Raw genomic sequence first — 141,612 nt, forward strand, 5'->3', positions numbered from 1 at the left:
TGTGTATTAGGTATATAAGTAAAGCATAGCTGTAATGCAAGGCCTACAGGTGAAGGCTTAGCCACACTAGGCTTGGCATAAGTGGGTGGCCTAAGAATAACCCTGGGCCAGGAAAATTACAAGATTACTGTAAAGAATGTGCCAACAGTTGATGTTCTGCAAAAGTAGACCACAATGTACTCATCTAAACCACAAGATACCTGATTGTAACATCATGGAAAGTTCTGCTCTTATCGCAGGTAACCCTGGAAACAGGTTGAAGCAAATATTAATAAGATGCTAATGAGAATAAGGGGAAATAAGAAAACCACCTCTGACAAGCAGGGCGCCCCAGCATTTCTGGAGTGTGTAAGTATAGATAAGGAAAAGGAGGGTTGTGAAGCCTTCATGCATATGCATTAGGTGTTAGGACAGGTCATAACAACAGGATAAAAGAGGTTCCATGGTGCTGATAGGTGGGAAGACGGTAGCAGGAATCACTCCTCTGTTGATGACCACCTGTTGAGAGAGCCATCAGACTCAACGCTATCTTTGGGGATGTGAGTATGAATACTGCATTAGCTATTGCAGGTGCTTTCTTAGGTTTTATATATTTGTTAGTGACTGTAACTTTGATCATCTGCTTAGTAAAACAACAAGATTCCTTACTTGTGACTGTGTTTGTGGTCACAGCCTTCATTCTTTGTGTGTTCCTAGAGTCTCCCAATCTAAGAAAATCACTAACAGTAACTTTCAGCGTGTTGATCTTAAGACTGTAGCAACACAAGAGCTGAGCTCACTCCCTAAGGACACTGTAGTTTAACACAGAACTATCCATTCAGTTTAAACAGAGGCTACACTATCCTCTTCACTCCATCCCTGTACCTCTCGGCCTTTCCCATGAACCCTCAGAACCTCCATTAGTGCCATAGCCTCGGATTTCAATTCCCTTCTGCTTCCTGCTATCAACTCTTTAGCCTTAGGGACGTAAGCTGAAGAATCCTAAGAGATTGGATCCTTTGGGCTCCTTAGAAACTCATTTTCTAGACAAGGGCTGTGATTTTCAAAGTGGTTTGAATGTGAAGCACCTCTGCCAGTTGGGTCTGCCAGGGCAGGCTGGCTGAGAAGCTGCAGGAAGCAGGGAAGGCGTTCTAGCTGAAACCAACAAATGGAGAAAATAGGCACCAGGAACCTAAAGTCAAAGTGATACTGGGCTCCAACCAGTTTGTGTGGAAAAGCTTATGTACCTGGCACATCAAGATTTGAACCTGAATCACTTCAAACTAGAAGGGGATGTAGGAGTTTAGGGTCAGACCCACAGAGGTAATCCACTGATTTCAGTGGAAGCAAGGAGCCTAAACTCCTTTGAGGATCTAGGTCTTCAATGCATAGTTAATTAGCTGTGCGTGAACCTTGCCCTGTCCCTCAGATACACACAGTACAGAATTTTTAAATGGTCATAATTTGCTCAGATCAGAACCAGTCTCCTCCAGCTCCCCGATGAGCAGTTTCCATACGAAATAGCAGCTTTCAAACCGTAGCTGATTTCCACAGACTACATTATTTGCTTCCCTCTTCTTACTCCGGCAGCACCCCAATGTACTGAGCTGGGCACATCGCAAGGCCTATATATTTCTTCAGAGCACCTGATGAGTTTTTTTAACAGGTGAGGAATTGACATTTTCTGCTGTTAGATGCATTTTTATAGTTTGCTTGCACATGTGTCTAGAGGGCACAAGCGTGACATTTTTATATATGAAATATCTGCATAAAGCCAAAGTGGGGTTTCTTTTTTGCATTTCATACACTCCTTAGCTTGGTCTCAGGTGGTCGGAGTTTGCACTGTGATGTTGCACTGCAAGGGCTTATCGACACTAGAAAGTTTTGCAATACCAGTGTAATGATAAAGTGGCAAAAAGTGTCTCGCATGGAGATAGTTCTACAGATATAAGGCACCTTTATACTGATGTAATGGTGTCCGCATGAGAGCTTTTACTGCTCTGTGTTGGGGGGAAAAAATCACACCTCCAACCAAAATAGTTCTACTGGTAGAATTTGTAAGTGCAGAGCAGCCCTAGGCTTTCTGTGATTGCCCTTGGTACCGTGATATCAATTGGGCTGACAGAATCAAGAATTGCCTGGGGAAGTTAAATTAGATTAAATCACTGGTTCCCAAACTTTAACAACCTGTGAACCCCTTTCACTAAAATGTCAAGTCTCACGAACCCCCTCCTAAAATGAATATTTCCAGGGATTTTCTCCTTTACCTGGGCATAAATTATAAAAGCAGTGATCTTGGAAATATAAAATTTGTTTTTATGACATGCTTATTACACACTATTTATTATTAAGTATTATTTATCATTACAGAATTTTTATTACATTATGAAAACAGCAACACTCTTCCAAGATCTCACTTTCGTAGCTTGTATCACTTTGAATAAGCCTGTTATAAGACAAGGCTCCTATGTTTCAAAAAGGAGTATCAGATGTAAAACAGCAGGAAGGTATTTAAGAGGCCAACTCAAAGAGTTCCTCCTACACAAGCATTCAGGTCTTGAGCAGTCCAGGCAAACAACGCACATTACAACAAAGCTTAAACTTATTCTTCATAATAATTTAAAAAATAATACTAGCTACTTATTTAATTTAAAAAACAGCAAAAAATATCCACCTCCCTTTCCGTCTCTTATAAGGAGTCTTGAAGTTTAAATCTCCTCAGTATGATAGAGATGCTTGCTTTGATCTGCTTAGCTCTTGGAAGTCCAGGGGCTCCGGGCTGCTGGCCCCGTGCTGCCCGGGGTCCCTATGGACAGCTCTGTCCGCCATTAGGGATTTTTTTCCCCAAGAGCCCCTGTCACAGCCCTGGTCAAACTCCCTCTACGGAACACTCACCAGACTGCTGTGTTTGGGTCCCACCATGCTACACCAGTGTCCTCTTAAGTTTCCCTGAACATAGGTAGGCTCCAGTTCTGTCTCTTTGGCCTCTCTGGCATGTTTTCTGGGCACACAGACTGTTACCCCTTCATGGGAGCGGGGCCTTGTAGCCCAAATGTCTTAGGATCCCAGGACCAGTGCTGACACACACACGCCCAGACACTCCAGTAGCATATCACACCTATTTCCAGAGCTCCAAGCTTGTACATACTCTGGTTTACAGTTACAGCTCCAGGGACACTTGGTAGCTGAAGCAAAAAGACACACAGGTTTTGTAAGGGTTCCAAAAAACAATCACTCTTTACTGTGGACAGCACAAGATATATACAGATCCAGACAAGACAATAAGACCTCTATATGCCATTTCCTGCTTCAGTGTTCAAGATGTAGGACAGCATCCTTTCAAGGTTCCAAGTCCCCTCTCCTGGAGCTCTTTCCTCTGGGCTTCCTGTCTGGATTTTGGAGTCTGCTGTCTCTCTTCGCTTCCTTTGACGTGGGCTGCTCCTATGTCTCCCGCCAAGAGCCTGTGCCTTCCCCACCCCCTCACTCAGCCTCTTTTTAAAAGCTAGCACTACCACCTGGTTTTTGTTTCCCTGTTTGGGGATTTTCCAGTCTCCAAACCCCTCTGCCATCAAACCACCTGGGTATTAGAACTTGCTCTACCAGCTGAGGCATATATCATCATTTAGCCAGAGCCCAGTCCTTATATTAACAACGTTTTTTGTTTGTTCTGTACAGGAGTGGCAGAAGTGCCCTAAAAGGGGGGGGGGGAACAGATGCCCAAACTGTGGCCTCATCCCCAGCGCCATGCCACCCCCAGGCCTCGCCTTTGTACCATCTCTTCCCCTGAGGCCCCACCCCCTGCTCACTCCTCTCTACCCCTCCCCTCTGTCTCTCACCCTTATGACCGGTAAAAAGTGGGCAGCCATGACCGTGTTCTGGCACCCCTGGTTCTGTAGCTTCTTCCAGACATGGCAGGTGATGTGTGTCAGGGAACTTATCAGCCCATGACAGACTCACTATACGTTGAGGCCTGATCTACACGACAAAGTTTTGTGGGCATAGCTATGTCTGCTAGGAGTGTGTGTTGGGGGAATTGAAACACACACCCTAGCTGACTTAGCTATACTTGCAAAAACCCTGGAATAGACACAGCTATACTGACACAAGCATGGTCCTGTTGATTTAGACAATGTTTTTCTGGGAGGTGGTATAGCAACGCTGTCAGAACACCTTTTATCGGCTTATGCTCCTGCATTTACATAAGGGGCTTTGCTGATATAACTATCTTGAAAAACAACGAGGAGTCCTTGTGGCACCTTAGAGACTAAGAAATTTATTCGGGCATAAGCTTTCAAGCTCTCTAAGGTGCCACAAGGACTCCTCGTTGTTTTTGCTGATACAGACTAACACGGCTATCACTCCGATAAAGGCTCTCTAGTGTAAGCAAGCCCTTAGGAATTTGATGATACAGCAATTTCATCAAATGAACCAGAACTTGTAGCTTGTACATAGTCAAATTCCCCAAATCATCACAATGACTTAAAAAAACCTCCCATAAACATGCCTGTAATTTGAAAAAAGGAAATTGGCCCTTTAAAGTAAGCTGGTAGCATGTAATGCATCGGTTCCTTATACAGCTCTGAAAGTACGTACAATGCTGTGAAGACACAAACAACTCTTCCGTGCATTTTACTTGTAGGTTTGTATTAACATAATGTTGTAATATTAATACTCAGCACTTATGATATAGTGTTATGTATTTTCAAAGCACTTGATAAATATTAACTAATGAATCCTGCTAAAAAGAAGGTTTAGTTATCTTAGTTTCAACTGAAAAAGGAAGGAAAAGTTCATTGGTTTCCTTCTTGTGGTCTCTTATGTTCTATTATAAGGGATAAATGCAGTGTTGCTACACCCATACTGTTGCTATGGAGACTACATTTTAAATTTATGAGATCAGTTTAATAGTTTGGAGCATGATCCTGCAAGCTTCACTCACAGCCTTACTCATCAACAATCACACTGAAATCTGTGGGGCTATGCATGTAAGACAAGCAGGAGTGGTCCCATTAGAGTAAAAACTTTGCCACTGCCTTATTTTGAGAGACAGTACGGTCTAGTGACTGAAGCAGTGGAGTGGGGCTGGGGAACAGGAAGTCCTTGTTTCTAATGTGGGTTTCATAAATTCATAGAATTTAAGGCCAGAAGAGACTATTAGATCATCTTCTAGTCTCTCTTCCTCTGTATTTCAGGATATCAAGTTTTACCCAGTTACCTCTGTATTGAGCCCAATAATGTTCTTCCCCTAATTTGCTGTGCAACATTGTAAAGTCACTTACACCAACATTTGGGAATTTTAGGTGCCTGGCTTTAGATCAGTGGTTTTCAAACTGTGGGTTGTGACCCAGTACTGGCTCATGGAATGGATCGTGGTGGCTCTAGTCAGCACTGCCAACTGGGCCGTTAAAAGTCAGGCTAAGGCAGGCAAAGCCCTACCTATTCTGACACCATGCTGTGCCCTGGAAGTGGCCAGCAGCAGGTCCAGCTCCTAGGTGGGGAGACCATGGGGCTCCATGCATAGGCGGCAGGTTTGTATAATTTTTGGTGGGGCCCAAAATGGTGGTGCCCCCCCACTCCCGCCCTGTAAGCCGATATAAAATGAAGCTACAACGCGTCAGTGCCACAAGATTACAAGGGTCAATTAAAAGTGGAAAGTCAGAAGCAGCACTTGCCTACTTCAATATACAGTATTATATTTTGTTGCACCTGTTGTGATGAAGTGGGAATGTTCTTATTATTTTCTCTGAATACTGTGTGGGTGCCTCAGTTTCCCCTGCAAGATGCCAACTGAAGGTGTTGGGGACAAAGAGATCAGGTGGCCTCCTTGTCCGGAAGAGAGACAGAGGCCAGAGGAGGGAGTGTCAGTTTGGAGCTGGCTGGGGAAATGGGGAGAGACCCAGAACTTGGTTCTGGGCTCCCCACCCCCCAAGATGGACCTGACAGAGGGGTTCTGTTTTCTGTACCAACAAGCTCTGTTTAAACTGTGTTCCCATCATCTAATAAACCTTCTGTTTTACTGTCTGGCTGAGAGTCACATCTGACTGCGGAGTTGGGGTGCAGGGCCCTCTGGTTGCCCCAGGACCAGCCTGGGCAGACTCGCTGTGGAAAGTGCATGATGTGGAAGGGCAAGCTGAATGCTCCGAGGTCAGACCCAGGAAGGTGTAAGCTTCTTGCCCTGGAGACAGTATGCTCCAAGAGAGGAGGCTCCCCCAGAGTCCTGACTGGTTTTGTATGGAGTTGTTCCAAAGCATCACAGCATCCCCTTCCACACCGTGCACTTCCCAGAAGTCCGCACAGGCACTGACACTCCCTCCTCCCGCCTTTGTCTCTTTTCCAGGCATTAGGAGGCCACCCGATCTCTCTGTTCTCCAACACCTTCAGTTGGTACCTTGCAGGGGAAACTGATTTGGGAGAAATGAAGTAAAAGCTGCCCAAACCGAGCTTGAGCACTCCTGAATTTTGAGGTGTTCAAATCCGGAAGGCAGGTGCTGGGGGTGGGAGAGGGCTGTGGGCTCCATGGGGGAGCATGGCAGCAACTGTCTGGAGCTGCACGGAGCCAGACACGCTGGTCTGAGTGGCACAGTAAGCGGTTTGGGGGTTGGAGAAGAGGTAGGGGGTTCCGGGGGGCAGTCAAGGGACAAGGAGCAGGGGGGGTTGGATGGGGCAGAGGTTCGAAGGGGCAGTCAGGGGACAGGCAGCAATTGGATAGGCATGGGAGTCCAGGAGGTTTATCAGGGGACAGGTAGGGGGTGGGGTCCGGGGGGGGAAGTTGGGTGGGGTCTCAGGAGGGGGCAGTTGGGGACAAGGAGAAGGGAGGCTTAGATAGGGGCTGAGGTCCCAAGGGGCAGTTAGGGGCAGGGGTCTCGGGAGGGGGTAATCGGGGAACAAGGACCAGTGGTGCTTAGATAGGGGGTGGAGGTCCTGGGGGGCAGTTGGGGCAGGGGTCTGGGGAGGGGGCAATCAGCGGCCAGGGGCTGGGATTCAAAGGGCTCTGGGCTGCTGGCAGCCGCGGGGATCCCAGAGCCCTTTAAATCCCAGCCCCGGCTGGGAGTCAGAGGGCTCTGGGCTGCCTGCAACCGCGGGGAGCCCAGAGCCTTTTAAATCCCAGCCACCACCGGGAATCAGAGGGCTCTGGGCTGCCGGCTGGGATTTAAAAGGCTCTGGGCTCCCCGCCGCAGCGGGCAGCCCAGAGTCCTCTGATTCCCGGCCGCGGCTGGGATTTAAAAGGCTCTGGGCTCCCCGCCGCAGCGGGCAGCCCAGAGCCCTCTGATTCCCGGCCGCGGCTGGGATTTAAAAGGCTCTGGGCTCCCCGCCGCAGCGGGCAGCCCAGAGCCCTCTGATTCCCGGCCGCGGCTGGGATTTAAAAGGCTCTGGGCTCCCCGCGGTTGCAGGCAGCCCAGAGCCCTCTGACTCCCAGCCGCGGCTGGGATTTAAAGGGCTCTGGGCTGCCGGCAGCGCAGAGCAGGGGAGAAACCTAGCTCCAAATATTGCTGGAGCAGAGCCCCTGTCTGTGAATATTCCTGGGGCTAAAGCCCCAGGAGCCCATATAAGTTGGTGCCCATGGCTCCATGTGCTGCCCCAGCCCTGAGCACCGAGCTCCAGTGGGAGCTGGAGAAGCGGTACCTGCAGGCAAGAATCGCGCTGAGCCATTTGCGTGCCTCTGCCTAGGAGGCAGACCTGTTGCTGGCCACTTCCGGGGCGCAGCGCGGTCCGTGGTGCCAGGACATACAGGAAGCCTGCCTCTGCACCCCCACTGCGCCGCTGACCGGGAGCCGCCCGAGGCAAGCCCAAGCCCCAAGCCCCTGCCCCAGCCCTGAGCCCCCTCCAAATTCGACCCCCTTCCTGCATCCCAAGCCCCTCATCCCCAGCCCCACCCCAGGTCTGAACCCCCAGTCCAGAGCCCTGACCCTCTCCTGCACCCCAACCTCCTGTCCCAGCCCTGAGCCCCCCCAAACCTGGAGCCCCCTCTTGCACCTCAAGTCCCTCATCCCCAGCTCCATTGGGTCGCAGGCATCAACAATTTTCTTCAACTGGCTCGCCAGAAAAAAAGTTTGAAAACCCCTGCTTTAGAATATAGAATTCTAGGTAAGTGGCCTAATCTGCAGATAGGGTTGCCAACTTTCTACTCGCACAAAACCGAACACCCTTGCCCGGCCCCCTGCCCGCTCCTCCCTAAGGCTCTGCCCATGCCCCGTCCCCTCTCTGAGGCCCCGGCCCCACTCACTCCATCCCCGCCTTCCTCTGTCGCTTACTCTCCCCACGCTCACTCACTTGCTCATTTTCACTGGGCTGCCTCCAGGGGCTGAGTATATGTGATCTCAGGCTACTAAACAATAATTGATTTTCATGACTCTCCGTAAGATGGAGGTGACAATATTTCCATACTCTACCAAGGAGCTTTGAGTTGAATGGACTTTGGATGGAAGGGCTATAGAAGTGTATCATTATTACAATGACAGGAACTGAGCTAGTGTTAATCATGCCAGTAATTGACTTCTGAGGCTGTTTGTTTGGAGAGGGGAGTGGGTTCAATGTCCTTTATGTGAGAATCAATAATGTTCTATGCCTGTCGCTGTGACTTTGGCCAATAATCAAGCAAGGGCAGAAGTGAGGGCTCCCACCTTTTTCCAAAAAAACCCACAGGCTGTATTAAACATTAACAGAACCAACCTGCTCAGAAGGCTCCTGTTGCAGAGGGCTTGCTTTTCCCTCGACTCTGGTGAAGGCCTTGTGGATTACAGCATGGGAAGATTGACCAGGAAGAAGGCTGAGGATCCCAGGAAGAAGCCTCTCTTTGTTCTTGCAGCTGTCCTGCTGCTCAGCTCAGCATGTGCAGGTAAGGAGGGTACTGGTGGAGGCTCATGCGCCAGAGGTGGTGGGCAAGGAATTCGAAGATTTGACAGATGTAGATTCTGGCAGTGAATTCAACTGATGGTCCCTACACTACACAATCCAACATGTATATCGGGTCCCTGCTAGAGCCAAGTGAGTTTTGGTAAGAAAAGTGACTGTAGAAATGACCCTTTCTTACCCTCACATATTGGTTCCACCACATGTGTCTGTGAGGCAGGTCCACCAACTTGGCTTTACAAAAGTAATTACAGCAGCCCAACGATCAACTAAGTTTACCCTACAAAATCTTTATTAGCAATAGCTAAGTATGAGGTAGAAAATGCTAGATGGGATGTTCAGTTTGGCAGGCTTAGTAAATTAGAAAACTGACTTCTGTCTTGAAAATGGAGCATGTCTGATCTGAAAAAAGATATGGGACCCTATGGTTGGTTTAAAAAAAAATCACTGAAAAACTGTTCTCTTATGCTAAAATCCCATGGAACCTGCACTTCCTACAGTGTAACTCCCTGCTCCTTCCCTTGTTTGCTGCCAGTTGCTGTTCATGGAAGGCACAAGACTGACCTTTCTAATCAGCCTTGCTCAATCACATCATTGATCACTTGCAGTCAGAAACATGGGTGGCAAGTTTGTAAAAATTTTGGTGGGGCCCAGAACCCGCCCCCAACTCCGCCCCCCCCAACTCCGCCCCCACCTGCCTAAGGCTCTGGGAGGGGGCTCGGCGGGGGAGGTCTGGGGTGCAGATCCTGGGCTGGGGATTAGGGTGCAGGAAGGGTGCTGGGTGCAGGCTCTGGGCTGGGGCAGGGGGTGGGTGTGCAGGAGGAGGTGAATGGTGCAGGCTTTGGGATGGAGTTTGGGGTTGGGAAGGGGTGTGTGGGAAGGGGGAGGGAGTTTGGGGATAGGAGGGAGTGCAGGGTGAGGACTGTGGGGCTGAGGATGAGGGGTACATGATGCAGGAGGGGGCTCAGGGCTAGGGAAGAGGGTTGGGCTGTGGGTGAGGGCTGTGGATGAGGGGTTCATGATGTAGGGGCGCTCAGGGCTGGGGCAGAGGATTAGGGTGTGGGGGGATGAGGGCTCTGTCTGGGGCTGAGGATTAGGGTGCAGGGGATGAGGGCTCTGGCTGGGGCTGAGGATTAGGGTGCAGGGGATGAGGGTTCATGATGTGGGGTGCTCAGGGCTGGGGCTGAGGATTAGGTGCGGGGGAATGAGGGCTCTGGCTGGGGCTGAGGGTTTGGGGTTGGAGAGGCTCAGGGTAAGGGCAGCCTGCCTTGCCAGTACTGGCGGAGGGCAGGCACTAGGACCCTGCGGCAGCAGACAGCAAATCTGCTGGGAGCCCTCCGGGCAGCTGGCAGGGGAGAGGCGCGCTGCGTTCGGTCAGGCAGGGATGCAACACAACGCAGCGGAGGGGGGGGAAACACGTGGAGGGGGGGTGGCAGGCGGGGGCTGGGACCTGCTCCAGGCAGGGTCGCGGCGGCGGGGGGAGACCTGCGGTGGCTGGGGCCGATCCAGGCAGGACCGGGGGGGGCGGGAAGAGACCCAGCTCCAACTATTGCTGGAGCAGGGCGCCCAGCCCTGAATATTGCTGGGGCCTGGGCCCCACACAAATATATAACCTGCCGCCCATGGTCAGAAATGCAACCCCTGGGCCCAGTTCTCCTTTCCCCATCCACACAGGCATGGGTAAGTCTCAATAGATTTCAGTGGGAGATTCTCATATCCTGCAGTGGGAGACTTGAGCCCTGAGTTTCTTGACTCTCAGCTCCTTGCAACATTCAACAATGGTCCCTCCAGGATATTTTTATAGTGTCCTCAGTTGGGATAGCATTTTGAAGCACTTGGAGGAGATGAAGGTGATCAGGAATAGTCAACATGGATTCACCAAGGCAGGGGTGAAAGTAACTTAAAGGACTTACCGATACGCCGGAGTCCTGAGCGGGGGAGTGGCCTCAACAGGAAGAGGCGTGGCCTTTCAAGATTTAAAGGTCCTGGGCTTTGGCTGTGGCTGGGAGCCCCAGGGCCTTTAAATCACCTCAGAGCTACCAGCTGCAGAGGCAGCTGGGAGCCCTGGGGCTCAGATGCGAATTACAGGGCCTGGGGCTCCAGCCACTGCAGAGCTCCGGGCCCTTTAAATCCCCGCCCGAGCTTGGCTGCCAGAGCTCCGGTGGGGATTTAAAGGGCCCGGGGCTCCCCGCAGCGGCTGGAGTCCTGTGTCCTTTAAATCACTACCGCGGAAGCCGGTCCAGTCCGGCACGGCGTACTGGCTCTTGCTGGTACGCCGTACCGGACCATACCAACTTACTTTCACCTCTGCACCAAGGGCAAGTCATGCCTGACCAACCTGATTGCCTTCTATGATGAGACAACTGGCTCTGTGGATATGGGAAAAGCGGTGAATGTGATATATCTTGACTTTAGCAAAGCTTTTGATACGGTCTCCCACGGTATTCTTGCCAGCAAATTAAAGAGGTATGGATTGAATGAATGGATTAAAAGGTGGATAGAAAGCTGGCTAGATTGTCGGGCTCAACTGGTAGTGATCAATGGCTCAATGTCTAGTTAGCAGCCGGTATCAAGCGGAGTGCCTCAGGGGTCGGTCCTGGGGCTGGTTTTGTTCAACATCTTTATTAATGATCTGGATGATGGGATGGATTGCACCCTTAGCAAGTTCGCAGATAATACTAAACTGGGGGGAGAGGTAGATACACTGGAGGATATGAATAGGGTTCAGAGTGACCTAGACAAATTGGAGGATTGGGCCAAAAGGAATCTGATGAGGTTCAACAAGGACAAGCGCAGAGTCGTGTACTTAGGATGGAAGAATCCCATGCACTGCTACAGGCTGGGAACCGACTGGCTAAGTGGCAGTTCTGCAGGAAAGGACCTGGGGATTACAGTGGACGAGAAGCTGGATATGAGTCAGCAGTGTGCCCCTGTTGCCCAGAAGGCTGTAGCAGGGCAGTAACCCCACTCCTGCCCTGACGGGCTGAAAACAGCCCTGGGAGACGGCTGTAGTAGGGAACCTAGGCTGATTGGGGGAACAGCCTCAGATGAGGCCACACCCCAATCAGGCCACAGCTGGCCCTATAAAGGGGCTGGTAGGCTGGAGCTAAGACACAGTCTCTCTCTATCTTCCTGAGAGAGGAGGGCCTGGCTGCTGGGAGCTGAGCAGGGTACCTGAGTGGAGCAGGGCTGGGGAAAGGCTAGAGGAGCTGGGGAGCTCCAGCCTGGAAATTCCCCAGGCTGCAGGCCTTGATAAAGGCTGGAAAGGTACTGGGACTGCAGAGGGGCAGCCAAGGGTAGGCAGAGGCAGCAGGTCCAAACCGCTTTGCCTATGATGAGTGGCTTGTACACTGCAGTCTGCCCCAGTGAATGGGGGCTACATGGTGCCTGGCAGTAGCCAAAGACTGAGGCGAGGTGGAGATAGGGGGTTGAGGTTTCCCCTGAGTGGGGAGACCCAGATTGTGGGTTGCTGCAGTGGGCATAACCTCTGGGTAAAGGGGCACCAGGGTCCGGGAGGGACACGGGGGCCAGCGGCAAGCGGGACGTTGGCCAGCAGAAGGTGCTCCAAAGGCTGGAGAGCTAATTCCCAGGATGACCAGCGGGAGGCGCCGTGCTAGTAAGTCGCCACACCGCTACAAGAGCCAACAGCGTATTGAGCTGTATTAGTAGGAGCATTGCCAGCCGATCGAGGGAAGTGATTATTCCCCTCTATTCGGCACTGGTGAGGCCTCATGTGGAGTACTGGGTCCAGTTTTGGGCCCTCCACTGCAGAAGGGATGGAGACAAATTGGAGAGAGTCCAGCAGAGGGCAATGAAAATGATTAGGGGGCTGGGGCACATGACTTACGAGGAGAGGCTGAGGGAACTGGGGTTATTTAGTCTGCAGAAGAGAAGAGTGAGGGGGGATTTGATAGCTGCTTTCAACTACCTGAAGGGGGCTTCCAAAGAGGATGGAGCTTAGCTGTTCTCTGTAGTGACAGATGACAGAACAAGGAGTAATGGTCTCAAGTTGCAGTGGGGGAGGTTTAGGTTAAATATTAGGGAAAAACTTTTTCACTAGGAAGGTGGTGGAATGGGTTACCTAGGAAGATTTTTAAGGCCCGGCTTGACAAAGCCTTGGCTGGGATGATTTAGTTGATGTTGGCCCTGCTTTCAGCAGGATATTGGACTAGATGACCTCCTGAGTTCTCTTCCAACCCTAATATTCTATGATTCTGATGATATGATAATGAATGATTTGTAAGGGGATTTCTTGTTTCTGTTTTAAACATGGCTTCGAGGTTGTTTAGAGAAGGAACAAAAGTTTAGGGTGTAGTGGAGAGAGAATGAGCATGGAGAAGAGTCAAGCTTTTCAGTGGGGTTGCTGTGATGTTCCTCTGGTGTTATCTGGACCATTGATCTGCTAGGTCACTCCAATCCTCAACTCTGGGAGCCAGACTTACTCTGCTCTGCTGAGATAACCCCCACTTCCGGGCTGCTCACGCACAGCCTTTGGCATGTAAGCTGCTCCCAGCTACATGAGTGAGCACTTTTGGCCAGCCGCTGCTTGGATTGTGCAACCTAATGACACCAGCCAATATCTCTGTCCCCAGACACAACCCTAGAAACCTCCGTCTTGCAGTGTCCAGTTATGCCCGCTGGATGCTGCAAGCTTATATGAGTTTGTCAGTTTAACAAAGAAATTGATACGCACCAGGCTTGTTATCCTAAGGGGAGTCTCTGACACACTTCAAACCAAATGCACTGCTTCAGGCAGAATAAACAAACAGATTTATTAACTACGAAAGATAGATTTTAAGTGATTATAAGTCAAAGCACAACAAGTCAGATTTGGTCAAATGAAATGCAAAACACATTCTAAACTGATCTTAACATTTTCAGTGCCCTTACAAACTTAGATGCTTCTCACCACAGGCTGGTTGCCCTTCAGCCAGGCTCTCCCCTTTGATCAGCACTCCACTTGTTTGGTGGGTGTCTGTAGACGGAGGTGGAAGAGAGAGAGCATGGCAAACATCTCTCCCTTTTATCATGTTCTTTCTTCCCTCATGGCCTTGACCCCATCCCCTTCAGAGTCAGGTGAGCATTATCTCATCATAGTCCCAAAATGACCAAGGGAAGCGGGGGGTGACTTATGCGAGAGTCCAACAGATCCTCTGTTACTGCCTAGGCCAGTGTACATTGTTCCTGTGAGGCTGGGCTGGGTTTGTCCCATACATGGCCTGATGAGGTGTGAACTGCCCCCCTGGAGAGTTTTGCCTGGGCTTGTTTTAAGCCATGAGGATATATTTTCAGCCTCATAACTGTATACATGAAATTACAGCCTATAACATTACTACAACCACAATGCTCAGTGCATCATGAGCCTTCTGAAGACACCCGACATGACAAACTTTGCATTGGATACCATACAATCATATTATAAGGATGAACATGGGGGTGCAGGGTGTTCCCCCGAGGTACAGAGCGTCACAGTTGCACCAAGGATGAATATGACCTAAAAGGCACATTTTCAAATTGTCACCTATGTCATTTCTGCACAATATATGCATGCATGTAAAAGTGTCACTGAGCATATAAAAATATAGCATTTCTGTAGTGTTCTCCATGCAAAGATTTTAAAGCACCTTACAAATAATAATACATTTAATTTCACAATATACCTGGCAGATTGCATACTATGGCAACGGACTAAACAAAACACTAAGGGCTTGTTTACATAGGGAAATTTACCAGCCTAACTACACCAGCATAATTATACCACTCTAGTTAGACCAATATAACAGCCTATGTTAACAGGGAGCTTGTACTGCTTTCAGAATGACGAATGCAGCACACAGAATAAACAACCGTTTGGGGCACTGTAGCAGATGTGTTGTCATGCAGGTGGGGGCTGGGAGCTCTGCCTTAAGGGACTAAAGAGGGACCTTACTTTGCTCTTGAGTGATCCTCTCTGGCTGGTGCTCACTGTGTTGCTGATAGGATCTGGAGAGAGCCGTCTCTAGCTCTCCAGTGACTAAGAGAGAGTAGCCAGGTATGCTGGAGGGTGGAGGTGGAAAAACACATGCAAGAATTACACAGACCAGAGTGGGCATGTGCTTCACAGAGGTATGTCAACAGTCTGGGCCTTTCTGAAGCCAGTCAGAGCTTCATTGGGTCACGTGTTGTACAAACACGGAGCAAAAGACTGTCCCTGCCCCCAAAACGTCACAATCTGAATAGTTACGACTCTAGCTGATCTATCTGCTGGGGTTTCCAAGCCTAAGAATCACTGTTACTCCTCCCAGCCTCAGCAAATGAGAGCTTTGCTGCGGCTGGGCTCAGGGCCGCCCAGAGGGGGGGGAAAGAGGGGCAATTTGCCCCAGGCCCCGGGTCCTGCCGGGGCCCCCACGAGAGTTTTTCGGGGGCCCTGGAGCGGGGTCCTTCACTCGCTCCGGGGGCCCCGGAAAACTCTTGTGGGGCTCGGGCCCCCGGAGCTTCTTCCGCTCCCGGTCTTCGCCGGCATGGGGGTCCTTCCGCTCCGGGGCAGAAGGACCCCCCACCGGTGAATTACCGCCGAAGCGGGACCCGCCGCCAAAGTTCAGCTCGGTCTTCGGCGGTAATTCGGCGGCGGGGGCACTTTCGTTCCGGGACCCGCCACCGAAGTGCCCCAAAGACCCGCGGTGGGGGCCCCCGCCACCGAATTACCGCCGAAGACCGGGCTGCACTTCGGCGGCGGTTCCCGCTTTGGCGGTAATTCGGCGGCGGGGCAGCCCCCGCCGTGGGTCTTCGGGGCACTTCGGCGGCGGGTCCTGGAACGGAAGGGCCCCCCGCCGCCGAAGACCCCAGGCCCCCGGAATCTTCTGGGCGGCCCTGGCTGGGCTGCGTCTGTCAGCTCCCTGCCACACCAGCTTGTCTGCCTTGCCAGCAAACTCTTTATTATCCTGCCAGTCCAAACCTTGCCTAGCAGGTAACAATCAGTGAACCCCAATTCCCGAGTTCCCCAGAGACGTCTATCTGCAGTGCTCAGCCCCAATGGCTGTAGCACTCACAGAACTTTATATAGTTCATTGCTCCTTGAAAGAGACAGTATACAGCAGCTTATTAATTTAACTGGTGTTGGCAAACCCTCCACTTCAACTAAAGCACGGAGATGGTTTATAGTAAATTAAAAAAAAAAAGAGGTACGTTTATTAATAAAAGAATATTGGGTTAAGTGATACCAAGTATAAGGAATAAAGCTAGAAATGGTTACAAACAAACAAAAATAAGAATACACTTCTAAGACTTCAATCTAACTTAACAAACTAGAGTCCTTTGTTCAAAGAAGTTTTTCTCACCCATCTTTCTTCCAGTCTGAATGACCAGTGCTTGGTTTCTTTGTCTCCACAGGTGAAGGATAACTTAAATTAGTGGTTCTCTCCCCCTCTTGTCATAGTCCAGTAAACCTTTGAAATGTATTCTTGAAAAGGAAGCCCAGACGAAGTTTCTCTTTCCTGCTGAGGTGTAGACACCTGGCTGTTTTCTCCCCCACTTGTCAGCTCTGTTTACCTTTTATGTAGATGTACCCTCATCAGGGCCGGCTCCAGGGTTTTTGCCGCCCCAAGCGAAGAAAAAAAGCAACAACAAAAGAAAAAAAGCCGCAATCGGAGGCAGCTCCACTGCACCGCTTTCTTCTTCAGCAGCAATTTGGCGGCAGCTCCTTCCATCTGAGAGGGACCAAGGGACCCGCCACCGAATTGCTGCTGAAGAGCCCGACGTGCCGCCCCTTCCCCTTGGCCACCCCAAGCACATGCTTGCTCAGCTGGTGCCTGGAGCCGGCCCTGACCTTCATTATCTCTGCCTGGCTGGTCAGAAAAGCAAATACACAGTCTTTTGTCTAGGGCAGACTGGACTACGTATTGCTTGCCAAGCACATTTTAAGAACATAATTCCAGCACATATTTATAACTCTCTGTACATCCCCGTGAATATACCACGTGATGATTTTTGGGACCAGCATGTTATCAGTTTGTATACGATAGATTATGACAACAGTATGTTAGGTGCAGTGAGTAGGTCAGGGCTGATGAGTTGCTGACACACAGTAGTGAACCATCAATAGGCCTCAGTGCCACAAGAGTACTATCCTCATTTTACGTGGGAAAAGGAGGCACAGAAAAATTACGTGACCTGCTGAAGATCACACTGGAAGGCTGTGGTAGAGTAGAGAATTGTACCCCAATCTCCAATGTCTCAGTGCAGTGCCCTAACTACAAGCCCATCGTCCCCCTCCCCTCCATTTGCTCTTTCCCAGTGGGCATACACAGACTAGGCATGCATGTTTTTGTTTCTTTCTCACTGCAGGGCAGGAGGCCTATGTCCCAGTGCAGCCCTGCTCTGACTTTCAGACTGCAAGCTTCTTACAGGGCACGAAACTTAAGGTCCAGTTTCTTCTGTTCACTTCCTCAAACCCCAGTTGTGGGCAGCTGATATCACTTGGCGATGACATCAAGAACTCCAACTTCAATACCAGCCTGGACACCAAGATAATAATCCATGGCTTCAGGTGAGCATAAACCGAGCTGGACACTTTCAGTCCCAGCTACCTCAGAGATCTGCTTCTCTCTCCTCATGTCATACCTCAGCTGCTATTATTTATTATTTGTATTACCATAGCACCTAGGAGCCTTGGTCATGGACCAGAACCCCCGGGTGGTAGGCACGGCACAAACCTAGAATGTAATGATATTCCCTGCCCCAAAGAGTTTATAATCCACAATCAGGCCAGGTGCTTAAATTGGAGGGGAAGATATTCCATGTCAAAAGACCTGAATTTCAAAATATCAGTGAAAAATCTAGTCAACATTTCTAATTCCAACCAAAAAAAAATGGAGAAAATGTTAATATACTTTTTGTGACATTAATTCACCCTCATCTTGAGACGAGCTGCAGAGCTGGTCAAAATACCTCAAATTTCAACATTTCAATTAAATGTTAAAATTTCAAATTTCCACAGGTTTAAAAAATTAGGGATATCCCCCCACCCCCTCCCCAAATTCAGTCTCCCCCCTGTTTTTTTTACTAGTTTTCGTCATGAAGAGTCTTTGCTTTGGAGTTTTCTCCCTCTGTCCCCCCGGCCATTCAGCGCTTGGATTTCTTAACCTGCTAGGAAGCCTGCCAAACCCACCTTTCTTCTTCTCATCCTGGAGGCAGGGAGTTTGAGCCGGGGTTTTTAAAGCTGTGGCCATTTGGTGGGTTTCTTTTATTGTGGGAGCATCAGCCAGCCCATAGCTGATTTTAAATCATATTAGTTTAATTTCTGGGAAGGGTGAGACAGTATAAAATGAAATCAATAAATAAAATACATGCAGAGGTAAATACATATCATTTTATGGAAGAGGAATTGTGACACAGAGAGGTTAAAGCCCAAATTTTTCAAGGTATTTAGGCATCGCTGCACTCAACATTGTAATTGATTTAGGAGGCTAAACCTCATTTTAAAAGGGGTTTTGGCACTTGGAAGCCAAAATCCAAATACCATGGACAATTGACAGGATTTTGGCTCTTGAGTGCCTAAATCCCTTTTAAGAATGGGATTTAGGCTTCTAAATCAATTTGGTGTTCCAGCGCTAAATGCCTTTAAAAATCTGGACTTATACGATTTGCCAAAGGTCTCTGGTAGCAGAGCTGGGACTAGGAGCTCCTGGTGCCTAGACCTCTACTCTGTTCACTAGACTATACTCTCTCTATGGAAGGAAATTTCTTCTTGACCTCAGCTGGTGATCAGCTTGCAAGACTGATGCCTCTGGCAATTTCACTCAAGCTGTTGTCACTGCAGGTGTTAGTTTTCATCATGTAAATGTTTGGTTTCTTTCTGACTCATAACGGGCAGAATGGCTGTAGGTGAAAACAGTCTGTGAACTGCAGTGAAGGAAGACTGTTTGGGGCTGTCTGAGAGTAGACAAAACTTTCACCTATCCAGCAGGTGAGATTTTTGAGACACCACCCCAGAGGGGAAGTCTGCGTATGTGCGTGCCCCATTTTGGAAGGCATCTGACATATTTATTTCTGATGGCTCCAGAGCACTGGGCACAAAGCCCTCCTGGATCAATGGACTCGTGGGTGCATTATTCCGAGCTGCCAAGGTGAATGTGGTCGCAGTTGACTGGGTTTATGGAGCTACAAGAACCTACCCTGGTGCTGTGGAAAATGTCATGAAGCTGAGCATAGAGATCTCTCATTTCATCAGCAAGTTGCTGGTAGGTGGAAATGAATGTCTGGGTGGGAGGAGCATGGCCAAGGGACAGAAACAGGTGCAAATGCAAACCAACCCAGACAGTAGCTTCCACTCTGACCTCTGCTGTTTATTCCATAATAAGCTCACTGCAGTGGCCAAACAGATACCCAGATCCTCTTCCTCCTCAGTATCACAGCCCAGCTGTGCACTGAGCTGTCATCTGCTGCTCCAACCCATCAATCCATGGGTCTGTGTACTAAGGACACTGCCTTTTTCCACCTCTTGCCCCCTCTCATTTACCGTATTGTATAGATTGTCACACTCTGGAGTGCCTAGCATTGTGTTTCACTATATTGCATTGTACCATACTGCATTGTCCTGTCTATATCACAGGCCCTGCACCATATTGTATCCTCACATATTGCAGGCACAGGCCTTGATCCTCCATTGCTTTCCCCTTGTGACATCGTTTACACCTGTGAAAAGTGGGTCTCAAACACTATCAAAGCTGAGGTGATAGGACAAATGTGTTGTGTCCTGTCCCATTATACTGTATTGCCTCAGAATGTATTGCCCTGTATCTGTTGCATCCCATTATATTTAACTAGGGTAGGACTCATGGTATCATATCACTTCATACTGACCCTTATTCAGAAGTAAGTGCTTTAGTCCCATTCAAGTCAATGGAATCTAACCTATGCAACTAAAACCAATGAAACAAGAGAAAACAACATCAGCATGGGGTGGGGAGGTGACGAAGCCACGAGAGAGATCTTGTCCTTGTTCCTGCTGAAGGGACATCCAGGTGCTGGGGCAGTGTCACCCAACTAGGAGGTTCTGAGGGAAGTGCTCCAGAGTGAAGATAGCCCAAGGGGAGGGAACATGAAGGGGCTGGAGGAGATGACCGCTCTGACTTGGAGTGATCTTGTGTCCGTGATCAGTATGTCAGAAAGAACTAAGTAAGGATAATATCCACCACTCTTCATTTCTCTCTGGTTACCGATCCTATGCACTGAGAGAAGCTGTGCAGCCGATGAGCAGTGCACAGGACAGGGGTCAGCAAACCAGGCTTTGCCACTGATCTGCTGTGTGACTGTGTAGATCACTTTTCCCTGTGCCTCTGTTTTCCTATCTGTAAAATGGGGGTAAATAATAGACTCACCTCTGAAAAGTGCTTTGAGACCCTGGGATGAAAAGTACTAACTATTATTACCAATTCCTCAGGCACTCGGAGTGTCAGGGACATCTATCCACCTCATTGGGGTGAGCCTTGGAGCACATGTTGCAGGTCTGGTGGGGCAGTTCCATGGAGGCCAGCTGGGAAGGATTACAGGTATTGTAACATTGGGTCCAAGATTCTCTCAATGGCCCTGAACTGTGAGGACAGAAAGAGCATGTCAAGGTTGATGGGAAGGAATTGATAATGGTCCTTTAGCTGAGAAGTCTTGGGCTTGTGGGTACTTCTGAGCTACAGAGCGGTTCAGGAATGTTTTTCCTTGGAATAATGGCCAGCAACCCTCTGATGAGCACAGGATTTCATTTGCAGGTCTCACTGTTCAGACTGTGAAGAGCCCGTAACATTTTCACACACAGTCAAATAATAAAATTCACACCACTTGCTGGGTGAGTGGAGACCAGTTGTCACTGCACCATCAGTTAATGATGGGAAATCTAGACCCCATGGGAATCAAAGCATTAATGCTTGAGAATAGTTTTGTATGTTCAGACCAATACCAAAGGATTGTGTGTGACCGAGAGCAATAGGAATGAATTATAAAGAGCTGACCCTTTCAGCTCATAGCTTGTACCATCTTGGAGGAAAAATGTCCTGGCTGGGAAGCCTAATTGGACCTGGTTCTAGGGGAACCACCAAAAAAAGCTTGCATCAGATGGTCCTTGCTGGCCCCTCAGCACAAAGATCACTCCTATGTTTCCAATACAAAAAGAACAAAATACATGCTTTCAAGTGAATAGCTTTTATTTCCAATTAAGGAAGAACAACAACAAGCAGGAACAACAGTACAGCTCCCAGGAGAGAGCACAGTGTGTGTGACTCACTCTGTAGAGCTGCCATGTTGAGCTAGCTCAGTCACAGGGCACACTTTACACTCAGAGGTGCATTACATACAAGACAGTCCGTCTAGCTACCTGCACCACAATCCTCTTCCTCTACATTTAAAAAATACATGCATTATTATGATTAGTTTAGTCTGATGTTAGGTCTGTGTATATGTTATGGCCCAAGTTATTTAGCAAAAGGGGAAATTGGCGCATTGCTCTTCCTCTGTTTCCTCGTAAGCATTTTGAGATTCACCTTCAACAGTAACATTATTATTTACATCCTCGCCAGGCATATAAAAGTAGCATCACTTTCTTCCCCAGTAATTACACGCTCACCAACTTCACATTCAGGGCCTTCTGCCCTTTCTGAACCTTTTAACTTGTAACAGTAGCTCAATATGTGTCTTCCTTCTTTCCCCTTTTACCTCTGCCAGGTAAATTACAGGCATCAATACCTTCTGGCAATTCCCTTTCCCCACTCATTCCCACCCTGTGATTTCACAAGCATACCAGAAATTATATCCGATTTCCTGTTCCCTTTTGCAGCCTGAAGACACTTGGATCAGCATCTGGATTTCTCGGTGCTAACCTAAACTCTTCCAACCCAAGGCTGGTTCTAGAGTCTGCACTGGCTCTCTTAGGGGGAAGAGGGTGGCAGTGTGTCTGCTGTTAAGACTTTAGTTCTATCTTGGTACAGGGCTGGATCCTGCGGGGCCCAAGTACACAAAAGCCAGCCGTGAGGAGCGCCTGGATCCTGGAGATGCTCTCTTTGTGGAAGCCATTCACACCGATACAGACAGTAATCTGGTTTCTATTCTTTTCAGCCCACTGCTTCTCCCCACCCTGCATTCATCATTAATGCCCGGGAACGTGGTTAGTGTATAGCTGTCAGTGTGGCCCAGCGGCTAGCTCCAAGGCCAGATTCACACAGAGGCAAACCAGGCACCCGCCTAGGGCCCACATTTTGGGGGAGGGGGCAGGAGGGAGGTGATTTTTTTTACCAATGCAAATTTGTGTGCAAACTGAAAGAACTTCACTCACTTGAGTGAATGGCATTGCAACCTGGTGCGCCGGGTTGCAGTGCCCCTCAAGTCTGGCCTGGCTGCCCTTCTGTCATGGTGAGCAGTGCCCCAAGCAGTGGCAAGACGAGCAGCCAGCCCTGGCAGATCTACACCATGACCAGCCCGGCTGAGGTGAGCAGACTATAGCGCTGTTTGTTATTAGAAGAGAGGGGCCTAGAAAGTGTCTGTTTGCCTGGGACCCAGAGTTGGGTTAATCTGGCCCTCGGTGGCTCTTCCTTCTAGGTCAGAAGATAATAGGCTCAAGTCTCACATTAGGATGTGGATGTGTTTTGGTTAGATTTGCTTTCCAGAAGGCTTAACTCAAACGATAGTAAAAATCAATCTGGCCATGAGAGCTTTGTCTATACTAGAAGCCCTACCAACAATAGCACCCCTGAGAACGACATTGTAAATTTCCCCAGCGTAGACACAGATAATGTCAAAAAATTCTCAAATACTGCTCCTCCCTTTGTCTCTCTTCATCCCCAGCACCTGAAAGCAGCAGGATCAATGAATGGGCAGGAAGTCAGGTGCAGAAACACACAGAGAGAGCTTCTGCTGGGACCAGCTCAGCATAGCTCCTGGTTTCACCTGAAGATTGTTTCTGCTGAAACTAATCAGTCCAGCTCCTCCAAGATTGGGCAGAGGAGAAGGTTTCCTTTCAATTCCTGAACAACCTGAGGCCCTGACAATATATTGCCATTATAGATTCCTTGGCAGCTTTTGCAAAGGTTGGGGTGCAAGATCCAGTGTCGTCACCTTATGTCATCTCTGGTCATTACATACTGCTCCCAAAATGCCCCTGGAGATTTCAATTCAATATTCTCCTTCACTTCCTGTCCTAAACTGTTACACTGCACTAATGGGCTCTGTTGAACATTCCCAGTGATTCCTGTGAGTATGTAGGGCCTCCCTCCTCCTCCTTCCACTGACTTCAGGGGAGTTTCTTCACATTTATTCTGGTGTAAGCAACAGCAGAATCAGACCCAGAGATAGTACAATTACTTAGTAACCTTTGTAAAGCGCTTAGGGTCAATTTAGATGAAAGATGTTATAGAATAATAATGCTTTGCCTTTCTGTAGCACCTGTCCTCTGAAGACCACAAAGCTCTCTATAGAGACTTACGAATTAAGCTTCATAACTCCCGGGAAGTCAGTATCATTTCCATTTTACAGCAGAGGGAAACTGATGCCCAGAGACACTAAGTGATGTGTCCAAAAATACAGAGATCATCAGTGGCAGGGCCAGGCATGGAATCTAGGCCTCCTGACTCCCGCTCCTGTGCTCTAACCACTACATATCACTGCCTCTCACAGATAATTATGCAGGGCAAGAACATGGAAAAAGTCTTGCCCTTCATCGCAGCCTATCATCTTCTCCTGCAGTGAAGTCACAATGGTGACTGATGACCTCACAGTCATGTCCTGGGAAACACACCATAAAGTCACAAAGCCAGGACACTGACACCACTGGGGATCAGGCAGGGTAGCCCATGAGGGAGGGGGAAACAACTTCTAATTCAGTTACAGATCTCTGCAAATAGAGTAAAGGAAAAACAGCAAAAAGGTGACCAGAAAATCATTTCCCAAATTAAGGTTTCTCCCATTCAGTTTCCTTCAGTGTTAAAGTCCCATTAAAACAAAGGCCCAGGTGAACACTCTCCTCCATGCTTCAATACACAAGGATGGAGCAATCTATACAGTGCAAACAGATGGCAAGACACCTGAAATCCTCCCTTAGACTGGTGAAGAAACCAGCATATTGTGTGTGGGCCTGGGGCCAGCTCGGACACTGTTAGGTACATCCTGTTCTTAGGACTTTGGAACATGGAAAATAGCAGCTTCCTCTAGAATGTTTCCCTAGAGAAGGAGAAGCAGGAATAATAGCTCAGCAGGGTTTTTCGCTCCTTTCAGATTTTGGTATCCGGATTCCTGTAGGCCATATTGATTACTTCATCAATGGAGGCAAAGACCAGCCTGGATGCCCCCGGTTCATCTCATTAGGTGAGAAGGATTCACGGCAAGTTGTCAAGGGACGTTCCCTTCATTCCAATCGGTCAGCCTGTAAAGCTGCTGCTTGACTAACAATTCCCACCTGAGCCAGGGCAGGGGTGTGGCAGACACTACAGCAGGACAGTAAATGTGTAAAGGACAAGCCATAGCATGACGGTATCATACAAGATCGGCCCATCTTGCCGAAGCTGCCTCTCAGCAGTCAGAGAAGAAGACTGCCCAGATAACACTACCTGTGATTATGCAACAACATAACAGCTGAAATGCAAATCACACTGAGGCCAGGTTTCCACTAGAAACTTTTGCCTGTACCCAGGGGGTGATTTTTTTTTAATGATATTTGTATACCAGCAAAAGCCCTAGTGTAAATGCAGTTCTACCCAGAAAAAAAAACATTATTTTGCCAGTATCACTTATTTCATTTCGGGAACCAGTATAAGCTATAATGGCAGAAAACCTTTTCTTCTGGTATAAGCTTCATCTACACCGAGAGGGCTTGTCAGTGCAGCTTTGCTGGCAAACTTTTTCTAATGTGGATTAGGCCTTAGAATTTACTGTATATAGGGCTCTCCATCTGTAGGCCTCAGAGCGCTTTATAAAGAAGGATGCGTATCCGTAGCATCATTTTCTAGATTGGGAAACTGAAACAAAGAGAGGCCGAGTGAATTGCTCACAGTCACACAGTGAGTTAGAGGCAGAACTGGCAGCTAATACCTATGACTCCTGAATTGCAGCCTTTTGCTTAGTCCACAGCTGCCCTGGAAAGGATGAGTGGAGGGGATTTGGAATGAAAATTTCAAAACCATCTAAGGCCTGGTCTACACTAAGGGGGGGGGGGGGGGTCGAACTAAGGTACGCAAGTTCGTATGCAAATAGCATAGCTATAGCGTAGCTGAACTCGAACTACCTTAGTTCGAAGTACTCACCCGTCCAGACGCCGCGGAATCGAAGTCCGCGGCTCCCCCATCGACTCCGCGGTGGTGGAGTTCCGGAGTCGACGGGAGCGCGTTCGGAGTTCGAACTATCGCGTCTAGATTAGACGCGATAGTTCGAACTCCGAGAAGTCGAACTCTACGCGTCGACCCGGCAGGTAAGTATAGACCTACCCTAAGTGACTTGACTTTCAGTGGGACTTGGATGCCTACATTGCTTAGGCACTTTTGAAAATTGTACCTGATGTGTCCTTCGCAGACAGAATAAAGTGCTTCTTAACTTGCACCCTAGCTATTACTGTGCTGGGCTCCTTAGAAATGCATAGAGCGTCCACATTGGCTCAAGAGGTCAGTCCCTTCCTGGTCACCGTACCTGTAGTCTTGTTTTTTCTTGCAGGGTATAACTATCTGATCTGTGATCACATGAGGGCGGTACATCTCTATGTCAATGCCCTGGAGAATTCCTGTCCTATGATGGCGTTTCCATGCTCAAGTCACGAAAATTTTCTTGCTGGCCACTGCCTGGACTGTTCCAAGCCTTTCCTGCTCTCCTGTCCCAGAATAGGTATGATATCAGCCTGGGAACTCCACTGTCTAAAGGGAGAGGAGAGTAGAAACCTGAAGTTCTTTGCTGCAGGGCTGGGCATTTAGACTGGATTTTTTTTGAGCTGGGGATGGTCAGGAGCTACTAGGTTTCAAACCTGCCTAGGGAAGCATTCCAAGTGCATCTGTGGGATAAGATGTAAAACCAAGGTTCCGAACACCTGCAGCCACTGAACACCCAATGGCACATTCCATAAAGGCAGGAAATGAATCTGAGCAAAGTCCCCAGATCTGCTCCCCTGCCAAAGTCTGAAAAAGGTCAGATTTGTAGCTGACCCCTCCCTCTGAATGGGCTAAATCAAAATCCTGAATCCAAATTCCTCTGAACGTGGGGCAGGTTAGAAATCTGAGTTCAGATCAGAATCCGAGTTCTGTGCTTTGGGACCAACTCTAGTGTTAACCCTGGTCTCCTGGCCAAATTCCAGTATGAGTCATTCAGTTCCTGCTCAGGTCTTGTCTACACTAATATTTAGTTCACAGCAAGCTGGGGTGTAAATCTACCCTGCACTATCCTGCTGCGCACTAAGTATCTGTGTGGACCCTGCTGATGTGCATTAACCGCTCCCGAGTGCGCTTTGATGAAATGGGAGGAAATCAAAGTGCACAAACGAACCATTAGTGTGTATCAGCAGGGTCCACATGGACACTGAGTGCACAGCAGGCTAGTGCAGGGTAGATTTACACCCCAGCTTGCCACGGAATCAATGTTTGTGTGGATAAGCCCTTACATTCCCACCTGCAGATTCAATAGGAGATGTTGTTCACTTACCTGCCTGACCAATGGGCACTTAAGTCAAAAAGTTTGGCTAGTTCAGAGAAGCAGCCAGAGTGTTTACCCTAAACTGAGCTGAACCTGAACTTCAATCCTTTTGAGAGCCACCCATTGCTCCTACATCAGGATGCTGGTCAACGGTGGCTCTCTTCACCCCAGAGGTGGCTGCATTCCAGTACTGGGAGGACTCTCTCATGTTCCCCTGAGGCTGAGCTGTGCTGGGGGTGGGAGGAGGTGCACTGCTGGAAAGCCACTGGCTGGAAGCATTTTGCCCCTGAAAGGTATGGTACCTTCTCTGGTGGTGGGGAAATGCATAACAGGAGTCACTAGCCCTCCCCCCAGCACAGCCAGCCTGTTTTCCCTAGGTACACACTGCACAAAGTGAGGGTGAAACCATACCACCCTGATTGGGAAGCCTTTTTACACTCACTTGACAGATGCAAAGGATGGCACAGGCTGCAGGGCCGTGGGGAATCAGGCCTAGAGGATACAATAGTGTCATCATGGAGCATGCCTGGATGCCCAGGTGACTCTCCTTACTGCTGGCTGCCCTGGTGATCACAGCGGTGTAACACTGGGTGTGCTGGTGCAACCCTGCTGTGGAGAGCAGCTGGGATGCAGACACTGTGGGCCTGTTCCTGATCTCACTGATGCTGGAGATAAGTAAAGACTATGTTGATCCACATCAAAATAGTGGGATAGGTGAGAAGTGAATCAGGTGTTCCTGCCACCCATTCCCTCCAGGCCTTTACCCCTCTGCCTTGGCTTCATTTCTTCCCCTAGGGCTGTTGGAGCGCGGTGGAGTCAGCGTGGCAAAGCTCCCCGAGGAGGTGAAGGTTTACTTGGTGACTGCCTCCTCAGCCCCGTACTGCAGTAAGTAGCAAAGAGAGAAGGAAGCCAGGCTGGTGACATGAATGAACTATGGAGACTTTCCATTTATGTCAGTGCTCCTGAAGAGAGTCACCGTCGTTGCCTGGAACATGTCGGTCCTTCCCCTGCTCCCAGTGGAAACTGTAGGTGCTTTGAGAAATGGATTCAGAGGGTATCTGGCTTCATGGTAGCTTCTGTAAATCCCTCAATACCTGCTGCAGAAATCCTGTATTGTGCTGTGCCATGGTCCTCAGTGAGGGACCACAGACATTGTCGTGCCCCGCAAACACGCTCCTCAGCGAGTCTCACTATCCCTAGGCCTTCTTCAGCAGCTATACACTGGGGGCGTGGAGAAGGGGCTGCTTTCACCAGCTGCAGAAGAACATCACTGTTACAAATGCTGGGATAACCCAAGCCACTGTCCTCTTCTGAGTTATGGGCCAGCTTCTCCGTCCAGTTCCATACCCATTGACTCCTGGCGAGATACTCCATTTTCCACCAGTGTACCTGAGAGTAGAATCTGGCCCTAGAAGGCATTTGAGATCTGGCCCTCAGCCTCATTTCATGCCACATTCTTGGAGACTATAGAGGATAATAGGCCTGATTCTTCTCTCACTTCCACCACTGTTACACCTGTGTGACTCCACTAGTCTCAGTGGAGTTACTCCTGATTTACACTAATACGAGAGGTGACATGGCTCCTGCCGACACCCTCATTTTCTCTCTGCCACCCTCCCCACTCTCTGGCTCTGTCTATGTCTGTCTAACTCTCACTCTCAGAAAATAACAGTGAGGAATGGAGTCCCAACAGTAAACAAGTATATGTCCAATTGAGCAGGCAGCCTGTTCCCTTTTTATGTCAAAACTCTGCTTAATCTGCTCCATACGGTGCTGGAGAGGTCAGAGCATGCAGGGGGTGAGGACGGACAGCCCTCCCATTGGTACAAGGCGAGGGTTAATGCTGAAGGCATGGTCCAGCCAAGGACTTGTGCCCTCACTCTGTCGTGTGCTGTCTGTTGCCCAGTGTACCACAGCCTGGTGGAGTTTCACTTGCAGCAGAAGAGAAGCTTGGTCACCAACCTTGAGATCACCTTCCGCAGCAGCAACTCTACAGCCAGTGTGAAGATCACCATGTGAGTGACAATGTGCACCTCTGACCTGTCTTTACTCCCTCGTCTTCCTTGTTGCAGGCACAAGGATGGCCTCCTAAGCCATGTACATGCATAGCGGTAGCAAAAGTGACCACGTGCAATCATCACGAGGTGTCCTGGTAATGTAACTGAGTAGTTGATAACCTAACTGCTGGCAAAGAGAGGGACATCCAGCAAACACCAACCTCCCTTCCAGGGTCTGGCCATACATACCTGACTAATCAGGCAGCTGTCCTGATGCCCCTGAGATGTGAGCTGAAAATGGCTGTGGAGACATAAGCGTTTCTGTGCAGCAGGACAGAGGTTAACTGATCCATTGTAACTGCAGTTACTCAGCAATGAACCTGGGAGAAGGGAATCCACCGAGGCTGGGGACAGAGGCAGGTTCGGGACAGTAAGATCCATCTGGAACCTGCCATCTTCCCCCAAATTGTATCTGAATTAAAGGGCCAGATTCTTTGACCCCTCCCTGCCCTGTGTCCTAACTCCGCTGGGATTTCCCCAGCAAAGGAGAGTGCCCAGCAGGCACAGAGCCAGTCTTGCTGGCTTCTACAGCTCCTTTGTCCCTTCCCTCAACCTCCAGCAGGATGTGTGCTGGCTCCCAGATGGCCCCTTTCTGTTGAGCCGAGCAGCAACTCCACTCAGCACAAAGTCCGGTCCAGATCTTTGAAGTGTGCTGCCCTCTATGCCTGGGACCAAGAGCAGCAGGGAAGGGCTGTTTCCATGGGATTTCCAGCCTGGCCAGTAACAAGAAGCACCGTACATCTCCATTGATTTCCAGCCTAACGTTGCAGACCAAAGAAGTTTAGATGAATTCAGATAAGCGGCCAACCTTCTGGAGCTTGAACAGATACAAATCAAACCTCTGAGTTACAGACAAGTTCAGCCCAGGAAAGTTTAAGGCCAGGTCTACATTTCCCAACAATGTGTGTGTAGGTGCTTGGATCTGGGCCCCGCTCTACTCTAAACCTTGGTGGCTCAATCATGACTATTTGAGGCAAACAGCCATTCTGGTAATTTAAGTATGTCCACCAGGTGGCATGTGAGCTCAAGAAGGACAGAACATGGAAATTGGTTGGGTTACAGATAGAGCCCCCTGAGGATACAAAATTTGTATCCGTATCCAATCTGCAAACATGGTCTGCGGATATAAGATTTGCAGGGCTCTAGTTACAGACATGCAATCTAAGGCCTTGTCTGTAGTTATACTGCTCTCTCTCTCTTTCTCCCTTTCTCTCTCTCTCTCTCTCTCTCTCACACACACACACACACACACACACTCTTTTAATCCAGAATAAGAGTGGCTTTTTTTTGGTTTTACTTAAACCCCTTCTCCAAGCAACATAATCTCACCTGAAAAAAGACCCTCTCATACCATAATAAGAGTGTCTGCCTGGAGTGGGCTCTACCAGTATAACTATATCAGCTTAAATTCACACCTCAGGTTATACAGAAGAAGCTTCCCACGCAGCTATGGCCTACACTTCCTACATAATCAGGCCAAGAGTTTCAAACTTGGTTGCCTGCTTGCTTCCAAGTCCATATTTAGGCACTTAAATAGGTGACCAGACTTTCAAGCGTGCTGAGCACTCAGCAGCTCCCAGGGACTTCAGTAGGATTTGTGTGCGCTCAGCACTTCTGAAAACATGTTGGGGTTGGGGTTTTTTTATGCCTACATATGGAGTTAGGACCCTAACTATGACCACCCAGCTTTGAAATGTTTGGCCATCATGCGCTCAGTCCCGCAGAGCCTCCACACACAGCACTCCCATTAAAGTCAACCAGAGTTCCACACACACAGGATTACTGGCAATAAAATTAACCAATCTTCTTTGAAATCCAGTGACTCTCTTCCCGTTTGTGGGGGTGAATCCCACATGTTGAGTACATGCTGCAGAAAGAAGGATTTCCCTTGGTTTGTTTTACATTTTCTTACCATTCATTTCTCTTATTTTATTTTCTGAGACCTGCAAACCAGACACAGTGAGCCAAATTCCTTCCCATGTAACCCGACTAAAATCAAGGCAATTACAGTAGGGATTAATAGGCCTCATTGTTCTTTATAAAACAGGCTTTTTCTTAGTGGATCTTATCAATAGTCCTTACAGTCCTTTACCCTCTTGCTGGCAGTGGCCAGTACCTGACATTTCAAAGAAGACAACATCCCTCACCCCACGCTTTGCCCACTTCATAATGTTCCTGGCAATCTGTGCAACGTTTGGTGCTGTATTTGTTGGAGTGTCAGGATAGGATTACAAGACAGAGGGACAGAGGAGTGAATATTTGCTGATCTGGGAGAGCTGCTTTAATCATGTGGTATTAGAAGAAAGATACACAGCCACACCCACACATTCTCCAGCCTTTGAAGAGTAAGGGCATATAACACAGAGAGATCCCCCTGGAGGAGGAGAGGGGTCTATTGGGACAGAGCCTCCCACCTCTCATGAAGTGTCAGATTGCCATAGAAGGATCCTTAGATCTCATCAAGTTCTATGCGGGTTCCTGTTAACAACCCCACCATCTCCAATGTTTCAGTAGACACCTGTGTCCCCATCCTCCCTTGCATGCTCACATGCTACTGAGGGTTGGCCCCTTATTCTCATTCACATCCCTTCCTCTGCCTTGCAGACCTAAGCAGCAGCAGCTGGGGAAAGGGGTGCTGGCTCACGCAGTCCCACTGTGCCAGATAGATGCGGTGACGCTGAAGTATCTCCCGAAGTCGCAGATCTGGAAGAAGGACAAGGCCGTCATCGTTGGCAACTTCTGTACAACCGCACTGCCTGTCAATAATCGGTAAGCAGGAGATATCCTTTGAGCTCACTCCAGCCAGAGTCCCTTTTTGGCTGGCTCAATGCTTCCGCTTCTCGCCCTGTGTGAGAGCACAACTCCTCTTGGGGTCACGCAGAAGCTAAGCATGTTAGTTAGAGCTTCTCCCCTTTCTCTTCTCTGCCTGTTGCTGGGTACCACATACAGCAGAAATGAAGGAGATATTGGGGAAGGGCTGAGGTGCCACAAAGGCCCCAGTATTCACCCACCCCCCAACCCTTCCTTTGCATGCACACACACAGAGACAATTCAGGAAATGAATTACATGGGAGACACCCCTGATTTTAATGGATGAGCCCCACTGCTTCTTGTCTGTGTGGCACAGACTGTGCCAGAGACTGTGAACCATTAGAGCAAAGCAAATGTTTTGGTTGTTGTTTTTTTTTACAAAGTATTTTGTCACCAAACAATGCATTTCGGCAAGTTCCAAAGTTATTTGCCAAATTTGGGTCATCAAATAGTTTTGGTTTGAAACAATATTTTTTTAGGTTGTTTTTTTTATTTGAAAAATCTTTTTTTGAAAAAATGTGTTTTATTTTAAGCAGACTGGATTATTTTTCCTGGATTTTAAATTCAGTCTCTGAATTAAAAAAATCCATTATTTTCTGAACTGTAGTTACCATCCAGCTCTAGTTAGCATCTCCAAAGCAGGACAAACCAAAAGCAAACCCGTCTAACCTGGATGAGGTTCTCACCCTAATGCAACATTCCCGACGACCAGTGTTATGTTCCCAGCATACACACATAGAAGTTAGATAAAAACATAAATACTCTTAATGGAAGGTTGCAACATAACACTACTTTATTGCTTAGAATTCAGAACAATAACACACATGATCCCAAAAACAGAGAGAGACAAAGCAGGCTGCTCCCTAAGGCAGCGAGGCACATGTCACCCCACCTTTCTTTAAGCTGGCTCTTTCCAGTCTGACTGTTTGCATGCTTTGCTACAGAGACCACTAGCCTACATGCAGGACCAGGAAACCTCCCTCACACTTAAAGTGAGAGCTTGCAATTCCAACACAGTCCTTGATATACCATAAGCAGACCCCTAGACTGCACCCCGTAGTCATTAGGAGACATACTCCTCATTTTATGACTAGAGAGCCCATCCGAAAGCTAGACAGAGCAGGGCCTTTGTACAGGTGCACAAGCAGAAGAGGACACAAGAAGCCTCTCCACTCTCAGACCCCCACACATAGAGAAGATGCTACTGTTTCTCCAGAGTTCTTTTGAGGACTGTTCCTTTCCAATGCCCCCTGGAGAGCAAAAGACCCACAAAGGTGCTAGGGGGGTGGCAGAGTCATGACGTTATGTCTCCCACACCAGTTTGCAAGGACCAGCCGGATACACAGGGGAACACGTGCTGCACCTTCCTAAAGGCTGACGCAGCAGCTGTGATTCCTTGCACGCTGGAATTCTGGGAAGCATTGCACTTCCCCTTCCACAGCGCCCCCTAGTCGGGGCTGTGCCTAAATGGTACAATCTGGCCCATCACCTCTGACTGTTTGGGTGCGATGGCAAAGCCAAATTTGAAGCATCAGCGTGTGATGCCAATTCCATGTGTACTGATCTGGCACCCTATGAAAGCCCATATTCCTCAACACATTGTCCTGGCAGAGAAACCCAAAATCTGAGACTCCCCTAACTAATGCAGCAGCAACCGCGAGAGGTGGAGATCAGAGAGAGTCCCTCTGGGGCTAGTCCTTTGACACCAGCGGGTTCTCGCCCTTGGTTGTTTTAAGATTTGCCTAACTTCTGTGTGCTTCTCTCACAGTGAGAAGATGTTTTGCCTGTCTCAGTCTCTGTCCCTGACAGCGAGCAGGCCCTTTGAACATGACCTGGCAGTGGCCTGTGCATAGGAGAGTCCCCTGGAGCGTGTAGCATGCACAGGCACAGTGCTGGACTCCAAAATTTACTTCCTCCCTTTGGACGATACTTCCTCCAAAAAGGTCAGAACCAGTTGGATTTTTCATCCACCCACCTTGGGGATAGAATGAGTAACAGCTCTGGGAAGAGACGTGCACTGCCGAAAGGAAAGACTATGGTCAAGCGGTCAGAGCGGCGGATTGGCAGTTAGGACTCATGGGCTCTATTCCCAGCTCTTCAAATGCACCATTGTGAGACCTTGGACAAATTGCTTAACCTTGGCTTGTCCCTTTGTCAAAGGGGCTGATAATGCTCATCTTTCAAGAGGATCGTGAGGTTCGGTTAATTCCATAATGTTTCTAAAGTGCTTTGAGATCTTCACATTAAACGCCCCAGACATGCAAAGTATTATTATTAGTGAACATGCAGCTGTGTGGCTTTGGTTTTGTATGGGAAGGGGTCATTCCCCTAGCAACACACACACACAGACGTGAAAATAACTAGTCCGGGCCATGGATGCCTACAGAATCTGAGGCCCTCTTGATTTCATATGAGTGGTCCTGCAGTGTAATCAGCATCGATATGTTTTCTCTTATCATGACAAGATTCCAGCTGCTGTTCTGGCTATCTGATTGTCATTTTGTGATGGGTCTCTTTGGCAAAGTTGATGTGTCCTGTTCTTGGATACTCAGATTTATCAGAGCCAGGAATGTTCAAATATTAAAACAGACCATTTATTAGGAAGAAAAAAACCACACCAAAACCACTCTGAAAAATAAGGCTCAGCTCTGATTCAGGAACCCGTCTACATTTAGTTGCTCAATAGCCCTGGCAGTTGGAGATCAAGAGATACAGCCAGAGGAGTCAGTGAAGAGCTCCGTTCCGAGGGCTGGACAATCCTTCCGTAACTTCTTCTGCAAGAGCTTTGCATCTAGCCTTGGGAGAGTGGCCCTGCGCCTGGACACTCAGGCCTTTCCTGGCAGTAGTCTCTCAGCCAGAGCTCATCAGTCTCTTTTAGGGCCAGTCCCTTTTCTCAGGGTTTTCCCAAACAAACATATTTTAATAAATACCTAAGAACATCAGGGTTCTAATCCCTGAACTGGCCACCTCACCAGACAGACAGACTTGAGGTGGAGAAGCCCTTTCCTTGCATGAAAGAAACAGAACACAGAGATGAAGAGAACAGCTGGCCAGCAGAAGCAAGTCGGGACAAGAGCAACGGAGAAGCCTTCATCTGGAGCCAGGAGGCTTCCCCGCCATGACAAGATTCAGAACCCTACAGATGGGTAATTGGGTTGGGGAGGGAAGGGAGTGAAGAAAGAACCCTACAAAACTTGGGTCCTGCGCTCTTCCCTTGGGACAGCACTTGCCCATCCAGTTTATAGGAGTCTATCCCTATCAGGCATGTTTTCTAATAATCATTCGTGTGGCTCTTCCCTCTCCAGCTTATCAACATCCTTCTTGAACTGTGGACATCGGAACAGGACACAGTATTCCAGCAGCAGTCTCACCAGTGCCAAATACAGAGATAAAATAACCTCTCTACTCCTACTCGAGATTCCTCTGTTTATGCCTCCCAGGATTGCATTAGCTCCTTTGGCCACAGTATTGCACTGGGAACTCATGTTCAGCATATTATCCACCATGACCCCCAAATCTTTTTCAGAGTCTCTGCTTCCCAGGATGGAATCCCCCCATCCTGTAAATATGGCTACATTTCTTTTTAGATGGCTACATTTACATTTAGCCATATTAAAATGCATATTGTTTGCTTGCACCCAGTTTACCATGCAATCCGGATCGCTCTGAATCAGTGAACTGTCCTCCCCATTATTTACCACCCTCCAATTTCTGTGTCAGCTGCAAACTTTATAAGTGATGATTTTATGTAAGAATCATAGGGGGGGCACACCCTGGTGGGAAGTTCACAAGGGATCGTGCACCCACCCCTCTGATGGCTTCTCTGGGGGACTCAGCAGAGCCCCAGTCCTTTGAGGGTTTGATTTTTCTTCTATCTGGGTGTGGTGGCGGAGGGTGCAGGGGGCTGCTCCCCTCCTGCCATGCATGCGCTCTGGGCTTCATGTATCAGTGCATGTGACAGCAGTCATAGGCGCCAACTCCATGTGTGCTCAGGGGCTCAAACACCCACAGAAAAAAATAGGGGGTGCTCAGCACATACCAGCCACAGCTGTTCATCAGGGCCACCAATCAGCTGTTGGCAGCTGGCAGGAGGCACTTGGGGAGGGTGGAGAGCAGTGAGTGGTGGGCAGGCGGGCTGGGGGACCTCAGGGTAGGGGGCAGAGCAGAGGCGGGATGAGGCAGAGCAAGGGCAGTGCCTCAGGGGAAAGGGCAGAGTGGGGGCAGGGTCTCAGGGCAGAGTGGGAGTGGAGCACCCACCGGGAAAAATAAAAGTCAGCACCTGTGACAGCAGTTGTCTTTTGCGTGGATACCTCAGAGTAGCAATATGTATTAGCAGCTACCTCAGGGTCTACCCGACAGCTCAGGGGGTGGTGGCTACCTTGCTGTGTAGTTTAATGGCACTGAACAGAAACCTCCACTCCTTTGCTAAGGGGAAGCCAACAGCTCTCCACTGGAGGATGACTGGGTCAGAGAGAAGCAGATGCAGTGAATAGCTAGACAACGCAGCAGGGTGTGATCGAGGATGCTGGAATCTGATTCTCCTGTGGCAGAGTAACAAAGAGGAGGCAGTTTGTGCTGTGGGGGCTGGCACAGACCCGGTACTGGCTACTTGCATCTGTGCTTCAATGACCCTTATAGAGCTTTGCAGGAGTATGCCCTAGCCATGCCCCCGGCCCACACCAGAACTCCTCCTGCACTTGGGGCTGCTGTGGGAACAGCATGGAGCTGGTGGAGCCGTCTCTGTACCTGGGCATAGGGGGCCTTATGCCTGCCATGTGGCCCCTTGGCACCAAACTAAAGGGAGTAAAAAAGCCAGAAGGGTCCCCTGGTGACTATTATCACACTATGCAAGCCCCCATAGATGAAACCACTGGGTGAGCTTGCCGTAGAAATATTGTCACTGCTATATTTGTGAGTTGCCTACCATCTCCATATTGTTTTTAACTAAAATATTGCAGCTTCCCTGCTTCCTTATCCTGATCTCCCAGATCCTTTTGTGAGGGCTCAGACCTGACTGTTCCTTCACTTCATTTCCATCTCAGTGGAGACACCCAGAGTCCACAAAAATCCAGTTCAGCTTCTTCTCCTTCCAAAGAGATGTACCCATATTCCCTTCCAGAGGGACACAGAAATCCAGGTTAAGTCCTTCCCTTTACCAGGGCTAGATTCAGAATCCATCCCAAGAGAGCACAGAAATTCAGTCCTGGTTCTTCTCATCCTCCTTATTCCAAGTGGATTGACCAAAAGACCTGAGGAATCTTTTCCCAACATCAGAAACCAGTACGTACTTCATTACTTAGCTGTGGTTATCATAAATGAAAAGCGTTAAATCCTGGACATGGAATTTTAAGCCTGATAGGAATGGATGCCATGTATATCACTAGCACAAGTCCCATACCTCACTCCACCCCACCTCCCAATATACACAAATACTAAAACTCTTAGCCTTTCTATAGACCCATTTTCCTATGTCTAGAGCTCATGTGAAATCCTCTGAACATCAGCTTCTCCCCTCCGAGTCACTGAACCCTAATGAATCAACATTCTCTTTAATTGGTGCCCTCAAATTGAAAGACTCCCTGGACAGGCTAATACTGCTGTGTTTCCAACACGTTTAATGGAGCTGATAACAGAGCTGTTAACAGACCATGGGAGTGAAAGACCAGAATACAAAAAGGAACACCCAGACATCCCTTGTGCCACTGTAGGTGAACAGAATGTGGTGTGGAAAGTGTCCAGCCATCACACTTCAGTCTCATGCAGATACTTCATGTGCTTGCAGGAGTGTTGTGTGGACATGTTAATGAGTGTCTTTCTGGTTAGAGGTGGGTGAGCATACACTCATGAGTGGGTCTTCCTGATCAAAACCGACCGTTGTGCCCTAGAGTTCTGGGGTCTGGGTGGGAGCCAGAGGGGCTCGTCCTTTGAAGAGGGCACAGGGGTAACTCCGGGTAAGGCTTGCAGAAGCTGTGGGAGGAAAAGGGGAAAAAAGAGGCTATTACTATTACAGCCACAGATCTTATCCATTTGCCAAACTCACCCAGGAGATAGTGTGGCCTGGTGGGGCCCACAGGAGGCACCTTACTGTTTTCCTTCTAAAATCAGTTTGTAAAATCTGTGTCATTCATAGTCACACAACAACAAACCAGTGTGCATAGCCCCAGTTTTCATGAGCAACCCTACACTAACAAAACCCTGATTATCCTAGAATGCTCTATGGATGACTGGAGAACTGATTGCATTCTGCCATGAGGGTAACAGACAAGTGAAACCTGAATGAAAGGTGAAGTGCTTGTCATTTAGACTGTTCAAAACTTTGATTTTCATTTATTTCAGTTTACACCTATTTAATTCAAATGCCTGACAGTTAAAAGAAAAGCCCTTATGTGAAAAATTCACCATTCCTGGCTCTTTAACAAGGACTGAGAGAGCTCCAAATGCACATCCTCTAAAGCATCCTTCAACAAAAACAGGGACGACCAGACCTGCCATTCCTGAAATTTCTAAGCTAAAAAAACAAGTGAAGGGAATAAACTTGGTTTGAGTTTGGGGCTTGTTGCCTTGTTGGTTGGTGGTTTTTGACAAAATCTTTGCAGGTCATCTTTATCCCACATAAAAGAAGCAAAAATGGGCACCCACAAAGCCCCTTTTCAACACTGGAGATACAGGGGATTGTGTGGAAAGCGAAAGATGGGCATTTAGCTCATAAATTCAAGGTAAGGTTGGAAAACAGGAAGATTTCAGTCCTGCAGATAAAGTCTTTGTTGTTCTCATGTGGTTTTTGAAAATGAGTAAGGAAATTGATCCAGAATAGCCTCCCCACCCCAACACACACATCTTCTGTAAATAAAAGCAGCCATCTGGTCTCTGAGGCTCATTTCATTTTCATGCTTCAACTAAGACACTGTACCATCACCACTGGAGCAGAGTGGCTTGCTCTGGAGTACAGTGAATAGCACTATAATGCCAGGACTAGCACTGAAGGACAATGACCGGCTACTGGATGGCAGTGAGAGAATGCAGTGAGTGGCCCTCAGAGTACAGAGACTGAGCACTGGAAGGCAGCGTCTGATCCTTGGAGTGCATTTATTGCTACCAGTGCACAGTTGCCGGGCACTGGAGTGCAGAGATCAGCATGCTGGGGATGTGGCTACACTGCAGCTGGAGTAATTTCCAGCTTGAGCAGACATATAGAAGCTGGCTTCAATTGAGCTAGTGTGCTAAAAATAGCAGCGTAGCTGCGGCAGTGGGGGCTGCAGCATGTATAATCCCATTGAGATGGCAGGCACACACTTGTGGCAGCTAGTCCATGCCACCACGGCTACCAGTCTATTTTCAGCACCCTAGCTCAATGTAGGTATGTCTACCCAAGCTGGAAATTCCACCCCCAGCTGCAGTGAAGGCATAGACCACTCATGCCTCCCCATACTAAAGGGGAGGACACATGACTGTCCCACATCTCCTCTGCCCAACAACCCCCGCGCCCTGTGCCCAGCCTGGGGCCGCTGCACTCTCCCTGCCCTTCCAGAGTTACCTGTGGGGGAAGAGAGGGCTCTGTCCTTCTCCCGCTGTGCCTCCCTCTGGCATGTTCGGCCACTCTCCCTGGCAGAGAATGGGAGGGAGGCAGGGAATGGGAGGGAGCTGCTTCTCACATGGCTGAATCTGGCTGCTCTGGGTCTAGGGTTGCCAGGTGTCCAGTTTTTTACTGGAAAACCCAATTGAAAAGGGACTCAGGTGGCTCTGGTCAGCACCACTGACTGGGCTGTTAAAAGTCCGGTCGGTGCAGTGGGGCTAAGGCAGGCTCCCTACCCGGCTCTGCGCAACTCCCGGGAAGCTGCTGGCATCTCCCTCTGGCTCCTAGATGGAAGGATGGCCCCAGGGGCTCCACACGCTGCCCCCACCACAAGCACTGGCTCTGCAGCTCCCATTGGCCAGGAACCATGGCTAATGGGAGCTGCAGGGGCGGTGCCTGCAGATGGGGCAGCGTGCAGAGCCACCTGGCTGCACCTCCGCATAGGAACCAGAGGGGAGACATGCTGCTGCTTCCAGGAGCTGCTTGACATAAGCGCCGCCTAGAGCCTGCACCCCTGATGTCCTCCTATACCTCAACCTCCTGCCCTAGCCCTGAGCCCCGTCCCATGCTCCGATCCCCTCGGTCCCAGTCCGGAGCACCCTCCTGCACCCCAAACCGCTCATCCCCAGCTCCACCCTAGAGCCTGCAACCCCAGTCAGAGCCCTCACACCTCCCGCACCCCAACGCCTGGCTCCAGCCTGGAGCCCTCTCCCGCACCGTGAACTCCTCATTTCTAGCCCCACCCCAGAGCCCACACCCCAAGCTGGAGCCCCCTCCCGCACCCCAACTCCCTGAGTCAGTCCGGTGAAAATGAATGAGTGAGTGAGGGTGGGGAAAGCGAGTGACAGAGGGAGGGGGAATGGAGTGATTTGGAGGCGGGGCCTTGAAGGAGGGGCGGGGGCAGGACAAGGTTTTGTGTGAGTAGAAAGTTGGCAACCCCTATCCAGTCACTGCCTCTGTGCAGCACAGCAGCTGCCTGAAAGAGCCTGGGTGGGGAGGCGGCGACAGCAGCAGGCTGCCCCCTGCCCAGGCCCATCTGCCAGGGACAGGGGCTGAACATGCTGGGGGCAGGTGCAGCAAGAGAAGGACAGAGCCCCTCTCTCTCCCCACCCAGCAGGCCAAGCAGAAATGGGGGAGGGGCACTTGATCCCGCATGCCCCTCCCACACGTCGCCTAGGGGTGTCGGTGTACCCTTAGTTACTGGCCATGGGAAACCAAAGGATAGTTTGGATGGAATCAACATTCAGCGAGGGGCTACATGTCGCGCAGCTGGGAATTTAACCCTTGACCCTTTGGCCCAGAATTTCCAGCACAAATTATTCCAGCATCTTTTTTTGTTGACAAATCTCTCCCAGCTCCCGTTAGCCTGCCCGGACTCCAGCAATTCTTCCTTTGCAGAGTGAGGAATGGGTGTGAGGAAGGAGCTTAGGAAGACAGCGTGTTACTCCCATGCACCAGTGGCGGTAGTGAGGCAGGGAAGCCCAGTGCATTCCTGTAATGAGACTCATGCAGAGGGGAATCCATGACATGCAGCCACCACACTCATCTCCTCTCAGCCAACCCAGGAATGTTTTAAAATAATGGCTATTGGAACACGGAAGCCTTGGCCAAACCCTTTCAATCTGGCTGAGTTGAGTCTGGGTAGATACAAGGGGGCAGATTCTGTGCTGTGCCTCACAGGCAGGACAGCCCAGGGAGAGCAGGTGCAAAGGTGGCTTTGAACCATCTTTGTGCCCCTCAAATCTTGTGCCAGTTGGGGCATGGTGCAGCCCCTAGTGTAAATTAGAGCAGCCCTCGGGCTGTTCCAATTTACAGCAGCCTTATCCAGATCACCTGTGGCCTGTCCTACAGCTTGAAGCAGCCCAGAGTCTCCATGGTGCATAGTGCAATAGACCAGTCTGCTCCTCATCCACAGCATGGCCCGTGGCTGGGGCTGCGAGAGGGACAGCATGGGGTTTACCTTACACTGCTCATGCATAGGGGGATTCTCCCCTCCACTGGCTGTGGTACCTTTACAGCGCCTATATGTCACCAGGGTGACAATTCAGGGTACAGGGCAGGGGGCAGAATCAACCCCAAGCATTTCTTGTAAGCTCTCAGTCTCTCTATTCCATTTCTTTAATTCAGCTGACATTTCTTTAATTCATCTTGGTGCGCAGCCCTACCCTATAGATAGAAATGTTTCAGTTCTCCACCTGCCATGCATTTGTCTGGTGCCCTGGTGTCTGGCCTTAGCCTGTCCTCACTGACATCAGTGTAAGTCAGGAATAACCCCACTGAAGTCAACCGAGTCACCCCGGGTAAGGCAGTGTGAGGACGGAATCAGGCACGCTGGGCCAAAGCTTGCCAGTGGTGACACCCATGCAATTCCATCAAAGTCCTGAATCTTACTGAATTCACTGGAGTTGATCTCTTGTGACTGAGGGCACAATTTGGCCTTGTGTGCTTTCTGGGAGCCACAGAGAATTCAAGTATCAGAGGGGTAGCCGTGTTAGTCTGGTTCTGTAGAAGCAGCAAAGAATCCTGTGGCACCTTATAGACTAACAGACGTTTTGCAGCATGAGCTTTCGTGGGTGAACCCACTTCTTCGGATGCAAGACTCCTTCACCCACGAAAGCTCATGCTGCAAAACGTCTGTTAGTCTATAAGGTGCCACGAGAGAATTCAAGAAACCCCACGGAGAAAGCCAGTGTTTGCATTCCCTGAAATTTCCCAAGCTCCCTTTAATTCAGAAGCATTCATACCTCACTCTCCTCTGTATTCTTTATGGCCCTGACAGAGTCAGAAAATCTGTTTATTTTCTGCCCTGTTGTTTTGTTCCAGGCCACCTGCTTGGGTACCAAGGAAAATGACTTGACACCCTTCAAATTCCTTATAAGTGTCTCTCCTTGTTGTGTCTCCATTCTGCCTCAGCTTTACACCATTATTCAGTGTCACGCACTCTCCTCCCAAGACACTCTGCTTGGTCTAAGATTCCCTCAGATCTAGGGATACTGTACCCTGGTTGTATAATGTTATGGTTAACTGAGGCTACCAGAGTCTGGAGTCAGACCTTTAAACCAGGTTCTTCAGGAAGATTCTGTTATGAACCTCCTCGGGGGAAATACATCCGACACAGCACATCTCATGAGATTCTGACGAGGAAGTGTCCTGAGAGTGCTGTAGTGTGGAAATTTCACGACAGTCTTTACAGCCTTTACTGGCACGGCAGCATTACCCCAGCTGGTTTATTTTGGTAAGTAACAAGATCATTGGGTGATTTCCCTGAAACTGGGATTCCCCTCACGCCCCAAAGCCCAGCTCTACATGGACCAATATCTTGCTGATGAAGTTAACTTTGATAGGAAGCTACCCAGTGGGAGTTAATGACACCAGCAGGTCACCTTTCTTTATTCCTACCTAGCAATTGGGTGCCTGTTTACACGGTGCCCAATCCCTAAAGACTGAGTGGAGGCTGCCAGCATTCATGCCATTTACCAAGTTTGCAAGGGATCAAAGCATGAGCGAACTGGCCAAGGATTGAGACGCTTTAGCCCTCCCCTCCCCTAGGCAGAGTTAGTGCTAAGCTTTGCACAGCCAGTCCCATTAGCCATCGCCTCCAAGGCCCAGGCACAGAGGTGAAGTGTTTCCTTCCGCAGGCAAGCGAGTACTTACATGGGGATCCCACACAGGGTGACGTGTGCCCTCGTTAGAAGTGCCCTCACTTCATATACTCCCCTTCGCTTACATAGTCCATAAAAGACCCTGACAACTCAGCAAAATCTTCCAACACAAGACTGGTAGAGTCCTCACCCAGCAGGGCACTGTCAGGCCGGGGCGCCTTGGGGTGGGCAGAAGGAGGAGGAGGAGGGGCTGAGGCAGCTGTCTGGACAAAGGTAGACATCGGACGATGGGGCACGGCCCGCTCCTCCCACTCATCCAGCTCCTTCTCCGCCTCAGCCTCTGAGGAGGCGGGTCCCAGGACGTGGTGGAGGCTGGGTAAGCGGATGTCAAAGCGCAGGCCGAACTTAGCGAAGAGCTTATCGTTGAGGGCGTACAGTTTCTCCGAGATGTCGTAGCCGAGGAAGGCTGAGAAGAGACGGGCGATGTAGCGATCTTTTGCCAAGAGGAGGTAGAGCTTCCTCCTTGGCCAGGTAATATAACTGCAGTCCGTCTCTGCTGTCAACGTGACCTGCATGGGGAGGAGCGGGGAAATGAGCATAATAAGCCACACTGATGAGAAGACTTTGGTTCCATCACTTTAAAGTGTGGTTCTGCTCTGAAAAGGAACCGTGGTCTCTTTTCCACCACAGAGCTGCTCCCTGTGTGTAGGAGAGTAGGAGCTGCTGAGTTTACAGATTAAATAGGGCTTTTATTGCTTTTCAGGCCTGTTTTCACCATGCAGAGCCAGTATGGCTCAGAGAGAGGGAGCTGCAGTGCTCCTTCCTGTGCATCATTAACACAACTGTTCAGTGAATTCCACTTGCAGAGCCAACCCTGCCACCCTCTCATCTTCAAATTATGCCCCCATTTGTACCTGTGCAATGCCACTGAAAAGACTGGGGTAGCGCAGGTGGTATTGTGAGCCTTACTGTTCTGCAGAACCGTTACCACTGGGGAGAATGACTGGTTTCAAGGGGGAGAGCTACATATAAAAACCGGTGGCTCCGTATTGCCCTTGCACAGCATTGTAATGGGCTTCCCCTCACTCAGTAGCTGGATGCAGGTGTGCGTGGTTTCCGAGTGGCTGGGAAATGGAAAATGAAACAAAGCTTTCTTTTGGAGGGCAGCACCACCTGTCACCAGCTCGAGGGAAGGCAGGTGCTGCAGACTGCATTCAAGTTTGCTAGATTGTTTTAGACAGTGGGGTCTCTGAACTCATTCCATTGGATACCCCTCAGGCCACCACCTCTGGGGTAGAACACAAGAGCTGTTTAACAGTGCACTGCAACACACCCCAGTTCAGGACAGCGAGGGAGAAAGGCTAGCGAATGCATTTGATACTGTGGGGGGTACTGCAGGAAGCAGAGTAAAATTATCTGAGTTGGAAGTTGGCCAGAACATTAGGGGTTTAACTTGGTTGTTGTTGCAGAAAGTTTGGGGGTTTTTAAAACCTTGCCCAGGGGAAACCAGGTACTTTTTCGGGCTGTGGGATGGGGAAACATGTCAAAGGACCAAGCCCTCTTAGGCTGGAGCAAAGTGTGACACGTCAAAGTGTAACTGAGACACAGCTATGTGAACAAGTGTGACAGCTGGGGCAAAATATCCCGGGGCCTCCCTGTGTGCTGCCTACGCAGGGGTCTCCTTGGCCAGGAACCATGGCAGGGGCTGCTGGGAAGCCAAACAAGGCTGAGCTGCAGTGTGCGTCCTTGGGTTTGATATTTAATGCCACTGCCATGCAAGCAGCTGCCTTATGAAACATAGGAGGTAGAATATGAGACCTTCCCTGAGATGGGCTGTGAGTGAGTCAGGATCATGCTGAAACTTAAAGGGATAAAGCCTCATTTTCCTAACAATCAGCTGAATCCCTCCTGAACCAGCACCTCTTTCTCTGACAATGCATGAAGTGAAATAGAGTAACAACCACCCCCCCACCCCCGAGGTCCTTACAGGGCAGACAGACAGACTCACTCACAATCTCTCGCTCACTCTCTCACTGCCCCATAGGTCAATGTTCTGGGTAAATACTGTAACTATGAAACCTGATCCAGTTCAGACTGCGAGCCAGCTGCTCTCTGAGTAGAAGACAAATCCAGGTCAGAATCCAGGCGGCAACCAGATCCTGTCACAGCTAATTAATCTTCTGCCATTCTCCATTCTGCACCAAATTGAAACAATTGAGCCCAACAGTGGAGGGGGAACTTAGGCAAGGAAATTCCCCCTCCCTCCCCTCAAGGAAGGCCCCCAAATAGAAATGTCTGCTTTTATCCAAGATGTTTTTGGAGCAATCAATTATATCTGGAGAAATGGGGTTGGGGTCGTCTGGGGAGTTACAGAGTGATTCACACCAGGGGACTGAGCTGAGATTCAGAGAGGAGGGACTGACGGGTTAAATGGATTAAAAAACTGCATGTAGCGGTATGTGGCGCTGGCTAAGCAAAAATAAACCCTTCCCCAGAAATTGCCCAATTAACTTTTCAGACCAGAAAGCACCACAGGCAGCTTTCCAGGACTAATGTCATCAGACCTGTCTTTGCCACCCTGAGTGGGACGCCGCACTTATAGGGGACGGCATGGCCACTGTCTCCCTGCTCAGCTCCCACATGCTGTGCTAAGAATTACCGGTAAGCTGCTACTGTAATCAGAAGTTCAACAATAATACGGAAGGACTCCTCGTGCAATATACCAACCATCGGTTTATCGGATTCATTTTTCAAAGTAGCTCTAACAACCAGCTCACTCACAGTATGTGGACCACATTCAGGTCTGACCTCAGCAGGAAGCTGACTTCAGTAGAGCGGCACCCATCTGCCGCAGGTCTGAATTTGGCCCTCTTTGTGGAAAGGCGTTACTCTCTGCTCACCTTGATTACACTCCCAGGGAATTAGTAAAATCACATCGGACATGTCCTTTCTGGCATAGTCTAGGTTCTGGCCATTCATCTACTGACTGGAATCAGCCTACACCCGACTGCAGAGAGATGAACCTGTTCATCCACTTAATAACCTTCCTGCAGAATGGGAGGGACTTGAGTCGATGGTGTTGATGGGATACACAGATGAAAACAAAAAACAATATGTTTAATTGCTACAAATAACAATGAGTGATTCAGTCCCAGGAGAATCCCCCATGCCTTAAGGAGGGTTTTTGCAATTTGAAGGTACAGTAACTATATCTGAATATAAAACATCCCCTTTCTCTCTCCCCACTTCCCCTCCCACAGCTTCCCTGCCTGAGAATCATCACCATCATCATCAAAAACTCAGATCTTTGAAAAATCAGCTATTTAAGTCTTTCCTGTCACTGTCATCCTTTCCCACAGCAGCAGCACCCAGATCTGCAGTTCTTGTGAGGTTTCCCCTCTCATTGTGTAACACATTAATGCTGGTATTAAAAATCGCCATAATGGAAGCAAAACAGTGATCCATCTAGTCCAGTGGTTCTCAAACTTTTGTACTGGTGACCCCTTTCACATAGCAAGCCTCTGAGTGTGACTCCCCGCTTCTAAATTAAAAACACTTGTTTATATATTTAACACTATTATAAATGTTGGAGGCAAAGCGGGATTTGGAGTGGACACTGACAGCTCGCGACCACCCATGTAATAACCTCACATCCCCTGAGGGGTCCCAACCCCCAGTTTGGGAACCCCTGATCTAGTCTAACATGCTGTGTCCCTGCCAATCAGAGCCAGATCAATGATACTGCTACTCTGGTATCCTATGGTCAACCACAGCCAATGCTGGGTGTTTCAGAGGAAGGCAGAAATATGATCATGCAGATCATGCAATGTTGTACTATAACGGTGGAGATGGGGGAGGAATGTCTTCCAGACCTAGCTGCGTGACCTGCTGAGAGCTCAAAGCCTGAGGATTAACGCTTCTCTGGCCCTCTCCACTACCTTCCATCTTCCTCCTCTCCACTCTCTCCTGCACATGTACAAAGCAGTAAAGCCCAAGTCTTAGCAGTAGAGCTGCCAGGTGGTTGCGCTGAGTTACCTGGAACGTTCCCTCCTCGGAAGGTCGCAGTGACTCCCACTCTGGGGAGTCCAGGAACTGGTAGGGGAAGACATAGTGCAGGAACTGTCCATCCTGGCTCACTCTGACCCTAGACAGAGAACAGGAGAATGACGGGCTTAGGCCAGAAAAGGGCTGGTGGGTGAACCAGTGTAACCTGTACAGAATCTGCTCAAAAAAGCTACATGTACTCCATCCCTCTGTCAGTGCAGGATTGCTCCCTAGAGTATATTTGTCCGGTGTCTTCTCCAGTCTAGTTACAAATGTCCCAGTTAATGAAGCTTCTATCCCTTCTCTTGGGAAATTGTTAATAGGCTAATATCATAGATCTCACTGCTAGTATGTCTTTCCTGATACTCAGCCAACATTTTCCCTCTCTTAATGTCATCACATTACTCCTTTGGCCCATTCTAAACCATTCCTTCCATCCTGGAGGTTTCTCCTCTTCAGCTACTTGGAGATGGTTAGTATGATTGCCCCTTAGCCGTCATCAGGACAAATTCTTCGTACCAATTTCTTTTCACCTCTCCTTCCAGCCCACTGACCATTTTTGTTGCCCCTTCCTCAACTCCTTTCAACTTATCCACATCTTTCCTACACCAATACCCAAAACTAAACCCAGGTGTAGTTCCATCAGGGCCGTATAAGAAGGATCTATGGCGCCATGCTCCACGGCATGATGCCTCTATTTACAAAGCCCAAAATCATATTGGCTGTTGCTGCATCCATATCACGCAGCAAATTAATACTTTGCAGTCCACTATCATTCAATTTCTTTTGGCCTCACTGCTTTCCATGTATCCCTCTCCCTTATTGCCACTGCAGCTGCCTAACAAAGTTAAGGTCAAACTTGTGACCAGCGCTGGGTCAAGCCTACAAAAGGGAGAAAGCCAGGCATTCAGTTAAGGCACAGGATTTGGAGTCTGGAGGCCTGGGTTTTGTTCCTGGCTCTTGCTGAGGCAAGTCTCTTCCCTTCTCTATGCCTCAGTTTTCCCAGCTGTACAATGGCCATAGTGATTCTGCTGTCTCCCAGGATAGCTGGGAGGTTCAATTCATTCATATTTGTAAAGTAGTTGGAGTTCTTGAGATTGAAGGAGACAGAGAAGGGCAAACTATTATCTGAGCTTTCTAATCTGAACTCTGTATTCTGAGGTTCCCCTCTTGCTGCTTTTAGACTATTGCTAATGTGGCACCCTGAAATAGCCTGCACAATAATGAAATAGTCCCTGCACTCCCTTTCTGTACAATAGCATGCAGAGTGGAGCACAGTAATGCTCCATTGCAGCCTTTCCCCCATTCTCCTGCCCATCTCCACAGCCTGCAGGGATAGAAAGGTCTGGCATGGAGAGGCCAGAAGAGGGAACTGGGGATCCAGCGCCAGACCTGTGGAGCACATGCAGCTGGGCTGAGACTCACCTTCCATGCTACCCCCACATCCATGGCAGTATGGCAGGACCAATAGCTCTGATGTAATTAGCTAACTTCCTTCAGCAGCACTCTGACCCCATGAAGGGGAGTCACAGAGCACTCAGTGGGAGGTCAGACAGTATTAACTCTCCACTGACTTTACCAGTAGGTTAGCTACAGTTTTGAAGCAGGCTGCTGGATGCAGATTGTTGGCAGGGGGACAGATATTTGGCAGTACCCTCACTTAGCCACTTTCTCCCACTGCATTTTCTCTGTGGATTTGCTCCCCTTCACATTGCACAGCAAGGGGCTGCAAGCAGGACAGGGGGAGGGAGCATATGGGCCTTAGTCACTGACTTTTTCCTTATTCAAAGGGAGCACGTTATCTACCACACCCCAAACCCCCCTTAGCGTAACCTTAAACCAGAACCCTTCCACAGTTAAAATGGGAGACATGGTCTGAGCAAAGCCCTGGGAATTAGGATTCCTGGCTTCTAGTCACGGCTCAGCCACCACAGACCCCCCCCCCAGCTATATGAACTAGGGCTTTGCTACTCTGTGCTTCAGTTTCCTGTGTAAAATGGGGGAGACGTTACATAAATACCTCACGGTGGGACAGGGTGTAAAAGTTGTTTACAAAGCAAGTAAAAATATAAAGCGCTGTACAAGCGCTAGTATTTTGACACACAGCTCAGACTATGAACAACAAGCTCCGTAGCATAAAGCGCCCTCTGAGTCCACAGTGGTTTAGGTTAGGTCTGTTTGATGAGCCACGCAACTTATGGAAGCTTTAACAATCACTGTTTGTGATGTGCTTTGAGATCCCCAAATGAAAGGTCTTAGCTAAGTGTAGAGTACTAAATATTATGTTTGTTGTCTGATGAGCCTGCTATGCTCTGCAATTCCACCCAAGATGATGGAGGAAGGTGACAAACAGGAGGAGAAGGAAGAACAGCCCTTCCCCCACACACCTACCTGTCCAGTAGGAAGAAATCATGGAAAGATTTGTGAATGGTTTGATTGTACGTGGGCTTAGTGTAGTGAATAAAGAAAGAAAGAAAGAAATTGGTCTTGAACCCTTTGCAAGTCCTGAAATCCTCATCAGAGCAGCAGGGCAGGAGTTGGGACTGCAGCACCAGATAAATGATCTGGTGAGTTACAGACAGCTGGAATGCCAAGCAATGTTCTCAGCCTACCCCAGCCAAGCTCACTACCTCACCCATGGGATTCTGGCAGGCCATTCTTGGAATTAAAAGTGGCTCTCACTGATTCTTTCCTTTCGCTTGATCTGTTTCATTTTGTGTTGCTGCAGAGTGGCTGGCAGTGGGAGGTAACATAGGCTATATCTACACAGCAATGTAATCCTAGTGTCAGGGAACCCTGGGCTTGAGTGTCTACATTGCATTGTAACCCTAGTTTGTGAATTTTCTGACCCAGGCTTGAACTTAGGGCTCTGGCATCCACCCTATAGTGCACAGACCTGAATCAAAGTAAAGTGCCTAGCACCTCCCACATGGCGACACTCTAGCCCTAGGAATGGGGCTCACTGAGGGGAAACTCTACTGCTCACCCTGTTTCCTAACTGTGGCAGGGCTATTGATGCCCATAAGGAGCACACGAGTACATAAACTGCGTGTTCAGCTCCCTGGGTGGCTGTCTCAGTAGAACGACAGCAGTTTGAGAGGGCCTTATACTGAACTACCATCTAATCTGAGATTGGGCTCCCCACCTTTAGGCTGAGTCCCATGGCAGGACAATGCCCAGGGGCACCTGCTCTATGGATAACTAGGACATCAGTCTCCAGGGCTGTCAAATGATTACCATGAAACGCACATGCATCCGACGAAGTGGGTATTCACCCACGAAAGCTCATGCTCCAATACGTCTGTTAGTCTATAAGGTGCCACAGGACTCTTTGCTGCTTTTACATGAAACTTTGCAATTCTTAATTTTTAAAATGGGCTGTTCAATGAAGGTGTTTTTGTTTGGTTGGCTTAACACACACACACACCTGCAGAGGGTGAAATGCATCACCCAGGGCTTGGGGTGTAGTGTGCTCCAGCACCCCTGGGATCCCTTATTCCTGCCCCTGCCACACTGTGGGAGGCAGGGAGAAGGGATCCTCAGGCGGCTATGGGGACGTTTTGGATCTGGCTCCCCATCACCACCCTGCAGTGCACACTGCCGAATACCCCTGCATACACAGCCCCAGGGAGGGCTGGGAGGAGGGTCCCAGGAGCAAGGGCCAGAGAACAGAGCGGGACCAAGCACCACCCTGCAAGGAGGGGAAGCAACAGAGCTCCCAGCTCAGCATTGCTGGGGGAGGGATGAGACCGAACATCCTGGTGAGCAGGAGCCTCCTCCTACCTGTCGGCTTTGCTCCAGGCAAGCTCCACCGGAGCGGGAAATGGGAGCTTGCTCAGCCAGGCAGTAATGACACTTCCGACCACTGTGCTGGCAGCCTGCGGCACTGCTCCTCTGCTGCCAGGAACTCTGGGATAAATCCAGAGGACTTCCAGGACCCAAGTCAAGCCGGGGCCGCGTGCACACAGGAAAGCAATAGGGCTCAGACCCTAGGTCCCAGCTTACTATGGGCTCAGACTCTCCTGCCCTGGATCTGAGTTCTTGGTTAGCATATTTGCAATGTGAATGCAAAGTGGTGGGGGGTGGTTTGAGCCCATGCTCAGACCCTGGCTTAAATTACTGCATAGACATACCCATAGTGCTACTTTTGCTTTTCTATATTTTAATATTTTGAATTGAAAACTAGACATGCTGCTAAAACTACTTCTTTGCCCAAAGCAAGTAAACATCACAAAGTCCTTCCTCATTAATACAGTCACTGCACTACACTACCTATTCAGAGACTCAGATAGATGGAGGAATACAGTTATGTGCAGTGGTTCTCAAACTAAGGTCTGTGGACATCCAGTGGTCCATGGAACCCTTCTTGGTGGCCCACAGAATGAAGCAGCGTTGATGGATTTGGACAGGAGGGCTGCCAGATGAGGTGGGATCATCATAGGATTTTTCTCTTACCAAACGGCCCAGTTGTGAACCACTGGCTTTGGGCATTGGGAGTGAGAGATGGAACCATTCCCTTCTAAGCTTTTGGCTGAGGCAAACTGGTGAATTTCAGAGCAGTTCCTAGGAGATAGGCACCCATGTCACAAAAATTACCATTGTAAGTGGTACCCAAGGGACCACAGGATCAAAGAGGCCTCTTTGCCTTCCTCCAGCAAGCTGGTAAGGGAGAAGTTTCACTACCACTGTCCAGATTGTACCTGTTCTATTGATAGAGGCCTTCAGACTCCAGCACTGTAAATCATCACCTCCCATCAGCACTAAGATTGCTTTAAAATGGCAGGGAAAGAGATTAAAATCCTCCCCACATATCCCCAGGAAGGCCGACCAGGCACATTCATTGTTGCTAGCTCAATTCTACAAAACTATCCCTAAATATTAAGGTGGATCAACATTCCAGGGCTGGGAAATGTCTTGTCAGGACAGGGAACAGCCTACCTGCCAGAGAGCAGCAAAGACAGGCGGTTGATGGGCGTCTTGCCCTCCACAGCGTAGTTCTGGTCTCTGGCCAGTGACAGGACCTTCTCTTCACAGCATTTCACGATCTCTTTGTAGACCTCAAAGGGCACCTGCAAGGGCTGGCAGAGGGTCTTGTAGAGGAGGTCAAACTCTTCCAAGAAGGTGTCCTTGTGGAGCCGGTATACCAGGTGAGCCAGCTGAAGTATGCAGGCCATGACCAGCAGCATATTCCAGATGAAGATGTCTAGTCCACAGGCATTCAGCCAGCCCCACAGAGCATAGCAGATGTAGCCAGTGGCCAGAAGGCTGAAGATATAGATGGAGCCAAAGATCCCACTTCCCCCCATGTAGCCTAGGAGGAGGATGCAATTGCCCAGGTGATAGGCTGCTCCCTCATCGTTCTGCTTCCAGCCCTCGCATAAAGGGGGCTGAAAAAGTAGCTGGTCCCAAGGGGAGCTGTTTCTGCTCATCCTTCCCCTTTCCCCACCCTCCCAGCCGCCCTGCTTTACAAATGAATTGTCATACAAAAATTACACAGACAGCTGTAATCGGAGCCGCCTGGCAGCTCCTCTCCCTGGAGCTCACTGGTCCCACTGGAACGCCCTTCAGAGCAACATTTTAAAAATAACTTTAAACTTGTTCATACCAAAAAAACAAACAAACCCCAAGCCCGGAGAATCCAAATGGCTTCTCTTTCTCTTTGCTGTTGGTGAGGTGCACGGTCCTGCCAGATGGCTTCCCTCACCAACTGCATTCAGGAGCCGGAGCAGGGAAAGAGGTCCGAAGAGTTCAGTCACAGAGTACGGAGAGGGCTTCAGCTAGAGAACTAATCAGAGAATGGGACTGGAAAGAGCTCCTGTTGCTTTCACTCTCCCCAACCCTCCAGGAGTGAAAATAGAGAGCAGCAGGGAGACAGAGAGGGAGGGGGAGCAACGGGCACTTGTGTTGAATTTGGAATGTATATCACTTGGCAACGGAATGAAGAGAGACCCCAAATGGATAACCATGTTTGGAATTGAAATCCAAAGAGCAAAGCCAGTGAGGGGAACAGAGAACAGACTGGCACTGGCCACTTAACATAACTTAGTGAACTAGATAAGCCCAACACAGAGATGAGAAAGGAGAAAAGTAGCTAGTTTATCACAGTGGGGGGGGGGGGGAGAGTGCGCTTACATACTAATCCTCACTATTGTTTTGGGGCAAAGAAATGTCCATCATATTACAAAACCAGAAGTCTACCTCCCTGCTGGGTGATAACTAATAGCAATGGGAGGAAGCTAGCAAAGGAAAACATAGTTGAGACATCAGGAAATGCTTTCTAGTGAGGAGACCTGTCAGACTGTGGCATAGCCTCCCAGGCGACATGGTGGCAACTCCATCAGGTGGGACATTTAAAATTAGACTAGGCCGAGTACTGGAGCATATAGTGTGCACAGTGATCCTGCTCTGAACACGGTGCAAACACGAATGTGTGAGGGGTGAATTTCAGTGGAGGAGCCAATAGGATTTTCACACCTTTAACATTATGATGCTACAGGGCACAAGGGGATGGGGAATGTTAAGGGGACTGTTTGGAAATGTGCAATGGGCAAATTCTACCCTTGCATAGGATCCTCCCTCCCATCTCCAGCAGGCTCTGGGGAAGCTGTATTTCTAGTCCACAAATAAGAGGAAGGCACAGTGCAATTAGGGTGCGCTGCACTTGTCTACTCTGGGAGCAGGTCTTCTGTTTGGACCTATGTGATGGGGTATACAAACCCCACACTGGAGAGCAGGGGGTTAAGGAACAGCTCTGGGCTCAGGCTGCCCCGCCCAGACACACCTGCAAAGCCTGCACAAGCTGGAGGCAGGGTTTTAAAAAGGAGAGCAAAGCAGCTCAGAGGGCGGGCAGCGGACGTGAGAAGACAGCTGCTCTAAGGGGAAAGTGCTGCCTAGGAGCTCATTGCCTGGGACCTGACAACACAGACTTGTGCAAACCCATAAAAGAGAAGCATGGGACAGAGCGTGCCAGTCAGAGACCTGATCAGAGTGACTTACTCTGGGAAGCTAGAGGAGGCTGGGGTAGGAAGTGGTCTGCGGGGCAGTGGCTTTAGCACTCCAAGGTGCTGATTGGAGCTGCCCACCATTTAGGCCCTGGACTGGAGCCTGGTGAACAGGGAGCACCTGAGCTCCCCTACCCATTCTGATACTGACAATACTACAAGAGCCTTCACCTCCAGTGAGAGGCCAGCTGGAAAAGACTGTAACTGTTCAAGGGCCCAGCCTGCAAAGCCCCTGTGCACAAGGGAAGGACTGGAAACTATTGGGGGGTGAGAGCTGAAAGACGGGGATGTGCTTCAGCAGGGAGATGTCCCACCAACTGCTGCCTGACCACGAGGTAGCACTGTCAGTGGTTGTGCACCTTCTACAATCCATGTTACAGCAGCAGTACTGCTGGTGCCAGCGAAGTTAGCTGGCAGCTACACAGCAGGCACAGCAATGGAAGGAATGCCCACCCCACAGGAAACATAACACCATGTTCAACTTTTATAGTTCTCTGCAAACACATAGGGGTTTCATCCAGTACAGAAAGAAAAACATACCCTTGTTCATGTATTTGAAGTGCACTGATAGAGTGACTCCTAAAGTTACACAACGGGAGCAGTTACTCTCTCCCCATGATTCCAGAGCCAATATGCAGCAAAAAGATGTTTTCTCTAGTAATCACTACTGCAAACTGCACTCAGGCTTTGAAGATCCAGCTGGGCTCTTCCAGTCCCTTACAACAGCAGCAATAGTCAGGGTTGTAACATCATCTTCTGTCGTCCTATAGTGTCAACAGAGCTCTGGGATAGCAAACTGGATCCTGTTCTATCCTCTGCATCAGTAACACAATCCAGCTGTGCTCCAGTGGGAGAATTCTCACGGTTGTCAGGAAGCAGTCACTTTTCACGGCCAGATGCATCCTTTGAGATCAGAATATGGATGCAAAGGACGACAGTATGAAGTCAGCCTGCATAGGCCAATGGAATAGTCCTTTGCATAAGATACGGTTACAAGGGTGGTTGTGTTTCAGGACAAACTTACAGCAGTCATGCCTATCATACCATTCCCATTGGCACTAGTCACTTAAAGAGACATGAGCATCTCCTCTACTAATACTGTACTCTGGATTAACACACTTCGTACTAGAAAGGGCTAGCGTGAGACTTGAAGACACCTTTAAAAAAGGATATGGAAAGTGTCAATCAATCACTCTTCCTGGATGATTTTGTCCCTGGGAAGACTGGCTCCATGTGGAACACTCATTAGTACCAAAGTAAGCAATTCCAGAGCCTGGGTCACCTTTGGCAGCTTACTGTAGGGTGAAGAAATGGTACAAATTCAGGCTGGCACATACACCAGGAGAGAATAATTTGAAAAACCACTTTCATCACAGTCTGTTTGGGGGTGAAACAGGTTAAAGACACTTAGATTAGGTTCCTAGCAAACACAGAGCTGTTCTTCCTCGCGCCCCTCCGCTTCTCCCCCCAACAGACCCAAGCAACTCCTACTGTCTTGAGGGGAGTTATTTGTAGGCTGTAGCAGTTAGGCAGAACTGGAAGCTAGGAGATATAAATGGAGGATACTCATCTTCCTTTTTCACTCTTTCTTGGCCTTAAGGAGGAAAGGATGATCTTGTGACCAAAGGGCAAGAATATGCCCCAGGAGATTCAAGTTCTATTGGTGTTTTGTCACTACCTCACTGTGACCCTGACCAAGTAATTTCCCTTTTGGGTCTCTCTTTGCCCCGCAATACAATGAGGATATTATTTACCTTTCTGACAGAGCAGGTTAAGGTTTAATTAACATATGTAAAGTGCTTACAGATCCTTTGGTAGAGGTGGCTGTAAGTTTACTGTATGCTTTCTACTAGAAAACAAAACCCTCAAGACACAGGCTAACAGAAGAGACGAATCACCAATAGAGACAGAAGTTTCTGGGAAGTGAGAGTGCATTGGGATTTACTTCCAGTGTCTTGTTTCTGATGACTGCATGAGGCTCAGTCTTTTGGATCAGCTTCTGGACAGAAGGTCTCTGACAAACGTGAAGGGCCCACTCTAGAGATGCTGTAAAGGAGAACGAGTTCTCTCACCCAACCCATAGCTGTTAGTGAAGGGAGATCTGCTTCTCTACCCGCCCCTACCCCAGCTTCCATTTTTAAGGTCCCTTACTTGTAAATAGACTCAACTCCCAGCTTTCACAAGCACCAGTCAAAGTTAAATTGTCAGTTTTTGTGCCACCCAAAGGGTTTTGAATAACACCAGAGAAAGTGACAAATGTCTTGTTAATTTCACCTTGCAGCAGGCTTGGGAAAGCCCTGAGCCAGTAGATACAGTGAAACATGGGTGAAGACTCAGGAGGACAAAGGTAGCACTGTATCAGTGAACTGTGAGCATATCTGAGCATCCATGAGGGCTATAAAACTTATTTTTAAAAGGGTTTTGACTTAAGCCTCCCCAACTTGACATGGAAAGTTCCTAACTTTCCACAAGCTAGTGAATTTTTCAAGCAATGGTACAGAAGTGCCAATGATTATTAAAATTCCATCTCAGGAGATGCAGACAGCACAACATTAAGAGCAGCAGAATATGCTTCAATCTTAGAGGAATTCCTTGCAAAGAGCAACAGGCTTACAGGAATGGATGCTCTGTTTTATCTACGATACCGGTTATCCCTGCACAACAGACAACAGCTACAAGCTTCAGCATATCTTTGCTTTTGTCCACAATAGGATCACTTATCACTAGCATGATTTCCCCATCCATAGTAGTAAAGGGAAAAATATCACTAGAAACCAGCATATTTTAATATGAATTCAGCTATCGCAGTTCTTATTCCAATGTGGATAGGGAAAGGAAAGAAGGAGAGCCATTAACCAATTGCTGCTCAACATATTACAGAAAGTGGTTTGGGTTAGAAGATGGGGGGGATGTTTGCTTTAAAAATAAACAGGGAATGAGCATTTTTAAATCCTTTATTAAGAGGAAAATATATCTCTATCAGCCAGTCAAGATCAGATAATGGAGGTGCCACAGAGGCAATATACATATGTTTTTATTAGAAATTCTTTATAAATAGATTTCTCATAAGTTTGTTCTTTGAAGTAGCTTACAGAAATAACTTAATATTGTTCAGCCACCCGAGAAACCAGTCACCCAACAGCAAATCACCTAGGAGAAGAAAAAGAATACTTCAAATAAGAGACAAGACTTCTACTGGATGTGACCAATAACAGTTCAATAGCCTCCTGTCATAAAGGTCACTATGTGCAGCAATTTAACCACTAAACTAGTGACAGTAACTTACAGAGTTTCTCTGTGGTAGGACCTCTAAGAATACAATATGGTGTCTTTGTAATGATGGTAACACAATAAAAGATGGAAGAAGGAACGCTGAACTCCATATTTAAAGAAGGCACTGTCATTTTTCATCATTTAATACCCTCTCAAACGCCCCATTTATAACATCCCCCAAATCCAAATCTATTACAGGACATCTGTTCATAAGGGTTGGATTGTGCTTTGTCACTGTAGAATTACTTAACATGGATGCAGACTCCTAGCAGTCCTTTCACCACTGCAAATGCTCTAATATAGTGTCTTTTCAAACTGCGGGTCATGACCTAGTAATAGGTTGTGGAATGTAAGACACTGGGTCGTGGGGACTCTGGTCAGCACCGCCAACCGGGCCGTTAAAACTCCCATCAGTGGTGCTGCCCGACTAAGGCAGGCTAGTCCCTACCTGTTCTGACACGGGGCTGCGCCCCGGAAGCAGCCAGCAGCAGGTCCGGCTCAGAGGCAGAGGCACACAAATGACTCCATGCAGCTCTTGCCCACAGGCACCGCCTCGCCCCCCACCCCCGGGCTCCCATTGGCCAGTTCCCAATGAGAAATGGTGCCTGCAGGCAAGAGCTGCACGGAGTCACTTGTGTGACTCCATCTAGGAGCCGGACCTGCTGCTGGCTGCTTCCGGGGTGCAGCGTGGTCCGCAGTGCCAGGACAGGCAGGAAGCCTGCCTTAGCACCCACACTGAGCTGTAGACCGGGAGCTGTCCGAGGTAAGCCCATGCCCCAATCCCCTGCCCTGAGCCCCCTCCTGCACCCCAAACCCCTCATCTCCAGCCCCACCCCATAGCTTGCACCCCCAGCCCAGGGCCCTAACCCCCCTGCACTCCAATCACCTGTCCCAGCCCTGAGCCCCCCCCAAACCCTTCATCCCCAGCCCCACCCCTGAGCCTGCACCCCCAGCTCTGAGCCCCACCAAACCCAGAGCCCCCTCCTCCACCCCAAACCCCTCATCCCCAGCCCCACCCTGCAGCCCTCACCCCAACTCTCTGCCCCAGCCCTGAGCTTCATCCCCAGCTCCATTGGGTCACAGGCATCAACAATTTTCGTCAACTGGGTCACCAGAAAAAATGTTTGAAAACTACTGCTCTAAGAGGCCAGCAGCAGTTACTCTTGAGCCAGTGAGGCCAGCAGCAGATAACTGCCTTCTCTTCTTCATCCTAAAGCACCACCTTTCACATCTAAGGAGGTGTTGTGCTGGTAGTCCAGACCTACTAGTGACATCTACTGAGTTCTCAGGGCCACTGCAGAGGCAGAGACCAAGTGATGAACCTGGTCCCACAGTCTATACTCACCATGCTGCTCATCTCGCTCATACTTTAAACCCCAAGGCTCTCATGCACTCCTTGTGAGCCTCAATAAGGGGCCCGCAGTGCTCCTCCCCTTTCTCAATGATGCTGCAAGGCAAAGAGATTTCCCTGGTTAGCTAGCAAAACAGACACCATGTAATCCTCAGATTTGCAGGACCAAGGGACTCTCACAGGTGAAGGGTTCACAAAGGGAAGAAGTTGTATAACAGATTTCACAGTAAGCAGGCCGTAAAACAATCTGATTTAATATAAGGCTGCCCTTAAACTCAGCTGATTTGTTTGACTTTCCCTGCTTGTTTTTAAATTGGAAAGACAGTAGTTTCAAATTAATTTGCTGTACAGTTTACCTCAGGGAGAATTAACTGGCTTACTTCAGAGAGGTTATCCTCATCCAGTTATTGCATGTGGACATGAGAGGACACTTAGTAAAGATATTGACAGTCTCCCATCCTTCCCCATAGGAATGAAGCCACAGGCTACTCTCAGATAAGATGGCTGTCATTTCCCTACAGCCTTTTCAAGTGGAAGGGAGGCTACTCTTAGTAAAGAAGGCCATTGTCTCTCACAGCTTGCAATGGAAGCCAAGCTGACTTTGAGGAAGATGGCTGCCAGCTGGGCTCTATGCTCAGAGAACCTGGACAATACAAGGAGATGACAAGGGAATGTTAACATTACATACTCATTAATCTTTTCATTTTTGCTGCACAGTTGCAAACTCACTTGACACCAATGAATTAAACTTTTGCCTGTGTCATACCCAACGCAGTAATTTTTTTTCCTTCCAGGAGTCTGTGCAATCTTTTTTTTTTTTTTAAATGAAAAAAGGTTCTGAAAAAAGGTGAAACCTCAAATCAGGGTGAGGGGGGTGAAGGTGGCTTTGAAAACTTGAGCTTAACAATGAGGGGGACACATGCTTTGTAGCTTGTGTGGGCCACATGCATTGTATCCATCAGAGGCTCCTTGCAGCCCCTACAACCTCCCTGTGTGCCCCTCTATTTACTTCTTGCAACTCTCCCACAGCTCCACCACATGCCAGGGTGTCATTCCCTAGGTCCCTGCATCCCTCATCAACACTCCCCACATGTCCATTCCCTTGCAGGTCCCTACTTCACTCCTCTGCCCCCACAATCACAAAGTAGATTCTCCCTGTCCCCACTCTCCTCTGGGTCCTGGCTTCCCCACCACCACAGTCCTCTCTGGGTCCCTGCTTCCTCACAGTTCCCCCCTACTTTTCTCTTCCACTCTGGGTTGCTGTTTCCCACACCCTCACTGCTCCACTCCCCCTATGTCCTCACTACCACTGGTCCTCATTCACTGCACATACTCCAAACCCTCCCCATAAGGCTCTTATTTTTGTAGAGTCCATGCTACAGACAACTCCCTGTACAGATAGTTAAGCTGCATAATCTGACAAGTGTAGGCAGCAGCAAGGGGTGGCAGAAAGATCCTTTTGCCTGCAGTACCAGGCAGTCTGGGGGCCCTGATTTTTCTGTGAGTAAGGCTTTTCCAGTGCCTGAGTTGCATCAAAATCTATTGGGCCCATTGATACCTAGAACATCCCTGAAATTTTGGAATTGATCAAATATAGCATTCCAAAGTTACCGACAACCAGAAATGCCACTGAGTTGATTTGAGTGTTAAACCTTGAGTCACTTGGCCAACCACAGAACTTCAGAACACAAGACTACATTAGAAAATTAAAACATGTTCAGATTTATACTTTTACTTTCCTCCAAAAGTATTCAAGTTTGTCACCTTCCAGGTCTGTGCAAAGTTCCCATTAAAAGGAAAATTCTGGAAGAATTTTGAACAATGGAGCTACTTTTGGCATCTCCCTATTAGGGTAGAACATTTGTAGCTGTAAGAGGTGGTAACAGCAGCTACAAGGCCATAAATATGATTAAGAATAGTTATCAAGTTGAAACCTAAAGAGACTTCAAGTAATACATTGTGTTATTTGGGAAAAATATGCGTGGGTTAATGATTCCAGTGGTGTGGAACAAGCACACCTCATGTTCATGTTTGCACCAAAGTACTTTACACACACAAAAAACAGTTCTCTTTTGCAAGCCACCAAATTCTAGTGGCTTAAGCAGGGGTCCAGCAGTCAGGAGAACTGTGTTCTATTCCTGGTTCTGTCATTAACTCTCAGCATGATGTTAGATAAGTCATTTAGGCCATACTTTGTAGTCACTACACACCTATGCCTCAGTTTCTCCTCTAAAATATAGGTCTGCTACTGACACACCTCAGTGGAGGACTACGAGTAAGGATATGATTAGTCACAGAGATCACACATTCTGTGACTTCACCGGACCTCGGTGACTTCTTCGGCTTCAGCCCCTGCCGCAGCAGTTGCGGCTGCCCACAGCAGTGGCCAAAGCTGTCACCTCATCCCGCAGCAGTGGCCAGAGCTAGGGCAGGAGCTGTCCCCCACTCCTTCCCACAGGGATGGAGATGGAGATAGAGTTGGAGCTGTCCCCCTCTCCCTGCAGTGGCAGAGGCTGTCAGTCCCATCCCCCCAGTCCCCTGGGCAGTCACACACACACACACCCCGGGTTATTTTTAGTAAAAGTCAGAGACAGGTCACAGGCTTCTGTGAATTTTTGTTTATTGGCCGTAACCCATCCGTGACTTTCACTAAAAATAACTGAGACAAAATCTTAACCTTAGCTATAAGACTTTAATTAGGGCCCGTAAAATGCTAAGAAGTGGCAAGTGTAAGACAGGAAGCCCTATCTGTTGCAGAGCTTGCTTTGATTTTCCACCACCACCATTTTCCCACAGGAAGATGAAGGGTATTTTCTACCACTGCTGTTCCACTCATAATCCTGAGAAAATTTAGATTTGATGCTAATTTATCAGACAGTGTTAGGCTCAGAAAACAGGATTCGGAGCACAAGAGTTCCCCATTAAAGAAGCAACACATCTCAAATAAAGTATAAAGCTGAATGCTATATAAATTCTCCTGAGGACAAAGTTCAAAGAAACTCAGAATTCCATCACCAATACATGATGAATTAGGCATTATAAGACAAGTGGGAGACATTATCCTATTGCCTCTAAACTGGCTTATTTCTATTCTTTCAGAATTTTATTATCACAGAAATTGGAAATGGAAGAACCCTATTAAGTCTGAGATCCTCTCTCCTCCATCCTTGTCCAGGGCAGAATTATGCCATGCAATGTAGTGCTTTGTCTAGAGAGGACCCCAAACCTAAAAACTATGGGGAAGTTCAGAAATGAACTCCACATATCAGGCCCTTCTCTACTTTGGAATAACCCAACCATAGTGAAAGTTTAAATTCCTTCAGTTAGTGATTGGGTTATGTCCTGAAGCAATAGGTTTTATATTCATTCTACAAAACAAACTTTTTAATACTGTCTAATGTAACAGTGGATGGTCTCATTATCTACATTAAGTGTCTAAAGTTTTTTCATATCCTAAGAACTTATCCTCAAGTATATCTAGTGGCAGTTAGTGCTACTGGATAATTATCTGTTGTGTAAAATAGCCAAGTTTTAAAATGTCCAATGGAAGGGAGTACCTGCCCTTTCCCTTGAGGAAGTATTCCATGGCCTACCATGCCCCATAATCAGGAAGTTATCTTGATGTTTAGCCTATATTGTCCTTATTTTAATTTTTAACTACCCAAGACAGAAAACCAAGTAACATATACCACTTTGTATCGCCCTAAATAATTCCTGTCTCCAACTGTGGGGTTTATATTTTGCGATCATAGATGGTTATTATTTATTTAAGAGCCACTGATTTACTGACTTGCAAACCGACAGAGTCCCTGCCCCAAAGGAGGACCAGCAAGCTCTCCATGGACCATTAGAGACCTACTTCACTACAGCATTTTCACAGTCAACTCAAAAAATGTTAAAATGATGAAATGACGACAAGTAAATTGGTTTCTGAAGTTCTACAGCAATAATCTAAAGTGCTATTAGTAACAATTAAAAACATTAAAATGGGTATATATTATTTTTAACCCATGTATCTAATTATTGTTGCTATTCTCTCACCTCTAAAGGGAAGAATGCCACTTAGTGAGATAAAACTTCCCCAGTGAGGCCAAGGCTCATTATGAGATGCTAAACATCATTCTACTCTACAAGTATGAAGACAAATAGTAGTAAAAACTTCATAAATTAGGATTTAACTTGTATTAAAAGTCTTTAAAGTCTGAAGCAACGAGAGTCTGCTGCATGGGTCATAAGAATGTATAAAGAATGTATAAAGTCAGTTTTTTGGGGTGGGTTTTTTGTTGTTGTTTTTTTTAAAGTTAATAGTTTCTGATACTGTGTGTCCTGAAACCACTTACCAATTTTGGTGTTTTAAACAAAGTAAAACAAGTGTTTTTCTGACTCGCTGCTGTGTGCAAATCCCAAAAGCAACAAGAAAAACTGATTATACAGAAAGTGCAGTGAAATATACACTATAGAAGACAGAAGACAACTATAGGGAACTGACTATACAGGAAGGGCTATCATATGCATAAATAAAACATAACATTGAGAAGTGTTCCTCTCTGTTACTTGTAATGACAGTAGAAAAACAATTTTCAGGTGGAAGTGAAATTTTTAATTTGGTATAGCCATTTAATATCCCCACCCAAATACACACTTCCTTGTCTTGTGAACTTGCAGTGTCACAAGAGTCTCAGCGTATTATTTCTCAAGAGGGTGTGCTATGAGGCTGGTAGCTGGCTACGCAGAAAGGAGATACTTGTAGATGATTTGCACTCACGCGTGAAAACACTGAGGGGAAAAAAAGGAAATGCGTAGGGAGGTCCAAAGTGATAAATAACGAGATAAAACTTAGTTAAGAAAAATTAGGATTCATATCAAGAAGAGTCCTTTAGCAGTGTGAGCTATTAAGGCTTGTCTACACTTACCAAAGGATTGACACTGTGGCGGGTCCCGCCAGATCGACTGTCGATCGCTCTCCCATTGACTCCTGTACTCCACCTGATTGAGAAGAGTAAGGGGAGTCGACGGGAGAGCATCTCCCATCAACGTTGCGCAGTGTGGACCCCGCAGTAAGTAGATCTAAGCTACGTCGATTTGAGTTATGCTATTCACATAATTCGAATTGTGTAGCTTAGATCTACTTTTCCCTTTAGTGTAGACAAGGCCTGAGACCATGCATTATTCTCTCAAGGGAAGTAGATCAAGTCCCAGCACCTGAGACATGTAAACTAGAAAGGGCAAAACATACTACAGCGTACCATCCTGTGACAGCTGAGAAAATTAACTAATTGTGACCTATGACCTAACAAGTAACTCCCTCCACCTCCAACCCAGTATGAATTGGTGATGGTGGTATATAAAAACTAAAAAATGCTTAGCAGATTGGGCCTTTTAGCTTTGCTCTCTGAAACTCCCTCCCCCATAAGATATTTATTTGGCTCAAGTACCTCAAAAGGCAGAAAGCTAATTTATAATCAGACTAAGACAATATATTAAGAAAAATAAGAGTAATGATTAGACCCGTAGACCTGAACACTGGATTCTTCTGGAGAGTTATTTTTGTATCACCATTGGTGATGGAATTTTAAACATCAACACATTGGACTAAAGTAGTTTCCTGATAATTTAAAGAGAACTTATATCATTTTTATCAATTGGTGAGGCTGCCAAAACAAATCCCAAACAGTAAGTAATCACTGCCTGAAAAAGGCGGGTGATCCTCTGGGAACTAAAATATCATCTACAGGGAAGTTAGTTATTTGTTTTTGAGGGACTGGACTAATGTATAATTAAAATGGAGAAAAGTTCCAGACAGAGTTCTGGCAACTGAAAACCCTATTTACAACACAAAGGCAATGACTGGGGAAGCTCCCCCAGCACCACTGCAAGTCCTTGGCCGCATCCTAGGAGCATTTGCAGGCTGGATGAGGGGATGGATCAGTTGATAATTGCCCTGTTCATTCCCTCTGAAGCAACTGGCACCAGCCACTGCTGGATGACAGGCTATTGGGCTAGATAGTCCATTAGTCTCATCCATTACAGCCACTCCTATAAGGCTCAATTTCCATTCCCTATCAGTCACTAGCCTACACGTAGGCTAGGAGAGGGAACTGATTAGTGGGCGTTATAATGGTGATTTTGGCAGGGGGTCATCTGTCCCCTGGGAACCAGCCTGGGGCTCGGGCTACACTTAAAGCTGGTATGGGCAGCGCTACGTTGGTCAGGGTGTGGGGCCAGGGAAAGGCGCACCCGGGTGGCACAGCTAGGCTGATAACACCCCTGATGAAAGAAGAGGGCGTCTTGTGACACAGCCCCGCCCTACACTTCCCATTTAGCCGGACCCAGCCGTGTCACTCAGAGGTGGGAGCAAGTTCACAGCCCCCAGGGCTGCAGTGACGCCGACCTGGCCTAGCGCCCCCCCCCCGCACCCACCCCCAGGCTGACGGAAAATGTATCTGGGGGCCCGGGGAGGCGGAGTCACTGCAGCCTGCGCCAGGGCAAAGCGTCACACCCCCCCCCCCCCGGGCCCGAGCAGCCCGGTCACTGGGCCCCGCGGGGGGAGGCGGCGCCCGCCGGTTACCAGGCATCTCGCGCCTTCTTGGTCTCGGGGCAGGCGCAACAGGGCTTCAGCGGCTTCTTCTCCTGCGGCTCGGGGCCCGGGGGCTCGCAGCTGGCGGACGCCAGGCTCGACATCTTCAGCGGCGGCGGCGGCTTGGCAGGGTCCCTGCGGAGACACGGGGCCGGTCAGAGCCCGCTCGGCCCCCAACGCCCCTCGCGGGACCCCCGCCCCCGCGGGGACCCTCGGCACGGACCGAGCCCCTCCCCCCGCTCACATGCGCAACCCTCGCACGCTCCTACCGGGGTCCGCGCACGGATCGTCAATGCGCATGCGCCGGCCGGGCCGGGACTTCTTCCTGGCAGCGGCCTCCCCCCCTCGTGACCCGACACTTACTGCGCCTGCGCGCCCATTCAGGGGCACGCCGGGAAATGGAGTTTCGGGCACACACCCGCCATCGCCGCGCGCCTCTGCTCGCCCCACGCGTGTTCCCCTTACCCACTCGTGCCCGCCCCACTCGCCCCTCCCTATTCCTCCCTCCTTTCCCCTCCCCCATTGCTCTGCACCCCCCAGCCCGCCCCATGGCGTGGCGAGGCTGCTGGCCCCCGAGGAAATGCGTTTCGCTGTGTTTGTGTCTGGTAGCGCGGCCGCCCTCAGGCGGGAGCAGTGGAGGGTGGAACACGCCCCATACTGTGTGATCCACCCTTACAGCCCCTTCAGGTAGCAAGGCCAAGGGGCGGAGTGGGACTGCTACTGAGTGACCTGCCCCTTACAGACCCATCTCCTACTAGGGCCTAGTGCAGGTCACTGCCGCCTCTTCCTATAGCTGGGCCTGAGCAGAGAGCTGGTATCTCTTCCTTGCATCTGCCCCAACAACTTGTTCTGGGAGCAGGTAGCAGTGTCTGGGTGAGGAAGAGGGAGGCTGACCCTGACAAGCTGCTGGGGCTACCCAGCACTCTGAGACAGTGTTAGCCCTTTCAACCTCAGCAAGTGGGAGCTTGGCTGCAGTGAAGCTGTGTGACAACTCCCTGACCCTACCTTGCCAGCAAACTGCTCAGGGGTCTCCCAGCCCCAACCTTGCTTAGCAGGTAACAATCAGTGAACTCCAGCCCCGAAGCTTTTCAGAGATGGCTCTTGGAAATGCACAGCCTATCACTGTACATCCACAGAAAATATTAAATTTGCTGTTCCTTTAAAGAGACAAAAGCAGCAGCTTGTTATCTTGACTGGAGTTAACAGGCACCTCAATTCGATCAAAACACTGGGTTGGTTTAGATCAAAAGTAAAACTAGGTTAATTCAATCAACAATGGGTTTTAAGTGAGTTCAACTATAAAGAATACAAGATGGAAAGTTATAAACAAACTGAAGTAAAAATATGCTTTCTAATGGCTAAGGCTTAACTTAACAAGTTACAGTCTTTGTTCAAGGTAGTTTTCTCACCAATCTTTGTTTTCCAGCAATGACCGACTAGCTCTGAGTCAGGATCCCCATAGAGTCCATGATACTGATTTTTCTTGTCTCCTCAGGTGACAGGATAACTTAGGTGTTCTTTGCCCCTCTCTTTATAGTTCAGTAAGCTTTTGAAATGTATTCTGAAATGTAGCCCCAGATAAAGTTCCTAATACCAGAAAACTTCCCCCAAACAAGTGTTATTGGACCTAAGAACCTGCGAAAACTGTCCCGAAAAAGCATGCAATGAGGGCTGCATTTGGGTATCATGATGCTGGGTGGGATTTGCATCATGAAGCTGGTGGCATTTGCAGCAAAATGTCTCGATGCTGGGCAGGATTTGAGGCAAAAAATGCAGTGGGGCACCGTTCAAGAAAAAGGAAAGTGGACCTGAGAGACAAATTTACCTACATGCCATGACTGCCTGAAAACAGCCTCCCAATGCCACACAAACAAGCCAAAAGTAGTTTATAATAAGCTGAAGTGGGCTGCGATCTCTTCCTGCAACCTCTGATACAAATGAATATCCCATTGAATTTGGCCAAACCTGGTTTAAGGTGTTGGCCTCTTTCCTTTGTCTGGAGAAAACCTACTCATCAATTCCCCTGATATACCTCCTTTAAACACATTTTAGTTATAATTGCAGCACATCTGTATAAACTTTTGTGGGTTGACCATATATCATATATCATGCTAGATTATTTATGATCAGTGAATTTTCCAATGACATATTATATGACATCTTTTAGATACAGATTATAACAATAATGAAGCAGTTATGAGAGAAAAATATATCCTCCCAATATTGAATGACTTCATCCGCAAAGTGAAAGGAGCTACAGCATTTTCCAAGATGGATGCCTCAAGCAGACTCTGGAAAATGCCTTTAGCCAAAGAGAGTGCTAAACTGATTACATTTCTTTGAGAGATTTTGCTTTTAAAGATTACCTTTCAGGATTAACAGTGCACTTGGATATTATCCAAAGAAAGATGGCAGAACTGTTAATGAACATAAATGCAGTTGTCGTCTTCATGGATGATATTTTGATATATCCAACCAATCAAGTTCTAAGTGTATCAGTCAGTCTAGACCAGGGGTGAGCAAACTATGGCCCGGGGGTCGCATCTGGTCCGTCAGACCTTTTAATCTGGCCCTTGAGCTCCATCGCCCTGCTCCGGCCGGAGAGCGGGGTCAGGGGTTTGCGTGACGGGCGTGAGGGCATGCATGTTACTCCAGCTGCACAACCCGAATTTACCTCATGCGCCATCAGAGCTTGGAATGTGCAAGCCCACGTGCCTGCTACTTGTTGGCTTAGGTGACTCAGACATTTTAGTAGTGTTCATTTTCCATTGTTGAGGATAAAACAAGGAGTAGTTGGCCAGGGAATGCTCAATGGCAGTTTTCAAAGGTGTGAGCTGTCGGGACCTATGTGGGAGGAGATTTCTGAGAGCAGGGTGCTGATGAATCTCAATTAATTCCAATGACTTGAAGCTGACACCTGACAAATCCAGGCTAGAGAGAAAGGGCGTGGAAAGGGGGTAAGTTTGGTTTAATTATCGTAATACATTGTTATGATGGTATATTTTTAATTGTAAGTACGGTTTTATGTTTATTTCCACTAAAATGTATCTTTATTAAATAAAGTTTATTTGAATCTCTCTGAAGTGTTAATTTTGTGAGCATTCATGGCCCGTCATATAATTTCCATACCCAGATGTGGGCCTCACACCAAAAACTTTGCCCACTCCCGGTCTAGAATGAAGCTAAACAGGAAAAAGAACATATTCCACCTACAACAAATAGAGTGTTTGGGACTGACAATAAACAAAGATGGAATCAGTCCTAGCCCTGAGAAAGTAAAACCAATTTGAGAATTGAATGCACCAACTAATGTACCAAAACTGAGACATATATTGGGGATTGTAAATTACTTTGGTTGATACCTACAAGACTTTTTTACAGTGACAAAAAACACTGAATAAACTATTAAAGTCCAACAGATTATGGCTATGGGGACCAAATCAAGAAATTGCCTTCAGAAAGATAAATGAAATTATCTCAACAGCTCCAGTTCTCAAGTACTATGATGTGAACAAACCACAATGGTGAGTGTGGATGCAAGCAGCTTTGCCTAGGTGGTGTATTGTTACAACAACACAGCTCTGAGTGGAAGCCCAGTTGCATTTTGCTCTCGCACACTCACAGAAGCAGAAAAATGACATGCACAGATTGAAAAGGAGTGCCTGGCAAGCGTATGGGCATATGAGAACTTTTACAGATATCTGTGATTCTTTTACACTGATAACAGACCATAAACTGCTTGTGACTCTCATCGGTGGAAAAGACCTGGATGAAGCACCGCTGAGATGCCACTGTCTATTGATAAGGTTAATGCAATTCAACCCAATTGTTAAATGTGTTCCTGGGAAAAATCTGGTAGTAGCAGATACTCTGTCATGAATCCCAGCATCATACTTGACTAGCCATGAGCTCAAAGATGATGTACAGGCATATGTGGATGCTGTGGACATATAGAGACCAGTGTCAGAAAGGAGACTACTCCAACTACTAAAAGCAACCTTGATAGACACATAACTTCAAAAAGTTCTAAGTTACATTAGGGCTGGCTGGCCCAAGTATCTAAGGGTATGGCTACACTTGAGAGTTGCAGCGCTGGGAGTTACAGCGCTGGTCGTACAGCTGTGTAGGGAAAGCGCTGGTGTGTGGCCACACTCACAGCTACCAGCGCTGCAGTGTGGCCACATTTGCAGCATTTGCAGCGCTGTTGGGAGTGATGCATTATGGGCAGCTATCCCAGCGCTCAAGTGGCAGCAACGTGCTTTTCAAAAGAGGAGGGTGGGGTGCAGTGTGACAGGGACCGGGGGAGAGAGAGAGAGTGGATTTTTGGAGCCGACACTGTGTATCAGCTCCCTGCCTTGCAAAATCAGAAATTTTTCCCGACCCCTTACTCTTAACTGCAAACAGCCTGCAGACCAGATAAGCAGCTGCTCCAACGGACTCCCTTTCTCACCCCTGCCCCCGCTGTTTCTCTCATCAAGCAAACACTCATCCCCCTGCCTGCCTCATTCACAGCAAGGTAGTGGGTTTATCTCATTTGATTGTTCAGTCAGTTACAGATTGATCACGGCAAACAGGAGCTGTGTTTGTTTTTTAGATAAGCAGCTCCTGGAGCCCCGAATTCACAACAAAACAAAGAGAGGCAGCATAACAAAACAAAGGGAGTAATTTCGTTAAAAGCATTCTGGGATATCTCCTAATACCCTGTAGGCCAATAACAGCGCTGGTGTGTGGCCACACTTTACGAGCAGCGCTGCAGCACCAGCGCTGCACTCGTTATACCCCAAGCAGACACAGGTGTACGGCCAGCGCTGCAGCCAGGGAGTTGCAGCGCTGGATGTGCCCTGCAGGTGTGGACAGTTACTAATTGCAGCACTGGAAAGCCTCCACCAGCGCTGCAACTCTCAAGTGTAGCCATACCCTCAAGGACACAAAGGAAGTGAAGAGAGATTACTTTGCGGTATGTGGATAATTAAGTGAGTCAATTGGGCTCATGATTAAAGATGATTGCATCATAATTCCAAATGAAATGAGAGGAGAAATCCTAACCCTCATCCATGAAGGATATTAAGGATTAACTAAGGCCATGTCTACACTAGCACTTATGTCAGCAATACTTTTGTCACTCAGAGGTGTGAAAAAAACCACACCCAGAGCAACATAAGTTTTGCTGGCATAAGCCCTCGTGTGCACAGCGCTATGTCGGTGGGAGAGCTCTCTCCTGTCAGCATAATGCAGCTACACTAGCGCTCTTACAGCGACACAGCTGTATGGGTACAGCTGTGCCACTTTAAGCTTGTAAATATAGACATAGCTGTAATGTCATGAACAGGCCACCCAGTCAGGGTAGTGGCCAGGTATCAGCAAGGACATAAAGAACAAAGTATCTGCATAGAACATTGCAGAGCTAACAGACCAACACTATGCAAAGAACTTGTAATAACAACATCTCCACCAGACAGACCTTGGAAGAGTTTAGCTGCAGGTTTATGCAAATTCAGAGGACATCATTATCTGGTTGTAGTGACCTATTTTTCCAAGTATATAGAAATAATGAACTTGAAAGACATAATATGTTGCAGTATTATTGAGAAACTGAAGTACACTTTTTAAAATGTTGGTATTCCAGAACAACTAGTGACAAATAACAGTGGAAATTGTCATTTTGAGCAAAATATGATTTTGATCATATTACTAGCAGCCCACATTACCCACAAATGAGTATAGAAGTTGAGATAACTATATAAACAGCCAAGAAAATCCTACAGAAGGAAGAGCCATTCCTTGCTCTTCTGAGTGTTAGCCAAAAGGGCTCGTTTCCCCCTGGAGCTTACCTAATTACACCAAGGAGGCACGGAGACAGGAAGACGAGAACCACACCCTTTATTGATCGGTCAGCTGAGCGGGTGTTCCTCTCGGCTAGTGCCAGAGAAAGAGACACACCTTTCATGGCCAAACGGCCTACCTTTATAGCCGGTAACAAACAACTTAGCCTACATTTGTCTACATCATTTGGTTGACCTATAGACCCTGTGGATAATTGGGTACGCAGGATACATATCATTTTGTGGGGGCTACAAGAGACATACAGCTGTTGAGGATACATTTGTCATTCTGAAGGGGACACAAGATACATCCGTTGACCCTTTGTACTAGATACTTTGGATGCATACATGTGAACGCAGCTGCATACACTTGGGGAGCCAACATATACTTGGGGAGCCAAACAAAACTGATAAGCGAAATAGCTGACTTAGGTAGATACACGGCCTTCAGTCTAATGAGTTCTGTAAGCTTTCCAACACAGTTTGGACAAGCATAACATAACTTTGGTTTACCCAGGCCTAATACGGAAAGGCTTCATTAGCACTATGATTTTTCCAACAACTCCCCCCTTTGAGAATACTCACCAAACCTTTTGGCTGAGTTTTCTCACACTTTGAGGCCAAAAAGCAATGAAGCTCTGCAGAAATATTTACAACTGCTCTTTTAAGCTTAGTCACCCCAACCCAGGAATGAATGCATGGACAAAAGAGTGGAACCTTGTTCATTGAACAACTAAGGGATTGGGGCACTGACTATAACTCAGGTAGGTATACCTAATGGTTTAATTTCCCAGATGTCTCAGTGAATAATTTAGTCCCATATGCATCCTCCCCATGGACCCGGCAGGATTCGGTATGTGGGAGCCACACCCACCCTAACCGGTCCATATGCTTGGAAGGAGCACTGTAAATGTACACACTTTCATCCAGAAAGTGTCCGAATATGTTTCCATGACCACAGATCAGATGGTTCCTGATGTGTCTGTAAGGGCAGTGGGCCAAGTCTGGTACTCAAGATTACTCCAAATGGCCATCAGCTGGTCATTCAGGAAATCCTGGATTTCTAAACATACTAGATCCCACTGCAATGCCTTCCCAGTCTTAGTGATATTTAACACCATTTCTGTCAGTAACTTCTGGGTCATAGAACTAAGGGTGGAAATGACATGTAACTCACCAGCTCCAGCCTGTACTTAAGATAGCTGAGCTTAAAAAAATAAGGCTAGTGGCCCTTTCTAGTCGGCCCAATTTCTTATTATGTTCTTGGCCTTTAAGAATATTCCAAATGGCTGTTACAGTGTTAGCCCCAGCCCACAGGGATCTGCCCAATTTCTTCTTTTTCCAGAGGAAATAACCCAGGCTCTTTGTTGTGCTAATCTAATGGCAGCCCCTTGTGAGCAATCTGGGTATGTAAAAGTGATCTGAAAACTGGATAAAGGCAATGTCATTTAAAATCCAATTAGGGAGGGCAATACATACTAAAGGATTTATCCAAAACACAGGGCGCAGCCTGTAGAATAAACCCCAAAATTCAATTAATACCACATTTCCAAACAGGATCCCACAAGTTTCTTCCTGCCAGTGTAGAATTTTTGTTTCTTTACCAGGGTCAGTTCTCAATGTCCTTTTAGTCAGGAATTCCTGGACTTTGGCAATGTCAGTGGAGTGAGCGTTCCTTCTCCTTTCCCAAAACAATTGTAGTTTAGCATTCTACAGGGGAGAGATTATCAGCACATCACCCTGTAATGGTTTTTGATTCTTCTAGAAAAGTTCAAAGGCACAGTAGGTCTGTCAGCGGACAAGGGAGAGGTTAGCTAGCACGTCACCTTGTCCTTTTTCCCTGCTGTCCAGAAGGCACAGTGGAGCTAGAAGAAGGAATAGGCTAATCATATAGGAGAGTTCTCCTTATGTGGACGGGTCTTTTTGCAGTGAGAATCATGGGTCCAAGCAGTCAGTCTTTGGCACTTCACAGCGGTGTTGGTAATCAGCAGGACTCAATAAGGGCCTTTCCAGCGTGGAGCCAAAGCAGTCTTTTGTTGGTGGACCTGTACATTGATCCGGTCTCCAGGTTCCATGGAGTGGCAGGGCTGCTAGGGTCTTCGGGTAGTGCGTCTTTACCTGTGTAAAAAGGAAACCTAACACATTGCATTAGTGTCTTTGCAGATTGTACAGCCCCCCTTTTCTGGTTGTTAGCCAAGTGTCCTTGAACGAAGTCAGTGTATTTTTTTTTTTTTTTTTTTGGACTGAGCTTGCTAGTTAAAGTTTTTCTCATTTAACTCGTTCTTTTTCCTTTTTGGCTTCCTTTTTTAACCTACAAAGGAAACTTTTACTTTTTACTTATACACCTTTTGTTAACAATGAACACATACACATTGCTGTTATACAGTACATTAGTCTTATTATTTAATGTATGCCACATGTATCCTTCTACTAAAATAACCTTATTACAGAGCTTTGGAACAACAAGCCAGGACAAGCACACCCACTTTGATGAGTTCATTTAATACAAGCTCTAGTTCAATAGCTTCCCACCATCCCCAGCCCTCTGGCTAGAAATCTGAGGTAGCCAGAAGGATCCCATGTACAATATGGGGAGTGGGTTAACTTTTTATGTCCTTGCTTCCAAAGACTGTTAGTATGCAATTTGGCCAATGCAGTTTTTTCTTTTACTTAAGAAAATACATAAGACTTTAGTATATTACATTTTTCTGATGTATTCAAACACTTTGTATTTTAAGTTGAACAAAACAAATATCTGCATTTCAATTCAAGCCTTCTGCTTTATTTCAAACCAGACCATCCCATGAAAATATTAAACACATTCTGGCCACTTGAGACAGACACCACAAGACAGAACATAGAACTCAAAACATAATTTTTACTCTGCCAGTAAATCATGGTATGTTGTATGCTGTTTAGCTGGCATTAGTTTTCTTTGATTATCTGAAAGACAAAAACAGAGGTCTACCCCTGTTGGGCAGTCAATTATTGCTTAAAATATACAAATACCCTTGTTGATTTTAGGCAAAACAGGGGAATTACCCCATATTTTCTTGTATATGTTTTATAGGCAGCCCAGGTTTCAGTGGCTTTTACCTTATCAGTTAGATAATTTGCATTAATACAGATGCTTTCTGGCTTGCTTTTTACTTTTAACTCCTGCTTTTAAACACTGAAAGAAAACATCACCACTTATAGTGCCTTAGAGCCTAATAAATTTTCATTTACACAGCACTGTATACATTCTTTAGCTAATTCAACAAAATTGTTCATAGCCAAATGATTGCAATCTAATAATTTCTTTGCCTGAATTTATTTACAAACATTTAAAAAAAAAACACCAAGAACTTTTCTCTTTAGCATTTTTACAAAGTTCAACTACTCCCTCCAGCAACTACAGAGTTAACTCTTCACTCTCCTTCAAATCACTTGCTCTTTCCTTATATCACTTGCTTTGTCTTTCAACAGCCACTTACCAATTCAAATCGCCATTCCAAATATCCTCCTGAGTATTTGAAATCCCCATGCTTATACTCACTTACTTCTTCCTTCCACGAGACCCTCAAAAGTTTCCAACCTGTTCTCCAAACTCTCTGTCTGTTGCCCGCCGCCTGGGCCCGATCCTTTTTTTTTTTTTTTTTTTTTTTGTGAACCGTTTCTTTCATGGGCTTCTGCCCCACCCTTCTGGTTTTTTCCTAAAACATTTTATTCACAAGACGACCTGAGTCCTCCTCGTGAGGCTTGCCACCTGGGCAAAACGCATGGCCCACTGGCGTTAACTATTTAATTGCCTCTTGTAGCAAACACACTGCTGTTACGGCATATGCTGAGCACGAATGGTTACATTTTAACAAGTCCCTGAAGGACTGGTACTTGCTTAGCCAGGGCTTCCTTTTCTCCAACTACTCTATTGCCCAGTCCTGCTATGACTGGGGTAGATCCTTTCACCTGCCACCCTTCCTGGTCAACCAGGGTGGAGAGAGGAATGCTAAACCCTTCTCCAGTTCTCAGACTTACTGCAGCTGAGAATGGGCACATCTTTAATTATGCAATCCTCAACATATAACACCAACAGAACCAAATAAAACAAACATAAAACAACAAGGGTAAAACAAATAGATGGTGTAAATTCTACAGGGTTCCCCCATTCTCTATTGCTCACCAAACTGTGACAAATTTCTGTTACCAATTTATGCCTCATGTCAGGTGATCAAACTGACACTGCAGGACGTTGCAGGAGGATAGAGAAAATACACCATATAACCAAATTTTAAAGCTTCATTAAAATGATAAAACAACAATGGAGAGTGTTGGGAATGCTCCCACATCACTCAAGAAAGATATAAATGCCCCATACTTACACATATCCAGACTGGCCACGTCTGTATATAACATTCAGAAAAGGGGAATAGGTGGACGGGAGATTATCCTGTATACAGCTTGTTCAGAATTTCCAACATGCTTCCGCTCTTGGGAAGGCTGTTCTTTTACACCATTGATTATCCTTCTGTGTCTCTTTCAGAGATTCTAGTCCAGGTCAGCTACCTGTGGCTTCTCCAGTGTCACCAAGCCACACCAACACCGGCATCCGTCACAAAGTCAGACTGTTGGATCTCACCAAACAGTTAAGCTTTGCAAATGTAATCTCAGTTCTGTAACTTGTACTGCCTTTGGTTTGCTTGACCTTGAGCATAAAACAACTTTCTCTTTTTATCTCTGGGCGAAGCTGAGTTTTAAATTAACCCGTTTCTAGACAAATTGCTCACACTGTGTCAGAGGCTTTTCTCTGGTGATTAAAAGCTCCTCTGAGATATATGATCTTATCTAGATTAAAGGTACCTTTTAATGGGCATTGTTTAGATGGATCTTCACGCGTATAAAGATTCCAATTCTCTAAATACCTGCAGGTTTTAGAACCATAATGTACGTACATATAATATGCTGGGATACCCTTAGGGGGTGAGGTGGAATGTTTAGACTGTCCCTTACCCACACGGAAAAGAAGGGGGGGGAAGAGAAGATGGGTTCACACGCTCCTAGACCCGCTTACAGTTTTGGCTTCCAGCATACCAATAGAACAAGAAACAAAAGTACCCCTACCAAAAAGAAAAGCCAGCCCTGGGGCTGCTCTAAGTCCCAGTAATTGTTCAGCACGGCCCACGGACTCATGGAGTTAATGGAATTATTCATTAGCCGTGTCTGAACCTAGGTACCTTAACCAGAAAGCTTTTACCCACACACCTTCCTATTTGTGGGTTCCTTTACCGTTAGGGGCCCAAGGTCCCAACCCGCACTTCGGGGGCGTTAATCCTCAAACCCAGGAGGTAACGCACTTACCACGCCCGGAGTGGCCACGTCTGGCAGGTGGACTCCCTCTTCTGGTACTGTCTTGCCTCCGTGTCGCTTGGAGTTCTCTATGGAGGGGGCGAGCCGTCCCGGCCGATTGCGGCGACCGGAGCTCGAGCAAACCAATAGCTCAAGGTGGCCACTCTCCTGAGCCGTCCTCGGCCGCCGGTCAGCGCCCCCAACAGGGAGAGAAGTCCCGGCGGAGTCGCCATTTGTTAGCCAAAAGGGCTCGTTTCCCCCTGGAGCTTACCTAATTACACCAAGGAGGCACGGAGACAGGAAGACGAGTACCACACCCTTTATTGATCGGTCAGCTGAGCGGGTGTTCCTCTCGGCTAGTGCCAGAGAAAGAGACACACCTTTCATGGCCAAACGGCCTACCTTTATAGCCGGTAACAAACAACTTAGCCTACATTTGTCTACATCATTTGGTTGACCTATAGACCCTGTGGATAATTGGGTACGCAGGATACATATCATTTTGTGGGGGCTACAAGAGACATACAGCTGTTGAGGATACATTTGTCATTCTGAAGGGGACACAAGATACATCCGTTGACCCTTTGTACTAGATACTTTGGATGCATACATGTGAACGCAGCTGCATACACTTGGGGAGCCAACATATACTTGGGGAGCCAAACAAAACTGATAAGCGAAATAGCTGACTTAGGTAGATACACGGCCTTCAGTCTAATGAGTTCTGTAAGCTTTCCAACACAGTTTGGACAAGCATAACATAACTTTGGTTTACTCAGGCCTAATACGGAAAGGCTTCATTAGCACTATGATTTTTCCAACATGAGCTATGGATCAACAGCAATAGCAGCTATTGGATGTAGTCCAGCATAACTCCTGATGGGAAGACAACTCAGAACTACTGTTCTGACTTTGGAAACTGCCAGATATGGTATCTCCAAAGTGGCCAGACATGAAGTGAGTAGCCAAATCTGATAAAAAGGCAAAAAGAGCTTACAGATATTTTTGTAACAAATGTCACTCAGTTAAAGAATTGACGATTCAGAACCTGGTGACCATCTTTGTGTCAAACTGGATGGAGAAAAAGAAGGGACAGATCCAGCTGTTGTAAAGAAAAATAATTCTTTGTCCAGATCATATGTGAGTGAGACTGATAGTGGAGAGTTCAACAGAAATTGTCAACATCTACAGTTTGTTCCTCAGAAGGAAAAAGCAACGAAGCAAACTCTACAGATGGTGGATGCAAAATGAGAAGAAGGTGCAAGGATTCCAAATGACCAGAGACAGCGAAACAAGCACGTTTTTATGTGCTGGGTTGTGTAATTAGAAAACTAGTATGATTTAGAGACACTTAACAGAGTGATATGTACTGAACTTTAAAGATAATGTACATTTTGAAAACTTTTGGGGGAGATGTAAAGGAATGCTAAACTGTATTATGCTGTCCAGCCACTAGGTGGTGCTGTGTGTAACATACCCTACCTGAGAACAGTTGTTCCTGGTAGTATCTTAAAGTGAACATGTCTCATGTATTTCTCTGGGATGAAAGCTCTGTAGCTAGTCCATATCTAGTACAAGGGCCTGACCTACTAATAGCAGCCCTGAAACCTACCATGTACAAGGAGTATATGACAAGTGGGGCTTTTACAACCTACAGGTTCCTACATCTGCAGGTTTGTTAGCATTGTCTGAATCAGCCCTGGCATGAATATAGTTACTTCTATTAAACCAGAGGTTCTCAACCTTTCCAGACTGTTGTACTCCTTTCAGGAGTCTGATTTGTTTTGCATACCTCAACTTTCACCTCACTTAAAAACTACTTGCTTACAAAATCAGACATAAAAATAAAAAAGTGTCACAGTACACTATTACTGAAAAATTGCTTACTTTCTCATTTTTACTATGTAATCCTAAAATAAATTGGAATATAAATATTGTACTTACATTTCAATGTACCCAAAGCCCAAGCTCTGCCAACCAGGGCTGTAGCATGTAACTTAGCTTCATGGGGCCCCCTGTGGCTGCCCTGGGCAATAACTCTGCTTGCCACTCCCTAACACCGGCTCTGCACTTGTGACCGCCCCCTCAAACCCAACCTGCAACCCCCCTGGGGGTCGTGACTCCCAGGTTGAGAAACACTGAACTAGGCAAATATATAGCTGAGTTGATGTACTCCCTGGAAGACCTCTGCATACCCCCAGGGATACACGTACCTCTGGTTGAGAACCACTGCATTAAACCCTTCAGTAAATGTCTTGTTTGTCTGAATGGAGATGTGTGTAAAGTATAGAGATTCAAGTAATCAGACTGACAATCAGGGTTCATTCACCTCAAGGGGAGGACGGAAGGTTTAAATCCCCCAAACGAGCAGTTGAACCAACTCATTGCAGTCTAATAGCCTAAATAATAAGTAATATACTACATTCCAAACCATAAAAAACAATTATAAGCATTTGATTAAAATACTTACAAAAAGGCTAAAGTCAGGGGTGCTTAGACCCATATTGGTCACCGCTAACTGGGTCAGACAGGCATTAGCAATGAACCCTCCAAGAATTCACCCTTTTATACCCTTTAATAAACAGGTGATGTTATTGCCTCTTACTAACTTAGCTAACTAAACAGGTTTTGGCTGGTTTGGGAACATTGCTGGTTCATGGTGCACAATCCTTTCTCATTATTAATTACCTCTGACAATTGGGGCTGCTTCTTCCTTCTATTTTATCAATTACCTTTCAGATCCAGCATTCCCAATTAAGCCATTTTCTTTCAAGGCCTTCCCGTGACTGCTAACAGACCTGCACTCAGGGTCATCCTTACCCATACGCAAAGTACACAGCTGCATAGGGCACCAGGGAATTTGGGGCACCACATTTCCTGGTGCCCTGCGCAGCTGCGTACTGCTCCAGCCCCTGCTCCACCTCTTCCCCATGGCCCCGTCCCCACTCCACCCCTTCCCCAAAGCCCCTGCCCTGCTCCGCCCTCGCCCCGCCTCGCCTCTTCCTGCCCCTGCTCCACCCCAGCCCTGCCTCCACTCCCCTGAGGACTGCTGCAGGGGATGGGCCTGCACTCACCGCATGGTAAGTGGAGTGACCCGGCCCCAGCCTGCTCCACTCCCCTGGCTCCCAGCCACACTGCTGGCAAGTGCTGGGAGGCGATTCCCCTCTGGCCCCCAAGGCTGGGAGCCAGGGAGTAGAGTGGAGCAGGTTGGGGCCAGGGGGGCGGTTTTCCCCCTGCCCCCCAGCCCTCTCCCCGCAGAGGCCTGGGGCCAGCCCCCCCAACAGAGGCCTGGGGCCAGCCCCCCTTGGAGGCCTGGGGCCCCCCACAGTCCCCCTATTGGGGGCTGCGTAGGGCCCCAAAATGGCTAGGGACGGCCCTGCCTGCACTTTACATGGCCTTACAAAAACATGTATTTTTTACATTTCAAACTAACTTAACCCTTTATTTCCTACACTATCTGACCATTTGCCTTTGCATTATCTATTCAGGAGGTGAAGCACCATCTCTGCCAGGCTGGTGAAGAAAGTGCCACTGTTCCAGCACTGTGATCTGAACTTCCTGAATGCAGTGAGTATGCATCTCAGTATTGAACTGTTCCAGCCTAGAGAGGTTATCGTAGTAGAGGGCTCCTATGGAGGTAGGATGAACTTACTTGAATATGAGAGAGTCCTCGTAGAGAGCAAGTCCATGACAAAAGAATTGAAGGCTGGAGATTACTTTGGAGGTTTTTCTGCCTGTTTTGATAATAGTTTTCCTAGCGTTAGTCTAGAGCAAACGAGACACCCAAATTCTGCCCAATCAGTGGCCATGTTTTCAATTTATCAGAAGCCCAAGGGAAGCAGCTAATATGCAGGCACACCTTCATTTTAAAATAGAGATGCTGCCGTCTGAGATTTCTGCCTATAATATTCCATTTCAAACAGAAAGGCTTTACTCTTGGATCATGGTGCATTGCAATGCTGGGACCAGTATTCTGAGGTCTACAACCCCCACATGAGGACGTCTTTGGGCCATAATGTAGGTCTCCTCATCTGCCTTTGCCCTGCAATGGGGCAGAGACTGCTTGGCCTCATTACTTATTGACCCTAGAATCCTAAATAGATGCACATAGGTCGCTACATTGCTCTGGGCAGAGAAAACAGTCTTGAGCTTAAAGGGGCAATGTCAACTGAAATCTAGTAAATTACAAAATAATTAGTTAGAGGAAGTTTTAGGTTTTATTCTTGTCCCTGAATCCCTTGGTCAATTATTGTGATTTTTTAGTTTCAGCAAAAATGGTTCAGCCATTCCACGAATGGGATTTGGGAAAATATGTTGCTTTGCCCATGTTAACAAAATCATTGTAAGAACCTTTTTTTTTTAGACACTTTAACATCTTCATGCTTTGGAGCAGGGACTTGAAATTTGGCAAGAGAGGTCACCCTAGTGTCAGGGATGTGCCTTCGCTGGACCCATGAAAACTGATCCAAATTTGGCCAAGTTTTGAGCCTTCTGAAAAACTGCAATTTGCATATGGTCAGTAGAGACTTGTTAGAGTTTGGCTGCTACATTGATTCCTTCTCCACTGAGCTGCTTCAGCCTCTCACAGCCCCTAGTGCCTACCAGACTGCACATGCACCATCCCCACAATGCTACTCAGCATGCTCCATCCCAGGGCTGCATGTGTGGGCTGAGCAGGACTTTCCCTGTAGTTACTGCTCCAGATTGCTGTTGTGCCAGGTACAGAACTGAGAACAGGGAGAACCTTAACTCCTTCCTCACATCTTTCTGTGCAGAGCTCTTCCTGTTTAAGGAGTGTGCTGGGAGTATGACTGTCACAGCTCTCACCATGTGCCGTTTGTTCTCACTGTCTGGTGATGAATTGAAGGAGTTGCTGGAGGCATATCCAGAGATAGGAGAGGAGATTACAAAGTGCACCATCCATAACTGTGAAAGCCTGATTGGTGAGTCCTGTGTCTGAGCTCCCTGTCAATAGAAACAGGGGAAGGAAATAGTGTTAGGGCCCATCTGTCTGTCTATTGCCCCCCACCTTTTTGGTGGGGAGTAACTCCTTAAGGGTGCTAGATTCCAATGGGTCAATACGTTTTACAAGGGTGAGCTGTGTAGCTTTCCCACTCCAACACTGGGCCTTCAGGCTCCAGCACCTCTATCTCACCATGAGCTCTCACAGCACGTCCATCTTAGGCCATCTCTACACTAACATTTATGTTGGCAAAACGTATGTTGTTCAGGGGTTTGAAAAAACACACCCCTGAGAGACATAAATTTTGCTGGCATGAGCGGTAGTGTGCGCATAGCTACCGCCACTCATTGAGCTGGTTTTATGATGTCAATAGGAGAGCTCTCTCGCATCGGCATAGAGTGGCTACACGAGCGATCTTACAGCAGCGCAGCTACATCAGTTTGCTCAGTACAGGACTACCACTCCCATCAGCCCAGTTCCCACAGCCCTTCCCTTTCCTCTGGCCAGGTAAGGGGAAAGGTCCTGAGCCAGAAGTGGCCAGGCTCTGTTTGGAGGGGTAGCGCATGGCAAGGGGAGCTGCAGGGAAGCTGAAGCAGCAATCGCATGGGAGCAGGAGAGAGGCTGGAGAAAGGAACGAATGCAGAGCCACATGGGAAACAGGCTGTGACTGCTGCACATCACAGCTAGGTGCAGCTCAGTATGGGATTTATGGGGGAGCAGCAGCAGCTTGTCAGGGAGCCAGTGCCGTGGGGCCTGGTGAAAGGTACTAATTGAGCCTGGCTTGGAAATCTGCAAAATTCCAATTTGCTTTGAACAGAGACCGAACTCGATAGGGCACCCAAGCAGTAGCCCTGAAGAGCCCTGACTCTCAGCTGGACTGCCGCAGGGATCCAAACAGGAACCGCTGTTGCACATTTAGAACAGTAACTGTTCAAGCCTCTGTACCTAGGGTATTTGTAACCTTTCCCACCAGCCCTAGTAAAATAACCTTTCCCTTAGCCATGTCTCAGAGTGGCTATTGGGACCCACCCGCCTACAAGGCCTAGCTGCCGAAGCATCTACTGTGCTTGCCTCTGAGTTGCGGTACACCTGGCAAGCTATTGGCACCCTAAGGATTTGGTGTACTCAGGCACAGAACCTCAGCAGTAATTACACATGCTCCTGAGAGAGGCTTTACCTTCTCTGGGACCAATGCAACCCAGCAAGTATCTGCAGCAACAAAGATACCTTTTCAAAACAAGGCAGCATTTATTAGTCAACTGGAAATCAGCACCGGAGAAAACTTTAGGTTTGCATGGAGAAGCAAATGTTAAGACAGAGTGCATGCTGGCAGACACAATTGCCCCCTTATTCCACGTCTTTCTCAAATCCATTCTGTCTCCCTGGCTTTATGGGTTACGGGTGCTACAGCGGCACAGCTGCAGTGCTTCAATTATGCCGCTGTGGTACTGTAGTGTAGATGCTTCCTACATCGATGGAAGGGGTCTTTCCATTGTTGTAGGTAATCCACCTCCCCAAGTGGCAGTAGCTAGGTCAACAGAAGAATGTTTCCCTCAACCTAGCTACCTTCACTTGGGGAGGTTGAGCTTCTACAGTGACAGAAACACCCTTCTGTCTCTGGTATCAGAGGGGTAGCCATGTTAGTCTGGATCTGTAAAAGCAGCAAAGAGTCCTGTGGCACCTTATAGACTAACATATGTATTGGAGCATGAGCTTTCGTGAGTGAATACCCACTTCTGTCTCTGTACTCTGCACTTACACGGTGGGGCTGACAGTGGCATAGCTATGCTGCTGTAGCCTCTGTCGAGTGTAGGAATGGTCTGAGGCACACACATGGATTCTAAATGTATTCCTAAAAGTTCCCACATTCATCATTCCATTCAGGCTACAGGTACAACTATATTCAGTAACCAGTGTGTGACACATTCATTTGAACCAGTTACAACAAACACAGCTGAATTTTGCCCACACAGCAGCTATTTCACAACACAAACATGTGCCAGACAACTTTGTGCATCCCGCCAACCATGGTGCCAGGCCACATTTCTTTTAGTGCATTCTGGGATATCTGGGCAGCTAGCATATAGTGCCTCGCCAGGGGATAGAATTACCAGAGGACATGCTTGCAGAGCAGAACCAACATCACAGAATGCTAGAAGTGGGAAAGGCCAAACTGTTTACACGGGCATGGCTGGGGGTCCCATCTACACTATAAAACAATGTGCTGAACTGGTTACATGCAGACAGTTGTGTATCCTCCTAGGTTACTAACATGGTGAAACACTTAGCTCCTATGGTTGCTGAGTATTAACTCTGTTGTGTGACAGAGCTGAGTGGTTACAACTTCTGTTAAAAGCTGTCATGCCAAAACGGGCTTTGTGTTTTTAACTGAAGGCATTGCATGTGACTGCCCTGGAAGCAGCTGGCTGTACAGAAGAAAGTTTTGCTGTCATCAGTAGTTTCTATAACTTAGCATTGGCTAAGTCAGCACACGGTTCACAGTTCCTCTAAATAGAGAAATGGACACAGGAAATCCGTTGGTTTTCCCCCTTTAATGTCTTGAAAGAATAAGAGTTTCAGGCTTCTGCAACTCTTCTGGTAAGGGCAGGAGCTGTGAAGTGAATTAACCGCAAAGTGATCAGACAGCTGTGGTGCCTATTCATTTTACCATTGCATTAAATGAGCATGTACACCAGAAGACTGATTTTTCCCCCGGGTACTGTACTAACTCAGCAACATTTTTTCCTCTGGACTCAACACTAATTCTTGTCTTGTAAGATAAGCAGAGTCAGACCCGGTCAGTTTTTAAAAGGGAGACTTCCATATAAAACCCCAGGTAACACAGAAATTGTTGTTGGTGAGGCCAGGGATGGCAACCTTCCCCCTGAGTACTAATCTAATGGTCCTAATTGATGATCTTTGATTAGTGGTCCCAAAGAAGGCAAAAGGTCCCTGCCAATAAAATAGGGAATGGTCCTTTCAGAACCTAAACTCATGGTTCCTGGGTAAAGATCACCAGAGTTAAGTATATAAACCCATTTTATAGCCTGTGATACCATTTGTGTCCTTGTCCATTTTTAACTTAAATCTTAATTAGATGCATTCTGCTGTAAACCAGGCAGTGCTTTTACAGAACTGTGATCTAAAGTGGCTCTGAGGGTTATGGTTCAAGGTTGCCATCTGCCAGCTGAAAAGAGGGATAATTCCAGGTCCTGTTCTTTATTTCTCTTGTTAGATTTATCTGTTTTCCCATTATGGATTCCACACCAGATGATTTTATTCTACCAGTTACAATATCACGGCTAGTAGCAATACTGGGGCTGGTTTCACTGCTAGTAGCAATCTTGGCATGTGTATGTGAAGGGTGTCAAACCAGATTGATTTGATGCACGTTGTTTAACACACAGCAAGTGACCTGCACTAATAGCATGCACATGGGATGGCTGTGCCTCTTTCAGTTTGCATTGTTGTGTTCACATGGTAGCAGCTTGCTGCTTAGAGAGTATCCTGTGGTCCTTTGCTTCACTGCTGTGCACTATACATTCTGGGATTTTTCTCACTCTGCATTGTGGGATGCGTAGCAGAAGCCAGGAGTGTTCACATTTTTAAAAATCCCATGTTTCCGCTGTCTCCACCCCATGCTTCCTTTCTAGGCAGACTAACAACATTTTTGAATTGCTGTTGGTCAACATGGACCCAGCAGTGCCCCACAGCACTGTGTTGGCAACCACAAATACGCTGAGGCTGCTTGGGCTATATTTCAACACTCAAAGTCGGATGAAATTCAGCATTGGACTTCACCCGACACACCACCAAGCAGATGACATTGTAGTAGAATGACCAAATAGCAAGTGTGAAAAATCAGGACAGGGGGTCGGAGGGTAATAGGCACCTATATAAGAAAAAGCCCCAATATCGGGACTGTCCCTATAAAATCGGGACATCTGGTCGCCCTACACTGTCATGGCAGCAACTCTTCCAGCAGCTTCAGTGGAAGGACAAGGACAAGGAAGAAGAGGAGAACACCAAGCAACTGATACTAGAGGAGCGGTTCCTGGATGAACTACACGGTGTTCAGTGTTGTTCTTCTTCAAGTGATTACACGTCTGTTCCACGGTCAATGCGTGCTCGCCTAGTGCAGTTATTAGATATTTTTCCCTCAGCAGTACCCATCACGGCAGCGTGAGTGTCCTCTACTGCCTCACACCACTGCATGCAGATATAAAGGCAGAGCCACCCCGTTCCCCCTCAGTTCCTTCCTACCACCCATGATGTTGGAGCTGCTATCCTTGCATTTGCAGTCCCACCCTCTTTGGTGTAGTACCTGTTCTATTAGTTTTAGCCTCTGTGACAAAGTTCCTCCTCTGCCTTGGTGGGTCCTGCGCTTATTGGTGGATTTGCTTGCCTCAGAGATTCACGGCAGCCCTCAGTTCGGCCACTTGCCATTCACTCAGTTAACCTCATCACTGGCCAGCATGGGGAAAAGGAAGAGAACAGTCTTTGCAGACCCCGCTAGTGGGTCGGGGGACAGGCCAGAGACCTTCCCCTCTGGTGGGACCCACAGTCCAGGTCAACTCCTCTTATATCCAATGGAGGGGAGGCGGATGGGGGGAATCCAGGCCCGCCTTCTACTCTGGGTTCCAGCCCAGGGCCCTGTGGATTGCAGCTGTCTATAGTACCTCCTGTAACAGCTGCGTGACAGCTACAACTCCCTAGGCTACTTCTCCATGGCCTCCTCCCAACACCTTCTTTATCCTCACCACAGGACTTTCCTCCTGATGTCTGATAACGCTTGTACTCCTCAGTCCTCCAGCCCTACACCTTCTCACTCTCAGCTCCTTGCGTGCCTCTTGCTCCCAGCTCCTCGCATGCACCTTACTAACTGAAGTGAGGTCCTTTTTAATCTGGGTGCCATGATTAGCCTGCCTGTCCTAATTGATTCTAACAGCTTCTTAATTGGATCCAGGTATCCTAATTAGCCTGCGTGCCATAATTGGTTCCAGCAACTTCCTGATTGTTCTGGAACAGCCCATTATCTTACTCAGGGAAAAGGGACCTGCTTAATCTGGGGCTAATGTATCTACCATCTATCACTCTTCTGTAGCCTACTGGCCTGACCCTGTCACACCTTGTTTAGAGTTTTTGTACATAATTTAAGATATGAGATTAAGTTTAGATTAGTACTTAGTAGCATTGATTCGCCAGTTCCCATTTTGGTACCAGTACCAAACTCATGCCTCGTTCTCTAGGCTTCAGGTCTTGTCACTCATGTAACAAGTCCATGCCAGTGAGTGACCCACACCCCAGCTGCCTAAGTGTGAGGCAGATGTGAGTGACAAATGTCACGTTTGTAGGGGATTCAAACCTCTCTCAAAGACAGTGTAGCCATACTCAAGTATCTGTGCTCCTCCCACCATCACAGCCTTCCCATTTAGAGCAGGTACCGAGCACATCCACGGCTGTTAGGAGTGCTCCTCCTGATTTGACAGAGTCGAGAGGCAGATCTTCATCGCCAGAACTGAAGAAAAAGCAACATAAGTCTCCTAAAGCTGAGTATTGGAGTCTTCGAAATCTTTGGTGAGAACACCGAGTGGAGACAAGGACACGAAGTGCACTCAACGAAGAGGCACTCCCAGGCACCATCCTTAAAAGCCAATGGGGGTGGTTGACTCTGGAGCCTAGGACGGGCCCATTGACACCGATCCCTGAAATACCTATTGCAGCAGCAGCACAGCTTTTGGTACCGCAGAGCCAAGAGCCTTTTCCAGTACCGTCTATGCCCAAAGCTTATGAAGCAGCTCAGGTATTGTTGAAACTGTCACTACCAGTTTCCCCAGCTATTCAAGACTCTTACCCAGTACTGGGCTCTAATATACATGTTTCAACTTTTCCAGCCCCAGCCTCAATGTACCATTCGGTATCGGCAGCAGTACCGTTAGTGCACCTCTCAAAACGTCTCCCTTTAGATGGAAGCTAGCAATGATCTTGCTGGTACCTCCATCTCCAGGCTCAGAACTGATCTGACAGAGTCAGCTCCCCCTTCATTAGAGGAGGCAGATCTTGGGGGTGGGTGAAGCTTTGCCTCAGGAAGGCTAGCTCCCTGTCCCGCCTCTTCTGTCCATGGCCCCACCCACACTCCACCCCTGCTCCACCTGTCCCTCCTCTCCTCCACACCCCTTCTTCCTCTGTGGCCCTGCCACCTGCCGGGATGCGGCAAGCGGCTGGCAGAGGTGGGGATTCCTGGGGGAGGAGGTGGAGGAGAGGAGGCACGTGGTGGGTGGGGCAGCCTTGAGGGATGGAAGAGAGGAGAGATGTGGGCGGCGGAGGCTTCACGGGGAGGGGGTTGAGTGGAGGAGAGCAGACTCAGCAACGCAGCGGCGGGTGGTGGAGGCCTCAGGGAAGGGGCAGAGCAGGAAAGGGAAGAGGCAGAATGCAGGCAAGTTCACCATGGCCCCAGGTGTCTGGCAGCAAGTCAGAGGCAGCGGCGAGTGGCCTGTTATACTCACCACCCATGAGCAGATGCCTTATAAGATTTCAAGTTTGACCTTGATAAGTTCAACAGACCCTGTCATGTTCTTTTGTACCAGAAATGGACTGGCTAAAGAACTTGCATACTAATGTGTACCTGCTGCCTAGACGTACATCATTAGATCCTTTAATGCTCTGCTGGGCATAGCTGAGGTGGTTAAATAAGGTCTTTTGCACTCAGTGCCACCTAGTGGCTGAACAATGTAATGCAGTTTATCGTTCCACTACAGCCCCCCTGGGTGCCTGTCCACTGTGGTACCAGCCACAGACTCAGAATTCCAAAGACCAATGGCCCGGCATAACTGAGGCCCACCATCATATCAATGGCCCTTTTGGAATCCGTGGGGTTTCCCTCCACCATCTAAAGCATCTCCGCTCCCTTCCCACCCTTCTACTTCAGCAAGGTGTTGGGAGCATTTACAACATGGGTCACTATCTGCCCACCCCCGGTTCTGGAACTGGTCCTGTGCACAGGGGGGGTTGTGCTCTGTATTCTCCTGTGGAGAAATTGGAGGAGGGTCCTCCTCAAACAGCTCTTGGCTGCTTCATTGCCTGGTGAGGCAGGGATAACAGAGTCTGCTTCTCCTCCCCCTGATGAAGATGATGATTATAGAGCTCATCAGGACTTGTTGATCAGGGTGGCTGCAGCTCTGGATATCCAAGTGGAAGAGGTGCAGAAAAAGTCACACAGACTGGTGGACACTTTGGCTTCAATGGGACTCTTTAGGGTAGCCCTCCCTATTAATGAGGCTATCCTGGAGCCTGTCAGTGCCCTATGGCAAACCCCATCTTCCCTGCTTCCCACTGCACAAACGGTAGAGAGAAATATTGCATCCCTTCGCAAACATTCAGACATTTTTATAACCCTCCTCCTCCAGGCTTCCTGGTAGTCTCTGCTACTAACGAAAAGGAGAGGGAAAGACACCAAGCCTCAACACCAAAACAGAAGGAAGCAAAGAAGCTGGACCTATTCCAAATGAGGCTTTATTCCACAGGAGGTTTACAGGTTAGAATCGTGAACCTCCAGACTCCGTTGGTGGTACAGTTTTAGCCTGTGGGATAATGTCTTGAAACTTAAGGACAGGCTTCCAGATGAGGTAAAGTAGGAGTGCACTTCTTTGGTGGAGGAGGGCAAATTAGTTGCCAGAATGGCCTTGCAGGCAAGTCTAGATAAAGTGAACTGTGTTTCTCAACCTCTGACTTCCGCCATCACTATGCAGTACTCGTCCTGGCTGCAGTTGTCCGATATTCCCCCTGAGGTTCAACAAACCATCCAAGACTTCCCATTTGAAGGCCCCTCAATCTTTTCTGAAAAGGCTGATGAGAGGCTACATAGTCTTAAAGATACAAGGGCAACCCTTAAGTCTCTGGGGATTTATACATCAGTGACAAAAAGAAGACTTTCCACCTGTAGCAGTGCCAGCAGTTTTCACTTTTCATGCCTCGTACCCAGGACCTGTGCAGAAACAGGAGAAGAAGTTATAAGAGGCATCCTCCTCATCTTCTGCAGCTGCCAGTTCATCTAGGGAAGCTGGGCTCTCTAAACAAACATTTGGACCTGTTCATCAAGAGCAGCCTACCTCTCCCCAGGGTAACATCTTCCGCCCCTCCCCCACTATTTGCTATCCAACTGTCTTACTTCCTAAATGTTTGGTCCTTCATCACCATGGATCAGTGGGTCTTAAGCATGGCGGAATTGGGATACACTCTTCAATTTGTTTCTATCCCTCTTCCCCATCCCTCTTTAGGGACCACTTTCAAAAACAGGTGCTATTTCAGGAGGACCAATCTCTCCTCATGGGGGCCATGTTGCTCAGGGGGAAGGGATTTTATTCCCAATACTTCCTAATCCCAAAAGCAAAGTAGTGGGTGGGTGGGGCATCCTCAGGTCTACTTTATATCTCAGAGAGTTCCTAAAGAAAATAACATTCTGAATGGTCCCTCTAGCTTCTATTATCACTTCCCTTGATCCTGAGGACTGATATGATGCCCTCAACTTAAAAGATCCTTATTATCATGTGGCAAATCACCAGAGCCACCAAAAATTCCTCAGGTTCATGGTCAATGGATCTCACTACCAATTCACAGTGCTGCGCCTTGGCTTGTCGGCCTCTCCTTGCATGTTTATGAAGTCCATAGCTGGTAACAACGTTTCTGCAAAAGTCAGGAGTCCACATATTCGCTTACCTAGATGATTGACCAGTAAGAGGCTGGTCCATCATGGCCACCATACAGTCCACTTTCAGTGCTCTAGGGCTTCTAATGAATATGGTGAACTATACCCTACTCCTGTAGAGACAATAGAATGTATTGGGGCAGCCCTGGACTCTACAAAGGCCTGGGCTTTCCTGCCAGGGTTAAGATTCCAAGCAATGCAGGTCATTGCTCTAGATCTAAACGCACATTCTGTCACTACAGTATGAAATTGCCTCAAACTTCTACAGCACACGGTAGCATGCGCTTAGATAGTACAGCATGCCAGGCTGCACTTCAGGGAGTTACAAGGCTAGCTAGCTTTGGTGTATTCACCAGCTCATATCATATAGACATGGTGGTTCAAGTGACAGTTCAAGTCTTGTCCTCCCTGGACTGGTGGACAGAACTCTCGAATGTTTGCGAGGGAGTCCCCTTTGGTGCTGTACAACAGATACTCACCCCTGTCACAGATACATTGGATCTAGGCTGGGGAGCTCACTTAGGTCCTTAACAGGCACAAGGTCTTTGGTCTATTCAAGCTCTAAAGCTCCATATAAATGTAAGGGAGCTTCAGGCCATCCGTTTGGCTTGTATGGTGTTCCTTCCACATATCAAGGGGCAGAATGTGTTGGTGCTTACAGACAACACAGCAGCCATCTTCTGTGTAAACAAATGGGGGGCCCACTTGACAAAGTTATGCCAAGGGGCATTTCTGCTTTGGAATTTCTGCGTCACCAGTTCCATCATCCTGAGAGCTGCTTACCACCCAGGGGCTCAGAATGCTCTGGTAGATCACTTAATCAGGTCATTCACAAGTCACCACGAGTTGTCTCTTCATCCAGATGTAACCACGTCCATTTTCCAGCTGTAAGGAACTCCCCAAGTGAACCTGTTTGCAAAACGAGCATACAAAAATGTTATCTGTTTTGTTCCTGAGCAGGCCACAGCCCAGGTTCATTGACAGATGCCTTTCTGCCACTCTGGTCAAAGACCCTGCTGTATGCCTTCCCTCCAACTCCACTCCTGCCCCAAGTCTTGTCCAAAGTCAAACAAGACTGCGCTCACCTTATACTAATGGCGCCGGCATGACCCCATCAACATTCTTGACTTTATTAACCCTATCGGTCAGACTTTCACTGTCATTCCCACAGGTCGTTTATGTGATCTCCCAGAACCATGGCTGCCTCCTTCATCCCAATATGCAGGCCCTCCACCTGACAGCCTGGATGCTTTCTGGCCAACATCCTTGGAAGGAGGTTGTTCTAAGGACGTTCAAGAAGCTCTAAATAGTAGAAAGCCTTCAGCTAAGTCTATTTACCTTGCTAAATGGACAAGTGTAATGGGGCTTCTGCCCCACACTGGCCTGTAAGGGGTTAATGGAGTCCTAGGAAGGCTGCGCAGAAAACAGCCAATAGGAGAGGGGCTGTGAGGAGCAGCCCATTAGGGCTGGGCAGGCCTATATAAGAAGAGCTGCAGGGCAGAGCAGGCTCAGTTGCTCCGTGGAGCTTGAGGAGGGAGGACTGGCTGCCTTGCAGGAGGAAGAAAGCTAGCACCCTGAACAGATCAATGTTGGGCAGGATCAGGGGAATGAGAGCGAACTCCTGGCTTTATGCTAAGACTGGCAAGGTGAGGCCCTGAGATAAGGGTGAAGAAGGTACTAGGGCCACGGGGAAGTGGACCAGGGAAAGATACTGAGAGATTAGATCTACAGGGTTCCTGGACCAGGACCTGGAGTAGTGGGTGGGCGCAGGTCATCCCCCCCCACTTACCACTGAGGAAGTGTCTGGATCATTGGACTGTGATACTGCCCCCCAGAAAGGAGGAGCACAGAGTGTGGCACAGCTGGAGGGCTGTGTCCTGAAGAGGACGCTGCAGTCCTTGAAGTGACACATGTCCAGGAGCAGAAGGGATAGCACGTGAGACACCACCTCCAATAGAAAATTGAAAAACAGCCAGGGCAATAGTGTCAGGCATGCCAGTTGCTCTTACCTTGAATGCCAGGCCAGAAAATATGCAGCTGGACATCCTGCTATTAAGCCATGCAGGGGAGTTGGGATGGATTGTTAGCAGTGAAGTCTTGTTCCTGGGTGGAGAGAGTGGAACATTGTGTCAGTCCTTATTTTACCTTGTGTCCTGCCTAGATGCTTTTGTAAAACCCTCTGAATTATTTAAAATTTATGAATTTTCTGTGTAAAATGCATTGATGACTATGAAAGAATTTTTAATTGTTTCTCTTATTAAACAGTCTATTATGTAGCTGTCAGAAAGAAACAATAATGAAGCAAAAATTCAAAGTGACGCAGAGCAGTGGAGGGTAGAACACAACAAGAGGAGTGGGGGGACTCAAGTCACAGGTGAGTATATGCCTGGATACTACCTCTTCTTGTTCTTGGGCCTTCTGGTGTTGACTGGCGAGACTCAATGTTATCAGAGACATTAGATGGCAGAAAAGAGCTGGGGTCCCAGGTCCAGTTGTTCTCACTGGCCTGAGCAGATCATTGTGGCTTTGTATTGCCTCCAGGAGTTACTTCTGCATCTCCCATTTCTACTGTTCCTAGGTTTCAACGTACATTCTCCCGAGGAGTTTGCTCTTTATCCTGCATTGGTCAGCATCCTGGCTGTGGCCCCTTGCAGGCATCTGCTTAACAATGTCCACAAAATAACTTTATTCCGTTTGTCTGGCCACAAGAGCTTCCTGCACTGCTGCTTCTCAGCAGATGATGATGAAGATCTAGGGTCTCAGGATGTCTCCAGGGGGCTGCTCAAGGTATGTTGGCTTCTGGAGTACTATTGCAGCAATGCTGATATACTAAAATCCAGGAGCAAATGGGCCAATTTTGGCTGCACTGCAGTTTTTAAATGAGGGAGGAGACTTCCAGTCAACTTGATACCGGAGCAGTTGAGGGCATGCAGGTAAGCAAACAGGTCACTAATGGTTGGCTGCAAAGCTGTGTGGGATAACAGTTGGAGGACTGCCAAAGCAGTGTGCAGCAGCTTTGCATGAACACAAACAATAAACTGAATTAACTCATGTCTCATCAAATTTAGTTCACTTTGAAACAGGATTCCAGAGTTTGTGATAAATATGGAGTTAATGTACTATAATGAATTGTATCATGTGTAAGCAAGCGTTAGCACAGTTACTAGTCCCATCGACTTAGTGTAGTTTAACCGCCCGGTGTAGACAAACTCTTGGTTTGCTTGAGTGTCTTAAAATCTGTCTCTTGATCATGTTTTGCAGAACTTGAAGTTATGCAACAGAATAAAACGTAACAGCCACGACAAACTGTAGGAGCTGAAGATGAAGAAGAGCCAAAAAGGAATAGTCAGTGTCTACAGATACAAAAGCCATTCCACTGCTGCTATGTCACAGATTTCAGCTGCCGGGATGTGTGAAGGAATGAACCAGTGCGTCTCACATCTCAAAGGTTTTTGAGATCTAGTCAGTCTCTGGGAAGAATTCTCTTCTGAGTTCAGCTCTGCAAGCTGATTATCCTCATGCATCTCTGTTGTATTTCTGCGTTTGTTCAGCACATGCAGATGTGTTATCCACTGGGCAATTTGGAGAGGAGAATTAAGCAATGAAGCAGAAAACAGAGCTATTTTTAAGCAGTTTCTTTCACCTCAAGTCAGGTCAGGTTCTAACTTACTATCTTCAAAATACCTAATCACTTTGCCTTTGACTTCTCTGCTGACATTTATATAGATGGACCCTATCGTCCTTTCAGTACTGAGCTAAGGATACAATTTTCAGAAGTGCCTAAGGGAGTTGGGGAGCCTAACTCCCATTTTCAAAAGTGATGTAAGTGTTTGAAAGTCAATGGGACTTAAGTTCCTAAGGGCCAGAGTTTTATAGGTATTTAAGCATCTAAAGATACAGATGGGTGCTTCCCAGGGAGTTAGGCGCCTCAGCACTTGTGAAAATCCCACTAAATGTCTATCTGTATCTTTAGGTGCCTGAATGCCTTTACAAAGCTCACCTCGACTCACTTTTGAAAAATGTACCCTAAATCTTCAACTCAGGCCCGTATCCAGATTATTTTGAGTTGAATTTTAAGTACCAGTGCCCAGTGTACTATTTCCTCTAATTATTGAGAGCTTGTTGAATTATATATAAGTATCAGTTTGACTGAACACATCCACTCGGGACCTTTAGCCAGCATTAGCTAAAATTTCCACTGGGGATCACCTAAAACCTTGGATTCTTCTAGATCTGGTCTCTGTGTTAGTTGTCCCAAATTCCTAGTCAGGATCACAAAGGGGATTTTTCTAGGACAATATAACAGAGGCAGAGCTTTTATTATGCTCTCACGTGATGCTATTTACACATCACAACAGTGGTGTTCCTTTCTGTTCTGTTTTTCTTCCACTCACCTATGACATCTGTCTCAATCCATCTCTATAGTAGAAACACAGAATTGAAGGACTACAGAGCAAAGTCAAAGCAGTTCAAGATAATTAGACTTCTTGTAGTGTTTTTGAAAAGCTTTCATGTTTTGTTGATGTTACTAGGATATTTTGATGGCTTTATTAGAGATAGACCCAAATTGCAAATATATACATCAAGATTTCTAAGACCCCATTGTTGGGTCACTATTGGGTTTTACTTTGGGCCCATTTCTAGCCTCATGTTACATATCATACAGTTGATCTGTTGTAATGACTGACAAGAAGGATACATTTCTGGAGCCCCTTTTCATATATTATATTTAATATTTATTAATAGTGTTTCCACCCTGCCCTCTGTTGTGCGAAGAACTTCAAGATCTTGACTCCAGTATTCGGTTTTCCCTATATATGGTTAACTCCACAAGGTTCATGTATGCAGGGGAGAAATCTTTTAGTCAAACTCTGCTGTATGGACTAGAGAACACCGAATTTTGCCAGGAACTTGTGTGAAGCTCTCAGAGCCACAGAAATAACTTTACTCAGAACTCCAAACTTTCCAGCGCGGTGGCCAGAGGGGTGAGAATGCTTGTTGCCTCTGTGTAATGGAAGGTGATGTGACTGAGATTAGTGCAGCTTCTGAAATGGATGTTTCACAGCATGTTCTATGTCATTCTATCTATAGTGTTACTAGAAACAAAAATATTTTGTATTGACTATAACTAATTCAAATAAAATATAATGTTTAAGTAAATATCAGAGTCCATCTAGATCCCTGACAGATCAACAGTAAAAATTAGCTCTTTGTAACTACATGAGTGAAAACTAACTAGATGAGTGAAAAGTGATGGGATGCCAATGTTGGGGGGCAGGGTTGTGTCTATCTAAATGGGGAGGTTACAGTATGTTTTGAGGCATGGTGGGGCTTAAGAATGAGTGAATTTAACATGGCTTGAAAGCATCAAGAAGAACCAGACCAATCTCTCCCTGTGAAGAGTGTCATACTGCAGAGAGGCCACATGGGCAACGGCAAGTACAAAAGGGATTGATGGGAAAACTAATAAGGTTGGCGAGAAGATAGGGATTGTGGCTGGATGGTAGTTCCCCCAAGTAGTTGATGCTTTCTCTCTCCAGAGCTCTTCTTCCGTGAGCACTCCAGTTGATAGTTTAACTAGTCAGAGACCATATGACAATTCAAGCAATGAACACAAGCCTGACAAAGTAACTTAAACACACACCCACTTTAATCTCAGAGAGCACACAAGAGTATTAAAGATCAATGGAAAAGCAACAAATACCTGAGTGCAATTCTCTCCACTCCTGATTTTGATCAGTGTTCTTCAGGGAGGCCAGGTCAGGCCCACTCTTCCTGCTGGGTCTTCTAGCTCTAGTAATGCTCTGGCTCTCCTTGCAGGTCACTATGTCATATTTAAAAGCAGCTTTTGACACCTTTTCCTCCTTCTCTTCTTACAGTGGGATTTTCCACGCTTCAGCCCTCCAGTGGGATTGCTGGCAGAGGGTCATTAAGAGTAAATGGCTCTGCTGGCAGCTCCCGTGGTCCCACCAGGATAGGCCTACTCAATGTTGATGACTCTTTGCTGGCCCTATTTCAGTATCCCAGAAACTGCTTCTGCTTCTGCCATAAAAAGGAACTTCTAATCCACACTGAAGATTAAATTCTTAAAAACATAACATAAGAACAGTCATACTGGGTCAAATCAATGGTCTATCTAGGCTGGAATCCTGTCTTCTGACAGTGGCCAGTACCAGATGCTTCAGAGGGAATGAACAGAACAGGACAATTTCAAGTGATCCATCCCTTGTTTTCCAGCCCCAGCCTCTGGCAGTTGGAGGTTTAGGGACACCTGGAGCCTGAGATTGCATCCCTGACCATCTGAGCTAATAGCCAATGATGGACCTATCCTCCATTAACCTATCTAATTTTTTTAACCTATTTATACATTTGGCCTTCACAGCATCCCATGACAATGATTTCCTCAAGTTGCCTGTGCAATGTGTGAAGAAGTACTTCCTTATGTTTGTTTTAATCCTGCTGCCTATGTCATTGGGTGACCCCTGGTTCTTGTGTTATGTGAAGGGGTAAATAACACTTCCCTATTTACTTTCTCCCCATGATTCATGCTTTTATAGATCTTTATCATATTCCCCTTGGTCATCTTTTTTCTAAGCTGAACAGTCTATCTTTTTAATCTCTTCTCACATAGAAGCTGTTCCATACACCTAATCATTTTTGTTGCCCTTCTCTGTACCTTTCCAATTCTACTATATTCTTTTTGAAATGGGGTAAATGCAATGGCTGGGGTGTGGGTGGTCAGGCCTAGTGGTCAGAGCTTGAGACAGCATCTGGTGCCAAGCCAGGGGTCAGAGCCAGAGACAGCATCAGGGCAAAGGAACAGGAGTGGGGACCTGGATTAAAGCACTTCAGTGCACCATCCCTGGGGAAACTTTTGCCCCTTGGCTTCACAAATGTTATGCAGAGCACAGCAGACTGCTATGACAACGGGAATATTTTTCTCATTGAGGTCTAACCTGCCACAAAGGCAGCACCAGTGCCCTTTAATTTGCCAAAGGCACATTCAAGAGTCATTTTGCACCTGCTGAGCCTGTTGTTGAAGTGCTCCTTGCTGCTGTTAAGTTTTCCGGTGTAAGGCTTCATGAGCCATGGGAGCAAGGGGTAGGCTGGGTCTCCCAGGATCACAATTGGCATTTCTGCATCCCTAATTGTGTTCTTCTGATCTGGAAAGGAAGTCCACCCTAGCAGCTTTCTATTCAGGTCATTGTTCCTGAAGATGCATACGTCATGCACCTTCCCTGACCACCCCGCATTGATGTTGGTGAAACGACCCCAGTGATCCACCAGCACTTGCAATACCATAGAAAAGTAGCCCATTCTCTTGATGTACTTTGTCATAAGATGATCTGGGCCCAAAATGGGGGTATGCGTGCAGGGCCAGCTCTACAGTTTTTGCCGCCCCAAGCAGCACACCGAATTGCCGCCACAGGCGGTGGGGTCAGTCTGTGTGCCATTAGGGCAGCAGGCGCATTTCCGTGGCGGCAGCAATTCGGTGGCAGCTTCTATGTTTAGCTGAAGCCACAGCGGACAGCAAAACTTAGAAGCTACTGCCGAATTGCCGCCACCGCGGAAACGCGCGTGCTGCCCTAACGCACATGGACTGCTCCTGCCGTCCGCAGAGGCAATTCGGCGCGCTGCTTGGGGGCAAAACAACAGGAACTGCCACCCCTTGCAGATTGCCACCCCAAGCACCAGCTTGGAATGCTGGTGCCTGGAGCCGGCCCTGTATGCGTGTCATCTATTGCCCCACCACAGTTAGGGAGTCCCATTACTGAAAAGCCATACACTATTTCCCACACGTTGCCCAGCATCACAGTCCTTCGTAGCAGGAGGCAATTAATGACCCTGCACACTTGCATGACTGCAACCCCCAGGGTGGACTGCCCAACTGCAAACTGATTTGCAAATGACTGGTAGCAGTCTGGAGTTGCCAGCTTCCACACTATGATTGCCACTTGCTTCTCCACTATGAGGGCAGCTCTCATTCTGGTGTCCTTGTACCACTGGGTGGGGCAAACTCTGCACACAATTCCAGGCACATCCAAAAATTCTGCAGCCATTGCTCCTCATCCCACACCTGCATCATGATGCTATCCCACCATTCAGTGCTTGTTTCCTGAGCCCAGTACCAACAGTCCACCGTGTGCAGCTGCTCTGTGAATGCCGAAAGCAATCCTGAATTGTTTCTTTCTATGGCACACAGCAGGGCAGACACCACAGTGTCATTTGCAGATTTGCAGCTCATGAAATACTGTAGGGTCATTCACACTGTGTTCATAATGCTCATCACAAGACTGGAGAGCAGTGCAGGATCCATGTTTTCAGACAGAGATAGTGGGCACACAGTTTACAGGGACTGTTCAAAAGTGGCGCAAAGTGTGTCAGAAGCCCATAGAGTGATGGGACAGAGAAAACTGCATCATGGGACAGTGAGTCCGCTCTATGAGGCACTGCGGTCCTGTCCCAGAACTTCCAGCAGCAGATGGTGGAGAGTTGCACACTGGGATAGCTACCCACGGTGGACTGCTCTCTCTCTCGATGCAGGAGCACCAACTATGGATGTGCTTCACCATCACAATGAGCATTGTGTGGATGTGCAAAAAGCAGTTTAATTACAGCAGTAGATGATCTTCAGTGTAACTTAAATCAACAAAACTGAATAGTGCAGACATGGCCTTAAACATTTGACTTTTGTTTAATGAACTTTATCTTTATTTAATTAGATTTGTGTAACCACCTTCAGTTTTATTTTTGTTTGATTAGTATGTAAGTGATTTATCTTATAAACAATTAATATTATGCAAAGAAATATAAATTTAAACACATTATTTGTTTTATCAAACTTTCATTTATTGTTTTAAATTATTCCATAGGTTGTTTACCTCAATGGATAATTAATGTTATGCAAATGTCTCATTTGAACTGCTTAAATTTTGTGAATTAACTTATTTAATTCAAGTTGTTTCATAAACTTTAACTTTTAAAATTATTTTAGAGGTAATTTGCCTAATGAATAATTGATATTTACACTCGTAAATTAAAAGAGAACTAATATTTATCCTTTAAAATTACTGTGCAGCTAATTTACTTCATTGCCAATTAATATAATGCAAATATATTAGGGCTGTCAAGCGATTAAAAAATTAATCATGTGATTAATCGCACCTGTTAAATAATAATAGAATACCATTTATTTAAATATTTTTGGATGTTTTCTACATTTTCAAATCTATTGATTGCAATTATAACACAGAATACAAAGTTTACAGTGATCACTTTGTATTTATTTTTGATTACATGTATCTGCACTGTAAAAAACAACAAAAGAAATAGTATTTTTCAATTCATCTAATACAAGATTGTAGTGCAATCTCTTTATCATGAAAGTTGAACTTACAAATGTAGAATTATGTACAAAAAATAACTGCATTAAAAAATAAAACAATGTAAAACTTTAGAGCCTACAAGTCCACTCAGTCCTGCTTCTTGTTCAGCCAATCACTCAAACAAGTTTGTTTACATTTGCAGGAGATAATGCTGCCCCAGTTCTTGTTTACAATGTCACCTGAAAGTGAGAACAGGTTCTCATGGCACTGTTGTAGCCGGACATTTACATGCCAGATGCGCTAAAGATTCATATGTCCCTTCATGCTTCAACCACCATTCCAGGGGACATGCATCCATGCTGATGATGGGTTCTGCTCGATAACAATCTAAAGCAGTGCAGACCAATGCATATTCATTTTCATCATCTGAGTCAGATGTCACCAGCAGAAGGTTGATTTTCTTTTTTGGTGGTTCAGGTTCTGTAGTTTCCGCATCAGAGTGTTGCTCTTTTAAGACTCCTGCAAGCATGCTCCACACCTTGTCCCTCTCAGATTTTGGAAGGCACTTCAGATTCTTAAACCTTGGGTCGAGTGCTGTTCTTTATCTATCTTCAGAAATCTCACATTGGTACCTTCTTTGCATTTTGTGAAATCTGCAGTGAAAGTGTTCTTAAAATGAACATGTGCTGGGTCATCATCCGAGACTGCTATAACATGAAATATATGGCAGAATGCAGGTAAAACAGAGCAGGGGACATACAATTCCCCCGCAAGGAGTTCAGTCACAAATTTAATTAACGCAGTATTTTTTTTAATGAGCGTCATCAGCATGGAAGCATGTCTTCTGGAATGGTGGCCAAAGCATGAAGGAGCATACGAATGTTTAGCATATCTGGTACATAAATACCTTGCAATTCCAGCTAAAAAAGTGCCATGCAAATGTCTGCTCTCACTTTCTGGTGACATTGTAAGTAAGAAGAGGGCAGCATTATCTCTGTAAACATGAACAAATTTAGCAATTGGCTGAACAAGAAGTAGGACTGAATGGACTTGTAGGCTCTGAAGTTTTTCATTGTTTTGTTTTTGAGTGCAGTTATGTAACAAAAAAATCTACATTTGTAAATTGCACTTTCACAACAAAGATTGTACTACAGTTCTTGTATGAGGTGAATTGAAAAATACTATTTCTTTTGTTTATCATTTTTACAGTGTAGACTGTAGCGATGTCTTGGCCACCAAGTGACTTTCTGACAGAAAAGTCCTAAATTCCTCCCTTGCATCTTCAGGGAGTTTATCAGTCAATTTGGACATTGCATCCCAGTTTCTGAAGTCATATTTAGCTAAACAGCACCACTTGTTTGCTATGCACCTGTGGAGAGAGGAAGTGGAATAATATTTTTTCCTTAGCAAATTAAATCTCTTGGGCTCTCTTTGTTAGTTGATTTAATTCTCCCCTGACATGATCATTTATTGGTGGCAGTAAACACCAGGGATCTTGGGGCAGGGTGGGAATAAAAGCCCTCAAAGCCTCGCAGTGGATTGTGATATTGTTTGTCCACGCACTTAGATGTAGGAGCTAAAGAGGCTGGTGCATGTCATAATGTCTTTGCCGACTCCAGAAGAGTTTCATTAATGGGGTGGCTACCCTCCAAGGGACTTCTTTTGCACCAGTTCAGCTTGTATGCCCAAAGCTACAGCCATTCTCCTTAGCAGGTTTTGCTAGGATTTAAAATACTCTGGAAAAAGAGAGCAGGAATGTGGATTAATGAGTTGTCAGGCAAGGAGGCAACAGGTTTGCAGGATAGAATGGATCCTCCTGTGATATAACCGGCTCCTCTGAAAATGGTTCATCCTGCAGGACTGATTGCTCAGGGGGATCAATGTTTGCAAGTGCCCCCAGCCTAGGTGGCTCTGGAAACGGCTTTGTGGACCAGTCTGGCAGCCTTCACCTCAAGTGGGCCAGAGATCAAGAGTTGGGGGTTTGGGAAGCACTCCAGGTTTATAAAAGGGCCACTAGTGAAGGAAAGTGTAAGGCATGGGGTGGGTAGCCAGTGGGTACCAAGCCATGACTATCCATCTTTGCTGTATGAACAATCCCAGTCCCAGTGCGCTCTCCTGATGGGGTGGTCTAGAAGACTGGCTCAATTGGTTGCAGCTAGCAGAGAAAGGCCTGAGGATTTAAGATGTAAGAAATACTTTAAAATGTCCTGAATCTTAGCCTCTGCTGGCTGTATTCCCTGACCAGTGGACCAGATCAAAAAATGTTTCCACTTAGCTAAAGAAGTGGACCTAGTGGAGTACAGATGCTCCCCGGGTTATGCAAGACCCAACTTACGCAAATTTGCACTTAAGGAAAAAGTTCCAAAAGCCAGAAATAGGATTTTTGAGTTGCGGAAATTTTTGTGTAATGTATGTGTATACATTTCCGACGTACGCAAAATGCGAGTTACGCAAGGCTTTCCAGAACAAAACGATTGCATAAGTCGGGGGGCGTCTGTACTGAAGGACTCTGAACCAGACTGCAAGGAGCCATCTGAATAATCAGTGGGCCCCCTTGGCAATCTGACTTGTCTGTAGTCCATTGTGAAGAGGCCAATATTGGTACTGATGCAGGCATGGTAGACGGTACCACTAATGTGTTCCAAGATGTAAAGATTCTCATGGCAAGACTCAGTACTGGGAAGGATTTTGTAGCAGTGCCGTAGTATAAGCCGTGGTCGGTGCCCACTCTGAGAACTGGCCTGCTACTAAGGCTGTAGGTGCCAAGACAGGGCGTGGAACTGGTGTCAAGGCTGAAAACTGCACCAGTCCCCAACATGATGCGCACTGATACTGAAGACGGTGCCAGGGTTGTCAGGAATCAGGGCCTGCCACAGAGCCAGTTTCCAGGCAACCTAGTGAACACAGCTGGCTTGTAGTAGGCTGCCTGATTGGCTACACCACCAAACTGGTGGGAAAAGTGAGCAGACCAACTTTTAAGCCCAACAGCAGCAGCAGTTTGGCAACTGTTCAAAGTATTTGCCCACTGCTGTGATAGCTCCTTTGTGTGGGGTCTTTATTTGGGATAGGTGTGATGCTCTGTACCTCAGGGGAACACCCAGCACCTTGTAAAATGATTGTGTGGTATCTCATGCAAAGTTTGTCATGTTGAGTGTCTGTGGAAGGCTCATGATGTTATAGTGTTATCGGTTGTTATAGTGATGTTATAGTAATGTTATAGGTTATAATTTCATGTATATAGTTATGAGGCTGAAAATGTATCCTCATGGCTTAAAGCAAACCCAGGCAAAAACTCTCCAAGAGCAGAGAGGCAGTTCACACCTCATCAGGGCAGGTATAGGACAAAACCAGCCCAGCCTCACAAGAACAAAGGGCACTGGCCTAGGAAGCAACAAAAGAATCTGTTAGACTCTCAAGGGAGTCATCCCCTTCCCTTGGTCAATTTGGAATTGCGATGAGGTAATGCTCACCTGACTCTGAAGGGTGGGAGGCACAAAGCCAAGAGGGGAGAAAGGACATGATAAAAGGGAGAGATGTTGCCATGTTCTCTCTCTTCTACCTCCATGTACAGACACCCACCAAGCGACTGAAGCGCTGATCAAAGGGGAGAGCCTGGCTGAAGAGCAACCAGCCTGTGGTGAGAAGCATCTAAGTTTGTAAGGACATTGAAAGTGTTAAGATCAGCTTAAAATGCGTTTTGACTTAAAATCACTTAAAATTTATCTTTATAGTTGTTAAATCTGTTTGTTTATTCTGCCTGAAGCAGTGTGTTTGGTTTGAAGTGTATCAGAGACTCTCCTTGGGATAACAAGCCTGGTACATATCAATTTCTTTGTTAAATAGACAAACTCATATAAGCTTGCAGCATCCAGCAGGCATAACTGGACACTGCAAGACGGAGGTTCCTAGGGTTGTGTCTGGGACCGGAGATATTAGCTAGTGTCATTCGGTTGCAAGTAGCTGGGCGCAGCTCACATGCCAGAGGCTGTGCGTGAACAGCCCAGGAATGGGGGGTTCTCACAGCAGAGCAGGATAAGGCTGGCTCCCAGAGTCAAAGATTGGCGTGCCTAGCAGATCACCAGTCCAGATCACACCAGAGGGGAACATCACAGTGGCGCAGTGAGCAGGGTGTATGTGCAGCTTGTTACTACAAGTGGAGTTCATACTTTAAGCACTGATATTTGTGATTTTAAGTGAGTCTTAAGTGCAGTGACTAAAAACAGTCAGGAGGAGGTCACAGTTTTGTTATTTTCAGTTTGCTTATTTCAGGAAAGGGAAATAGGAACAGAAAAGCAGGAAAATGAGTGAAAGCAGTGAAGCGATTGCAAAGTTGGAGCTTTTTAGGCTGGAGTCTGCAGAAAAGGAGAGGGAGCACCAGAGAGTACTGCAACTGAAAGAACTGGAGATAAAAGAAAAAGAAAAAGAGTCAGCCAGAGAGGTGGCTGCACACAGAAGGGCTATGGAAGAAAGAGAGAGAGAAGAAAGAGAAAGACAGAGAGCGCAAAAACACCCGCTGAGTCTGCTGGAGAAGCAGAATCAGAACCCCCCAACCCCGATGACTCCCATCGCTTCAAAAATCCACGAGTGGGAACACTTATGTCCTGCATACAGTGAGGATAATGATATTGCTGAATATCTGACTATCTTCAAAAGACTGTGTGTAATACATGAAATCCCTGACGATAAGAGGGTTCCTACCCTAACTGCGAAATTAACAGGCATAGCTTGAAATGTATTCAATGGAATGCCTATCAAAGATGCTTTAGACTATTGTAAATTTAAAGATACTGTTTTGCAAAGTTTTCAGATTACCCCTGAAACATATAGAGTTAAATTTGGGAATCTTAAGAGGGACATTGGTATGAGTAATGGGGAATATGTAAATAAAATGAAAGATTTGTTGGGAAAAAGGATGGGGGCAAAGAGATGGCAAGTTTTGAGGGAATGTTGGATCTTGTTGCTCAAGAGCATTTCCTAAGCATATGTAAGGCTGATGTAAAGCAGTGTCTATGGGACAAAGATGTAAAGTCTGTGGATGAGATGCCTTCAAACAGTAGCATGTGTCTATTGAGGGCAGGCCACAGACAAAGGGGTTTAAAACTGGTGGGAAGGGAGGATCCCATTTTGCCCCTGGGAAGAGAGAAAGAAGGAGGTTGGGAGACTAAACATTCTCTTACCCAAAAACATTCCTCTAACCCTCATCCCAAATCTCCTGTAAAAGCAGAAGAGCCCAAAAGGTACTATCACTGTAATTCCACTGATCACCTGAGGAATAAATGCCCTGTGGTAGGAGGAAGCTGGCAAACAATAGCTCACATTAGTTCTGCTGTCCTCAACACACAGAACCCCCCCAAGCAATTGAAACCTATCATATTGGTTCTGTGAGGTTCTCCTCTGCAGAACTACATATGGAGCATGTTAATCCTGTCCAAATTGATGGCAGGGAATACTTGGGGCAGAGGGATGCGGGAGTCCAGATCTTTCTGGTTAAGCAGAGTGTGGTCCCAGAGGCCAGTATGTTGCCTGGTCAAATGGCAGAGATTGTGAGGGTGGGCAAAAGCAGATTCTTCGTACCACTAGCTAAAATCCATGTGGTTTGGGGAGGTTTGGAAAGTGTTTTGACAGTGGGGATAATGGAACACCTCGTATTCAACCTGCTCCTTGGTAATGATTTTTTCTATGTAGCTCAGCTTAAAGTATTTGCCTGCAGCAGGAGGGAGCATTATGCTGGGACCCCTGAGGGAAAGTGTACGGTCTCAGGAACTGCTGAGAGAATGGGAGAGAGTCGCCTTGATTCTTCTGCAGCAGGGAGAAACCACATGCTTCCAGGTGGGAGGGTGGTTGAGACCAATTCCTGCACTGCAGGTGGAGGCAACACCACATCAGGAAGGGATGGGAGTGTAATGCCTGCCAGGGAGAGAACTGTCCAGGTTATTAGCTGCCAGCAGGTCGCAGCTGAACCAGAGGCAAAACCGGCTCTAGGGAGCACAGAGAAATGTGTCCCAGAGGAGAGCCCAGAGAAGGGGCAGGGAATCTCAGAAACCACTGAGGGGGGTGAGGATTCCTGTGACTCTGTAACACAGGGAAGCAGGGTGCTTCCAAGTATGGGAGGGGCCGAGACAAGTTCCTTTCCAGCAGAAGGCAACATGCCCTCAGGAGCAGGGGCAAGAGAGGTATTGTAGATGATTAAAGAAACTGTCCCAATTGTTAGCTGGCAGAGCTTTGCAGCTGAACAAAAGACAGAACCCTTCCTAGGGAGCACAGAGAAATGTGTCTTCTGTTAAAGATTTAACACTCCTGTTTCCTCATCAAGGAAGCTGCTGATTCACACCTCTGAGGCGTTCTTCAGCAAAACAGTAAGGCAAAGACCTGGCATTATTGATATTCTACCCCAATATAACACGACCGGCTATAACACGAATTCGGATATACCACAGTAAAGCCACGCTCCAGGGGAGCAGGGCTATGCGCTCCGGTGGGAAAAAAAAAGTATTGATATTTCTAAGGTAAAAAAGAGCAGTTTTTTAACTTTAAGAAAAAAATTTCAAGCCTTCTTCCCACATCAGAAAAATGCCCCAAAAAAGAAGGGCAGGGAAACACAAATCCTATTTCTTTTTCCTTTTTATGACACCTTTAAAAACAAAACTCCCCCAAAATTGCACTTTAATATAGGGAAATTTCCAGTTAAGTGTCTCTTTAGCAACATTAGCTACACACACACACACACACACACACACAAATGTGTACAACTCTATTGGATCTTGCTTTAAAAAAAAAAGTTCATGGCCACAGTTCCAGCAAAGAAGCAGCAGAGGACAGCAGAATGTAAGCTAATGAAACCCATTCACAATGCCAATTGCTTTGTAACCTAACTGTCTCTCTTCCTTCCCTCTCCTATTGGTCTTCCCCCACCACGCTGAATTAGATCTGGCAGGGTTAAGAGTTTGCATTTGGTTACAACTCGCAAGCTCTGGTTAGAGCACTTGGAGGGAGAGAGAGAGAGAGAGACATATCCACATCAGACAAGACTAAGAACATGTGAGTGCTGCCAATCTGGCCCAGGGAGGGACATGGTGGCATCTTTATGGGGGAGAGGACTGAAGGGACCAACTCCTTGGGCAAGGATGAGAGGTGGACAGGGTTAAATCCGTGTCTCACTATTACCCCGTTAATTCTCCTGTTCGAAGTGGTGCAGTGTTTGAATCCCCCCAGCTGATCTCCTTCCAGGGAAGGGGAATGAGTGTATTTTGGAGGAGCGTAATGGACCCACTAGCCAAGTAACCCCCTGATTGGGACCAGGATGCGAGGGGGCAACTAACCTGCCCAGATTTCCTTACTGCACCCTGTGGAAAGGGAGAGGTTAATAGCTAGACCTTGCACAGCACCCCCCACAACAGGGGGTCAGAGGAGAGGGACCCAAGCATGGCTGGGGATCACTCCCTGCCATGCCGAGGACCTTTGGACTCTGAACTGTTAAGCTGAGCAAGCTCCCAAACTGACAACAAACACAAGCTGAACCAGGTGGCCCAAAGCCAGGCGGATGGAAACCTTCAGAGCCTATAAGGCTGGGTCTCTTACTGTTCCTCCCCCTGGTTTCAAGAGACCCGGGTCCATGGCTGGTGTGTAACAAAGAGCCAGTGCCCCCAGGTTCGTGCCTAGTCTCCCTTGAAATGGCTTCCTGGGAACCATATCCTGGGCTAGTGCCTGAAGCCCAGCTGGTACCTGATTGGATCTTGGATCTCTTCAATATCTCCATTGGCTCTATAACACCTGGTCAGTACCCAGTGTACCCAGGGGTCCGCTGGACTGCACATGAGCCTCCCATGAAGTTTCCACTGGTTGCATATGGCCCAGATCTATGGCTGGTCCGTAACTCACACTCCATGTACATTGTGTTCACAGGCTCCGCCTGCTCCTCCTGTGGGGGTCTCTCCTCTTTGGAGTCGTCAGTTCCAGCCCAACCCCAAGGAAGCTTTTTGGGGAGATCACATCCCCCAATTACCCCAACCCATACCCCAACAACAACATCAGCACCTGGGACATTACAGTCCCAATGGGGTTTGTGGTGAACTTGGACTTCTGGCAGTTCGACCTGCAGCCATCTGAGTCCTGCCTCTCTGACTACGTCAAGGTGCGTGCAGCAGAGACCTGGGGTAGGGGTGGGGAGGGGAAGCTGGTGACCTCAGGACACAATCATTTTTCAACAGCAAGCAGGCTCTCCTTGCTATCCAACAGGCACAGAGGAGAGGGAGGGAGTTGGAGATGCATAGAACAGGTAATGATGATACATGGAGCAGGTTGAATTTTACGAATTCTCATGATTTCCTCTCTCCCTTTTTCCTTGACAGATCACAGCAGATAAGAAAGACCTGGGTCGGTACTGTGGCCAGCTAGGCTCAGCGACAGGCAACCACCCAGGAGTCAGGGAGTTTGTGTCCAAAGGGAACCAGATGAGGCTGATGTTCCACTCTGACTTCTCCAACGAGGAGAACGGCACCCTTATCCCCTACAAGGGCTTCCTGGCCCATTACCAAGCTGTGGGTGAGTATGAGAGCTCCACACCATGCAGGAGGGGTGCACAGGGCTGATCCTCACCGGGAGAATTCAGAGGAGTCCTGGGCTCCATCCCCAACAGGCAGAGACGCCAGGACAGTAGCCAGACCCGCAGCACCACCAGTACAGAGCCTTCAGTCAGGTTTAACTCTCTCTTCTCTTTGCCCAGCACCCCCTCTCACCTCAGATCTGGATGAATGTGCCCATGGCAACGCCCTTAAAGATAGGGTGAGCAGACAGCAAATGTGAAAAATCGGGAAGAGTATGGGCAGTAAAGGCTAAAGCCTTGCGTGTTCCCCAACAGGAATCCAGTGCCCACAGCCTGTGCCAAGGGACCAGTTCACCCTCATCAAAGACTTGCAGCCCCTGTACCGATTTCATGACTACGTCAATGTCAGCTGCCAGACTGGGTATGGACTGATGGAGGTGAGGCCCTTCTTCCCCCCACCCTTCTGCTCTCTTCTCCACTCCTCCTTTCTTCTCTTCTGCCAAAGTCTCCTCCTTTCCAGTCTCTTCTCCTCCCCGCTCTTCAGTCCCTGCCTTTTCACAGGAACGGGTCGGACTCACCCCTGTGGTGCCTCTTGCTGGTGACTCCGGGAATTAGCTCTGTCCAGCGCTGGAGCGCCCTCTGCAGGCCGGTGATCCGCCTGTCTTCAGGCCCCCGTGTCCCTCCCTGGACCTGGTGCCCTCTTAGATGGGGTGCTGCCCCTGGCAGTAACCCCTTTCTCTCTGGGTCTCCCCTCCTTGGGGAACCCCCACCCTCTATCCTCACCTTGCCTCAGTATTGGCTACTGCCAGTCATTGTCTAGCCCCACACTCTGGGGCAGACTGCAGTATCAGCCTACTCATCACAGGCAAAGGGGTTTGGACCTGCTGCTTTGGCCTACCCCTGGGCTGCCCTCTGCAACCCCCAGTACCTGTTAGCCTAATGCTAGGCCTCAGCCTGGGGCTTTCCAGGCTGGAGCTCCCCAGCTCCTCAGCCTTTCCCCAGCCCTGCTTCACCCTAGGTACCTTGCTTATAGCCCCTGCAGCCAGGCCCTTCTTCCTCTTCAGGCAGAGGAAGACTGTCTGGGCCTCTCTTCCCTGGCCTTCTTATAAGGCCCTTGGCTCAGTTTGGGGCGTGGCCCCAGCTGCAGCCACTTCCCCAATCAGCCCAGCCTTGAGAGCAGCCGCTCTCAAGCCCTGCCAGGCCACTTTCAAACCCCTCACAGCAGGAGCAGGGTCCACCCTGCTACAGGGTGATGTCAGGCAGCAGCAACTCCAGGCACCAGCGCTGCGAGGGCAGCAGTCAGGCATCCTTTGGCGGCTTGCCTGGGGGAGGTCCGCTGATCCTGTGGATTCGGTGGCAATTTGGTGGCGGGTATGCTGAAGCCACGGGACCAGCAGACCTCCTGCAGGCAAGCCGCCGAATCCTTGGAACCGGGGACCTCCCCAAGGCAAGCTGCCGAATTCATGACTACTTCAATGTCAGCTGCTAGACTGGGTATGAACTGATGGAGGTGAGGCCCTCCTTCTCACCACCCTTCTGCTCTCTCCTTCACTCTTCCTTTTTTCTCTTCTGCCGAAGTCTCCTCCTTTACCAGTCTCTTCTCCCTCTTTTCCTCCTTCCAATCTCCTACCCCGTCCTCACTCCCTGCCTTTTCACAGGAACGGGTGGGGTCAGGAGATTAAGAAAGAACATTGTCATCACTCTCCAGAATGTTTGGGCTGCAGGACTCACTCCCTGGAGGGTCCCCCCAGAGGCCCCAGCACTCTGCTCCGGCATCTGATGAAAGGCAGAGGGACTCCCCTGCCCTTCTCTCCTGCCCCACCCCAGGGGTAGAATCAGAGTTTACCATGTAGGTGACTGTAGGTTTTACTGGCTGGAATAAAAGGGCTGCATCATGAGCCTGCTGAAATAGGGGTAGCCAAGGCCAATGCATGACGGAGGGATAGGAGGTTGCGTAAGGAGGAAAGGTTCAGGGGTCACTGCAGGGCACTGAAATGAACATCAGGAGCAGAGTTGGGCAGCAGTGAGAAGGCAGATGCCAGGCTCCATCCCCATGATTTAGGGTTGGAGGCAGGGACCTGAGGTTACATGTGGTCCTCGGCTCTTCTCTTCTTTTTCCTGCAGGGTGACCAGAAGTTGGCATCCTTCAGCGCTGTCTGCCAGGATGATGGGACTTGGCACCGACCCATGCCCCGGTGTGAAAGTGAGTCAATAATCCCACCCCCACACATGGATTATCCCCCCTCTCAACAGGTCCCCGACCCCAAGAGGTGAGTGGGGAGTACATCCTCCATAACCCACATAGTCCTTGGCCTTTCTGTTGTCAGCAAGGGGACTCATAAATGCCAGTTCTGACAGTATCTTAAGCATTGTGGTCCTTAGGCATAGGTCCTACTGGGACCTAGACTGAGTCCTCCCCTCCCCAAAATCATTGCGCTCAGGGGAGTGACGAATGGCCACCATGCTTTCCACGGGGGCTGGGCAACATTTTTAAAATAAAAACTTGTTTAGTACAAAAATAGTCCTTTTCCTCCCCTAAAAAACTATTGAAAAAAACCTACTGCTGTTCTCATTTTTTGTTTTTGTTTTTTTTTCAATATTTTTCTGACTTTAATCAGAATTATTATTGAAATATGTAAGCCTTTTGGATAAAAATGTTGATAAAGTGTCATTACATTAAAAAACTAGGTCAGCTTTGAACAACTTTGAATTTTTGTGTGCCCTTTTCTCCACTTTCCAAGCAACTCTAGTCTCTGCCAAGTGGGGCTGGACCTGCATCCCCTCCAGCGGGCTCACGGACAGTCTCGATCCCTCCCTCACAGCATGGGCTCCAGCTGAGTCCAGCATGAGTCTCCGAACCTCACTGCTGCAGTGAGCAGCGTGGCTCCCCCTTGACTCCTCTCCTTGTTCTCTTTTTCAGTTGTGAGCTGTGGTGACCCCAAAAATCTCACCAACGGGGCCTTCAGTTATGTTAGCGAACACGGAAACAACAACTACCAGTCAGTGATCACCTACCAGTGCGAGGAGCCTTATTACCACATAGTCACCAACAGCGGTGAGTCAGGAAGACCCAGGAAGAGCCATAGCAATCTGAGCTGGGAAAGCCTCGGTAACAAGGGTGGTCCGTCCCCCTTAAGGGCAGTAGAGAGTCCAGGCATCAGTCAACCTCTGTTCCATGGCATGGCTCTTTCAGGATTCAGGAGTTTGGGGGAACACAAGGACCTGGGGAATGGCAGAGGCAGATACAGGAGAAAGGAAGCTGTTGCAGGGAATTAGTGTTTGGGGAAAACCAAGACTACTATCTCTTCAAGGGCCTGGGATCAGGAGACTTCTAATGTAGGGTGGAGACAGGGCTGTCCCTAGCCATTTTGGTGCCCTACACAGGCCCCCCCCCCCGCGGGGGGCTGTGGGGGCCCCAGGCCTCCACCAGGGGGCAGGAGCAGGCTTGGGGAGCAGGGAGGAAACCACCCCCGAGCACGAGCCAGCGGTCGCTCCACTTTCTGCCACCTGGTGAGTGCAGGGCAGGCTGGAGTCCTCATGGGAAAGGGTGGGGTGGGGGCGGAGCAAGGGTGGGAAGAGGCGGGATGGGGTGGGGCTGGGGCAGAGCAGGGGTGGGAAGAGGCGGGGTGGGGTGGGGCTGGAGCAGAGCAGGGGGGGTGGAGTAGGGGCGGGGGTCCTGGGGAAGAGGTGGAGCAGGGGCTGGAGCAGCACGCATCTGCATGGGGCACATGGAAATTTGGTGCCCCAAATTTCCAGGTGCCCTATGTGGCTGCGTACTTTGCTTATGGACAGGGCCGGCTCTAGACATTTTGCCCCCCCCCAAGCACAGAGGGTTCGCTGGTCTCGCGGCTTCGGCGGAGCCGCGGGACCAGCGGACCCTCCACAGGCAAGCCGCCAAAGGCACCCTGCCTGCTGCCCTCCCGGCGACCGGCAGAGCACCCTCTGCGGCTTGCCGCCCCAAGCATGCGCTTGGAGCGCTGGTGCCTGGAGCCACCCCTGCTTATGGGTAGAGATGGCCCTGGGTGGAGGCAAGGCTCCCTTCTCTCCCAGCCGACTAGGGCTGTGGGACTCCTGACCTTTTAAGAGCGGGGGCCTGCCTCTGAATTAGCACACAGGCTCCCAGGAGAGGGGCGGGGGTGAGGAGCTAAAGAGTTCTGTGCTCTGTTCAACAGTTAATAAATAACCCAGTAAAGGGGTAATCTTGGTCTAAGTGCTGTGATGTGGGAGTAAACCATTGCAAGAGCCAAAAGGTGGGAGGGCAGTGGAACTGCAGGGCCATGCTGTGCCACATGGGGGTGTGCTTGGGGACGGTGCCTCCTACACTCCCTCAGATCCCATCTCCCCAAGCAGCCCCTTGGGCCTAGGCTAGAAGCATCCCCCTATCCATTCCCCATGCCTCCTAGTTCCCTGTGCTCTGGAGTGGGGCTCTGGCCCCACTTTGGGAGATGACGCCCCAGGCTCACAGTGCAGGGGGAAGACTCTTGAGCTCGTTTCCCTTGGCTCAGTCTCAACCTATTCTTACCTGCCCCTCACCCCCCTCCCCCCAAAGAACATCTTCAGAGGCTGAACCCCTCAGACACTTGCAAAGATCCTCACATTCCCTCACCCTCTCTCTAGTCATGACTGTTCCATGCCAGGTGGATTTAGCTCTTTGAATCTCTCCCAGAACTCAGTGTCATGGTATGTGGAATCAAGGAATCCCCGTCCTTCTTACACAGGAGGGGTGTGTTAGATAAACCAGCTGTACATGACAGATACAGATAAACCAGCTCAAATTGACCTGAGGTCACACCCTGAACTCTATTCAGTGCTCAGGTCATGTAGTGACTGAATAATATAACTTCCAATGAGCATCTCATTACCCCTCAATCCCCTCCAGCCTCCTGAGCTTTTCTGTGGTTCTTCTCTGAGCTCCCTCAAACTTGTCACTTTCTCTCTGGAACTGAGGGGCCCAGAGATGAGCAGAGCATCCCTTCTGGAGGCTCTCCAGATGGAGCAGAGAGGGACCGCCCCCTTCCTGTCTGATGTGTGATGCCTCTGGGATTGAGGGGCTCACAGCTGAGCACAGCATGCCAGGTGGGGTTGTTCCAGTGCCCTAGAAAGAGGGACTATCTCCCCATTCCCCCTGTGCCTGATGATCGCTCCCTGCAGTCCTTGGTTTCATTATCTTCTCTTTTCCCTCAGATACATACAACTGCTCCGCTGAGGGCTCCTGGGCAGACCAAGATGGCCATGAGGACATCCCAGTGTGTTTACCAGGTAAGTAGGGAACATCTCACTGTGTTCAGCACTCAGCAATATGCCTTCAGAGTCAGCACAAACCAAGGGAGACAAGCAGAGCAAGGGAGAGAGAGATGGAGAAGTGGAGCTGACAGTAATGTGGGACTGTCTGTGAGGGAGGTGGCAGTGTAGGAAATGGAGAAATCCAGATGGAAAGGAAGCAGGAGGGCAGGGAACTGAAAGGTATGGGGAGACGAGAGAGAGAGAGCAGGAGAAGAGAGCATATAACAGCCTTTTCAGTTCCTACCCCTTCCCACAGTGTGTGGGAAGCCACACAATCCCATCACTGTAATCCAACAGATCATCGGTGGCAGCACAGCACCGCCGGGAAGCTTCCCATGGCAGGCGAAGACACACGTCTTTGGGGTCGGGGGGTGGGGCGCTGCTGGGTGACCGCTGGATCCTGACAGCTGCTTAGACCATCAACCCCAAGCAACACGGCTCAGTGACAGAGACAGGTGGGAGGATGAGCCCTGCCAAGGTGGCTGAGAAGGTCAAAGTGTTTCTTGGCCACACGGAGGTGAATAAGATCCACTAGCTGGGTAACCACCCCGTCCGCAACGTGTCCGTGCATCCTGACTACGACCCTGATGATGAGAAGAGCTATGGGAACGATTAAAAGTTTGGAAAACGCCATATAGTGTTAGACTCAAGGAGTTCAATCTATTTAACTTAACAAGGAGAAGGTTAATGGGTGACTTGATCTCAGTCTATAAGTACCTACATGGGGAACAGAAATTTGATAATAGATTCTTCAGTCTCGCATACAAAAGGATAACTAGATCCAATGGTTGGAAATCGAAGCTAGACAAATTCATACTGGAAATATGTCAAAATTTTATCAGGGTGGGAAACTAATCCATTGGAATAACTGACCAAGGGCCATTGTGAATTCTATATCACTGGCGATTTTAAAATCAAGATTGGATGTTTTTATAAAAGATCTGCTCCAACTCACACAGGAAATAATAAATCAAGGGAAGTCCTGTGCCCTGTGTTTTGGAGGAGATCAGAGTAGGTGATCATAGTCATCCCTTCTGGCCACAGAATCTAAGAAAACCAGTTCCCCAGAGTAGTTTGTCACATTCTCGTGATGTTTGTACTGAAATCCTTTCCATGCTTCTGTGTGTTTTCCAAGTGATGTATCGGTGTTCAGCCAGCAGGAGATGGGTGAGCGAAGAGATGGGAACAGAGCTTCCATTGTGTGTCCCAGGTATCACAAAGAACTTTGTCTATGTGTGCATGTTCTCTGTGTATGTGTGTGTGTTTTGTGGTGACCCAATCACCATTAAAAGTCAGTTTTCTCTCCACCACTTCTCTCTAATTTAAAGAAAGCTGAACCAATCTGCCTGAAAAATTGCTGCTTCCTTTTCCAGGGTAATTTGAGTTGCATTAGATCGGGTGTTTCTGAGATCGGTGGGTTCCTGAGAAAGATCAGAGGGGGCAGCAGAAGGAAGCTGGGAAGTACATAAGCTCTACCGGTCTTCTAGTGAACCAGCTCACCGCAGCCAGTATTGGACCCTGCTACCGCCTCTGTTTCCCTACTATTACCTATCCTGGTTCTCATGTTTTAGCCCTTCAGACAAATTAAAATTCATCCCCTTCCAAACAAAAAAGTCTAAAAACCAAAACAGACATCCAGCAACCGCATGCTGGGTCTCCCCGTTTAGTCAGGTGCATCCTCACCAGGCCACATAACCTTTTCACCCTCTCCTGGATGTAGCTTCACTTGTAGCCCCCTCCTGGGCTCAGCAGTCCATTATGTGCTGTTGGATCAGGGCAATAGACAGGGGACTTCACTCACCTTTGCTGGAAAGCCCAGCCTAGACCCCTAGGAAAGCATAAATATGCTTCAATACTCTTCAATACTCTCCTGGCCAAACTAACTTGAATATCCTTTCTCAGGCCTCTAACTGCCCCTTAAGGGGGAGTTGCTCCTGCCCCTTGCTGCAGTTAGCTCCAGTCAGGCCTTTCCATCTAGCTAGTATGGAGAGCTTCTTCCCTAGTGCTCTCTGGGTTTGCTGTAGGTCTCTCACCTGTGACTCATTCAGCAGGCTCCCTCTGATAGGAAGCAGCACCTCGTGGCTACAGGTATGTGATGTCTGGTCACCTGAACCAACCACCAGGTCCAGCTCAAACTCACCATCTGGGAGGTGGATAACTAGGCACTGGTGGGGCTGAGCTAGCCCCCCTGAAAGGGCCAGCCCACTCTGTGACATGAACCTTGCAATGTCTGCATACACTCCTGTCAAATGGCAACTCCTGAAACATGGTTTAAAAAATAAAACTAAGGAAATTCCATGACAGAACAATGAATTACGTTTCTGTGAAGTCTGAAACTGTAGCCTGGCAATTGTACAACCTAACATTCTAAACTAGGGACATTAACTTTAACTGAATAAAATCCACAAAAGATGGAAAGTCACAGACTTCACAGATTCTGATAATGTGAGCAGCCTTATGTGTGGGCCCTTGAATGATCACTGAATAAGCTGAATCTCACAGACAACTTTATCCCCAAAGAACACACAGCTTCACAGCATCCATGAGACTCATTGCCTGTGACCCTCCTAACCAACGCCCCTACACTATAGGATTTACATACCACAAGCAAGGAAGAGTGTGATGGCAAAAGATCAAAGACAACTATGTGTAAAACCCGTGCATTATACTTCAGACTATCCAGAGTCCATGTATAAGAAGAGTGGGTTTTCTGATTTAATTCTTTCTACAGCCTTTAACTCCTTCACAAAGAAATCCTTCATCTTAAGGGAATATATTTCAAAACAAGAATGATGGGTACAGTGGATGGACGATATGAGCTTGGCAGTGATAAAAGGGCAGAACTGAGCCTGTTTGGGTGATGTAACAGTGAATTTCTTGACTTCTTACATTAGAATTGGAGGCTGCATAGGAGACAATGTGGGTGAGGACCCGCTTTTGTTGGTGGAAGATACAAGCTTTTGAGCTACACTGAGTTCTTCAACCGACATGGCTTCAACAACAATGTGAACAATTTCAGGATGGGCATTTTTATACTTCACTGAAGTTAACAAACTTTTTTATTTCCAAATTTGCTTAGTATGGGCTGTCAATTATTCGCATTTAACTCAAGTGATTAATGCAAAACAAATTAATGAGATTTTAAAAAATAGTTGCGATAAATTGCATTTTTAATCACACTGTTAAACAATAATAGAATACCAATTTAAATTTATTATAAATATTTTTGGATGTTTTTCTACATTTTCCAATATATTGACTTCATTTACAAAAAAAAATACAAAGTGTTCAGTGCTCACTTTATAGTACAACAGTGCCATGTGAACGCCTGTTCTCACTTTCAGGTGATATTGTAAATAAGAAGCAGGCAGCATTATTTCCCTTAAATGTAAACAAACATGTTTGTCTTAGCGATTGGCTGAACAAGAAGTAGGACTGAGTGGACTTCTGGCTCTAAAGTTTTACATTGTTTTGGTTTTGAGTGCAGTTATGTAAAAAAAATTTTACATTTGTAAGCTGCATTTTCACGATAAAGATATTTGCATTACAGTACTTCTATGAGATGAATTGACAAATGCTATTTCTTTTATCTTTTTTACAGGGCAAAATATCTGTAATCAAAAATAATAATATAAAGTGAGCAGTGTACACTTTGTATTCTGTGTTCTAATTGAAATCAATATATTGAAAATGTAGAAAAATATCCAAAATATTTGTAATATATTTAAATTGCTATTCTATTATTGCTTAACAGTGTGATTAAAACTGCGATTATTTGCGACTATTTTTTTAAACTCACAATTAACTGTGATTATTTTTTTAATCGTTTGACAACCCTGTTCCTTAGTTTTTCTTTTCTGTAAACTTTGGATGCAGATTATTTGACAGAGAAATGCCATGGAAAGAGGTTACTCTGAACCAGGGTGCTGTCAAGGAGACAGGAGAGAGGGGACTATGCGGTTTTTAGTGATGCACAGAGAACCACCCTACTAGCAAGTAGTAATTCTCCCATTGTGTCTCTCCCTTTTTATTTCCCTTCTAGTCTGTGGGATCCCCAGTACACCCATCCAGGAGCTGCAGAGGATTTTTGGGGGCACCCGTGCTAAGCCAGGCAACTTCCCCTGGCAGGTCTTATTCCAAAACCCACGGGCAGGTGGGGTACTTATTTCAGACCGCTGGGTGCTGACTGCAGCTCATGTGCTGGATGATTCAAATAGCAAGCCCATAATGTATGCTAGGGTGACCAACATCAGCCAACACATAAAGAGGGAGGAGTCCATACAGCTGTTTGAAGAAGAAGTGTTCATTCACCCTAACTGGACGAAAGTGGCAAATCCAGAAGCTCGGACAAATTTTGATAATGACATTGCACTGCTGAGACTGACGGCGCCTGTGAAGATGGGCCCCAAGATCTCACCACTCTGCCTCCCTGGTGGTTCCCCTGAATATGAGCTGGAGAAAGGCAGACTGGGCTACATATCTGGCTGGGGCCGGACAGAGGACCGAAACAAAGTTTACCATCTCAGGAAGGCACAGATCCCTGTGGTGGACATGGCACAATGCCGTAGTGTGAAGCCAAAGCCACCTGCTGATTCCACCACTTTCCAATTCACTGACAACATGGTCTGTGCTGGAGATGGCACAAAGGACAGCTGTTTCGGAGACGGTGGCGGAGCCTATGCCATCAAAGACCCCCACAATGACAGACAGTACTATGTGGGTGGCCTGGTCTCCTGGGGACCACAGTGTGGCACATATGGCCTTTACACCAGAGTGGGGCGCTACCGGGACTGGATCATGGGGACCATGAACCGATATGAGGAGGCAGAGGGATCACACAAATAGAGCCTTCTCACCCTAGGGCACTGCCATCTCACCAGGTGTTGAGGTCACATGTCCCAGCAGATTGGCTGCCCTTTGATCCCATCTACTCTTTGCACAACAGACCAGCTGCATTGTGGCTGTGCCGGAGTAGGGAGTCAGAAACAATGGGTTATCTATTCCATTGTAACTACATCAGGGAGGGGCGTCTCTCTTCCTTCCTCCACTGGAATTGCCAGGGCAGGAGCAGAGAGCATGCTGGGTAAAGAGGCCCCCTTTTACCTTTACTCATCACATTCTTTGCTCAAATTCCTTGGTTTTTAGAGAGAAGCTAGCCAGGCCGCATCCACATGATCGCTCTGGGCTGAAACCCACCAGTGGGGACAATAGAGGGTAATTGCTGGTCCACAAGGACTAGGTTCAGAGCCTGGCCACCAATAGATGAGGGGCTGCTCCTTCTCCTCACTGGGACAATAGAGGCTCATTGACTTCCGACTCACATATTCTCTGTATCACTCACAATATCTAACTGCATAAAGGATCACCAAATCACCTCCACGTGTGCTGCCTCCTTTCTTCCAGACTAGACCTAGGTTCCCAACTAAAGTGACCCATCTCCCCCCTCTCTCCCATGCTAATAGCTGTAGGCCTTTTAAAAGCTGTGGCTCATGCTACCTCACTGCAGCATCTGGGACCTTTATATGAGCCACAGTGGTACTGGCTGGATCCTCACTGGGAGCTGCTGTCAAAGAGAAGTGGTTGTTTCACAGATCCAGGCCTAGGAATCAACCTGAGGGGAGCGACTCTTCTCCCATTCGCCTGCCTCAGGGCCAGATTTTCAAACTTAGTCATCCTGTGCAATATACACAAAGTCCAGGGAGGTCAGTGGACTTACAGCAGAGATGTACTTGTCAGTCATCAATGTCTCACAGACACCTTCCTTTCCAGCATGCTACTCCCAGTCCTGAAATCTCCATACACGTTCTGGAGTAGTGAGGGAATAGTTCCTCTGTTTGTGGCTCTGAGGAGACATCACCAGAGTTACTGTGCTCCGCTCTGGGATCCTCAGTCTCTGAGGCTTCATGTCCTGGAGCAAGGAGGGGATAACACCTCTCTGTATGGCTCTTGGGGAGACACCACCTGGACACTCTGCTCTGCTCTGGGCCCTTGAGTCCCAACCCTACCTTTCCATTCAGCCTTGGACAGGCCCCACCTGAGGGCCTGCTTTCAGAATTGGGCCTCTTTATCAGAGAGGGCTTTGGAGGTCAGTTGAAAAAACCACCCGAAGTCCTAAAAATAGCCAGATCGGGGCTAGCAGAAAGCCTGAGTGTCTGATGTTTGATGGCTACTTCAGCAGAAGCAGCTCTGCAGAGTTCAATTTGGGAAACACTGATCCTTTGGAAGCTATGGAAATGGGGATCCCCAAATTAAACAAAGACATTTCTTTATCCCCCAGGAAACTCTAGTCTCTTCTCTTCACTTCAGTCAAGCAGCATCCCTCAGTTCTTCACTGGGCCCTTGTTGGAGAGAGATTGTTTCCTATGGGTACTGGGAAGTATTATGTTAATTTTCATGGAATAAAATGGACCAGAGTCAAATATGTTATCATGGTTCGGTCATTGTACTACACTAAAAAGTTAAACATTGTTTGGGGTTTTGAATACAGAGACCTTGGCCTGCTTAATTCCATGCCAACAACCACCATTAAAAATCTGTACAACCTTTTACTAAAGATACAGAAAAAGAAGGAAAAATAGTTAAAACATTTGAAATGTAAAATACTAAATGAGGCTTTCATTTTAACAATATCTCTTCCTCCCTTTCTCTTTTGCTGTAGGGAGCTTTCATAGGAACCCCCCATGTCTGACTGTCCTTAGATGGTATTAACAGTCCTTTGTGGGGAAAAGAGAAACAGCTGAGAGTCTAGGGTTGCCAACAGTCCCTTATTCCAAGGGACGTCCCTTACTTTTTTTTAATCCCTGTACAATAAGATCAGGAGTTCCTGAGTGCTGCAAAAAGCAGCAAGAAATACCCTTAGCGAATGTAGGTGAGTATTGCTTATTAATTATTAATAATAATTTTATGTATATATATCTATATGGAGGTGGGGTGGGGCAGGGGCGCTAAGAAAACAGCCCCTTATTTTTGAAATACAGTGTTGGCTACCCTAGCTGCAGCTGCCGTTACCAGTGTTGTTGAAGTCTGATCCTGTTTCCTTTAAGCCAAAACAAGACAAACACACCCAAAAGGGGACAGAAAAGAACAGCAAAGATAGAAAATGCAGTTTCTGTTTCTGGTGTTGACTCTCACTTGCAGCCTCACTACTTGGAGAAAACAGGCATGGCCGGGACAAGACCTGACAAACTTATACCAGCATCAGGCTGTTTCAGACATTGCTTTTAGCTGCCCCTCTGGTCATGCACTCACAGCAGTGTTGTGAAAGTGACAGTCTTGGCCAGCTAAACCAGTCTGTTAATAAACAGAAGGCAAATTAGAGTGATAGGAGAGAGAAAAAAATCAGATGGCGAAGGAAAAGGACATCAGAGGGAGGGAGTGACAGGAGGCAACCAAAGGTCACATTCCAGGAGTTGTTCAGGACTTAGCTGAAGCCGGAGGGGTGGCAAAGTGATTGATTCCCTTTCTGTGGCCTGGTGTGGTTAAGACGCCTTTCAGGACCAGGATGATGACAGCTTAACAATGGCATGGTGGATTCCGGGGTCCCAGGAGACGGTGGAGAGCGAGGGTGGCAGCCTGAATGGTGAAGCTCATTCCTTTCAATTGTCAAAGTTAGAATCAAGACTCACAATTTGTCAGACCACTCTGTTTTTATTAGCAAAGCGCTCCGCCAATAACACTCAGATAATGTGAGTGGCCATGCAAGGCCCAAACAGTCTTATTTATACAGATAAAAGAGCGGAAATCAAACAAAGGGACAAAAGAGTAAAACAGCAAAATTCACCTGGGGCATAGCATGCATATCCTACTTCCTTACTAACTCCTATCGATCTAAGGCTAATGCTTCAACAATTGCCCTTAAACGGTGCAATTGTTTTATGTTAATGTCTGTTTTCCTGACACCTGGACTTCAGCATTCCAGCGATTTTCCTTAAAGGTGCAGACAGCATTTCTTTAATCCTATCTATTTTTGTAATATAATTCATTCTACTTTCACAATCCCTCCTTTTGGTCACGCTTCGCCATGACCAACGATGGACTGGGTTCCACATATTAACCGTTCTTTATCTTTTTGTTCATCAGCAATATTTAAAATCATCATATTAGTACTCTGTTTTGGGGCAGTCACCTGGGTGGCATATTTTATACAATTTTGGATACAACAGGAGATTAACTGAAAACATACAAAAATCACTAGGATTCCAAACAGGATAGTCAGGGCTCCCTGAAACAACCAGTTTCCTAGGCCAGAGAAATTGAACAGGTTGCTTAGCGACTTCCATAAAGAACTCGGCTCTTCATGGGGAAGATATGCGATTTGTTCTAAGTGGCTAGCACGATCTATTACCTCATTGGTATTGTCAGGTATATACACACAACATTCTTTTCCAATGAGTGCACAGGTCCCTCCTTTGGCCGCCAGCACTATGTCCAATGCCTGACGGTTTTGAAGGGCCACCTGTCGGATCGCCTCTGTTTCTTTGGCCAGAGTTTTTAAACTCTCTCCGGTTTCATTTGCCATTATTTCAACTACTGCTTGTAACCTCAGGAGCCTTTTTGCATGGTGTATTACTCCCCCAAGTGGGATAAGGGAACCGCCAATGGCATCTTCCCAGGTTAAGGGGCTTATGTTATTTATATACCATTGGGCATCTCGTAAGTCCCTTCTTTTTCGCCTGAAATTACGGAGGCGTTCTCGTGGGAAGGAACCTAGCACTCGGAATTGTGGGAAGAGTTGGGCGGGATAACAGATACCTGACCAGTTAGCTGGTAATGCAGTATAAGCTTTGGTTCCACAAACCCAATGATGGCCTATTAAGGCCGGGAAGGGTCGATTGCATCCATTTATTACATAGGTGTCTACAAATGAGGAGTAATATCCTCCAAAGGGGACAGGGTAATTCTCCTTACGAGGAGTGGTAGTGTTTGTATGGCATTGAAAGATTGTATTATTTTTACTAAGATTACTGTAAGGGGAACATGAGATTGATTTTTCTGTTTGATCCCAGGTTGAGAAAAAATTCATATCCCCATACCCAGCCCGCCACTCTTTAGTTTTGTTTGAATAATCCCATACACCATTGGCCACGATATGCTGAAGGCAACGGCTTTTTCCCAGATCCAGCCCTGTCCCATTACACACCCAACACCAGTGACCCTTTCCCTCCACCACACTTATCCAGTTAGTTACATTTATTCCCACTGCTTCCCAAGTGTCATTGCTGTTCCATGTTTTGTTAAACGGACGAGGTCCTCCAGTGAGATCTGGGGAATTGAGTGGGATAGCCAGGACAGGAATACCAGCTTGAGAATGGGCTGGGATGTGGCTGCAGACCCAGCATTTAGAAATATTAAGGGTCTGAGCTATCCACACTTGCTGCTGGATAAAAGAATTGTCATTGTGGGCTCCCCAGACCTTAAGACACCAGCAGCCGAGGAACAGGCGCCACCAGAGGTGCATGTTGGAGGCAAGGCCCTTCTGGTTCTGACAACCTCAACTGAGGGAACCGCAGTCACGGTTTTACATCCACCAGGCAGCAGGCGCTAGGCTCACTACTGCTTCTTTTGGTGGGCCTTGCTTTAGGTTGTCGTCTGCTTCTGGCAACCCTTACGAGAGCGTAGATTGTAAGGTATTGCAGGCTGTTCCTCTGCGTCTTCTTCTGGAGTCAAAATTGACTCTGCGCAGTCCTGAGGTGATGATTGGTTCGCCGGGGAGGGTGTCTTCTTACACTGCGAAGCATGTATCCACGCTGCGATGCCAGATAGTTTAACAGCCGTCTGGGTAGTAAGCAGTACCTGATGAGGACCCTTCCACCGGGGTTCCAAGGCGTGTTTCGATGATGGTGCCGTCGTGGGCCAGTCACCTGGCTCGAGGTTGTGGCAAGCGTCGGAGGTGGGTTCCGTCGGCCAGGCGGCTCGAACCTGTGAATGGAAGTGACTTACAGCTTGCATTAATCCCTTGCAGTATTGAAGGAGCCTACTGTGAGTCAAGTTCAAGTCTGGGACTGGAGTAATGGTAGCCACAGCTCGCATAGGGCGTCCCATAACAATTTCAAAGGGACTCAGTTTATGTCTTTGGGATGGAGTGGATCGCATTTCCATAAGGGCTAGTGGTAAAGCTGCTGGCCAGCTTAACCCTGTGAAGGCACAAATCTTAGCAAGCTTATTCTTAAGTACACCATTTCGCCTTTCCACAGCACCTGCACTTTGTGGGTGGTAGGGACAGTGCAGCAGATGTGTGATATGTAATATACGATCCAAGTGTTGAACAATTTGTCCAGTAAAATGTGTACCCCGGTCACTGGACAGAGTGGCAGGAATTCCCTTGGCAGGCATAATATGATTTAACAAACATTTAGCAACAGACAGTGAATCAGCCTTGCGACAAGGAAAGGCTTCAATCCAACCAGAAAATAAACATACCATAACCAAAATGAATTCATATCGTTGGCACTTGGGCATTTGTACAAAATCAAGTTGCCAATGCAAGAAGGGTGCTTGGGGCAGGCCCCGGAATCCCTGAGCCACTTTTACAGGTTTACCAATATTGTGGCTTTGACAAGTGGTACAGGCGGCACAGTGGCGGGCTGCAAAAGAGCTGAAATGGGGGGCCCACCATCCCACCTTAGTTACAGCAGAGACCATCCCCTCCTTTCCGACATGCAAAACACCGTGAAGCAGGGCGGCCAGAGACGGGTAGAGTGAAAAGGGAGCCACAAAGGCACCAGTAGGCGAGCCAAAGGGAATCAGGATGCAAGAGCAACCCTGGGCAACCCAGGAGTCTTTTCGGCTTCTGGGGCAGAATCCTGGAGTAGGGTGAGGTCAGTGAGGGACGGCGGTGCTATAGAAACAGAAAGGGAACCTAGAAATGCATCTGGGGAAGGTTCTATGGCAGCAGCATGTTTAGCAGAGGCATCAGCAAATGCGTTACCCTTAGCAACATCAGTATCTGCCGTCGAGTGGCCAGGGCACTTAACAATAGCTAGGGCAGAGGGAAGTAAAACTGCATACAGGAGAGCAGCAATGTAGGGGCCGTTTTTAATGGGGGTACCAGCGGAGGTGAGAAACCCGAGCTTGCCACAGGGTGCCAAAGTCATGTACAACCCCAAAAGCATAGCGGAGTCAGTGTAAATGGTGGCAGAGCATCCCTCCGCCAAAAAGCAGGCACGGGTGAGGCGACTAATTCAGCAACTTGTGCTGAGGTCACAGAAGGTAAAGGTGCAGCTTCAAGGGTTTCAGAGAGTGACACAACAGCGTATCCTGCAAGGAGACGACCTTGGCTGTCTCGCAAACAGGAACCATCAGTAAACAAAACAAGGTCAGAGTTAGGGAGAGGGACATCGGAAGGTCAGGGCGGGACAGTGACAGCAGACACAGTTGCAAGACAGTCATGGGGATCACCATCATTAGACAAGGGAAGGAGAGTGGCAGGATTTAACTGAGAACAACGCTTTATGGTGATATCTGAAGCCGACAGCAGTAGAAGTTCGTACCTGGTAAGGCGGCGGAGGAGAGGTGGCTTGTGTTACGCTGTAACAGCAGAGTTTCCACAGAGTGAGGGACCATGAGAGTAAGGGGAGAGCGAAGGACAAGGGATTCAGACATTTCGACTAGGCGCTGCGGCAGCCACAGCACGCAGGCAGGGGGGTAGGCCTTGGGCCACAGGGTCCAAAGTGGCAGAGAAATAAGCTACTGGGCGGTTCTTTTCTCCGTGCACCTGAGTAAGAACTCCAAGTGCACATCCAGATTGTTCATGGCAGAAAAGGGTAAAAGGCTTAGAATAGTCTGGCAGCCCTAAAGCGGGGGCAGAAGCTAAACCTTGTTTGAGGAAACAAAGGCAGAGTCTGCTTCAGGGGCCATGGCATGGGATTAGGCACAGAGAGTCGAGTGAGTTCCTGGAGAGGTTTTGCAAGGGAGGCATATTGGGAATCCATTGCCTGCAAAATCCAGCCATGCCCAAAATTTTCGGACCTGGCGTGGGGAGCAGGGTCGGGAAAGCTAAGGATAGCCTGGACACGGGTGGGAGAGAGCATCGGGAACCCTGGGAGAGGAGAAAACCAAGGTATGTGACAGAGGCTTGACAGAACTGTAGTTTAGAGCGAGAAGCCTTGTGACCTTTGTTTGCTAAGGCAGTAAGGAGCACTAAAGAATCAGTTTTTGAGGCAGATAACGAGGGGGAACAGAGGAGTAGATCATCCACATATTGGACTAGAGTGGACCCGGATGGGAAAACAAGGTCAGCTAGGTCTCGGGCTAATGCCTGGGAAAAGTAAGATGGGCTTTCTGTATACCCCTGGGGAAGCGTGGTCCATGTATATTGCTGTCCCTTGTAAGAAAAGGCAAAGAGGTACTGGGAGTCAGGGTGAACCGGAACAGAAAAGAAAGCAGAGCACAAATCAACGACAGTAAAATGAGTTGCAGCTGGTGGGATAGAAGCCAGAATCGTTGCTGGGTTTGGGACAACAGGAAAGGCGGGTATGACAATACGATTAATGGCTCGGAGGTCCTGAACAAATCGCCATGATTTGCCATCAGCTTTTCGAACTGGGAGGATAGGGGTGTTACAGGGACTGGAGCAGGGAACAATAATGCCTTGCTCCCGCAGGGCAGTTATGACTGGAGCAATGCCAGCCTCTGCCTCAGGGTTTAAAGGGTATTGAGAAAGGCGAGGCAGGGGTTTGGAGGAGTCCACAGTAATGCAGACGGGGTCAGTGTTTAAGCGGCCCACCTCAGAGGGATGGGTTGGCCACAGAGAGGATGGGACCTGCGAAATTAGGTGTTCAAGGGATGGGACCAGTGGGCAACAAGGGACTGGAGTGGAAAGGGAAGTTTCAGACAGCAGGGAGGCTACAGAATCACTCAGAGAGGACTGGGGAATTTGTAAATAGACCCCATCCGGGGAACAGTATATGGTGCAGCCAAGCTTACATAACAGATCCCGACCCAAAAGGTTTACCGGAGTGGAATCAGAGAGAAGGAAGGCATGATCCGCAGAAAGGGGACCAACCTGGACTGGTAGAGGTTTTGAAAGGGGATAAGAGGTTGGGACTCCCGTAATGCCCACAGCGGACACAGTTTTTCCGGAGCGGGGAACCGCAGGCAGATCAGTAGTACGAACTGCAGAGAGTGAAGCTCCCGTATCAACAAGGAAAGGGAGAGAAAGATCATTGATAGTTAACACACACTCACCTGTAGGAGTGAGTGGTAGTAAAGGTTAAAATTTCCTGAGGTTCCCGGCATCCCATCATTGCTGTGAGACAAAGTAAGGCTGGGGACTGACTGGCTGTGCTGGCAGGGGGTCTAGCTGGTTATTTACAGAATTACCAGGCCGGCTGGGACATTCGTTCTTCCAATGTCCGGGCTGTTTACAGTAATTACAAACATCCCCATAACCCGAAAAACCAGTTCCTTTGCCCCTCCCTCGACCACGTCCCTGTCCCTGGTATTTTCCCCTTCCCCGGAACTGTTTGCCCTGCCCTGAATAATGCTGTATTTGCAGGGCCATTAACTGTTGAGCTGATTGTTCCTCCTTTCCCTTTAAAGTACGTTGGCAATGCTCTGCCACTGTTTGCAATTTGTCCATGGTTTCAGTCTCCCACCCAACACTTATTCGTTTTAGCATATTGCCAATAGCAGGTAGGAGGCCATTAACAAACGCACTAGCCAGGCGCCCTGTCCATTTCTGTCTGGCTGTTGTATACCAGAATGTTGCAGAAAAATGTCAGTTAGCCGAGTGCGATAGTCGCCGGGTTTTCTCCTGTCGTTGCTTACAGCCATTTATGACCATCCAGTTGGTTTTAGGAGTCCATACCTGAGGATGGCTTCAAATAGATTTTTAGCTCGCTCTTTACACTTTTTCCGGTAATCAGTATCAGGACCAGTGTCTGGTAAAGTAGAGTGGCGGTCAGCAGTGAGCCAATTTGCTGCTGTGAGCCATTTTTCATGCTCACTTGGGGCTGCTACAAGTAGCTTGCACAGCTGCAGGAGGTCTGCCTCAGAGGGTTCATAGGTGTCACATACTAACAAAAATTCCTCTGCAAATTTGGTAGGATTTTCCCGGGGCTTTGGAAAGCCTTTTACAATTGAAAGGAGCTCTGTGCGAGTCCAGGGTTTATAGCTCCAAGTGGGACCCCCTTCTCGGCCCCCAGTATGCAGGATTCGGAGGGGAGCCTGGACATTTTTAAGGCCCAAGCGCGAGCTTTACGGGCAGAGTGGGTTCAGAGGAATGGGCCTCAGCCGTACTGGATGATCCAGACAGGTCTGAACTGGAGATCTCTGGGAATTGTTCAGGAGCTGAGAAATCTGGTGACGGTTGTTCCTGAGCTGAGGCCGTGGGTGGCTGTCTATTGATCCGACGCAAGGCTGCCAGGCCAATTAGTGCGTCTTCCTCATCATCGTCCCCGGAATCTAGCAAGGGGTTTTCTTCGTCTTTTCCCACCCGGAGACAGGAGTATGAAGGGGGGTCTGCTCGGAGAACAGGATAAAGGGGAGCGCTCGGTCTAGTGGTGGGAGAGGAGGTTTCCAATAAAGCTTTTAACTTATCATTTGAATCTTTGAGAGAGGCGAGTTTCGATTCTGTCCATCTACGATTTGCCTCTTCCCACCATTGCATGAAACAGTCAACCTCTCCTTTTGCCAATTTAGTTTTAGATTGGCCGAGTTTGTCTTTTAAGACGTCTACTCGGTCCTTGTCCCAAGATCCTAACAGTGGCCACTGAGTTTTGGGATCTCCCTGAGTTAGCCTAGACCATTTTTCCAGAAATTTACAGGAGTCCGGACCCTTCCTAAAATGCATAAAATGAGCCGGGGTTCCTTTAGGGAACTGCCCCGACTTAGACGTCTGGTTACCCATACAGGAGGACTTTACACACCAATCACACAAGAAGGAAATGTGGGTTCGTCAGAGCGATGCCCAGTGCCACACACAAAAGGAGCCCACGGGCTACTGCCTCAATCGCCCTTGCTTTCACACCAGGGGCTTTACCCAAGGTGCGGTGCGGCTGCGATTGTGCAGATTTCACTCACTCAGACCGCGGGGACAGGAACCCCTTGGTCGGCCAATCCCCGGACGGAGACGGCACCCAGACTCAAACACTCCACAGAGAGGACGGATAGACACAGAGACAGGACAGTCCTCAGTCCGGACAAAACACAGATATAATTACCTGACCAGATTCCTGATGCCAGATCCTGGGATCCCTACCAGAACAGAGTGGGAACCAACAGGTTCGATGGCGTAGACTTCACTGTGGTTGTGCACCCTTCCGTTCAGAAGGAGGACCGCTTGGGCCAAATGCCCAGGTGCCGGCTGCCACGGTCGTCCCACAAAACGGTCAGGGATCACACAGCCCCAGTGAAGACGGTTGCCATCTCGGTGGAACCTCCAAATTGTCAAAGTTAGAATCAAGACTCACAATTTGTCAGACCACTCTGTTTTTATTAGCAAAGCGCTCCGCCAATAACACTCAGATAATGTGAGTGGCCATGCAAGGCCCAAACAGTCTTATTTATACAGATAAAAGAGCGGAAATCAAACAAAGGGACAAAAGAGTAAAACAGCAAAATTCACCTGGGGCATAGCATGCATATCCTACTTCCTTACTAACTCCTATCAATCTAAGGCTAATGCTTCAACAATTGCCCTTAAATGGTGCAATTGTTTTATGTTAATGTCTGTTTTCCTGACACCTGGACTTCAGCATTCCAGCGATTTTCCTTAAAGGTACAGACAGCATTTCTTTAATCCTATCTATTTTTGTAATATGATTCATTCTACTTTCACACAATCCACCCATCCCCCTGTTTTGATTGCCCCCCAAATCTCTTTTTAAAGAATCCCCAAAGAGGGCGATAAGTGGATAGCCCAGCCCCTCATTATTTTGTCCATCAATTAGGCCTAATTTCCAACACCCCAATATCGTTTCATTAAGTTCTGATGCCATTCTCCCCTTGTTTACCCCTCATAATCTCTAAAGAGCCCTTGGGGTAGTATCAGCAGACCTTTTTGTTTGGACTAATTTATTCCGTCCCCCTTTTGGGTGAAACAAATGTTTCTGTCACAGGCTGAGTTGGACTTTTGCTGTCCTGAGTACAGTACAGGCCTCTACACAACAGGAAGGCCAGGAGGACAAAATGTTGCAGCAATTCAGAAGAAGGAAGAGGAAAGAGAAAACCAGAAATAGGTGCAGTTGAATGGGCCAGAACAGGGGGTGAGAACACGAGCAGGAACTGGGAGGCCAGGGATTCTATTCCCAGCTTGGACCCACATTTGCTATGTGACTTTTGGGCAAGTCACTTCATCTTTCTGTGCCTCAGTTTCTCCACATGTAACATGAGGGCCACTTATAGGGAGTTTCTCTCATTAGCATTTGTAAAGTGCTTTACAATTGTCAGGGGTTGCATGGTTTGTAGCTTCTTTAGGCTGAGTGCATTGCACACACCAGGGCTCCCTGATTCCCTCCATTCCCCCTCTCCTACCCCTGCAAGCATCCTGTGTGCCACCTTCCCATCTGCGTCTTTCAGGGACATCCTGCAATCCCCCATCCTCATGCCAGGGGCTCCACGTATCTGCAATTCTTCCCTCTCCCAGACTCCTGAGTTCTTACCCCATGTCTGGGGCTCCATGTGCCCATCTGCCACATGGCCAGGGTTCAGCATGTCCCCCATGTTCCCCTTCCACATACATTTTCCCCCATTTTCTCTACATGCTCCCCATTCTCTCTTGACCCATGGCCCTCTAACCCCCATACCGGTATCGGTCCTCCACTCTCCCCATCTCCATGCCAGAGGCTCTGTGTGTGCCCCATTTCCCCCATATCAAGGTTCCCCATTTCCCCCATGCAGAGGGCTCTGTGTGTGCCCTCATTCCCCTCTACCATCCTTCAAAATGAATAGAGGACTGAGCTCCTAGAGAGAGGGCAAATATTATAATTAGCATCAATATGTTTATCAGCCCTGCCCTGTTCATGTCTCAGACCCTTTCCTGTGGCAGAGGATCTCCAGAAGATGAACAGGACAGAGACCTGAAGGGTTCTCAGATGGGGAAGGAAAGGAGCTGCATCCCGCAGCCAAGGGACTGGCCATCATCTTAGCCTGAGGGGCCTATTCCCCTAGAACTCTCTGCCCCGATGGGCTTATGATCTAAAGGCAGAAGCTGATGAAAGGTGGGTGATGGGGGATACAACAGCAAGCAGTGAGCCTGGGGAAGAACTGACTCAGTTTGCTAGCTAAAGGTAATGATTGGAGATATACCAATCTCCTAGAACTGGAAGGGACCTTGAGAGGTCATCAAGTCCAGCCCCCTGCCTTCACTAGGTGGACCAATTTTTGCCCCAGATCCCTAAGTGGCCTCCTCAAGGATTGAACTCACAACCCTGGGTTTAGCAGGCTAATGCTCAAACCACTGAGCTATCCCTCCCCCTCCAAGGAGCTTTCTCAGTGGGGTTAGGAGGTTATGGGGGGAGGGGGAGGACAGAAGCAGTAGAAGGGAAGGATGGGAAAAGAGACTGCCACAGCTTGTCACCTGCCTGGTCGTGATCAGGGGGGCGGAGTTCGGGAGGCCTCCTGGCAGGGATGAGGGGACTGGAGGAGGATGAGGCAGTGGCTGTTTGGATTTTACCCGAGTGTTTTCCCCATGCACAGGGGGCAGCATGGGAGGGAGCATGCAGGGCTGAAGGGAGAAACTGACTGGTGGTTGTGGGAATACTGGCAAAGTGACCGTGGGGATCAGTCTCACTAGATCAGCCAGGCAGGGCAGAGTTAACTCACAAAGGGCCTTACTGGGAAAGCCAAGGGGTTTGTGTCTGATGGGGAGGTACAGGGGGAACCGGCAGAGGGACACCCAGGGGAGGCTGACATGGTCAGATCCCCGAGAAGGTGATTTTAACAGCAACAATCTTAACAGACTTGAAAGGAGGAAGGGTGAAGAAAAGGTCACTGTAGTCAAGGTATGAAATGAGGTGGGTGGGGCGAGGGTTTTGGCCATGAGGACAGAGAGGGAAGCCTGGATTTTAGAAATGTAATTTGAGAAAAAGGGGCCAGATTAAAAATGACCTGAACATGTGGGTCCAGTGAGAGAGGTAATTCAAAGACGGACCCTGGCTTATGGGTTTCAATGACTGGGAGGATGGTGAGGCTGTCCGTGGTGATGGAGAAAGGGGACAGAAAGGGAGACTGGGGGGAGAAAGAGTGAGTTTTGGTCAAATTGAGATTAAGATGACAACTGGACAGGAAGAAATGTCAGAAAGACAGGCCAGGATGCTGGGAGATGGCATGTGTCCAGAGCAGGAAGGATGGCACTTCCAGCAACACAGCACCCCTCACTGCCTCTAACACTACCTGCGATGGCTTTATAAAGGGCAGGTTGCATCTCCTTCTCTATGCTGTCCTCCTGGGGCCCCTCGCACAGAGCTTGACAATCCTCCACTCTTTGGAGAGAGGCAGAGTCTGCTGACAGCAGATTGAAGCCCAGTCTCCACAGGCTGGGGTATCTGGGAAAAGTGAGGCCTACCTAAGGTTTAGGTAAGATAGAGATGTATGTGGGCTTTTTGTTGTTTTAATCCTTTTCTCCTGTTATGCTGTGGTCCCACTCTTCTGGTTAAACCATCCTCTAAGAAGGCTGGTTGGGATCACTGTATTCATGGCTGGTCACAAGCTCCTGGAGGAAAGAACTGCAGATACTAAGTCAAGATAGCACTTGTTGGAGGGAAGCACAGCTGATACCCAAAGCCTGGAACACAGATCTAAGAGTGGGAGAAACGCAGGATTCCACCGTAGAGAGGTGAAGGCTCGAGGCCTAAGACCTGGAGGGGGAGCACTCACAGGAGAACACATGAGGGAACAGAGGCGCAGCTAGCCCGGAGCTATGACAGTGGGTTTTTTATAAGATAGAGAGATCAAAGCATATTTGTACTCAGAGGAAAAGGCACGTGCCGAGAGAGATTGAGGAGAGTGAGGGGGGTGAGAGAGTTAGGAGGGGTCATGTGGGCAAGAACGGACGAGGGGCTAGAGGAGAACAGCAGGAAGGATATCTCAGTGAGTGACAGAGGAGAAGGAGGAAAGTATGCTGGGAAGTGAGGAGTTGATCTTAGATCTTACTGATTAGGCTCTTGTTCAAAACAAATTATTCTGGGGCAGTTCTATGGCCTGTGTTGTACAGGAGATCAGACTAGATGATCACAATTGTCCCTTCTGGTCTTGGAATCTGATTTTTTTCTTTGAGGACATCAGCAAGGAAAGCGAGGAGGGAACAGGCTAGGGAGGATCTGAGGAAGGAGACCAAGTGGGTGAAGAGGCAGCAGGGATTTGATAAAGGAGGAGAAGTACGGACGTTTGGCTAAGAAGATGGCAGAATTAGAGGAGAAATGAGGGAACTGGGACTGGGACTGGAGCATGGTTATGAGACTAGCACCAAAAATACTCAGCAGCACAAGAACAAGGGTGTGGAAAATAGTTATTGGGGAGGCAGGAAGGAAATTTCGTCAGGAAAGATTTTTCCCTGATGTATTCTGTTATGTTTTGTCTCCTTATTCTGAAGCATCAGAGAGGATCATGGCAGGATATGCGACACCAGACAGGATGGGCCAGTGCTCTGAGGTGGTACTAAGAATTCTCTCTCAAGTACTTGGCTGACAGGTTCTGGCTCACATGCGGAGGGTCTAACTGATCATCATATGTGGGGCTGGGATGGAATTTTCTCCTGGGGGGTGGGCTCGGCAGCACGGGACATGGGTCACTTGCAGGAAGCAGCTATGTATATGTTACCTAGTCAGTTCCCTGACACAGTGCAGGCCTCAGGCATTGGTGGAACCTTGGTCTCTCCTATTCTCTGCTTGTGGCTTACCACAGTTTAGTCTCTTGAAGGCTGAAATACTTTAATCTAATCCGGGTTATAGGACTGAAAGAGGGGGTAACTGGGTGGGGGTTTGGCCGGTGATGTGCAGGAGATCACACCAAAAGATATAGTGGTCCCTTCAGGCCTTAAACTCTATGACTATGGGTGAGCCAGGCAATTAGATTTTTCAGTGTAAGCAGGTGTAGGCTGGTTCAGTACTTAGATGGGAGATCTCCAGTGAATATCCACAATGCTTCAGGGGTGCTCTACCCAGCTGAGTCAGTACTAATACCCCAATGCCTCAGCATGATGGGAGGGGGTGCCATGCTGCTCATTTCATCTGATGTGTAAAATCAAAGTCCTGGCCCCTTGTGGTCACTACAGATTCCTTGGCTTTTTCCTCCATGTGCTGTGCTGTTAATCCCTGGGTCCTGAACATGCCATGATTCAGGCAATTCCTTTCTGCTTCCTTACAGTTTCAGATGGTCACTGAATTCCTTCTAATCTGTCCTAAATGCTGCTCAGTGTTGCTATTCAACTGATTAGTCAACATATGCTATACAGAGTAGGGTTGCCAACCCTCCAGGATTGTCCTGGAGTCTCCAGGAATTAAAAATTAATCTTTCATTAAAGATTAGGTCATGTGATGAAACCTCCAGGAATATGTGTAACTGAAATTGCAGCTTTCTAATTGGAGAAAACTGAACACCCTTGCCCCGTTCCTTTCCCAAAGGCCCCACTCCTGCCCCACCCCTTCTCCAAGGCCCCAACCCCTGCTCACTCCATCCCCCCTCCCTCTGTCACTCGCTCTCCCCCACCCTCTTTCACTCCCGCATTTTCACCAGGCTGAGGGTGGATTTTTACGAGCCTGCACTGTGCAGATTTGTCTATACAGTGCAAGACAGTATTATTTTGGGTTTATCTCCCAAAGGGGGTGTGCATGTGAGTGCTGGGGGAGTCCTCTCACACAGAGCTGACTTCAGTCTGTGTCTGCAGCGGAGTGTGGACCTACCTGTGTGCATGTGCTGCAAGAGGCCAGAGAGCCTAATTCAGCAAAGCAGGGAGAGGGAACTCAGTCAATGGGAGCTGCAGAGGCAGGAACTGCAGATGGGGGCAGTGCATGCAACCCCCTGGCTGCCCCTCCGCCTGGGAGCCAGAGAGACATGTCGCCACTTCCCAGGAGCCGCACAGAACAAAACACGGAGCCTGCCTGCCCCACTGGTGCTGCAGGCGTTCCAGTCAAAAATTGGATGCCTAGCAACCCTACTCCAGAGGGGGCTGCATTTCAGTCTGGATGAAGCAATCTCTCTGTATAGGCACAGTCTGCAAGTTTCTTTAAGAACCTGGTGGGAGAAAGGTGCTCTTTAATTATTAAAAAATCCAGGTGGGAGTGAAATAAAAACAGCTGGTTCCTATAGTAGTGATTTTAATATTGACAGAACCTCATTGGTGCCAAGACATAAGTAGAATCTACACTCAGCACCCTCCAGGAAGCTCTACTACATTGCAAGCATCTCAAACAATAGTGCCACAGATTTCAGAAATCTTTATGACATCACCAAGACTTCAGCCAATAACATGTTGGATTTCACAAGACTTCCTGACATTGTCATGGCTTCACCCAGTTCGCACCGGATCGCGTGAACCGGTTGTTAAATTTAGAAGCCCCTTTAGAACCGGTTGTTCCTGGAGGGACAACTAGTTCCAAAAGGGCTTTTAAATTTAAGAAAAGCTGTAGCAGCTCCCTGCCCTTCCCCCAGCCCCAGCTCACCTCACTCCGCCTCCTCTTCAGAAGCTCCTCTGGCTTCTCCTCCCCCTCCCAGGCTTCCCGTGAATCAGCTGTTCGCGCGGGAAGCCTGGGAGGGCTGAGAAGAAAGCAGCGGCTTCCACCAGGTGAGCTTGAGCTGGGGTGGGGAGCGCCAGCGGGAGGAGGGCTCCAGGCGCTGCGCCGCCCGGCGAGGTCGCAGCTGGACCCTGGGGCTGGGCGGTGCGGATCCTGCTTCCCGGGTCCAGCTGTGACCTCGCCGGGCAGCGCGGAGTGGCTCCTGCCTGCCTGGCCCCTGGGTCCGGCCCCCAGGTCCAGCCGGGCGGCGCGGCTCCTGCCTGCCTGGCCCCCGGGTCCGGCCCCCAGGTCCAGCCGGGCGGCGCGGCTCCTGCCTGCCCGGCCCCCAGGTCCAGCCCAGCTGAGCCCCCATCTCCAGGCAGGATGGTAAGGGAACAGGGAGGGGGTGTTGGAAGAGGGCAGGGGAGTTGCGGGGGTGGATTAGTGTGGGAGCGGTCAGAGGGCAGGGAACAGGGGGATTGAACGGGGTAAGGGTCCCGGGGCAGTCAGGAAGGAGCAGGGGTTGGATGGGGCGGTGGGGCAGTCAGGGGTAGGGATTCCAGGGACAGTCAGGGGACAGAGAGAAGGGTGGTTGGATGGGGTAGGGGTCCCGGGTGCCATCAGGAATGAGAGAAGGGGTTGGATGGGGTGGTAAGGGGCAGTCAGGGGACAGGGAAGGGGGTGGATAGGGCATGGGTCTGGGGGGGGGCTGTCAAGGAACATGGGGGGGTTGGATGGGGCAGGAGTGGGGGGGGCATGACCCCTCATGGGGTGAGGAGGAGGGAACCGGTTGTTAGCATTTTGGCAGCTCATCACTGGCTTCACCCAATAGTGAAGTTGCATTTGGAAACCTTAGAACATCAACAAAGCTTCAATCAATGGCACAGAGGCTTTGGGAAGCTTTGACGATGTCACCAAGAATTCAGCCACTGCTATGGCAGTTTTGACATCACAATCCTTTGACATCACGATGCTTCAGCCAATGATGTGTGGGTGTCTGGATACCTATGTGACATCACTGAGCCTTCAGCCAATAGGGTAGTGGCATTCAGAGCCTCTACATCCCTGTTATCTCTTTGATCCAGTCCAGGTAGTTGATGACCTTGGTGTAGAAGCCATAGCTCTTGTGACAGCCGATGCCCCAGGAGACAATCCCGGTGGCTATCCAGCGCTCGCTCTCTGAATCCTGCACCGTGAAGACACTCCCACTGTCCCCCTGGCAGGTATCTTTCCCCCCACTGGGCGAGCCAGCACAGAACATGTTCTCATTGAACACCATGGCCTTCCCACTGACCTCCTTTCCCTGCAGCCATTTCTTGCAGGCTGTCTGGTCACCCACTGGCAGTGATACATATTTCAGTCGGTCTGCGAGAAAATTTTTCTCCACCCCAAAGCCGCTCACGTAGCCCGTGTATCCTTTGGCATAGAAAGTGCTGTTACTAGCATCTGGGAGGCAGACAGGCAGCAGGTCAGGGCCCAGTGGCACTGGGTCCCGCAGTTCAATCAGTGCAATGTCCCCATTGAAGTTGTTCTCATCATCATGGTCATAGTCGGGATGCACAGACACGTTGCGGATGGGGTGGTTACCCAGCTCGTGGATCTTATTCACCTCCGTGTGGCCAAGGAACACTTCGATCTTCTTAGCCACCTCAGCAAGGCTCATCCTCCCACCTATCCCTGTCACTGAGCTGTGTTTCTTGGGGTAGATGGTGTGAGCAGCTGTCAGGATCCAGCGGTCACCCAGCAGCGCCCCACCCCCGAGCCCAAAGATGTGTGTCTTTGCCTGCCATGGGAAGCTTCCCGGCGGTGCTGTGCTGCCACCGATGATCCGCTGGATTCCAGTGATGGGTTTGTCTGGCTTCCCACACACTGTGAAGAGGGACAGGAACCACGGAGGCTGTTACATGCTCTCTTCTGCTCTCTCTCTCTCGTCTCCCCATACCTTTCAGTTCCCTGCTTCCCTGCCCTCCTGCTGCCTTTCCATCTGGATTTCTCCATCTCCTACATTGCCACCTCCCTCACAGACAGTCCCACATTACTGTCAGCTCCACTTCTCCATCTCTCTCTCCCTCTCTCTGCTTGTCTCCCTTGGTCTGTGCTGACTCTGAAGGCATATTGCTGAGTGCTGAACACAGTGAGATGTTCCCTACTTACCTGGTAAACACACTGGGATGTCCTCATGGCCATCTTGGTCAGCCCAGGAGCCCTGAGCAGAGCAGTTGTATGTATCTGAGGGAAAAGAGAAGAAGATAATGAAACCAAAGGCTGCAGGAAGTGATAATCAGGCACAAGCGGAATGGGGAGATAGTCCCTCTTTCTAGGGCACTGGAACAACCCCACCTGGCATGCTGTGCTCAGCTGTGGGACCCTCAATCCCAGAGGCATCACACATCAGACAGGAAGGGGGTGGTCCCTCTCTGCTCCATCTGGAGAGCCTCCAGCAGGAATGCTCTGCTCAGCTCTGGGCCCCTCAGTTCCAGAGAGATAGTGACAAGTTTGAGAGAGCTCAGAGAAGAACCACAGAAAGGCTCAGGGGGCTGGAGGGGATTGAGGAATAATGAGATGCTCATTGGAAGTTATATTATTCAGTCACTAGATGACCTGAGTGCTGAATAGAGTTCAGGGTGTGATCTCAGGTCAATTTGAGCTGGTTTATCTGTATCTGTCGTGTGCAGCTGGTTTATCTAACACATCCCTCCGCAGGGGCGGCTCCAGACCCCAGCACGCCAAGCACGTTCTTGGGGCAGCATGCCGTGTGGGGTGCTCTGCCGGTCACCGGGAGAGCGGCAGGCGGCTCCGGTGGACCTTCCGCAGGCTTGCCTGCGGAGGGTCCGCTGGTCCCGCGTGGCTTCAGTGGAGCTGTGGGACCAGCGGACCCTCCACAGGCATGCCTGCGGGAGGTCCACCGGAGCTGCGGGACCAGCGACAGGCAGAGCGCCTCCCGTGGCATGCCGCCCTGCTTGGGGCAGCGAAATGTCTAGAGCCACCCCTGTCCCTCCTGTGTAAGAAGGACGGGATTCCTTGATTCCACATACCATGACACTGAGTTCTGGGAGAGATTCAATGAGCTAAATACACCTGGCATGGAACAATCATGACTAGGGAGGGGGTGGGGGAAATGTGAGGATCTTTGCAAGTGGCTGAGGGGTTCAAGCCCCTGAAGAAGTTTTGTTGGGGTTTTTTTGGGTGAAGGGGGGCAGGAGGAGGTGAGAATAGGTTCAGACTGAGCCAAGAGAGAGGAGCTCAAGAGTCTTCCACCTGCACTGTGAGCCTGGGGCGTCATCTCTCAAAGAGGGGGCAGAGCCCCACTCCAGAGCACAGGGAACTAGGAGCCATGGGGAATGGAATGGATAGGGGGATGCTTCTAGCCTAGGCCCAAGGGGCTGCGTGGGGAGATGGGATCTGAGGGAGTGTAGGAGGCACCGTCCCCAAGCACACCCCCATGTGGCACAGCACGGCCCTGCAGTTCCACTGCCCTCCCACCTCTTGGCTCTTGCAATGGTTTACTCCCACATCACAGCACTTAGACCAAGATTACCCCTTTACTAGCTTATTTATTAACTTTTGAACAGAGCACAGAACTCTTTAGCTCCTCACCCCCACCCTTCTCCTGGGAGCCTGTGTGCTAATTCAGAGACAGGCCCAGGGCCGGCTCTAGGCACCAGTGCTCCAAGCATGTGCTTGGGGCGGCACTTTCCAAGGGGTGGCACTCCAGCCTCCCTCCCCCCCCCCTTTTTTTTTTTTGCTTGGGGCACAAAAAGCCAGGAGCCGGCCTTCAACCAAGATGTTCCTGCTCAGCCCAGGCTTTCAGGCTGAGCTGGAACTGACCCTGCAGTTCTAGTTTCATTATCTAGTTGGCGCTCACGGCAGCCTGAGTTGCACAGGCTGGACTGCAGTTCAGGCAGCCCTGCCGCTGGAGAGCCCAAGCATCGTCCCCCGGAGCTGAGCCCGGGCTGTGGTGGCAAGAGGGGCTCAGCTCCAGGGGATGATGCCCTCCAGCAGCAGGGCAGCCTGAACTGCAGTCCAGCCTGTGTGTGAGGAGCCGGGGAGGGAGGGAGGGAAGTGGGGCCCAGGATGCAGGAGGGGTCCTGCTGCTACCACTGCTCTGCTCTGAGTCTCCCAAGGGCGGCGCGGTGTTTCCCGGCCCAAGTGGGCTGTGCAGGGCACTGCCAGGCTGAACAGGGGGCGCGGATTCTGGCTCACGTGCTGATGGGGTGAGTGGCTGGGCAGCCCGAGCTGCCAGGGAGCTGCCCCCAGACCCAGCCCGCCTCACACCTCCCCCGCCTCAACCCCGCACTGCCTGCCCTGGGTGAGGAGAGGCAGAGCCCAGCTCCAAGTGGGGCAGCGGATACTGCCCCACCAGGGGACCCCCGCGGCTCAGGCACTTGGGGGTCAGTGTCTGTCCTCTCGGCTCTGCCTGCACGGGGCTGGGGAAGCAGCTGTCAGTGCCTGCCCCTCTCAGCCCTTGCACCCCCCATCCCACTCACAGCCCCTCCACTTGTACCTCCCCACATCGCTCCTTCCCCTTGTACTCTCCCTTCACCCGCACCTCTCCCCTTGTTCTCTCCTCCTGCACCTCCCCCTTCCCCTGCACCTCTTCTCCCGCAACCCTCCTGATACCCCTCTCCTCCTCCACCCTCCTCCACGAGTACATCACACCCCGCTTCTCTGCCAGTGTAGAGCCCCCAAACACCCCCACACCCCCTCCTATGCCTGAACCCTCTTTACTAGATCCCCATCCCTTTCCAGGTACAAGGTTTGAGGGTTAGTCTCTATGCCTTCCATGTGCATTTGGAGCACTAAAGATGGGGTTGCGGGGATGAGATTTATACTAAAGTGAAATAAAAATAGGAGAAATGGTTTGATCCCCCCTGCAAGTGTAAACAGGGATTGCTGTGGTGAACGAGGTGGTCACGTTGGGGGGGGATCCCAGGGCTGGGGCGGCAGGGGGTGCGGATGGGGGGGAAGAGAGAGCCCAGGACTGGGGCGGCAGGGGATGCAGTTGTGGGAGGGCACTGGTGGGCGGGGGAGAAATCCCAGGGTTGGGGTGGGGGGCAGCCAAAACTTCTTTTGCTTGGGGTAGCAAAAAACAGAGCCGGCCCTGAACAGGCCCCCTCCTGGTCAGGAGTCCCACAGCCCCCTCCTGGGCCTGTGTAATAATTCAGGCAGGTTTATTCTCCTTGCATTCAACAGTTCCACCACCTTCCTTTTGGGACTGTGCTAATTCAGGCCAGCAGCAGCCTTAAACCAGCTACTCCCAGCTGGCCCTCTTTCAATTCACTTCTTCCAGCCCCACATGAGAAAAGCTCATCAGCCCCCCTGTTAGGAGAAACGAGGCAGCAAATACGTTGCCCTCCTTCCCAAGGCTCATCCTAATCAGCTGGGAAGAAGGGAGCCTTGCCTCCACTCTCCATTAGAAGGCTCCTGATCCCAGGCCCTTAAAGAAATAGTAGTCTTGGTTTTCCCCAAACACTAATTCCCCAGAATGGCTTCCTTTCTCCCATGTCTGCCTCTGCCATTCCCCAGGTCCTCATGTTCCCCCAAACTCCTGGATCCTGAAAGAGCCATGCCATGGACCTGAGGTTGACTGACACCTAGACTCTCTACTGCCCTTAAAGGGGATGAACCATCCTGTTACTTTCCCAGCTCAGATTGCTATGGCTCTTCCTGGGTCAGGACTCACCACTCCCTTTGACTATGTGGTAATAAGGCTCCTCACACCGGTAGGTGATCACTGACTGGTAGTTGTTGTTCCCGTGTTCGCTAACATAATTGAAGGCCCCGTTGGTGAGATTTTTGGGGTCACCACAGCTCACAACTACAAAAGAGAACAAAGAGAGGAGTCAAGGGGGAGCCACAGCACTCACTGCAGCAGTGAGGTTCGGAGACTCATGCTGGACTCAGCTGGAGCCCAATGTGAGGGAGGGATGTAGGGATTGTCTATGAGCCCGCTGGAGGGGATGCAGGTCCAGTCCTCACTTGGCAGAGACTATCGCTGCTTGGAAAATGGAGAAAAAGGCACACAAAAATTCAAAGTTGTTCAAAGCTGACCTAGTTTTTTAATTTATCAACATTTTCATCAAAAAGGGTTACATATTTCAATAATAATTCTGATTAAAGTCAGAAAAATATTGCAAAAAACAAAAACAAAAAATGAGAACATCAGAAGGTTTTTTTGCAATAGTTTTTTTGGGGGGAGGGGAAAGGCTATTTTTGTACTGTCATAGGTCAACGTCATCACCTGTCCTGTAGGTGAGGAATTTCTTGGGATGGGGAACAGTGGCTGGAGAAGGGTTGTTGGGTTGGGCTGGAACAGGTGGAGTAGCCCTTGCTATTTCCAGGTCTTTGTCTTTTAACTCCATTTGTCTCTTGTGGTCAGCCTCTCTGGCTTGTAGTATCTCCATCTCCCTCTTGTGGTTAGCTTCCCTGGCTTGTAGTACCTCCATCTCCCTCTTGTGGTTAGCTTCCTCCCTCTTGTGGGTAGCTTCCTCCCTCTCCTTTTCTGCCTCAAGTAATTGCAATTGCAATCTAGCAAGGTCCATTTTTTCAAGTGTATCACTCATGTCTGTGCCTTCTGGTGCTGGCCACACCCCTCTGCAGTCAGTGAATTTTCTGTGTGGCTTGCTGGTGTTGCTTTCTGGTGCTGGCCACACCCCTCTGCAGTGAGTGAACTGGTTCCCCCAATTCCTACCCCTTTCTATTCCCGGACAGACTGAATAGAAAAGAAACAAAAACTCTGTATTTGCATTTGGTGTTATGCTGATGTAGCTGGTTCACAGCTACCAACTGTGCTTTAGACTGAGAAAGAGAAAAAAGTGTCCCCCTCCTCCTCACAGCACTAAACAAACCGGTCTTGCAATTGTCTCTTGCAAATTGCTAAGTACCCTCTCAGTAGGTGTCCCTTCTAACAAAAGCCTTGTTAGAAAACCCTCTTTCCCTCCAGCCAACGTAGCTGAAAATTTCTTCTAACCCTGAAAAACTGCTTTAAACCCCCTTTGGTAGAAAAGCCTTGCCTCTGTATGGCTCTCAGGTTCGTCACCGCTGCCAACCATGTCATAGGTCTCACCCCCACTTAGAGCTGTTGGGTTCCAAAATGGGGACCTGCATGGACTCCCCTAAACTAAAATCCTAGTTTAGATCTGGTAAAAGCTGCCACCACCCAATAATGTACGTGTATTGGGACACAGTCCTTCCCCAAAATCCTTGGGGATCCCAAGAGCCCCAAATCCATGGAGTTCTTACACCTAGGAGAAA

The 141,612-nt window shown here is 48.3% G+C and overlaps 5 protein-coding genes and 2 long non-coding RNA genes across 12 annotated transcripts in view; 3 read left to right on the forward strand and 4 right to left on the reverse strand.

Annotated features, from left to right (window-relative positions):
• The first annotated feature begins 332 nt into the window (after positions 1-332).
• PLA1A (phospholipase A1 member A) lies at positions 333-37,974 on the forward strand. Of its 5 annotated transcripts, none has more exons than XM_039545646.1 (13): positions 360-539; positions 1,570-1,645; positions 8,643-8,815; positions 17,152-17,353; positions 18,869-19,046; positions 20,249-20,357; positions 21,783-21,884; positions 24,061-24,150; positions 25,471-25,656; positions 27,250-27,339; positions 28,361-28,469; positions 31,116-31,280; positions 37,659-37,974. In XM_039545646.1, exons 2-13 carry the CDS (start codon positions 1,629-1,631, stop codon positions 37,684-37,686), a joined length of 1,449 nt encoding a protein of 482 aa, XP_039401580.1. In that variant the 5' UTR covers positions 360-539; positions 1,570-1,628; the 3' UTR covers positions 37,687-37,974. The 5 variants fall into 5 exon arrangements, with proteins under 5 accessions (XP_039401593.1, XP_039401580.1, XP_039401567.1 ...); XM_039545633.1 differs by lacking the exon at positions 37,659-37,974 and adding an exon at positions 33,091-33,590; XM_039545639.1 differs by lacking the exon at positions 37,659-37,974 and adding an exon at positions 33,091-33,590 and having other exon boundaries at positions 25,489-25,656.
• Positions 36,521-52,976, reverse strand: POPDC2 (popeye domain containing 2). Of its 2 annotated transcripts, none has more exons than XM_039545670.1 (4): positions 51,480-52,976; positions 46,533-46,641; positions 42,550-43,066; positions 36,521-37,289 (listed from the first exon to the last, which is right to left on the reverse strand). In XM_039545670.1, the coding sequence occupies exons 1-3, from the start codon at positions 51,968-51,970 to the stop codon at positions 42,596-42,598; spliced, it is 1,071 nt and encodes a 356-aa protein (XP_039401604.1). In that variant the 5' UTR covers positions 51,971-52,976; the 3' UTR covers positions 36,521-37,289; positions 42,550-42,595. The 2 variants fall into 2 exon arrangements, with proteins under 2 accessions (XP_039401604.1, XP_039401614.1); XM_039545680.1 differs by having other exon boundaries at positions 42,688-43,066; positions 51,480-52,971.
• A 3,502-nt stretch (positions 52,977-56,478) lies between these two features.
• Positions 56,479-65,073, reverse strand: LOC120395333 (cytochrome c oxidase copper chaperone). Its single transcript, XM_039519653.1, has 4 exons — positions 64,988-65,073; positions 64,735-64,878; positions 58,161-58,262; positions 56,479-56,692 (listed from the first exon to the last, which is right to left on the reverse strand). Exons 1-3 carry the CDS (start codon positions 65,041-65,043, stop codon positions 58,178-58,180), a joined length of 285 nt encoding a protein of 94 aa, XP_039375587.1. The 5' UTR covers positions 65,044-65,073; the 3' UTR covers positions 56,479-56,692; positions 58,161-58,177.
• Positions 65,074-79,439: 14,366 nt separating this feature from the next.
• LOC120370731 lies at positions 79,440-94,535 on the forward strand. The gene is made up of 5 exons (XR_005583907.1): positions 79,440-79,457; positions 88,260-88,387; positions 91,823-91,931; positions 92,136-92,344; positions 92,819-94,535. It is a non-coding gene; the product is annotated as an uncharacterized LOC120370731 (long non-coding RNA).
• Positions 88,352-110,481, reverse strand: LOC120370727. The gene is made up of 4 exons (XR_005583904.1): positions 110,441-110,481; positions 91,567-91,660; positions 90,341-90,466; positions 88,352-88,837 (listed from the first exon to the last, which is right to left on the reverse strand). It is a non-coding gene; the product is annotated as an uncharacterized LOC120370727 (long non-coding RNA).
• LOC120370719 (complement C1s subcomponent-like) lies at positions 105,850-119,034 on the forward strand. Its single transcript, XM_039485813.1, has 9 exons — positions 105,850-105,921; positions 106,786-107,014; positions 107,232-107,424; positions 107,741-107,862; positions 109,550-109,628; positions 110,346-110,480; positions 112,610-112,684; positions 113,844-113,918; positions 116,751-119,034. Coding segments are annotated over exons 1-9 (1,713 nt in total). The 5' UTR covers positions 105,850-105,919; the 3' UTR covers positions 117,554-119,034.
• Positions 119,035-135,337: 16,303 nt separating this feature from the next.
• Positions 135,338-141,612, reverse strand: part of LOC120370724 (complement C1r subcomponent-like) — an 18,885-nt gene continuing 12,610 nt past the window's right edge. Inside the window, exons 6-8 of the mRNA XM_039485823.1 lie at positions 140,042-140,176; positions 136,513-136,587; positions 135,338-136,227 (exon numbers count right to left, since the gene is read on the reverse strand). Coding sequence (XP_039341757.1) covers positions 135,416-136,227; positions 136,513-136,587; positions 140,042-140,176 — 1,022 coding nt within the window. The 3' untranslated portion in view covers positions 135,338-135,415. The remainder of the gene's footprint in view (positions 136,228-136,512; positions 136,588-140,041; positions 140,177-141,612) is intronic.

This window comes from Mauremys reevesii, linkage group 1, assembly GCF_016161935.1.
Source record: "Mauremys reevesii isolate NIE-2019 linkage group 1, ASM1616193v1, whole genome shotgun sequence".
In the NCBI taxonomy this organism is placed as follows: domain Eukaryota; kingdom Metazoa; phylum Chordata; order Testudines; family Geoemydidae; genus Mauremys; species Mauremys reevesii.

Excerpts from the sequence above, each read along its gene's own strand:
- PLA1A (XM_039545633.1), top strand. Across the intron at positions 19,047-20,248 it reads ATTTCATCAGCAAGTTGCTG|GCACTCGGAGTGTCAGGGAC; the intron begins GTAGGTGGAAAT and ends CCAATTCCTCAG. Across the intron at positions 28,470-31,115 it reads GCCAGTGTGAAGATCACCAT|ACCTAAGCAGCAGCAGCTGG; the intron begins GTGAGTGACAAT and ends TCTGCCTTGCAG.
- POPDC2 (XM_039545670.1), bottom strand. The coding sequence starts at position 51,970 with ATGAGCAGAAACAGCTCCCCTTGGGACCAGCTACTTTTTCAGCCCCCT. Across the intron at positions 46,642-51,479 it reads TCTTTGCTGCTCTCTGGCAG|GGTCAGAGTGAGCCAGGATG; the intron begins GTAGGCTGTTCC and ends TTCTCTGTCTAG. Across the intron at positions 43,067-46,532 it reads CCGAGGAGGGAACGTTCCAG|GTCACGTTGACAGCAGAGAC; the intron begins GTAACTCAGCGC and ends CTCCCCATGCAG.
- LOC120395333 (XM_039519653.1), bottom strand. The coding sequence starts at position 65,043 with ATGCGCATTGACGATCCGTGCGCGGACCCCGGTAGGAGCGTGCGAGGG. Across the intron at positions 64,879-64,987 it reads AGCGTGCGAGGGTTGCGCAT|GGACCCTGCCAAGCCGCCGC; the intron begins GTGAGCGGGGGG and ends GTGTCTCCGCAG. Across the intron at positions 58,263-64,734 it reads AAGAAGGCGCGAGATGCCTG|CATCATTGAGAAAGGGGAGG; the intron begins GTAACCGGCGGG and ends TTTGCCTTGCAG.
- LOC120370719 (XM_039485813.1), top strand. Across the intron at positions 107,863-109,549 it reads CTGGGTATGGACTGATGGAG|GGTGACCAGAAGTTGGCATC; the intron begins GTGAGGCCCTTC and ends TTTTTCCTGCAG. Across the intron at positions 113,919-116,750 it reads GCTTCCATTGTGTGTCCCAG|TCTGTGGGATCCCCAGTACA; the intron begins GTATCACAAAGA and ends TTTCCCTTCTAG.